At 39.1% G+C, this 102,474-nt stretch overlaps 2 protein-coding genes across 2 annotated transcripts; both read right to left on the bottom strand.

Moving 5' to 3' along the window:
• Positions 1-12,468: 12,468 nt before the first annotated feature.
• Positions 12,469-45,794, bottom strand: LOC119065579 (short-chain dehydrogenase/reductase family 16C member 6-like). Its single transcript, XM_037167669.2, has 7 exons — positions 45,698-45,794; positions 42,317-42,663; positions 38,564-38,695; positions 34,148-34,247; positions 33,544-33,688; positions 14,716-14,841; positions 12,469-12,862 (listed from the first exon to the last, which is right to left on the bottom strand). The coding sequence occupies exons 2-7, from the start codon at positions 42,635-42,637 to the stop codon at positions 12,742-12,744; spliced, it is 945 nt and encodes a 314-aa protein (XP_037023564.2). The 5' UTR covers positions 42,638-42,663; positions 45,698-45,794; the 3' UTR covers positions 12,469-12,741.
• A 42,644-nt stretch (positions 45,795-88,438) lies between these two features.
• On the bottom strand, positions 88,439-93,420 carry PENK (proenkephalin). The gene is made up of 4 exons (XM_037166856.2): positions 93,303-93,420; positions 93,163-93,219; positions 92,552-92,692; positions 88,439-89,631 (listed from the first exon to the last, which is right to left on the bottom strand). Exons 3-4 carry the CDS (start codon positions 92,687-92,689, stop codon positions 88,969-88,971), a joined length of 801 nt encoding a protein of 266 aa, XP_037022751.2. The 5' UTR covers positions 92,690-92,692; positions 93,163-93,219; positions 93,303-93,420; the 3' UTR covers positions 88,439-88,968.
• Positions 93,421-102,474: the final 9,054 nt, after the last annotated feature.

Genomic DNA, 102,474 nt, shown 5'->3' with positions numbered 1-102,474 from the left:
CCTGTTGAAAGGTGAATGGGGCAGGCGTGTGTCCACTGGTTTCAGGTCAGTAATCATCACCCAAGGGCATGTGCTGTGGAGAGCTCTGTGCATGGCTCTAGGGAACTACAGAGCTTTTGTGGGGGGCAAGGGGGAGGCACATTCATGAACTGCACATGTGTGGATGATAGACACACACACCCTAGTGCCCCTGTGCATAGAAGAGGGACACTTAGCTAGCCTGGATGAAGAGAGGTAGCTGGGCTGGAAGGGCCTTCCAGACTTGGGAGACAAAAAGCAGCAAGGTGCGGAGGTGGGTAACACCTTGGAGTGAGAGTGACTAAGGCACAGCAAGTTTGGGTGATTGACTCTGGGCTGTACAGCCTGCCTGCAAAAGTTTGGATGGGTGACAGTGGAGAACACCGGACTTACATCATCTTCATGGTTTCTCTGAGCAAAATCCTGGGCTGTCACTACTTCCTGGCCAGAAGTTCAGAGTAGACCTCAAAAAAAAATCTTGAGCATTATTAGGAATCTCATTAAAACAAAATATGAGTGCAAAGGTTGACTGATGACGTAATTAAGGGGACGTAGAGTTCTGCTGTTCGGAGGTCTCACTTGGCCTTGATGTGGGGAAAACTCAGTGGATTGACCATAGTCCTGAAAGTTAAGAAAGTATTTTTAAAGGGTTCTTTGTGGCAAAGGCTAGGAACAGACAATTAATTTATGATGGAAGATGCAGAATGGGCTAATGTATGAAAAGTATGCTCAAACTTCATCCTTAGAGAAAACATTTCTTGCTTTCAAAACCGATATATGTTAAAAGAAGGAGAACAGCCTCATATAGTAGTGGTGTCAATTATACATTTCTAGAAAACAAGGGTTTATCAGGAGCTAGAAAGGTATATGCCCTTTCACCCAATTAATTCCACCTATGGGCTTTATTTTTACAACATAATTAGTTATCATTTGTTGATTTCACAAAGGGAAACTGATCACCGGGAGTCAGAAGTTGGAAGAGAGACTTTTGACTAGACTGAATCATGGAATGTATTACTCTTCCTGGAGATAAGTATATTAATAAAAAAATAATTTGATCATTGCCCTGGCTGAGTAGCTCAGTTGGTTAGAGCATCATCCAGGTATGCCAAAGTTGTGGGTTTGATCCCTGGTCAGGGCACATTCAAGAAGTGACCAACAAATGCATAAATAAGTGGAACAATAAATTCATGTTTCTCTCTCTCCCTCTTTCTCCCTCTAAAATTAATAAATAAAAATGAAAAAATAAATTCATCGCTAATTGCTAAGAAATACGTGTAGATACAGTGCTCTACAACCATTTTTTGAAATGTTTTTCAAGGATAGAAGAAAATACTCTGAATATAATGTGAGTTTAAAAAACATGGTACAAAACTAACTATATGCTATGATGCTACATTTCTGTGACAATTTTATTTGCGCTGGAAATATTAGAAGCAGATTCACTAACATCTGAGCATTTTTTATTATCAAATAGTGGAATTTTGGTCGATTTGTATTTTTCTTTGCCTTTTTGTATTTTTCAACTTTTCTATTATGTGCATATTTTTATTTCATAATAAAATGTTTCTTAGAACATACTATGACATTTCCACTTAAGAAGGTAGACTAAGCATATGTATTTATAGCCTATTTCTTCTGGAATTCCATTGAAATGAAAGGGAAGATAGAAAAATGTGGAGAAAAACATACTGTACTAGCAAGAAAGGGACTCCCAGTGAGGACTAACTGGAGGCTGGTAAGCAGATGGATCCCATTTCCAGAAACCAGAGCAAAAGATACCTTAACCCAAAACATGCCCTGGGAAGGCACTACAGTCATGAGTCATCCTTCCCAACAGAAACCCGGAGTAACTCCAACTCAGTCAACACAAACAAAGAGGGGAAATAGGACATAGGGCATTGAGATGGAATAAGAATCTTGACATAAAAGGACAAAACAATGAAAGTATTGAAAAAATGTAAAAAATTATTTTGTAATTAGGGGCTAGGCAATGAACCAGCAGTCATTCATTTGACAACATAAAAATATCAACTTCTGTTGAGCAAAAAAAAATCATAAGCAAAGTAAAATGATAAGCAACAGACTAGGAGTAAATATTTTCACATAAAGAATTAAAATTGATAATTAGCCATAGTTTATAGTGTTTCTATAAACCAGTTTCTGTAAGGCGGTAGGAAAATGGGTAAAGAAATGCACAGGCAATTCATAGGTCAATAAATACAAATGACTGAAAAGATGCTAAATTTCACTGGTGTTCAGGAAAATACAAATTGAAAAGGCATATCTTTTTTTCATCCATTGATACCGAGATACTGAAAAGTTAAATATAGCGTGGCCGTTGTGGCTCGGTTGGTCGGAGTGCCAGGGCACATTGCTGGGTTGAGGGTTCTCTCCCTCTCAGGGAGTATAAGATTCCCCCGTCCAGGCACGTACGAGAGGCAACCAATTGATGCTTTCTCGCATCCGTGTTTCTCCCTTCCTCTCTCTCTAAAAGCAATGAAAAAAAAATGTCTTTGGGCAAGGATTAAAAAAAAGTTAGATATAAATTCAGGGACAGTGAGGATGTGGGAACCTGGGCACTCTCAAGCACTGTGAGTGGGAGTATAAATAAGTTGACGTATCCTATGTGGAAAGCAGGGGTCCCTGTCATGCCTTTGGACACTGCCCTTTCACATCCGGGGTTTCATCATAGGAATGTTGAAATTTGTACAAAAGGAACCCTCATTGGAGTTCTTCTGCAATGCTTAAAAAAAAAAAAGAAATAGAAGCTGTTTAAATGCACATCTATTCCATGAATCATGGTGTGGTCACACAGTAGAATTTTATGAAGCTGACAAAAAGAATGAATTTAAAATTATATTTATTAGCAGGGAAAAGTCTCCAGGGTGTGTTAAGTGAAAAAAAAAAGAGCAGAACTACTTCACTGAAATTCAGTTTATGCTTATATTGTTCATGGTGTGTTTGTATGTGTGTGTGAAACACAGATGAAAATGCAGAGAGGAAGAGTGGAGGCGCACACGCCACGCTGTCCGCAGAGGTTACCCCAGGAGGGGAACAGAATTCAGTGAGGCTCCTGAAGGGAGGCCTCCTGTGTTATGATAGATATTTCTGTATCGTTAGAGTTTTTACCAATGTCGCGTATTGTTTTATAATATAAAAAAATCAAAATAATGATAGAAATGTACATACTTTTTTGTTTCAAAAATATTTACTTTAAGAACGTACTGTCTTGAGGGTTTACTTTGCAAAGTAGTGGAAGGAGTCTCATCACCAGATGACACATTAAAAATATATTAGGTTTACCGAAATGTAATATTTTGGAATACTGTCTTGATTTTGGTAGGAAGTTATAAAATTCTCAGAGAAGAACAGAATTGGCCTGAAGCTAGGTTTGTTCGTTCCATGACGAGAGGAAGGCAGCGTCAGCTGGGACAGAAGGAGGAAACAAGCACACTTCTTGTGTAGGTAGGAAGAACAATACAGAAGAATAAGTCATGCAAGAGTGGAACGAAGCAGGTGACATTTGTGCTGCCACCTTGTGAGGGAAAGTAACCATATACCAAAGAAACTCAAAAGTTTCAGAAAGCTAAGACCCAGGGAAGACAGCGATAGGGCTGGGCACACGACGGGAATTCCTGTGAACTACATTTCTCGGAGGGCCGGTCACGTGGCCAGGTGATTCCCCCGTGCCACCTGTCCTGGAACAAGACAAAAGGAGGTGTTGTTATAAGTGTGTTGTTGCTCCTCTCTCTATCCCAAGATCCTCGTCACCTCTGACAAACTTTTTTTTTTCTTTCTGAGTAATCATAGCGTGAGTGGCATGCTAATGAAGTTATGTAGATTTGACCTGGTTTGTTGTGCCAAGTCTGCTTAAATCACGTTGGAAGAGAATGCAAACACAGCCAATGTTATAACAGCACAGATTAAGTTTTCTCCTCTTTTCATTTTGCCCTTCTCTTCTTGGATTTCTTTTCTCCTTTGATTCTATCTTTGATCAGTGGAAGTACTACTAGTGAAGGGTACTGAGTGTCTGCATTAGCTGGAGAAAAATTGGTGGCGTGCCTGTGATCAGGATGAGGAGCAAGACAGGCAATCTGCCCCTCACCAGCATCCCCCCTCCCCCTGTTAGCTTTATTGAGGGGTAGTGGACATTAAAATTCATTCATTTTAAGTGTAAGGTTTAGGTTTTATTTAATAAATTTACATTTTTGTACCATTAGTTGTACGTTATTAGAGTGCATTCTATCACCCAAATAAGTTCAGTGGGGAGATTTTAAACCTACTATTTGGTTTGAATTTATTGGGAAGCAGAGGAAACTCACATGGCACAAACTCTAGTCCCAAACACACACTCTCTAGGGCGCACCCTTGTCTCCTTAGTTCAGCCCTCAGGCAGTGTAACCTTTCTGGGATTTTTGGGTTCATGTGCATGTTTCCCAGTCTACACTCTGGGCTTTTAAAAGGCCACACGTTTTGGTCTATTCTGCCCAGTAATGTGAGCACCTAGTTTAGCCAGATAACCCCTCCCTCCCCTGCCTCCTGACAAACAACAGCACAAGACAGGATTAACTCTCAGGATCTTTACTTTCTTGTTGTCTATCTCCTCTTCCAAATAGTTCTGTTAGTTCTTTTAAAAGGTTAATTTTTTTTAATTTAGAATTTTTAGGTCCACCCTGGAAAATGTTCTCGGGACATCTCGTCCCCCATATAATCAGAAATAGAAGCCATCATATTCTTAGAAGCATTTTTTCAGTTTTAAAATTATACTGTAGTTCCATGTTATCCATGGTTTTTGCTTCCCATGCTTTCAGTTACCTGTGGCCAACTGCAGTTTGAAAATATGAGATGGAAAATTCTAGAAATCAACCAGTTATAAGTTTTCCATTGCCTGCCAGTCGGAGTAGCGTGATGAAATCTCTAGTTATCTTGTTGCATCCTGCTGGGATGTGACTCATCCCTTTGTCCAGTATCTCCACGCTGTCTGTGATCCCTGCACGCTGGTCACTGAGCAGCCCTCTTGATTATCAGATAGCTGTAAGGGTATGGCACTGCCTGTGTTCATGTCTCTCTTATTTTACTTAATAATGGCCCCAAAGTGCATGAGTAGTGAGGCTGGCAATTCAGATGTGCCAAAGAGGAAAAGGTGAAAGTTCTCTACTTAGTAAAGCTTGGTGTCATCTCACAGCTTCTTACTGTGATGTAAGATGCACAGCACAGTAAGATTTTGAGAGACCGCGTTCACATAACTTTCATTACAATATACTGTTATAATTGCTCTACTTTGTTATGTTATTGCTAGTCTCTTACTGTGCCTAATTTAGAAATTAATCTTTATCACAGGAATCTATATATATAGGAGAAAACATAGCATATGCAGGGTTTGTCATTTTTCACAGGCTCAGGCATCTACTTGAACATATACCCCCAAGGGTAAGGGGGGACTAACTGTATTCAGAATATTCCAGCAGTTTTCGGGCTCTGCAGAAACCGAGGAGGAAACTGCATGGCTGGTTTGTGGTCAGAGGCTGAGCGGCAACACCGGCATGTGATAACAGCACACGGTCGTCACCTGTGTGTTGATCTATTCCATCTGTCAAAGATAGTTCAGATGTGTCAGTGAAGAAACCGCAGGTGTTAAAATTCAAACATAGGAAAGGCATAAGTTGATGGAACAGAATTTCGACTTGGGTTTATAGGATGTTAGAGCAGGGAAACATTTTAGAAATTAGTTAAATCCAGAAGTTTTCTAACTGTGGTTTTGCAGAAGTATTGGGTTGGTGGAAAAGTTTGTTTGGTTCTTTTCCTTAAGATGGCTCTAGTAGCACTTAGTTGTCTTTAACTTCCCTTGAAACAATTTTGTTAAATTGTATTGTGACAGCTGTCATATCAGCGTGCATTTAAAAAAGCTTATCAAAAGTGAATTTTTGTGTACCAATTTTAATATTGAAATGGAAGAAAATATGCAACATTTCTGGCATATTATAATTATTTAAAGAAAGGTAAAATGCAAGAAAAGATTTTTGCAGTGTATGGAGAAGGGGCTGGGACTGACTGAACATGTCCGAAGTGGTTTATGAAGCTTCATGCTGGAGATTTCTTGCTGGACGATGCTCCATGGTCAGGTAGACAAGTTGAAGTTGATAGTGATCAGATTGAGACATTAATTGAGAACTATCAGTGTTATACCACATGGAAGATAGCTGACATACTCAAAATATCTAAATCAATAAAGCTATTGATGAAAATGAAAAGCATGTCTCCTATTTTACAGAAAAAAAACTAAACCAACTTTTTGGCCAACTCAGTAACTTAGGTGTGTGGGACCCTAACCACCCAGTTAGTTCTGATATGACTGTCTTCTATATTAGGGACTAGTATGTGGTTATGACCTTAGGCCCTGGAATCAGACTGTGTTGGATAGAGGTGCAGTGGCCTGTCTTCGAGATCTAGGACTTCTTCATATTGGCTGTTTGGTGCTGCGTAAGCTGCTACTTCACCTCTTGGAGTTTCAGTTTTCTTATCCATAAAGTGAACATCACAACACATACCTATGCTGGTTGTTGTGAGGAATAAAGCACGGTAATGGAAGAAATACCTATAGGCAACACTTACTGAGTACTTGCAATGTGCCAGGCTCTTTTCTGAGTTCTTTGCATGTATTAATCAATGTTTTAGTACAGATGAGAAGCCTGAAGCACAAAGGGGTCGACTTGCCCAGAGTTACAGTTGGCAATCAGTGGCCCCAGGACTGGATTCCGAACAGGGCTGCAATCTCGACCGCAGTGCCTCCTTGCCTTTCGTCACAGGTAGTAAAATATTGGGAACTCTGATAGATCAAGCTTTTGCTGTGTGCCAGGCACTGTGCTTTTCCTGGATTATTGTAATGTGTTTCCTACAGCAAATCTTTGAGTTGTGGCATGTTATTATTTACTTTTATTTTACAAATAAGAAAACTGAGGCCTAGGGACCTTGTTGAAGGTCAGCTGGTTTGTAGGTTGGGAGTTGAATTTGAATCAGCCATCACATGGCCTCTCTTGCAGGAGATTAAGCACAGTATGTGTCACATAGCAGCAGAGATAGCTTTGAGGATGCACAGGGTCCTGTGCTTAGAAGGACCCTGTACTTAGTGCATTGCTCTGCCTTTGCTGTCTTAGTGTTCATCATTGCTTATCTTTGAACTTGTGTTTTGTAAGCTGGGTTCAATAGGACAGTGGAGCATAAGCATGAGGTGGGTGGCACTGTGTACATGGGACGGTCATCCAGCACCCACCCATGCATGCAGAAGGCGGTGCACACACAGCAGCTGGCTCTGCATGCATTTGCATGCCTTGGGGCAGAGCGGGGTGCTACAGGGCCCTAAGGGAGTGGCTGGGCCTGGGCCTGCGCTCAGATTGGTGGTGATACAGGTGGCAGCAGAAGTGGAGGTGGCAGTGCTGGTGGTCACAGGAGATAGGTGAGTTCCACATGGGGTCAGCACCAAGACCCGGGGGGAAGGCTGGCTTGCCCATTGTCCCTTGGGATGTCTCTGAGCACCAGAACAGAAATTGCAGTGCTCGGGCCGTGAACTTCATCAGCAAACCATTAAAAAATAAGAGCACACACATAGGCATTGTGATAAAGCACACCAAGTAATTATTAAAAGTCTTTAAAGCTTTAGAATTTCTGGTTGTGAAAAATGTTGCTACATTGCAAGGCAAATATTCATAAGCTTAGAGAATGAAATTTAAATGGATGTAAAAAACTTATTTCTCAGGAATAAAAAGGAATGAAATCTTTTCATTTATGACCATATGGGTGGGCCTAGAGGCTGTTACGCTAAGTGAACTAAGACACAGAAAGACAAACACGGAATGATTGCACTTATTTGTGAAATATCAAAAAATTCCAAACCAAAGAGTTAATAAAACGAAACAGACACAGACCCACTGACACAGAGAACGGACTGATGGTTGCCACAAGGGTGGGATGGGGAGGTCGGTAAAAAATACATTTTTCGACTGAAGTGTTTCGTGAACCAGTTATTGTGAGGAAAATAACTTTGTAATTAATTTCTTCCTTGTAAGTCAAGATACGATGACAGAATCCCTAAACAAACATTTTAAATTACATACCAAATCATGAAGTACATTTTGGTTTCTTATACAATATTCACAAGTTATAGGAAATGTCAGAGGAAACATTAAAAGACCATTGTATACATTTGCATTTAAAATAAATAAAGGCTTACATACATCTAATTTGTGTGAGGGGTTAAATATTTTTGGAAAGATTATTTCATGAGATTCATCAGCTCTAGATAGACTCAAATTTATGCTTTGAAAGAATTTATTGGGAATTTCTCTTAATGGTGTCATAGTCTATAACATTCTCTTAATAGTTCCATTAACAATTGCATCAACAGAAATTTCCTTCTTGATGTTAAAAAGGTTATTAGACTGACAGATGTCACTTTCATTTATGTTACTCAAAAATGAGGTTGCTAAAGGGATAGATTTTGATGGTGTAATGAATGAATTTGCAAAAAGTAAGAAAAATCTTATGACCAATCAAGTTGTCATACTAATAAAGTATTATTTATTGTATTATATAAATTATGAAACCAAAACTTTTGTATTTGTTATAACTTGTACGTTTGTTTTTATCCATCTATCAGAATTATCACTATGTTTTATAAGCAATAAAATATTTTAAAAAGAAGAGCTTTATATTTTGGTACCATTTGTGGTACTTTCTCCCTGCTTTTTGGGTAGAAGGTCCTGATTTCTATTTGGACTGAGTCCTGTGCCTCCCGCACCAGTATTGAATACATCGACACACAGAGGGCTCTTCACTGGAGCTCTTTGGAACTGACTGGGTCCATGGTGTTTCAGGGACCCATTTCCTGCTCCTGAATCTGGGTTGATTGGTGGAGACATCTCTTGTTCATTTTTAAGAATATATGTAATTAGTTAATCAACACCTTTACTCATTACAGTATTTAACAACAGAATAATGAATATTATTAATTGATATTAATGACAAATATTAATTAATTTTAATTAATTAGTATTTACTGTCCTTACCATTTTTTTTATCTGCCTTCAGAATTTTTCCTCCCCTTTCATCCATGCAATCTAGGTATAGGAGGCTTCCCTGGGCTGGTTCTGCTTCTATCCTGAATGTACTTAAAAGCTGTACTTAACACTGTATGTTAACAGCATTACCCAGGACAGAGCCACCATTACAGACGAATGAGTGAAACATGTGGATAGATGGGACAGATAATCCTTACATATAACACACAGGAGATACAATAAAATCGCCTATATCAGTGATTTGTCCTTACCCTGAAAGTTCCTTCTCTGTCTAGCTGGTTTATCACAATTTTCTTTCTCCACATGGTCTCTCAAGAACCCCTCTAAAGTCTGGAACAGTTCATGTCTAGCTCTGAGCTTGCCTACCCATTTGAACCAAAGGCAAGCGGTGAACTTGACTGTGAGAACCTGCTGCTCTCAGACTTGCCTCTTGGTCCAGGGAGGGCTCATGTTGCATTCCAAGGAGTTTCTAAAATTTTTTATAGCAAAAGCATATTTCGTCCTAGGGTATAATTCTTCTCCATTTTCTCTCTCCACTTAGCTTTCATTGTTTTTCTTCCAAATTCTGCAAAGTTACGCTCAGATGCTGTTTCCTTTTCTTCCACCGAGTTCTGTTTGTGAGTCCAAAGTACATCCAGTAATTTTACAAATATCTATGCTCTGCACTTAGATTATAAATAAAGATTTATTGCAAGAATGAACCCTAAATATAGAGTTTTAGGATTGGAAGGGCTCCGGATAATTTAGTCATGTAATCTTTGATTTTCAGAAATAGAAAACTCCATTTTTTAAGAGTCATTTTTATCTCAGGCTGCTGTTATTATTAGAAAGTTCTGTTAAACCAAAATATATGCTCTTCCAGTATCAAAGAAAAGAAAAGGTCTACTTTAAAGAACAGGCTTATGCAGAAGAAAGAGCTCTCATTTTCCAAAGCCCTTGGAAGATTTTTTAAGTCCTCACAAGCTTCTCTTGTCTCTTCATCTTTTAAATATTTTCAAGAATTTGATTTAATATTGTCCAATCATTATTACATGCTGTTCACCTCTTTTAATTTTTAAAATTTTGACTATTTGCTATTGTATTAGATTAGGAAAACTTTTGCAGGATGAGAGTAACTACCACTTACAATATTATTCTGTTGCATAAATGAATCTTCCTTTCCCCAAACTGACATTCCCATGAAGTGTTTCAAGTACTGTGAGCAGGTAAGGGGGGACTTTACATGTCAAGTGCTGTGGTAACTGTGGTGCTTTTTGAAAATTTGATGGACAAAAATAATAGACACGACAAAATTTTGGACATAATCAGTTAAATTTTTTTGCTTTTATTGGACAGATTTCATGAAGATTTGAAGCAGAGTGGCATGGACAGCTATTGTGTATTCTAAAAGTTCAATGATACCCAAGTAGGAAGAAAAAACACAATGCCTACCAGGAAGTCTATTTAGGAACATCTTAACATTCAGACTCAGGAGACTGCCATGGGCAGAAGGCCACTCAGAGAGTGTGAGGAGCCATGGGTGCCAATGGGCGGTGCAAGGCATTCCTCTGGCCTGTGTCCATGCAGCACTCAATAGATGTGCAGGAAACTTCTTATGTGTCAGCTCTGGAGCACAGTGATGTACACAGGGCAAGTGAGGGACATATCTAAGCTTAAAAGTCTCATATTTTACAAAGCCTGTAAGTCTACCGGCAAAGCCTCCAAGATTCCGGTTACCAGGATTTTCTAGCTCAGAGAAGCAGAAAGTATGGTGTCCCTCCCTATCTAACATTTATAATTTATTTATAATTTCTCTTAGTATGATGCAAGTTAGACTCAGTGATTTTTCTTTCTCATAAGCCATGTTGCCTAGAACCACATTTGACATTTGACTCCTACCAGTTTACCAGGGGAACAGAGCTAGGAAGTTAACCTAAGACAAAATTCCCTTGCAGAAAAAATAAAGGTTTTGTTAGCCCTTTACCCACAACATAGATATACACGTGAAAGATAACAGAGGAGCAGACTATGTGGTCTCTAAACATTGTAAAGCTAATAGATGAGAAGCCAGACTTCCAACAACCAGGAAATAGACAAAACCAAACCAAAGCCCCTATGTTGCTCATACCTGCCACAAAGGTCCTGGGCCTTATTTAGGGACCAACTTGTTCATCACTCTATTTCTAGTGCATGTGTTAAATGAATGAATGGTGAAAGCATAACAACTGTCCTTAAACTAGCCAAATGAGGAATATGGCAGGCCCGACCCTCAAATAGCAGGATTTGTTCTGGGCTGAGGCAGTGAAAGCTGACAGGTCTTCTGATACCCCAGTGAAGGGGTGTGGAGCAGCTTACTTAGAGATAAATGACCCCTCAAAAGACACTGCTGGTTGTCAACCCAGATAGACCAAAATGTGTTAATTCTCCTCAGGCATTAAGGAAAATTTGAATAGTTCTTTGAACATTTGGTTTAAGAAAGCAAAGAGGTGTCAACATTTTACAAAGTTGGTACTAACAAACCTGTTGAAAGATAACTCATTTCCTAAAAAATATTGCATTTTGGAATGTTTTATTCCTTTATTCAAAAAATTTTTTCTTTAGTTTGTTCTTCTCAAGTAAAGCTATGGTTTCTTTGCATGAATGTAAAAACATTATGTCCCAAGTAATGAGATAGATCTTATGTATTGAGTGTGCACTCTTTGGTTAACAAACTATATATTTCAATTTAGTTGAAATTTGATTTTTGGGTTTTACCATTACTCACTAGCTCTTAAACCCAATGGAGGCAAAGCTAGATTAATGTTTAGTGATTACAGCTAAAGAACCATTCCGAACCCAGAAACTCAAGAACATTCCAAAACCAATGAATTCCAAATTCATTGTTAGAAATATTGGCCAAACAGCTGTCATCTGTGGTGCACATTCAAATGAGCATACACTTTTTTTTAAGGGGAGTTTTTATTGTATATTCAAGTACATCAATACTAGGAACATTTTATTAACTTAATTATGACAATAAATTTTCTTCTGAAACCTGCAGTGTATATAAATCTAATGTGTACTATTTTTTCTTATGGAGTAAAGAAGTTATGAATTGTTTGGTAAATTCAGCTGCAAACAAGCATGATTAGTTATGGATTTATTTTATTGAATAAGGAGATTCAAGCCTATTAAGGAACTTAATATAATCATCCAACTCCAGTAGGAATTAATAAGTAATACAAAAAAACCTTCACTTTGTGATATAAGCATTTTTTCCTAATTACAAAAACCAATGTTTCTTTAAGTCAGATGTTAACAAATTATCAGCATAAGACACTGATTTATAAAATCATTATTTATAATAACCCCTTTCTAAAAGTATTATGTCTTTAAAAATTAAATTAGGGTTAATTTATATTAATATGGTTTTGTCAATACATTACATTTACTAAATTCATTGGAATGGCTGTGATGTCCTTATCTGCCAAACTAAAAATAATAGAAAAAACTGCATACATAATTTGAGTGGCTAGAAAAATTGTCGATATGTAAACAATGTCCTGGGCATAAGGTTGGCACTTTCAAATGCCTTAGTAATCATTGGTACACTGGAATGATTTCACATTAGAGGAGTTCCAGATAGCTTGTCCTCATAACATATTCTTTTATTACCACATCTGAGGCTTCAGCTTTGGTGCTGCTTCTCCGTTTCAGTATGAACTTGCGCTTGCTCTCTGAAAGAGTTCATGCAAGTAGCTATGCCAAGGTACTCAAGTAAGGCAATTATCATCTTTGAAGGTATTACTCTAGGGAAAAGCATAAGAAAAATCATAATGCTGTTAGAGGAGTCAAAGACAGTTCTTTGCAATGATCACTTTCAAATTGCACCAAGTGTGACGTCCCGATTCATGCTGTGGATACGTCATTAAACGAAAGGGATGAACAAAGGAAGGCTATGTCGCCTATGCTGAGTGCCGTCCTACATCTGGGGAGTCTGGAAAAATCCCAATGCTCAGGCCATGGTTTATCCATATATTACACTCACTGAGTCCTGTAGAAAGACTATATACATCCTTATGAACTAGACTAACAAACAGTAGCAAAAATGAGAAGGGAAACAAGACCGGTTTAAGCAGAATTTCTTGGGATAGGGCCCAGGCATCAGTTTTCAATGTTCTCCAGGTAGTTCCAATGTACACCCGAGGCTGAGAACCATTGATTGCTGTAGTTTCCAGGTAGCAAACACAAGGTCTGTGGGCCGAATCCAGCCCTCCACCTTGTTTTATCTCACTGGTACTTTATTTTCACCTGGCGGCAGCCCTGAGCTCCTTGCCCTTAGTTAAGGAGTAGTTACATTTATATAGTCCTAAAATCACATTTGGCCCTTTGAAGGCAACCACAAAGCTAATGCGGCCCCCGGTTAAAATGAGTTTGACACCCCTGCTTTAGTTCCTTGAAATAGAGGAGCTGCACTTTCAGCTTTGTTCTGCTTAGATCAGCTCAGTTCTGCTCAACTCAACTTAGTAAATATTTATTGTGTGCATATTCTGTGTTAAATACTGTACTAAGCCTGGAGCTTGGAGCTGGTAACAATTCAGAAAATGTGTCCTGTTCTCAGGGAGCGTGCAATCTAGCAATGAGGATAGTTGCTAATAACCATAGGTATGATGAGTGGTAAAAAAGGCATCAGAAACTTTGACATAGCTGCTTTGTCCAGGCAGCTCTGAAGTATGGATGAATAGCAGGTACCATGTTATAACTTCCCATGTGTGTACATGTTCAGTGAATGCATGAATAAACCTAACATGTCACAAAACTTTTTTGAATAAGGTATGAATATAGTAACAAAAGTACTAGATTTATTAATAATTTTATAAAAGTGAATCACTGGTTGTGCTTTCTACTGTGTTGTGTCAGTAATTTACAGCAGGGGAGGAGTATATCCTGATGGTCACAGTTTAAGATCTGTTATGAATTTGAAATTTTGGTTTGCAACTTTGTTCCAGGATTTAGCTGGTTAGCTCTGCACAAATTACTTATTCTCATTAAATCCTAGATTCCCTAAGTGTGAGAAAATGCATACAAAACTATCACACAGTCTGGCACCTGTAGGCATCTGGTGAGTGGTGTTGTTCTCCTTTATCTCCAGAGAAGACAGTGAACCTGGGCCAAATTCATTCACAAATACTCTGGAGCTCACGGCATTGGGTTGTATGAAATTGTAGGTGCTCTTTTGCTAAAGGAAACAGTGAATTTGCCAGAAAGCCTTAATATTTTTCTGGCAAAACACTCAGGTTTTTTTTTCTTTGTTTTCAAAATAGAACTCTACATTAGTTGAACCAGAAGAATTAACCAATTACAACAACCACAATAATAATAATAATAATAATAATAATAAATAATAATAATTTTGGTGCTATTTGTTTCTCTTGAAGTAAATATGTTGTATCCTTTGAAGCATAATACATGGCTAAATTTTCTCGGTGTCTGGAAAACCCAAAACACAACTAGCCATAGTCCAGTAGATTGTCCTTATGCAATGAAAGTTCTTCTTTTTACCATTAAAAAATATGAAGTTGCTTTTTGGCAAAAGAGGTAGCAATGATGGGACAATTTGTTAAAAATAACCAAAATGATAGAGAGGTCATTATTAACTTACTGTTTAATGATCATTCCAAAATACATAAATTTTGGCATTATTAAGTAGATTTGTTCTTCTAAAATAGCATTTACAATTTTTCGGGCCACATACTCCTGCTCCAGTAAAGGCAACAGAAGTGGGAACCTGGAATAAAAATAAAGAGTTATATAATTAAAGTGTTATTTTTTGTTGTCATCATGAGCATTAATTATTAACTTTCAGATATGGAGTTATAGCAATAGCTGTGAATATTAAAACAAAATATAAATATTAGGAAATGTGTTGTATTTTTTCTCATGACCAATATTTGGGACCAGAGCTAATACATTTAATTTCTTGGTGTGGAATCACTGCCTTTATTGATTTTCTGCCATGTGATGGTCTGGACTTATAAAGGCAATTGCTTTTAGATTTTTCTTCCCTCGCCTTCAACTCAAATATCAAGTAATTGTTCTACTGTGAAGAAGCAAAATTGCAAAAAATTATTTTGTAGAAAAATCTTGAGTATGTATAATGTGTCTATATTTTAGGCAGACCATTTTTATAGCATTATGCACAATTAGGTGTTGATAAAAGTCAATTGGAGTTGAAATGGGATAAACATATGAATAAAACTCAAATGATACATATGTCAAAAGTATCATTTGACATATGATACTTTCATAAAATGTTTCTTTATTACTTGAACCACACCCCCTCAAGATACTCTGTTTAGGCTGATTTTTGAAATATGATTGATTTCCCATAATTAAATGTTGGTAATTAGTATTTATATTTTATATGACTAAAAGTTCCCTAGGACTATATCCTAAAGGGCTTCTCCACTTATTAAGATAGTTTTCCAAAAAACAAAACCATGCAATTGACCAACATGTACATGAAAAGGTGCACAATATCACTCATCATTAGGGAAATGCAAAGCAAAACCACAATGAGATATCACCCCACAATTCTTAGAAGGACTCTTGTCGAAAAGCCAAGAGATAAGTGTTGTCAAGGATGTGTAGAAAAGAGAACATTCATACATTGCTGGTGGGATTGTAATTTGATTCAGCCACTATAGAAAATGATATGGACATCCCTCAAAAAGTTAAAAGTAGAACTACCATATGATCCAGCAATCCCATTTCTGGGTATATATCAGGATCTCATAGAGACATATGCTCTCTGTGTTCATTTGCAGTACTATTTACATTGCCAAGATTTGGAGATCTTTTTGTTTGTGACAACTTGGATGAAACTTGATGGCATTATGCAAAGTGAAATAATCAGAGGAAGATAAATACTGTGTCACTTATATGTGGAATCTAAAAAGCCAAAGTGAGAGAAACAGAGGCTAAGAGATGGGGAAAATGGGGAGATGGGGATTAAAGTTATATTACCAACTGCTGGGGATCTAATATGCAGCAGGGTGATTATAGCTAATAATACTCTATGTAAAATTTGATTGCTGCTAAAAGAGCAGATCTTAAATGTTCTTAAAAGAAAAAAGTAATGGTAATTAGATGTCAGCTAGAGCTATTATGACAATTATTCTGCAATATATAAATGCATCAGATAAACATGTTTTTACATTGTATGTGCTTATTTCCTCTGTCATATGTTAATTGACTATAAAGGTGTGGGTTTATTTCTGGGGTCTCTGTTCTGTTCCATTGATCTATGTGTCCGTACCATGTTGTTTTGATTACTATGGCCTTATAGTATAGTTTCATATTAAGTAGCTTAATATGAAAAAGTTTGTTTTTCTTACTCCAACTTTGTTTTTCTTACTCAAGATCGCTGTTATAATTTGGGGCCATTTGTTGTTCCATATACATTTTTGGAATATTTGTTCTAGTTCTGTGAAATATACCATTGGTATCTTGATAGGAATTACATTGAATCTGTAGATTGATTTGGGTAGCAGGGACATTTTAATGATGACAATTCTTCCTGTCCATGAACACAGTATATGCTTCCACTTATTTGTATCTTTAGTTTCTTTCTCAGTGTCTTATAATTTTCCAGGTACAGGTCTTTTACATCTCCAATTATTTCTTTTTGAAGCAATTATGAATACAGTTGTTTTCTTAATTTCTCTTTCTGTTAGTTCATTATTGGCATATACAAATGCAACTGGATTTCTGGACATTAATTTTTATCCTACTGCTTTGCTGAATTTACTTACCAGGTCTAGTAGTTTCTTGGTGGAATCTTTGGGGTCCTCTATGTACAGTATCATGTCATCAGCACATAATGACAGTTTAACTGCTTCCTTTCCAATTTGGATGCCTTTTGTTTCTTCTTGTCTGATTGCTGTGGCTAGGACTTCCAGTACTATGTTGAATGAGAGGTGAAATGGACATCCCTGTTTGTTCCTGATCTGAAGGGAAATACTTAGTGTTTGCTCATAGAGTATGATGTGGGCCGTGGCTTTGTCATATATGCCTTTTGTTATGTTTAGGTACATTCTCTCTACTTCCACCTTGCGGAGCATTTTGATCATAAATGGGTGCTGGATTTATCAAATGCTTTTTCTGCATCTAGTTATATGAACATGTGGTTTTTATCATTCATTTTGTTTATGTGGTGAATCACACTTATTAATTTGCAAATGTTATACCAAGGTTGCATTCCCAGAATAAATCCTATTTGATCTTGGTGTATACATTTTTTGATGTATTGTTGTATTCAGTTTGCTAATATTTTGTTGAGGATTTTAGCATCTATGTTCATCAGGGATATTGGCCTGTAACTTTTTTTTTGTAGTGTCTTTATGTGGTTGTGGAATTAGGATAATAAGTATTATCCTAATGCTTATCCTCATAAAATGGACTTAGGAGTCTTCCCTTTTGAATTTTATGACACAGTTTAAGAAGAAGAGGTGGTAGTTCTCAGAAAATTCACCTGTGAAGCCCAGGGCTTTTGCTTGGTGGGAGTTTTTGATTATTGCTGCGATTTCAGTAGGTGTAATCTGTCTATTCAGATTCTTTGATTCTTCCAGACTTAGTTTTGGAAGACTGTATGTTTCTAGGAATTTATCCATTTTGTCCAGGTTATCCAATTTCTTGACATATAGTTGTTCATAATATTTTCTTACAGTCCTTTGTACTTCTTCGGTGTTAGTTGTTATTTCTCCTCTTTCATGTTTGATTTTAGTTATTTGAGTCCTCTCTCTTTTTTCTTTTGATAAGTCTGGTTAAAGATTTGTCAATCTTGTTTATCTTTTCAAAGAACCAGCTCTTAGATTCATTGATCTTTTGCATCATTTTTTGACTCTATTTTTGTTTATTTCTGCTCTGATCTTTCTTATTACCTTCCTTTTATTCACTTTGGACTTTGTTGTTTTTTTTCAAGTTCATTTAAGTACAAAGGTTATATTGTTTATTTCAGTTCTTTATTATTTCTTGAGATAGGCTGGTAATGCTATAAATTTCCCTTTTAGGATGGCTTTTCCAATGTGCCACAGATTTTGGGTTGTTGTGTCTTTATTTTAATTTGTTTCAAGGTATTTTTTGATTTCATCCTTGATCTAATTGTTGGCCTATTCATTGTTTAATAATATGTTATTTAGCTTCCATGTCTTTGTGTATTTTTCAGTTTTCTTATTGTGGTCGATACTTAGTTTCAAAGCATTGTGGTCAGAGACGATGCTTGATATGATTTCAGTCTTCTTAAATTTATTGAGTTTTTTTTGTGTCCTGGCATGTACTCTGTCATAGAAACATCCCATGTGCACTTGAAAAGAATGTATATTCTTCTTCTTTGAGGAAAAATGCTCTGTAGGTATCAATTAAATCCATTTGGTTTAGTGTGTCACTTAAGTACACTGTTTCCCTGTTGATTTTATGTCTGGAAGATGTATCTGTTGAAGTCAATGGGGTATTAAAATCTCCAACTATGAATGTATTTCATTTCTCCCTTTCAGTTCATCAAGATTTGCTTTACATATTTTGGTGCTCCTATGTTGGGGACATAAATGTTTACTAGAGTTATATCCTCTTGTCGAATTATTTCCTTTGTCATTATGTAGTGCCCTTCTTTGTCTTTTACTATAGCCTTGGTTTTAAACTCTGTTACATTGGATATAAATATTGTTACCCATGCTGCTTTTTCTTTTCCATTTATATGAAATGTCTTTATTCGTTCCTTGACATTTAGTCTGTGTGTCTCTTTCAATCTGAGGTGGTTCTCTTGGAGACAGGTCCTGTTTTCTGATCCATTCAGCTACCCTATGTACTTTGGAGCATTTAAGCCATTTACATTTAAGGTGATTATTGATAGATACATATTTATTGTTATTTTATTCTCTACTATTTTCCTCTTTTTTTGTTTTTCTTTTTCTTCTTCTTAAAGCAAGCCCTGTAATACTTGTTGCAATACTGGGTTGGTGGTAACTAACTCCTTTATCTTTTTCTTGTCTGGGAAGCTGTTTATTTCTTCTTCAGTTTTAGATGATAGCCTTACTGGGCAAAGTAGCCTTGGTTGTAATTCCTTGCTTTTCATCACCTTGAATATTTTATACTAATCCCTTCAGGCCTGAAATGTTTCTGTTGAGAAATCAGATGACAGTCTTATGGGAACTCTGTTGTAGGTAGCTGTCTGCTTTTCTCTTGTGGCTTTTATGTTTTTAAGCTTTGCCATTTTAATTTGGTATGTCTTGGAGTGGGCCTCCTTGGTTTCATCTTGTTTGGGATGCTGTACTTCCTGGACTTCTTGTGTCTTTTTCCTTCACCACATCAGGGAAGTTTTCAGTCATTATTTATTCAAATAAGTTCTCGGTCCCTTGCTCACTCTTTTTTTCTGGTGTTCCCATGTTGCTCCAAAGGTTTCTTAAACTGTCCTCATTTTTTTAAATTATTTTTTTTAGCTGTTCTTCTTGGTTGTTTTTTTCTACTTTGTCTTCTTAATTGCTGATTTAATCCTCTGCCTCATCTAACTTACTATTTATGTCTTCCAGTGTATTATTTATTTCAAATATTGCCTTCTTTATTTTGGACTAGTCCTTTTTAATGGTTTCTATGACTTTTTACATGCTGTTGAGCATCCTTATAATCATTACTCTAAACTCTATATCTGTTAAATTGCTTGCTTCCACTTCATTTGGTTCTTCTTCTGGAGATTTCTTTCATTCTTTCATTTGAGGCCTGTTTCTTTGTCTTCCCATTTTGACTTCCTCTTTGGGTTTGTTTCTTTGTATTGGATAGATCTGCAAAGACTCTGGTAGATCTGCAAGGATCGGCCTCTAGACAGACTCTGCTTGTCACTGGCTCTGGGCAACCTGTTTGGAACTAGCAGTGATCTATAGCTTGTGGCTTCATCTACTATGTCTGGATGTGTACAGAAAGAATCAAGCTGCAGACCAGGACTGGATTTTACTAGCCTTGTGCCTGGGGGAGGGTCAGATAAAGTCTCAGAGCTCCCAGAGCTTAGCCTTCACCTGCAGCCTTTCTGTTAGGCTAATCATTGAGGTAACCTCCAAATGTACTCCTCTACGGCCTGGCTTAAACTCCATAGGATGGGATGAGAGGGATTCTTAAAGATGGCTATTGCTTTCCCTCAGGTAGATGCCACTGGGAGGGGAGAACTCTGCCTGAGAAAGATGGCTTCTGCAGTATGGGGGATGATTGAGCACAGGGATCTTGGCAGCTGACCCTTCAGTTCTCTCCCCAGCACCACTAACCCCAGACTCTTCCCATGTGGTTCTAGTCTTCTCTGCCTTCCCTCTTCTGGAGCTCAGGTTAAGTGACTGCAAACCAAATTTTGTGCATGGCCCTCTAAGAGTCTCTCTGCATCTCTAGCCATCTCTCCCTGGCAGAAAAAACCCTGGTGCTTTTCATAGCCAGATGTTATTTGGGTTCCTTTCCCAGTTCTAGTGCTCTAGGCTGGGGATCAAAACTTGGGGATTAGATACCACACGTCTCAGGGGGAAACCCCCTAGTTGCTGAAATATCCCTCTGGAACTTCAGCTGCTACCCATGGGTACTCAGCCAGCCCTCTCTGACCTCTGCACTTCCTGTCATTTTCATTGTGGTGCTGTGGCTCCTTCCATAAGTCCTTGGTTATAAGGCTTCTCTCCAGCTAGTGTTCAGTTGATGATTCAGGATGATTTTTCTATAATTAGTTAATTCCAGTTTGGTCTTGGGTGGTGGTTAGTATAGCTTTTACCTATCATGCCACCATCTTGGATCTCCTGATTTATTATTTTTATTTAAAAATATTTATTATGAAGAATTTTGATGAAACAAAGGAAGCATATAATAAACAGTGATGTGCTGGCAAATGGCTGACAATTTAAAAAAATAATGGAGCCACTTTAAAATGGCACCAGATTGACATCCCAGAAGAATTGCCTACGTGTTTTATTGTGCAAACATTTGGATTGTTAAACAGGGCAAAATAACCTTTGGATGTGGCCTAAAGCAAACTTATGTGCCAAAGAATTGTTTGCAAAGAAAACAAGAAAGCAGGAATTATAACTTCCGTAGCAGTAGTTGCTGGACTGAAAATTTAAAATATTACTTATAAAATAAACATTACTATGTTATGTAATTACACCAATAGAAATGCCTTCCTTCTATTGATGTATTCTGTCATGTATAATGCATACTTTTTTTGCCCAAATTTCTGAGGGAAAAATAAGGATGTGCATTATACATGGATAGTTCCTGAAACCCCTGGTATCTATTTTTGTGTTTTGTAATTATTTGTTACATAAGATTTCTTGTATCTTAACATATTCAAAAATAAAAGCTAAAATTTCTTTATAATACTAAACAAGTATCTATATATAAATTAAACATTGAAAAAATTAAAATTAAAGATTTTTTTCATTAAAGTTTGGGCCAAAAACGTGGGTGCACATCATATGCAGCAAAAGTAACATTTCCTTTTCCTTTATCATAAATACCCCTTGTTTTGTCTCCTAATCAGAACACTAATTAGAGCTTACTGAATAGCTATTCTCTGATCTTAAATAAATGCTTGTTGCCTCTCCCTTTGAAAAGTCCTTTTATTTTTAGGTTAAATTGTTCCTCTGGAAAGAAAAACTGTACATATAGTTTCCAACTTTATCCGACTTTTTAGTTTTCTCACTTGCAGCCAAGCCCCTTGTGATATTAATGCTCCTAGTATTTTTCAGGTAGAATTAAATAATTTAATTCTTAATTAGGCCTTTGTTCACATGTTAATTGATCTTCCTGCTCAACTTCTTTTGTTATCAAGAATGTAGTCACAAGTTGCTAATGTATTTTTTGTCAAGCAAGAGGATAACTTCAGGGTCTTCAGGAGAATTTATGAGAGTGTTTCGCAGAAAGAAAGAATGTCTTCAAGGTAGCTGTGGCAGCAGCTGACACCAAGGAGGCTGATGTTAAGAAGTGTTATCTGTTAATCAGCTTAACAATAACCCACAACCTTCGGACCAACTGAAGTGTTATCTGTGACCAAAGAAGCAGCCTTCTCTTAGATCCCTGAAACAACATCTCCCTACTCCCCAGCCACACAAACTCTGTCCCTTTGCTTTTTGAGAGAGATGGACTTGAAAGATCTTGCTCTCCCATCCTCTCCCTTTGGCCAAATAAAATAAACTATACTCTGTGCCCAAGAACCAGTGTCTCGATGTTTTTGGCCTACTAGATCATCAGGTTCATGAACCTGAATTTAGGAGGTGATTCAGTAACAACTCTACTAAGACACATTAGCTTTCTTTTAGGTTCTTTAGTATCCCCGGCTCTTTTTGATCATCTGTTCTTCCAATTTGCTCTTCACCTAGTTAATTCCTACTCCTTTGGGTCTCATTTTCACATCACTTCCTCTGGGAGTCTATCGCTGACCAATCCATCCAATTCTAAATTATATGCCCCTTATCTCTCTCATAACAGCTTTTTTATTTTATAGAACTTAGCCATATATTATCATTTCTTACACATATTATTACTTTAATAATAATGTTAGAAGCAGAGAGGTAAAGAAAATAAATTTTATAGAGAGAACTTACCTCAACATAATAAAGGCCATATGACAAACCCAAAGCTAACATCATACTCAATGGTGAAAAGCTGAAAGCTTTTCTTCTAAGAGAAGGAAAAAAGATAAGAATGCCCACTCTTGCCTCATTTATTCAACATAGCAATGGAAGACCTATCCAGAACAATTAGGCAAAACAAAACAAACAAAACCAAACCAAACCAAATTGGAAAGGAACAAGTAAGTAAAACTCTGTCTATTTTCAGATATCATATAGCGAAAACCCTAAATACTCCATCCATAAGAATACAGAACTAATAAACCAATTTAGTAAAGTTGCACAACAGAAAATCAATATACAAAATTTAGTTGTATTTGAACAATGAACTATCACAGAGACATTAGGAAAAAAAATCCTATTTATAATTGCATCAAACAGAATAAAACACCTAGGAAGAAATTTATCCAAAGAGGTAAAAGATGTGTACACTGAAACTAATAAGACAGTGGTGAAATGAATCAAAGAAGACACAAATAAATGGAAAGATATTCTGTGCTTATGGATTGGAATAATTAATATTGCTAAAAGTCTGTATCATCCAAAGGCAGTTACTGATTCAGTGTAATCCCTATCATAATTGTATTGGTATTTTTCACAGAAATAGCGTAGAAATAGAAAACAATCTTAAAATTTGTATAAAATCACAAAAGACCCTGAACAGCCAAAGTAATTCTGAGAAAAAAAAAAAAACCAAAGCCAGAGGTACCACACTTTGTGACTTCAAACTATATTACAAAATTATAGTAATCAAAACAGTATAGTGCTGGTATAAAAATAAACATATAGGTCAGTGGAAAAAATAGAGGACCCATAAATAAACCCATGCACAAGTGCTCAATTTACAATAAAATTTCTGAGAATATACAATGGGTAAAGGATCTTTTCAATAAATGGTGCTAGGAAAATGGAAGCCACTTGTAAGAGCATGAAACTGAACCCCTATCCTACACCACATACACAAGTTAACTCAAAATAGATTAGAGATTTGAACGTAAGATCTGAAACCAAAAACTCCAAGACCATCAAATATAAGGCAAGCTCCTTGACATCAATCTTGGTAATGATTTTTTGGATTTGACACTCAAAGCAAAGGTAACAAAAGCAAAAATCAACAAGTGAAACTACTCCAAATTCAAAAGCTCTGAACAGCAAAAGAAAACCATCAACAAAATACAACAGTAACCTATAGAATATAAGGTAATAATTGTAAATCATATACCTAATAAAGAGTTAGTATCAAAAATATATAGAGAACTCACACACTCCAATAGCAAAAAACAAAGAATATTGTTTTTAAAATGGGCAGGGGAACTTAATAGGCATTTTTTCAAAGAAGACATGCAGATAGCTAACAGGTACATAAAAAGATGCTCAAAGTCACAACTCTTCAGGGAAATGCAAGGCAAAACCACATCTGTTAAAGTGGCTATTATAAAAAAGGCAAGAGAGAACAAGTGTTGGAAAGGATGTGGAAAAAAGAGAACCTTCGCACCTTGTTTGTGGGGAAGTAAATTGGTGCAACTGCATACAATGGAATATTACTCAATTATGAAAAAAGAAAATCCTGCCATTTGAAATCACATGCGTGAAACTTGAAGGCATTATGTCAAGTGAAATAAGACATATAGAGGCAAATACTGTATGATCTCACATGTGGAATCTCAAACATGAAACTTGGGGAAAACCAAGCTCAGAGAAACAGAGAACAACTGGTGATTGCCAGAAGTGGGGCTAGAAATGGGGGAAATGGGTGAAGATGGTCAGAAGGTACATACTTGCAGTTACAATAGTTATAAATTCTGGGGATGTTATATATAACATGGTGATTGTAGTCAACATGGTGTTTTACATTGGGAAGGTGCAAAAAGAATAGGTCTTAAAATTTCTCACTACAGGCCCTGGCTGGTGTGGTGCAGTTGGTTGGAACATTGTTCTTTAAGTCGAAAGGGTCATGAGTTTGGTTCCTGCTTTGGGCATAGGCTTAGGTTGTGGGTTTAGTCCTGGTTGGGGCATGTGTGAGAGGCAACTGATTGATGCTTCTCTCCCTCTCTCTGTCTCTCTCTCCCCTCCCCTCTTTCTAGAGTCAATGATCATGTCCTCAGGTGAGTATTAGAAAAAAGTTCTCATCACAGGAAAAGAAAATTGTAACTATGTGAGGTGATGGGTGTTAACTAACTTTATTGTGGTAATCATTTATTAATATGAACAATATATCAAACCATTATGTTGTATACCTTAAACTAATACAATGTTATATGTCAATTATATCTTAATACAATGGAATAAAAGCAGTTTTGTAATAATCATCTATGTAGATAAATCTCAGTTTATGTCTACATTTATTTTTGTGGCATAAATCTTAATTGTAAAGTTTCTGGGCAAAATATAAGCCATTTTTCAAGTCAAAAATCTTACAAAAATGAGGAACACTTGGGTTTCTCATGGTGTATGGATATGGAAATTTTCTCTATATCTGGCTAACACTATATATTACTTTAAAAAAATTCTTGCCAATATGCTTGGTAAATTTTATATATCAAAGTCTCATTACTCATTGAAGGAGATATATACTTCCTAGCTTTTTATAGTTTATAATGTTATAAATTATCTTTTTTCCCTACCCTTTCTTTTTTAATACTAAGGCTGATAATTCTGTTACATCTGTTAAAATATTGTCTACCAACTTATTTGACTTTTTATTTTTACATATTACATTAGCATAGTATTTAAAAGTACAGTCTCTAGATTCAAACTGCTGGGCATGATTCTGGAATCCAGCTCTTTTGGCTACATGGCCTTAAGGAAGTACTGAATAACTCCATGCCTTAGTTTACTCACCTATGAAATGGAAGTAATAATAGTATGTACTTCATATGGTTATGAGAAGTAAATAGAATAAAACTTGAAAAGTATTTAGCACCATCTATGGAAAGTCATGCGTACTTAATAATTATGAGAAAAGTACTGACTGTCATTTATAATACTGATTAGTCATGGGGGTGCAAAATGAGACAGAAACTTCATCTACTAACCTACTTTGGCCACCATTGAGGTGGAAATCACCAGTGGGTGGGAGGATAGGTATGTATTCCCAGGCAGCTTAGAAGGCTGTGCCTGTATCCCTTAGCCTTTTCAGTGCTAAAGACAAGCTAAGGACATGTTACTACAAAAGGACGCTTACAGAGAAGAGTTCAGATGGGCAAAGACCTGGACAAACAGGTGAATCTACAAGTCCTTTGACATCTGTGCTACTAAGTATTGAGGCTTAGTAGATCTGCATGTTTTATCAAGAAAGATATTGCCCCTGGGTGGAAAGGCAGTCAGCCAAGATTTGGAAATAATTGTGACAGTTAAAAGAGGAAAGTGGATTAACAGTAATGCAATAAATGGACTATACAGTTGTGCTGATCAAACAGAGACATTGTTGCAGAGATATCAAGTCAAAGGCACACCAGTTCTGTAAATGAGGGAATTAGCACAATTCAGACTGAAAAAATATATACACAGCAACACATTCTGTATGTACATATATGTATATATAAATATTGTGTTCATATATAAATTTATTATAAATTTAACTGATATAAAGCATGTATAGTATATGATTCACGAATTATAAAATATTTTAAATTCAATATAGTTGCTTCTCATAGATGCTTTCATTGATTTTGCTGCAGTATTGCATCCCATATAATATTCTCCTGTAGGGATATGCTACATTTTAGTTATCCATTTCTTGTCTATGGGCATTTGGATTGTTTTTACTTTTTTAGTTCTTATGAACAGTGTGGTATAAACTCTTGCATATAAGTCTTTGTGGGGACATATGCTTTAATTTCTCCTGGGTATATACCCAGGAGTGGAATTGCTGGGCCATGTGATAACTCCATATTTAACATTTAATGGAACTGTCAAACTATTTTCCAAAGCAGCTGCACCACTTTATAATCCCACCAGCAATGTGTGAGTCTTCTACTGTTTCCATATCTTCTTCGACACTTGTTATTACTCTATTGATTATAGCCATCCTGCTTATATGAAGTTACTATATTTTTCATAATAGCTCTATTGACATATGAATGTACAATTTAAGCCATTCTAAGTATATTTAGGAATGTGCAATTTAGCCATTTTCAGTATATTCAGAAAGCCATTGGTAATTACCTAATTCCAGAATATTTTCCTCACTCCCAAAAGAAACTTTGCACCCCGTAGCAATCGCTCCCTACTTGCCTGTCCTCCAGCCTCTGGCAACTAACAATTTACTTTCTGTTTCTGTAGATTTGCCTATTTTAAACATTTCATGTAAATGGAATCATACCGTATGTGGCTTTTTGTGTCTGGCTTCTGAGTAGCATGTGTTTTCACAGTTTATCTATCTGGTAGCACGTATCAGTACTTCCTTCCTTTTTATAGCTTATATTTCATTGTGTGGAAGTACCATAGTGTTTATCCTTTCATCAGTTGATAGACATTTGAGCTTTTCCACTTTTTTAATATTATGAATAATGCTGCTATGAACATTTTATGTACAAATTTTTGTGTGAGTGTTTCATATTCCTGGATATATAGATCTTGGAATAGAAATATGTTCACTATATTTGAGGAACTGTTTAACTGTTTTTGAAAGTGGCTGCATCATTTGACAATCCTATCAGCAATGGATGAGGATTCCAATTTCTTCACATCCTCATCAGCAATTATGACTTGTCTATTTGAGGTTAGCCATCTTAGTGGATGTGAAATGGTTTTTCATTGAGGCTTTAATTTACATTTCCCTAATGACTAATGATGCCGAACATCTTTTTGTGTGATATTGATTATTTGTATATTTTCTTGGGAGAAATGTCTATTCATTTATTTTGCCAATTTTAAAATTGGGTTGTCTTTTTATTTTTAACTTGTAAAGACTTCCTTATATTATCTGGAAGTCCCTTATCATCTGTACAGTTTGCAAACATTTTCTGTCATGCTGTGAGTTGCGTTCTCACCTTCTTGATATGCTTTGCAGCACATCCATTGTGGTTTGTATTTTGATATCACAACTAGTAAATCATTGGCTAGTAAACCTAAGGCTCTACACTGTTTCTTCTAAGAGCTTTAGGGTTTTATCTCCTATATTTAGCTCTTTGATTTATTTTGAGTTAATTTTTCTCTATGGCAGGAAGTAGGGGTCCAACGTCACTCTTTCGAATATGGCTGTTCAGTTGTCTCAGCAACATTTGTTTAAAAGACTATTATTTCCTCACTAAATGGTCCTAGCATCTCTGTTGAAAATCATTTGAGCATAATCCAAGGGTTTATTTCTGGATTCTCAATTCTATTCTGTTGATCTATATCTGACTTCAGACCAATGTCAAACTGCCTTGGTTGGTGTAGCTTTGTAGTAAGGTTTGATATTGAGGAGTCTGATTCATTTAACTTCATTCTTCTTTTTTAAGATGGTTTTGGCTTTCTGGGTCCCTTGCATTTCTATAATGATTTTAGAATCATTCCATCAATTCCTGCGGAAAAGGTACCTGGGGTTCTGATAGGAATTTCATTATATCTGTAGTTCCATTTAGAGAGTATTGGCATCTTAATAACAGTAAGTCTTCCACTCTCTGAACATGGGATTTCTTTCCACCTATTTGTCTTCTTTAATATCTTTCACAAATGTTTTATAATTCTCAAAGCATGTTTTGTACTTTTCTTGTTAAACTTATTCCTAAGTTTTTATTATTTTTGATGCTATTTCAAGTGAAATTGCTTTATTAGTTTCAGTTTTGTGTTCATTACAAGTATATTGAAATACAGTTAATTTTTGTATATTGATCTTGTATACTGTTCTTGCAACCTGGCTTAATTAATTTCTTATATCTAATAATTTGCATGCACATATTTGTATTCCTAAGGTTTATCTATGAATACGAGATCATGCCATCTGAAAATATAGTTTTATCTCTTCCTTACCGGTCTGGGTACCTATTTTTTAAAATATGTTTTTATTGATTATGCTATTATAGTTGTCCCATTTTTCCCCTTCACTCCCCTCTATTCTGCACAACCGTTCCCACCCACATTTCCTGACTTTAGTTCATGTCTATGTGTCATACTTGTAAGTTCTTTAGCTTCTACATTTCCTATACTATTCTTGATCGCCCCCTGTTTATCTTCTACCTACCATGTATGTTACTTATTCTCTGTACCTTTTCCCCCTTTCTCTCCACCCCTCCCCCACTGATAACCCTGCATGTGATCTCCATTTCTGTGATTCTGTTCCTGTTCTAGTTGTTTGCTTAGTTTGTTTTGGTTTTTGTTTTCATTTTAGGTTCAGTTGTTAATAACTGAGTTTGTTGTCATTTTGCTGTTCGTATTTTTTATCTACTTTTTCTTAGATTTTAAGATTTTAACATTTAACATTTTATGTAATAAGGGGTTGGTGATGATGAACTCTTTTAACTTGACCTTATCTGGGAAGCACTTTACCTGCCCTTCTATTCTAAATGATAGCTTTGCTGGATAGAGTAATCTTGGATGTAGGTCCTTGCCTTTCATGACTTGGAATACTTCTTTCTGTCCCTTTCTTGCCTGTAAGATTTCTTTTGAGAAATCAGCTGACAGTCTTATGTGCACTCCTTTGTAGGTAACTGTCTCCCTTTCTCTCACTGCTATTAAGATTCTTTCCTTATCTTTCATCTTGGGTAATGTAATTATGATGTGCCTCGGTGTGTGCTTCCTTGGGTCTAACTTCTTTGGAACTCTCTGAGCTTTCTTGACTTCCTGGAAGTCTATTTTCTTTGCCAGATTGGGGAAGTTCTACTTTATGATTTGTTCAAATGAGTTTTCTACTTGTTGCTCTTCCTCTTCCCCTTTTGGTACCCCTATGATTTGGATGTTGGAATGTTTAAAGATATCCTGGAGGTTCCTAAGCCTCTCCTCATTTTTTGAATTCTTGTTTCTTCATTCTGTTCTGGTTGAATGTTTATTTCTTCCTTCTGTTCCAAATAGTTGATTTGAGTCCCAATTTCCTTCCCATCACTGTTGGTTCCTTATATATTTTCCTTTATTTTACTTAGCTTAGCCTTCATTTTTTCATCTAATTTGTAACCATATTCAACCAATTCTGTGAGTGTCTTGATTACCAGTGTTTTGAACTGTACAGCTGATAGGTTGGCTATTTGTTCATTGTTTAGTTATATTTCTTCTAGAGCTTTGATCTGTTCTTTCATTTGGGCCATTTTTTTTTGTTTTTTTTTGTCTTGGAGCATTGTTACATAGTAGGGGGTAGAGCCTTAGGTGTTCACCAGAGCGGGGCAACACAAGTTGCTGGGTTGTGACCCCGTGTATTGTGGAGGGGTTCAAGAGGGAACAGTGCCACTTGTTCAACTGTCTGCTGATTTTCAGTCACTTCCCCCACTACCCACAATCAAATCAGGCCCTGCTGGTGCTGATTCCCAGGTGGGTGGGCTTGTGTATATTCTAGGACCCCGTGGGTCTCTCCAATGAACTCTCCTGTGATGCTGGGAGTTTCTCCCACTGCCTCAACCCTCACAGGTATTTTCAGTCAGAGGTTTGAGGCTTTTCCCACGCTTTCCCTGTGTGGGAAATGTGGTTTGTGTGGTCTGTCTTGCTCCTAAGTTGTTCCTCCCAGTTTATCTGCACACGAATGTGAGACCACCAGGTCTGCCAGCTGCTGCCTTGCTGAGAGTCCTTTCTGTCCAGCTGCCCATCTCCACCCCTCCTACCTGTCTGGATGAATGTTTCTTCTTTAACTCCTTGGTGGTCAGACTTCCATACAGTTTGTTTTTCTGTCAGTTCTGGTTATTTTTTGTTTTTGAATTTGTTGTCCTTCTTTTGGTTGCGTGAGGAGGCACAGTGTGTCTACCTATGCTTTCATCTTGGCTGGAAGTGTGGACACCTATTGTTTTATAGTCTTGCTTAATTGTCCTGGTGAACAAGAGTTGTATCAGAGTTTTGAGAGCAGAGAGGACTTCCATGTCTTTTTTTAAAAAGTATTCAGTCTTTTACTTTTAAGTATAATGTTAGCTGTAGGTTTTATATAGGTGCTGCTTATCAGGTTGTAGAAGTTTTCTTCTTCTTGTTTCTTGAGTATTCTTATAATGGAAGTGTTAGATCATCATATGCTTTTTCTATTAAGATGACCATGTGGCATTTATTTTTTGTTTTATTGATGTGATATGTACATTAAATTATCTTCATATGTTAACCCAATCTTGCAGATAGATTACGCTTGGTCATGGTGTGTTATAATTATTATATATTGCTGGATTCAGTTTGCTATTATTTTATTGAGGATATTTATATTTACATTCATAAGGGATAATGAATTTTAGTTGTATTTTGTTGTGATGTTTGTCTGATTTTGGTATCAGAGTTATAGAGTGAGTTGGGAAGTATTAAGTCCTCTATTTTTAGAAGAATTTTTGAAAGATTGAAATTAATTCATGTTTAAGTGTTTGGTAGAATTCACCAGTGAATCCATTTGGACCTGGGCTTTTCCTTGTAGGAAGTTCTTTTTAGATTACTAATTCAATTTCTTCTTTAAGTCAATTCAGTTTTTTAATTTCCTCTTGAGCCAGTTTTGTTAGCTTTTGTTGTCTATTTCATCTAAGTTATCTAGAATTTTCTTATGATTTTTTTCTTTCTGTCAGAAATGATGTCCTTCCTTTTAGTCTTGACTTTAGCACTTTGAGTCTTCTTTTGTTACTCTGGCTAAAGTTTTTATAATTTTATTGATTTTTCATGAAGTCAACTTTGTTTCATTGATTTTTTTTGTAGTTTCCTACTCTCTATTTCATTTATTTCTACTATAAATTTTTTATCATTTCTCCTTGCTTTGGACTTACTATCCCCTTATTTTTATAGTTTTTTAAGGTGGAAGATTATGCTTTTAAAGTCTTTCTTTTTTAATATAATCACTTACATCTATAAATTGCCCTCTAAGCACTGCTTTAGCTGCATCCCATATATTTTGGTATCTAGTATTTCCACATATTTATAATTCAAAATTTCTTTGGGGGTTGATTTTTAAATTTCATCCCATTTTTGTCAGAGAACATGCTTTGTATGATTTAATTCCTTTTGAGTTTATTAGTGGTTGTTTTATGGCCTGGTGCATGGTGTATCCTGGAGAATATTATATGTTTATGTGAGACAGTGAATCTTGCTGTTGTTAGGAAGATTGTACTATAGGTATGTGTTAGGTCTACTTAGTTTATAGTGTTCTACGTCCTTTGGATCTTAGGGTGAAGTGTAGCAACAAATTCTTTTAGTTTTACTTTGCCTTAATTTTTGACTTCATTCTTGCCTTGTTTTCTTTGTTGTATATAAGATTCTTGGCTGATGATTTTTTTAATTCAGCCCTTAGGATGTATAATCTACTGCCTCCTGGTTTTCATTGCTTCTATTGAGAAACCAGCTATTTATTGCATTTGAGTTCTTTTGTACACAATGAGTCATTTTTACCTTTTGGCCCTTTCAAAAATTTCCTTTTGTTTTTCAACATTTTTATATGTGATATGTCTCAATGTGTAACTCCTTATGTTTATCCTACTTGGGACTCATTTAGCTTCCTAAATATGTAAATTAGTTATTTTTAATTAAATTTGGGGAGTTTTCAACCATAATTTCTTTGAATATTTTTTCTGGTCTTTTCATTTCTTTCTTTACTCATCTGATGATGTGATATAATCAATGGTATTCCAGATTTTTCTGAGGCTCTGTTCCGGCTTCTTCATTTTTGCTCTCTGTTTCATATAATTGCATAGCTCTATCATTTATCTTTAAGTTCACATATTTTTTCTTCTGCCAGCTCAGTTCTACTGTTGAGCCACTCTAGTGAATTTTTCTTTTCAGTTCTTTTCTTTCCCACTCCAAAATTTACATTGGTTCTTTTCCCCTCTCAAATTTACATTTGGTTCTTTTTTATCCAAAAATAATTTCTATCTACTTATTGATATTTGATGAATCATTGTCATCATGCTTTCTTTCCATTATAAAAATATGGCTTTATTTAAATCTTTGAATGTATTTATAATAGCTTCTTTGAAGTTTTTCTGCTAAGTCCAACATCTGGGCCCCCTTCCTGGTAATTTACATTGCCTACATTTTTTCTTATGTATGAATCACACTCCTTTAAATAGAATTGTATTCTATTTAATTTTATAGTTTTACTAGACTCTAAATAGCCTCATTGCTTTCTTTCCAGCCTTTTTGTTGACTACCTCTCTTTCCTGTTATTATAGCTGATTCATGTAATTTGTGTCATGTCCATCTTCTTTTTAGCAGTTGTGATGGCTATACTTGCTCTCAATCATGTATCTACATTTCAATATATTCTACTGATTGGCTTCTTTGTGTACAAGCCCTCATATTTCATTTGCATCCTTCTTTGGACTGCTCTACCAAATATAACCTTTATATCAAAACACACTTCCCCAATACTTTCCCACATGTATTAATTAATCTTACAAAATAGCTTATTATTTAGATTACTTTTACTTCAGTATACTTCTTAGGAAAGAACTTATCAATACTATAATGTTAAATATTTTATTAATATCTGACTTCCAATTTTTTGTTATATTGTATTATTCTGATTAGCTGTTTAGGTTTAAGCTTTCACCATGCCATAACTTTATAGCCTATATGAATATTTTTAAGTGAAATAAATTCATTAGCTTAATATATATTGATTTTTTCCTTTTACTAAATCAGACATTTAAAATATTTCTTTTGTTTTACTGTTCATATTTCAGAAGTTCAAAATGGAAAGATAACTGACATACATTGGAAGGTTACTCTAAAAGTAAAAATTACTCTAAGTGTTCACTTACTTGCTTGTAGCACCATCAAACATTCCAGTTTTGATGAAATATGGGCAAACAATGGTGGTTTTAATGTTAGTTTTCTGTACTAGTTTTAATTCAAACAAGAGAGACTCCGCCAAACCCAAAGCTGCAAATTTGCTTGCAGAATAATCTAAAACAAAGTGAAGAACTGTTAGTAATAAAAATGGACATGCTAATTTATAGAATTATTTAAAAAATTGAAAATCTCTTTCTTTTCTATGGTTTATCCTGGGGGACAAAGCATCATTGTTAAAGTCATTTTTGTGATCACTCTACTCCTGTACATCCATACTATATACCCCAAAAGGGGATGGAAATTATTTCAGTTTCTCTTAACTCAAGAAGACTAATGAGCCAAGTGGCACACTTTTCTCTATTTTTTTTAAATAAGAGAGTATCTCCTCTTGCCTATGCTATTTTAAATGGGAATATGGGAAGTAATGCTGGTGTTATAAATAGAATAATGCTGGTATTATAAATAGTATGAGAAATTTCCCTTTGGTGCAGGAAGAGTTTCTATACGTTGAAAGAGTTCTAATTTCCAGGTGCCATGGACTGGATAATGTAGAGACACATGTTAAGTACTCACCTGATAGTACATTAGTACCAATTAATCCTGCTACACTTGACATACAGACCAAATGACCATGGTTAGCTTTAATCATGGCAGGAAGGAAGGCCTTACAAGTCTGGAAGATATAAATACGTGGGATCAATATTTTGTTTATTATTATTTTATTTGCTCAATAAGTATTTGATGAATTTTCTGATTCATTTAATTAATATTTACATAACAGTTACTATGTGTTAAATTCTGTTGTAGTATATGTAGTTACTGTCCTTAAGGATCTTAAAATTTATTACGTGTTAATCAATAAGAAATACTATTTGATTTGTTTTTCCTTTTAAGTTAACTATACCAATTGAATTATACCAACATTTTTCTTTATATTTTGCTTTAAAAAATCCCCTCAAAACCTAGTTTTTCTAATATGCCAAGCTTTTCCATGTAGTTTTCAGCCATTTGTACTAAAATTTAATCATGTCCACCTTCCTGGCTTTATGATGAACAAGATTCCCCTGCACATCAGTGGATTGACAGAATGAGAAAAACTCAAAGAAAGGTGAATTTCAGTGCAAGGAAAACAGGCTGGCAAATAAAGTGCTTTGCAATTGTCTACCATGGTTTTGATATATGTTTAGTTATTGATATTTTGGTAAAATCCTCTTCTTTATCCTCAGCTATTAACTCAGTATCGTAAGATCCCATGTCATGACAAAGTTCCATTTCTCTTAACCCTGTGCTTCCTAGGTTCTTTCAAGGAGCTTCTCCATTCTCCTTTCCTCTGATACTGAGATTTTAAATCTAACCTCTGTTCAGAAATAATAATCCAAAAGTTAGAAATAAAGCAAATAGATGGCTGTGTGACTTTCAACATACTAGAACATTTTCTAATAATCTTGCCTGAGGTTTATCTAATTCTCTGGCAATGTAATTTGGACTGATTATTAGGAACCAGATGTTTTACAATCCTATAAAATTAGAGGTTAACATGTAGAAAGCTAGTAGGTGTAATTTTTTTATAATCTCAGAGGTAAGAGTTTAGTGAACTAATTTTAGCATTCTTTTTCATTGACTATACAAATACAAATTTCTCATATCATCAATTTATTAGCTGTGTTATTCTGCTAATTGTCCCATAAATGAATTAATTAAAACCTTGACAGGCAATCCTCACCGTATTTCTATGATTTTAATGATGTCAGAATTTTGCATTAAGAGTTTTGCACAGTCTGCAAAACTCTGTATGTAATCACATACAAGGACCCAGCAGAGCAGATAGTAGCTTGTGGTTCAGAGAATGTCACCTTTGCTTGCAAGGTCTTTGGGTCTCACTAATCTTGTTCCAGAACTATTGAATTGATTGGTGAGTTTCTCCTTAGGTACAGATAATTGGCCTTTTATGACATCTAATGTTCAATGTGATAGCATTTTATATCTCTGTCTCTTGCGGTAATGACCTCTTTGTTGTTCAAAAATTCAAAATTAAAACATATTGTTGCATTACTCATTACTGCAGGCTGTTGTAAATGGCAAGAATTGTATATTGCCTTTCAGCACAAGTGTATAAAAAAAATCCAGTCTGGGACCCAGAAGGCATCTCCAGAGTGATTATCTAGTAGACCTTGTAGGATTTAGGGACTGGAGATCCAGCTGCAGCATCACGATAGGTGTCTTGACAGTTTGTAAACTTTCAATAATGTGAAGCTGAGTAACGGAGTTGAAGGTGTGTGTCAGTGTTACTTTTGATAAGGAATTTCATGGGTTGAGGCAATGAAACTCCCTAGATGAAAGGGAAAGAAATAGTGGCCCATAGTAGTCTGTCCTATGGCTGAACACTGGTGAAATTTAAAAGGAATCAGGGTAAGCAGTTGTCTACTCATTGGGATCTAATCACTTGCAGGCACTGGGTTTTGTTTCTTTTTCTCCACAGACCCCGCCCCCCAAATGTATCTATATGTGTACTCGCTTTTGAGCTAAGGCTGAAGTTGCTACTAGTTTTTGGTGTCCAGTTGAGAAAATTTTTCTCGCAAAGGGAAAAGTGACCAGGTATTTCAAGAGTCTGTTTGTGTTTGAGCCCTAGGTATCAGTTGAGGGCATTTTAGGACATTCTAGAAGATGAAATTATCACAGAAACTCATCATTTGCTCTCACTGTCAGAATCTCCACCATTAAAGAGAAGAAAAAGGAATGTGTTCAGTGTTCAGTGAGCAATTAATAAAACTTGTGAAATGCATTTATAACCAGGGAACTTACTTGAGAATTATGTATTGATCCAGGTTTACACATTATTCATAATCAAGGTAAATCTGTGAACTAATGAGACTTGTTTGATAAAGAACTATATCTGTTTTTCCCAAGTTTATCAAATGTGGGGTGTAATGCAAACAAGCATTAGATTTGCTTGATTTTATTTTATTGCATTTAATATAAGACTTGGTTTTTCTCACAGAAAAGCCTAGTTAATGAGCTTCCTAATTTTTTTTCACATTGGTTATGGGCCAAAGAGTTATCATTGTTTTTTTACAAAATATTTCAGGTTATGATGAATGCAAATATGTGTTCAGTTAAACTGAATTACAACCAGTGAAAAGTTTATTGTGAGGAAAAGGGTTGATCTTTTTGAACTTCAGACAGTTCTGCCAGTTGTTTGAACTTAGCTACTTCACTTGAACTGTCTTTTACACTTTTTCCATGTCACCTTTTATCAGCCTTTTAATATCTCCAATGACTGTGCTACTTTGTAGTGTCAAATAACTCGACTACTTTAGGATAATATCAAATTGGGATAATATGTAAATTTCTGAGAAATCTTTGGTTATCCATAAATTTTTTTAAAAAACTAAAATTTGTAGGCAAAGGTATGGGGTTGGCTAGCATCATTTTGACTTGTTTATGTAAAGCTTGAATTGAGAAGGTAAATTTAATATGGTATATATACTATATCTTCTAATATGATTATGAAGTTAATGATATTTTAAAGTTATGATAAAAAACTAACCAAGATATTATTATATAACTATATACATATTTAAAGTCATATATGAATACATATTAAAATTAATAAGCAAAAATAAATGTGTGTATGTATTAATACCTTTTCTGTTACTATGTAAGTGAATTAAGCCAAATGGACTAGAACCCACAATGTACAGGTGCAAGTTCAGAGACTGCATGAGGGCTGAATGGTGAGAAGGAGCCACCATGTGAGAGTCAGGAGAAAGAATATTCTTGTCAGAGAGAAGAGCTGGGCAAAGACCCTCATGTAGGAAAGAGCTTGATGTGCTCTGGGGTGTTTTCAGGATCCTCAGAGTGTAGAAAGTGAGCAGAACGTAGAGAAAAATGAGAGGTGGGTGCCGGATAGAGGAGGATATTACCACGTCACGTAGAGGCCCACAGGCAATGGCAGATAACTGTATGTTATTCCAAGTGCATTTGGAATGCTCTGAATATTTTTTTAAAATTTATTTACTTATTTTTAGGGAGAGGGGAAAGGAGGGAGAAAGAGAGGGAGAGAAACATCAATATGTGGTTGCCCCTCATGTGGTCCCCACAGGGAACCTGGCCTGCAACCTAGGCATGTGCCCTGACTGGGAATTGAACCAGTGACCCTTTGGTTCACAGCCTGTGCTCAATCCACTGAGCTACACCAGTCAGGGCTCTCTGAATATTTTTGAGCAGGGGAGTAAGATGATTTGGTTAAAGATCAATTTGTTTTTGTCTCAAGGCAAGTTTGAAAATGGAGGGCCATGCTGAACTGCTGGCAAGAGATTATAAAGCCTTGGACCTGGGCTAGCAGCAGAGGAGGAGAAAAATGAGTGTACTTGAGCATATTTTGTATGGAGAGCCAAGGATGTTAGCATTAGGGCAATGGAATCAAGGATGACTTCTGTGTTTGTGATGTGGTTAGATATGAGCGTCCCCTAGCTCCATCTGCCAAGATGATACTTCCCCTTCCCAAAGACATTTTAGATGGGGTGGGAGAGGGAAAGAAAAGCAGTCCTTTCAGTCAGAGCTTATTTTCTTTGTTTCAATGCCCAGTCACACAACTCACATAAACCATGACTCTTAAAAATAGCCACTTTCTTTCTATACAAACTTCTCTTTCACTTATGAACAAATGAAATCTCTTTTGTATAATGGCTGTCACTTTTGTTTGTATTTTGGTAGGGAGATTTCTGAACAGCCTAAAAAATCCTGGGACCAGACTAGAGAGGATAGAGGGAAGGGCCCTTTGCTGAGCGTTTGGAACAGTGCAAGAAGAGGAATAACTAAGCCATGTGTGTGTGGCAAGGGGAAACCTGGACGAGAAGCCAGGAATCTATATGAATGGTCAATTCACAAAGGGTGTATATGCAGATAAATAGCTGAACAGTTGTTTACAGAAATAGATAGAATTTTCCACTTATCAATAAAATAAAATGAAAAAGAATGAAGAGTTACCCAGAAATGAGATAGGACATTCACACGAAATGATCTTTCTATCATGTCATCTGGAGTGTTGAGGAACAGCTTTCTTGTCACTATACCAGCGTTGTTAATGAGGATGGTCACATCACCAACCTCTTCCTTAACCTGGACAGAAGTGAGTCAGATATTATTCATTAGAGGTGTTTACACTTTAATAGGTGTTTCCATATAATTTTCATATGATACATTTCTATATCATTTAAATAATTTCTTCAGGTAGATTCTTTAAAACTAGGTATTTGATCTTGCACATAGAACATCAGCAACTTTAAAGTAACTTTATGATGAATTATATTAAATAAACCACTGTGATTTGTCAGTTTTGCTTAAAGAATCTTGATTTTTTTTTTTTTTTGGTGTAGAGATGACCTAATATTACATCTTTTCTCTACCTCCTATTTCTGTTGTGCTATTAACCCTCCCCTGCCAATTACTAATGCTGAGAGTAGTGTATGTGTGATGTCTGATTCTGTCTCTCTGCATGCTTCCAAATGTCTTCCTTCAGGTGGAAGTTAGGTTTCCCTTCAGTATGGTGTCTCTGAGAGTTGCTACTTCTGCACATATCTCCTTCCTGACTCTTCTGTGAATCAGCCGGCAGGAATGCATTCCAACCCCCTAGAGCCTGGCCAGTGCTCGGCATGAAGACATGCCAGGCACAGATGTGTTTGGCCCACTGCCCAGCTACCTCTGTGAGCCTGTGCACTTCTGTCCAAAAGACTTCCCCCGATTTCATTCCTGTCTGTGGATGGTTTCCCTGTGGTCCGCAGCTGTGCTACAGCATTTTCCTTCATCCTTCCCTTCTGCATTCATTGCCCACTTTACCTGCTCGCATAATCCAAAACGTACCACCCATTCTACGCAGAGGCAAGCATGCTCCAGAACGAAAACCATGGGGACTGTTTCTTTCTCTTACAGTTTTGTCTCAAAGTAAGGCTTTGTAGGTGACATTGAAAAAGCTGACCCAGGGGGAAAGCACGATGCACATTTAACAACCTTTTGAAGACTTTCTTTTTTGCCTTAACTGGCATCTTTTGAGCTGATACAACAATCTGTTTCTTTGTTTTTGAACAGGAAGTACTACCTGTCTTGACTTGATTTTCTGATTCCTGGTCCATGTACTGCTTTGTGTTGAGCCTTCCAGATAATGTGATTGCGAGATTGTAGGTAAATATGGTTTCTGATGCAGTCAATGTCAAATAAGTTTTGAAAGATAGGTTAATAATATTGCTGAGATGAGGTTGGGATGAAGGATTATTTGCTCTACTTTGGGGAGAAGTAAGACAGAAGGACATCCAAGGGAGTCTAACTTTTAGAGAGGAATATCCCATTGACTTGTCAAGAGGATTGGTGTAACCAAGGGCTCTTTCAGATCAATTGCAAGGGAAGAACATGAGCCCAGAAAGAAGATGGAATCTATTTTTTAAATATATTTTATTAATTATGCTATTATAGTTGTCCCATTTTTCTCCCCTTTATTCCCCTCTGTCTAGCATTCCCCCTCCTACCAGCATTCCCCTGACTTAGTTCATGTCCATGGGTCTTATTTATAAGTTCTTTGGCTTCTACATTTCCTATACTATTCTTAACCCTCCCCTGTCTATTTTGTGCCTACCAATTATACTTCTGATTCCCTGTATCTTTCCTGGACTCTCCTCCCTTCCCCCTCTCCCTCCCCACTAATAACCCTCCGTGTGATCTCCCTTTTTGTGATTCTGTTCTTGTTCTAGTTGTTTGCTTAGTTTGTTTTTGTGTTTTTAGGTTCTGTTGTTGTGTGTTTGTTGTCATTTTACTGTTCTAGTTTTCAGTCTTCTTTTTCTTAGATAAGTCCCCTTAACATTTCATATAAAAAAGGCTTGGTGATGATGAACTCCTTTAACGTTACCTTGTTTGGGAAGCACTTTATCTACCCTTCCATTCTAAATGATAGCTTTGCTGGATAGAGTAATCTTGGATGTAGGTCCTTGCCCTTCATCACTTTGAATACTTCTTTCTGGCCCCTTCTTGTTTGAAAGGGTTCTTTGGAGAAATCAGCTGATAGTCCGTCCTATGGGCACTTCTTTGTAGGTAACTGTCTCCTCTTCTCTTGCTGCTTTTAAGATTCTCTCCTTATTTTTAATCTTAGGTAGTTCCATTATGATGTGTCTTGGTGTGTTCCTCCTTGAGTCTGATTTCTTTGAGACTGTCTGAGTTTCCTGGACTTCCTGGAAGTCTATTTCCTTCGCCAGATTGGGGAAATTCTCCTTCACTATTTTTTCAAGTAAATTTTGAATTTCTTGCTCTTCTTCTCCTTCTGACATTCAGTTTTTCAGATACTGGAATTTTTAGTCTTAGAGGTTCCTAAGCCTCTTCTCATTTTTTTTGAATTCTTGTTTCTTCATTCTGTTTTGGTTGAATGTTTATTTCTTCCTTCTGCTCCAAATAGTTGATTTGTGTCCCAGTTTCCTTCCCTTCACTCTTGGTTCCTTGTAGACTTTTCTTTATTCCACTTTGCATAGCCTTCATGTCTTCTTGTATTTTATGTTTGTACTTAACCATTTCTTTGAGCATCCTGGTTACCAGTGTTTTGAACTCTGCATCTGATAGGTTGGCTATCTCCTGGTCACTTAGTTCTTGTTTTGGAGTTTTGATTTTTTCTTTCATTTGGACCATATTTCTTTGTCTCAGCACACCTGTTACATTGTAAGGGGCAGAGCCTTAGGTATTCACCAGGGCATGGTAACCCATGGTGTTGTGGTTCTCTCTTTGGGGAAGGGATCAGAGAGGGAACAATGCCACTTACTTGGTTCTCATCCTGCTTTCAGTCACTTCCCCCACTACCAGCAAGCAAATTGGGACCTTCTGGTGCTGATTCCCAGGTGGGTGAGTTTAGGTACATTCTAGGACCCTATGGGTTTCTCTGATGAACTCTCCTGTGAGGCTGGGAGTTTCTCCCACCACCACAACCCCCACAGATTTTTATAACCAGAGGTTGAGAGTTTAGTTTCCCACTCTGGGACCCTGGGTTATGTGGTCTGTCTCACTTTCCAGTTATCCCTCCTGGATTATCTGCTTGTGACTGTGGGACCACCTGGCCTGCCAGCTTCCACCTTGAAGTGTGGCGCCTCTGCCTGGCTGCCCGTCTCCCTACCTCCCATTTGTCTGGATGAATGTTTCTCCTTTAACTCCTTGGTTGTTTGACTTTGATACAGTTCAATTTTCTATCAGTTCTGGTTTTACTTTGTTTTTAAATTTGTTGTCACCCTTTTAGTTGTGCAAGGAAGCAAAGCATATGTACCTACGCTTCCATCTCGGCTGGAAGTCGTAAACTGTTTTTGGAATCTTTGATGTAAGACATTCTTGGCTATATAAGAAAAAAAATTAATGGTCACTATCTCCCTGCCCAAGCTCTAGAGGGGGCAGGTAACTTGGTAAAAGTTGTACAACCAGTGAGTAAAAACACCAGGACTAGTTCTAGTTTCTGCTGACACCTGATTGTAAATGAGTTGCCAAGAAAGCAGTTGGGCAACTACTCAGAAAGCTCATCAAATTCCCACTTGCATCATTTTATTCTGTGCACCTTTGTGAAGGCTACAAAGTCAGATTCCTTACATGCAGACTCAAGAAAGAGAAATGGAGAGATCTTAGAAGAAGTCTATGACAACCTTTGCTTCTCCTTGCTTTGTAAAAGCACAACCTAGATACAATATTTTTCTTGGGCATAGAAATGAAGAAGACCAATCAGCTTACCTGATTAGCAACTCTGTAGACCTCTTCCCTGTTGCTACAGTCACACTTATAGGCAAATACTTTCTCACCACCCTTTTCTTTGGCCAGTCTACATGTTTTCATATTGCCTTCTTCGTTAATGTCCCATAGAACTACAGTGGCTCCAAGGATGGCAAATTTTATGGCCATTAGCTGCCCAAGTCCACTTCCAGCTCCTGTTATAAGTACAACCTCTCCAGCAACATTCTTTTTTCTCTTGGGAATTATCTTGTAAGCCAAAGATTCTAAAATATAATATGAACATTTTGCCACAAATATGGAGGTGTCCAAAATCAAATCCATGTTGACTGAGAGAAGAAAGGAATATCCTAATGAGAAAGAAAGGTGACTGGTAAATTCATTACATTATCACAATTACAATATATGTGAAGTATTTAGTATAAGAGGATTTACCCTCGAGACATTAATTATCTAGGATATGTTTTTTAGCAACAACTGCTAAAATTATTGAATTTTTAAATTATATAAATGATGATTATAAAATATTTTATGTTAACAAGAATATTTCCAATTTACAGGGCACCTTCTTACATATAACCCAATCTGACCTGTAAGTGGATCACAGATTACAAGGGAGCTTTATAATTCAAGACACAAGGTACCTGAGTCTTGACTTGCCCAATCTTACATGACTAGTAACAATAAAAGACTTTGGATTCTCAATCTGTTTATTTTTCTATTATATAAACTCACTTGATGATCTCATATCTAATAGAAATGTTCTTTTTATTAGGTAGTTTTTCAATACAATAAAATAACATCACAACACAATGAAAGCTTTTATATGTTTTCACCTGGTCCTTACAATATCCCTCTGAGAGAGTCAAAGCAGATACAGTTATTACTATTTTATAGTGGGGACCTGAGACAGGAAATACTGAGTAGCTTCATTCAAGGTCACATAGCTAGCTAATAAAACAAGCAACATTAGGATCATGGACAGAGGTCTTCTGAATTGTAGTCCAGTCCTTTACCATTAGAATAGACATTTCTCAGAGCTAACGTGTACTTTTCCCAGACCCACCTTTGACAAAAATAATACAGCATTTTTTTTTATTCTTGTGACACACCCTTAATTTTTGATAACCATATTGTTACACTTGAACATTCTTACACAATCATTTCCTGTAGAAATAAGATGTGGACATCTTATTTCTACAGAAATAGAACCCACATTAAAAGATTACAGCTCCTAACATAATAATAATAATAGTAATAATGCAGCAATATATATGGAATGTTGCTACAATTCAGGTGAGTTCTAAGTGCTCTGTGTGCATTTAACTCTTGCAGGTGTTGTCCTCTTTTATGGTTGAGAACAGAGTTATCAAAAGGCTAAGCAAACTATCCTCTGGTCACACAGGTAATACAGTGAAGGTGGAAGCTAAACTTACATGGTGATTTCACTCTCCAAGCTTTCAAGTGCTAAGAAATGTAGCAAAAAGAGAAAAGAAGGCAAACACTGAGTCTGGTAAAAAGAATGATCTTTGTATTACATTCATTTCATATTAGTCAGGAGTTACTTTTGTGATATCTTGAAGACCCAAGCGAGGACTCTGAAGGACCCAGGCTGTTTTCATCTTGCCTGTAGCCCCTGATCTGCCAGAAATTTCCACAGAGATAGGACAGAAAGGGAGCATTATTGCCAGAACACCATTATAAATATTTATCTGGATTTTGGGAGGGAAGGAAAATGCCAGGGAAGCCTGCTTTTAACGCAGAGCAGGGAAAAAGGGCATAACAGATGTCTTTCATCAGTTTATTTGGATTTATTAAGAATATTGACCATATCCCTAATGATATTTTCCTTAGAAAATTTTAGGGACTTCCACTTACTGTAATGTTCATTAAGAGTTAATGCACATTTCAAGTTTATAATCAGGAAAGACATTAAGCTAGAGAGATTCACTATCTTCTACAGGCTTATGTAAACTTTTCTGGCTCAAGCACAATCCTGGCAACATGTACTATATTGTGATTATGCAAAGATATGATATCTGGTCATCTATTAAAAAGAAATACAAGGGTGATGAAGGAGGCATTCTGGGTCTCAAGATTTTTACGTGGAGAAAATAGAAGATTATGACTTTTGTCGTGCTTTTTTTAGGAGAACATTTATTCTCAAAGTAGATGATTTATCTAGAAAAAATTCAAGTAGCTTTCTATAAAACGTATTCAATTTTAGCGATATATTGTTACACGTTGGGACCATTCTGAGGACAAGAGTTTTCACATGTCTCCAACTATTTATTGTTTAAACGTTCCCTGAATTAAGAGACCTCACTCTCAGGCTGCTGAAAGCACTCAACTTTGGAACAGAGAAGAAAAGTACACATAAGCTCTGGGTGTAGGAATTGCTGGCCAGAAAACCAGATTGCTCCCAGGGGGGGGTCCTTGGACAGTTGTGGCAACAAGACAGAAAAAAAATCACTAAGCATTATGACGAGCGTAAGTACTCAGCTGTATTCTGTGCTTTACATGCCTTACCTTATTCGATCCCCCACATAGCCCTGTGAGATAAGTATGAGTGAGATTCAGGTAGGCATGTAACTCACTAAGGGGTATGTGGTTCTTATGTAGAAGTGGGACTGGAGGCTGCACTATGGTTCCAGAGCTCCTGCTCCTTTGATCCCTACACACAAAGAAACCTGAATAAACTAGGCTTTAAGTCACGAGGACCTCCTTTCATTTTTCAAGCACGTCCTGAGCACTTCAGGTTAAAAGGTGACTATGAGAATGTTGTAAAAATTACCAATTTTCAGGAATGTTAAAAGTATCAAAACAATAAATATAATAAAGCATTTTGTAAATTGTACAATGCCATGCAAATACTGATTCTGTCCTCGGCACTAGAGACTCTCTGATAACGACGTTTAGTCTGCAACTTGTCATCCATGAAGATAAATCTCGTGGAGGCTTGGAAGGCTTTTTTGTACATTTTAGTGTATGCCTCAACTGTGCAATTGCTGAGGAGGGCTTGGGAAAAGGGTTTGCACCGGAATTTATCTGACTCTCATTCTTCTTGGGAGCTGTTGGTAAATGTAGGACCCTGTTGCAAGGCCAAAGCCACGCGTTCACCTTCATCCAGTTGGGCCCACAAGCAGGTTTCATTCCCCGGCCCCTCCTTGCCTATCACCCTGTCTTTTCACCACCTCTTCCCCTCACCCTGCCAAAAATCAGAAAACTGAGCAAGAACAATTAAAAAAGAAGAAGCGACATGAAGATGATAATGAAATTATGTTCCACCCCTGTTTGGGAACTGTGCTAAACTATGCCCAGAGAAACATTCAGAAGCAGGCACCTAATAATTTCTCTTGAGTGGTCAAAGGACCTTAATCTTACCTGCAAAAATGTTGCACTCTTGGAGGCACAAGGGTCCTCACAGGGGGTGAAGCAAACAGACCTTGTGTTGAGACTTCTGGAAGCAGACTCTTAAATGTTTTCAGTTTGATGTGTCCTCCCACACCTTTTGTGTCGGTGCTAGATAGTGGAGTCAACTGTGAGAAGTCACCTGGCTTTCATCCATGTTGACATTACTGCAATGTAGCAGATAACGCCCAGGGTTTCAACTCTCACAGTGGCCTGGAGTAAAGGTGTGACCCATGAAGTACGTGTTTAAAGTAATTGATACGTGCAATGTGGCCATTATCATTAGCTCTCCTGTGGGTACACTGAGCTCTTCACATTAGGGGAACAGAAATAAGAAACACTGTGTTAGCTCAGTTCAGTGAGGAAAATGTGAAGCTCAGTTGCTGACTCATCAGAACTGGATGATCAGCTTACATTATTTTCCTCAATGTTTTATTATGAAAATGTCCCAGCACAGTAGAACCTGAAGAAATAACACGTAAGTGTTCAAGGAACCTATGCCCAGATCAAACAAATTGTTCACGTTTTACCATATTTGCTTTCTATCTTCTTTCTTTTTTTTTTTTTGGAGAACCATTTAAAAGAAAGTTCACAGATTAGACACAATGAAAGTATCCAGCTCTCGTCTCTGAAAAAGGAACTTATCACACATAAGGAAAAGTACCAAACCCAATAAAACTAACATTAATTCTACAATACTATGTAATATTAATCCCTATGCAAGTTTCCTAATTTGTCCCCAAAATCCTATCAAGTTTTATATATTGCATTTGGCTGTAATATGTCTTTAACAACTTTCTGCCTAGACCAGCTCTGTCCATCTCAAAAACATTACAAAAATACATGTCACTGACTTTTTGAAAAGCACAGGCCAAGTGTCCTATACAATGTCCTAGATTCTCTTTGTCTGACTGACTTTTCCATGGTGTCAGTTAGCAGGACGTTTTCCCCCTGTATCTTCTGCAAACTTCAGTTAGATCCAGAGCCTTGATTATGTTCTAACTAAACATTTCTTTAGAAAGACAATATCAAACATACTTTTGAACACTTCATATTATAACCTGTTGCAAGGTCTGGTGTCAGACCATTCCACAATTAAGATGTTAAATTTAGTCCCTAAGAGAAGGCAGAAACCACGAGCTTTCTCCATTGGAAACTGTACCTTTCGGCAGTTACTAGTTATTAAGTAGTTTGTGGGATGGCACTTGGGCACCTTGTATCTATATTGTTTCCCACAGTCTTTCAACTAGTGACTTTAAAAAATACATAGTTTCTATTTTTTAATTAATGACTTTATTTTTAGAGAGAGGGAGAGAGGGAGAGAAACATCAACCCGTGGTTGCCTCTCATGTGTCCTCCACTGGGGACCTGGCCTGCAACCCAGGCATGTGCCCAGACTGGGAATCAAACCAGCGACCCCCCCCCCCCCCCCAGGTCACAGCCCGCACTCAATCCACTGAGCCACACAAGCCAGGGCTAGATTCTATTTTTTAGAGCAGTTTTAGGTTCACAGCAAAATGAGTGGAAATCACAGGAAGTTCCTCCCCTACCACACCCACTGCCTCTGCCTCTTCCAACGCCTGCACCAGATGGTACATTTGTTAAAGTTAATGGGCCTACGTTGTCACATCATTATCACCCCAAGTCCACAGTTTACTTTAGGGTTTATTGCAGTCTTGGGTTTTGACAGATGCACAGTCTGGCACTATTATAGTGTCAGACAGAGTAGCTTTCCCACCCTAAACCCCCTCTGTGTTCCATCTACTTTTCTCCCCCTCCCACAGCCCCTGGAAACCACTGATTTTTAAAAAATGGTCTCCATAGTTTCACCTTTTCCAGCATGTCATATCATTGGAATTATACAGCATTCAGCCTTTTTTCTTTTTATAACTATTTGGATGTCAATGAAAAAAAAAATGTTTTGAGATTTGTTTTCCATCTGTGCAAACTAGTACAGTAATTCACTGAACTTGGGGAGTAATCAAATGCTTTTTCACTTTTTGACACCTAGGTATCCTGAACTGAATTAATCACAATCATCAAATGTTTTTATTTTAGTTAATTTTTTGTTACTTTCCAATGTAGATGACATTCAATATTATTTTATATTACCTTCAGGCACATAGCATAGTGGTTAGACATTTCTGCAATTTACAACGTGATCCCCCTGGTAAGTCTAGTACCCACTTGGTACCGTACATGGTTATTATAATATTATTGACCATATTTTCTAGGCTGTGCTTTGTATCTTCATGATCACTTAGTAACTACCAATTTGTACTTCTTAATCCCTTCACCTTTTCCACCTGGCAGTCCCTTAACACCCCTTCCATCTGGCAACATCACTTTGTTCTTTGTATCTATGGAGTTGTTTCTGTTCTGCATAGTCGTTTATTTTGTTCTTTAGATTCCACATGTAAGGGGAATCTTATTTGTCTTTCCCTGCCTGACTTATTGCACTTAGTGTAATACCATCTGGGCCCATTCATGTTGTAGGAAATGGTTAGATTTCATTTTTTTTATGGCCGAGTAGTACTTCATCATGTATGTGTATTTCATCTTCCTATCCTCATCAGATTGATGCCTTGGTGATATGCATTTGTATTTTCTCTATGTCTTTTCATGGCCCAAGAGCTCATTTGTTTTTGTACCTGAGTAATATTCCACAATTTATTTATCTGTGAATGTACCTATTTATTTATTTGTCTGAATGTACCACAGTTTATTTATCCATTTACCTATTGAAGGATATCTTAGTATCATCTTAGGTGTCAAGTGTAAGTGAGACTGTTAAAAATATCTTCCTTGCACGAGACTTACAAAAAACCCGTGTACAGGTTTTTGTGGACATGGTTTCAAACCCTTTGGGGAAATACCAAGGAGCATGATTGCTGGATTGTATGAGCGTGTGTAGTTTGTGAGAAACTGCCATTCTTCCAAAGTGGCTGTCACATTTTGCTTTCCCATCAGCAGTGAATGGAAGTTCCTGTTGTACCACATCCTCCTCAACACTGAGTGTCTTCAGTGGTTTGTATTTTAGCCATTTTTAGGTGTGTAGGACACCCAATGATTTTAACATCCACCGATGACCCTTGCCCAAATTGATGAATATTCTGGGGCTTGCAAAATGGTGATTTTCTTATTTACCATTCTTTCTACATATAATAATTGGCCTTTTTTCTGTAACAGGAAACATTTTGCTTTAAAAACAGCCTCTCTCACAGTGGGGAGTTCTAAAGAAAAAAAATGACTCTCTTGTCCGTGTGAATTTACCATACTTTGTACTCCCTTGAGACTCACAGAGAGCAACATGTAGACTGATTGTTACTCCATCAATTTTTTTTATGTTTCCCATAAAATTTAGTTCAAGACCTTGCACATAACAAGTACTTAGAGAAGCCAGGAACTGCCTTGGCTTAATGAGGGGGCTCCTTCTTGCCTCTAGCCCTTGCTGACCAGAAGAGGGACAGTGGAGCAGGTTGGGTTTTGTGTACTCCTTTCTTCACCTTGTTATTGGTGGACTGCGCTCCTCTTGGAATGAATATGTGCCTTCGTAGGTGAGTTTCTCCATAGCTTTTGCTGTTGATGCAGCTCTCATTTTTTTTTCTTGTGAACTTCACCCACTGTGCTCCCTGCTAGTTTTTCACTAGATTCTCCACCTCAGGGGCCAGGTCACACTTGTGACTCTGTCTCCTGTTGCCCATCAGTGCAACTGACTCGCCTCAAAGCTGCTGTAGGCCTTTTCCTCAAAAAGCAGCTGTCACATTCTCCCCTGTAGTGGGCCCATCTTCCTTGCATCACACCAAGCCACTTCTTTTCCTACACAAAATCTTTGAGACTCAATTTTGGGAAGCTCAAAATAAGTTTTATCCCCTAAATTCATGTCTCACTTATGCCTCCAAAGCCCTGTTTTGAAACTCAGAGCCTTAAATTGGACCGACTCTTTGTTGTTCTGGTGAAGTATTATTTTCTCCTCCTTTGTTTGGCCAATAAGCCTGGAAGCCCGGAATCTCCCTTCCAGAGGAATTTGTCAGTTACAGCTGCTGCGCATCAGTCGGCCAAGGCTCTGGACTCAGAGAGCCGCAGAATGAATGCCTTCAGATTTAACTGTTACCTTTCCCTTGTTCCTGGAAAGTGATACTACGGAAGCAATGCTTTAGGAGGAGAGATTACATATGAAGAAAATTCCAGAAGCAACATTATTAAAGACTCATTATGAGGACCCTTGCCCTAGTACTGGGGGGAGGGATGCAGGAGATGACATATTAGAGGGTGGAAAAGTTCCAAGAGGGCGTGAGTCCAAACCCAGCTGAGCCTGTCCCGTCCAAGAGGAGCTAACATCCCTGAGAACTCTGGTGTCTTTCCACCCCGCACAGTGGGCTCTCTCAGTGGTTGGGTTAGGGTTTAGCACCCTCACTTAATTAAGGAAGGGTTGGGATCTGCATCTATGGCTATTCAAATTTAAATTGTAATTGACATGAAGTCAAATAAAAAATAAAATAGAGCGATACCTCGGTACTCATTGTTAATTTGTTCTAGAACTCGTGTGAGTGCTGGGACTGATGAGTACTGAATGATGAAGCATTTTCTCTTGTGAGGTGGCATAGTAACTCATACAAGTTCTAGCAAGTGCAGTGAGTCCTGACAAGCACCAAGTGCTGAAACATTTTTTTGCTTATCAAAAATGAAACAAGTACAAGGTTTGACAAGTCCTGAAGCCTATGAGTACCAAGGTATGTATGACTGTATTCAGTTCTCATTTGCAGCAGCCACATTTAAAGTGTTCGATCACTGCATGTGCTCGTGGTACCGTATGGGTTACAGAGATAGAATGGGTTTTGGGCCTTTTAAATTCATGGAAGACCTGCCAAATGGGAATAGGGCGAGCTGTTGGGGAAGACTATAATGGCCTCGAGAAAAGGCTGCTTGTGATATTAAGCAATGTTAGCAACACAAGGCTTCTTGGTATTTTTTCTTTTTGACATTTTTCTTAGGCTTTAGTTCTGTTCTGTTTCTGAATTTGTTCTTTGATTAAAACTTAGTTTACCCATACCCTACCTGTCTTTGTGACTGAGCGTAATGCCTCAGTATTGCCAGTAAGCTTTTTTCAATTAAAAATAACCTTCTTATGTAAGCTGTTTTTAGGAAAGCAGTTACTTTTTCATTGTGGATTAGTAAAGCTAGAAAATAAAAACAACTGTATTCTTAATGATACAGGGTGCAGCGGGGGGCGGGGTGCAAAAAAAGATTTGGAATGGTGCCCAGAATTCAAAGTGTATAGGACTATTGGAGAGACATATAGGATGTCCTCACCCCGCCCCCCTCCAAGGGGGAAGGGACAATGGAGCAGGGCCATTGAGAGCTGTTTTGCAGAGCAACAGTTTTGCAGCTAACCTCTAGAATGATTATTTAACATATCTATAACCTTTAACTGGTTTCATAGATATGTTAAATAGCTGTTTGGAGCCAGGGAGAAGGGAGTGGTTGGGACCCAAGATGTAACTAGGGGCTGTGCCCCGGAGTGAGAGCGCCTGTGTGAGAGCTTGGAAAAGACTGCCTCCGGGACATGAGGGGATAACTGCCCAGGTGAGGAGAGGGCCACTGGGTTGGGGGCAGAGTGAGGACCCCTGCAGTCATATAAGAGAGAGCCACTCGGTTGCAGCAGAGTGAGGACCCCCTCTTGGTGAGGTGAAAGAGGGAGCCATGTGGTTTTGGCAGAGTGCAGACCCCCTCTTTCCCAGGTGAAAGGGAAAACCACACAGCTTTGCCAGAATGGAGATCCCTGCAGCCAGGTGAAGAAGAAAGCCAGATGCTTTCGGTGGAGTGTGGATCCCTGCAGCTTTGGTAGAAGAGGCCCACGCGGCTTTGGGGTGCCCCCTTTGGCCGCAGGGCCTGGAAAGCAGGAGAGACTTTGACTAGAACTTGGTAGAAAGAACTCTTGCCAGTGGACCGTGAGAAGGTGCCATGTAATTGGATTAACGAGAGATCCTGCCTACATGGTGATACAGCTGATGGTGCCAGCGGCCTGCAACACAGACGTGTGCTCTTTTCCTGACTTACCGTACCCGGAGGGTGGGTGTAGGTGTATACCCTAAAGAACTTTGATATTTTAATGGAGGCATTAAGCCTGAATAGCATTAAATAAACATTTTTGTTTCCTTTTCACAAATCTCTGGCATTGACAGATGTCTTTCCAATTGGCGGTGGACAGAAGAGCCCAGTAGATATTAGTATTCTGTCCTTGGGAGGGGCCCCCGCTCTGTAGCAATATTTGGCATCCCTAGGTGGGCCAAATATTGCACCCCCCCCGACCTCTGTTCGGTAACAAGCTGTCATATTATCATGCATTTAATAAAACTTATCAAAATTGGTGAATTTTTGTGTAGCCATTTTAATGTGGAAATGGAAGAAAATATGCAACATTTTTGGCATATTATGCTTTATTATTTCAAGAAAGGTAAAAACACAGCTGAAATGCAAAAAAAGATTTGTGCAATGTATGGAGAAGGTGCTGCGAGTGATCAAACATGTCAGAAGTTGCGAAGTTCTGTGCTCGAGATTTTTTGCTGGACAAATGGTCCACAATCAGGTAGGCCAGTTGAAATTGATAGTGATCAAATCGAGACCATCAGAGCAATCAATGTTATACCACATGCGAGACAGCCAACATACTCAAAATACCCAAATCAGGAAAGTTATTGGTGAAAAAGAAAAACGTGTCTTTTATTTTACAATACAAAACATAAGGACTTTTTTGGCCAACCCAGTATTGCAAATGTTGATGTGTGTATTATTTCTCTCTTTGTCTCTCTCCCTCCCTCCTTCCCTCCCACACACAACACACACATAAATATCATACTACTAAGTGTTTTGTAACTTGCTTTTTAAGTTAACCTCCAACTTTGTGTGTCAAAATTTTATACCCAGTCCATAATTGAATTTCTCCAATTGACACCCAAATACTTCTTCAGAAGTTTTTCTAAGATTGAAATCCAATCCAGAAACATGAACTACATCTGTTGCTTTATGCTCGAGTTCCTTTTAACTAGCACAGTTCTTGTATTGGTGAAGAAGCATTAATGTTGGATATTGCAGTTGACAGAGCCTGACATTTCACTTCCTTATGTCAACAAAGGCGGGGTGGTCCTCCCACCTTGAATTTGGCCATCTGTTTGGATCTGGATGGTGGGCTGCAAGAAAGATATGGGGGAGGGCCACTGCCTTGGCCCAGTGTTGATATACACCCAGGGCCTTTGGCCAGACTGGCTACACGGTCCCAACTTAAGAGCAAGGGAATTTGGAAACTATAGGGGAGCACCAGAGATCGTAGTTTTCGTGTAGCTGCCATAAACTCCTTTATTTTTAAGGTCTTGACACTGGCATGTGGAAGAGGCTCAGGTGTGATCCTGTAGGTTGTCACATCTTTGAATTTTTCTGGTTGTGTCTTCGCAGTGCAATTTAGCTTGTTCCTCTAACTTCTCTATTTCTCATAAACTAGAGGTTAGATGTAAAAGCTTAAGTGTAGGTCAACATTTACATTTAGACAAATGATCAGTAATGTATAATTTGTGTTGCACCACATCAGGACATTTAAATATCTGATTAATTCAAATTGTAATGCTGAGATTGCTGGATTAGTGTAATGAGCATCTGGTTACTTCATTAGACAGTAACATTTCCCTATTTATGAGTAATGAATATGTACGTAATACATTTACAACTGACATAATCTTTGTATGAGTCAATAATCTTATTAGCTGTCACTGTATAATGAGTTCCTAATTTAATCATTCCTTCTACATTGGTAGCTAGCTTTCTTCTGCAAAGATCTGTCTTCATCTGGTTTCCTTGATGTACACGTCTGGGGGCTTAAAAAACAATTTTCCTCTTACATTGTTAGTTCTGCTAGCTGGTGTGACAATCAAATTAGCAGAGACAGATTAAGAGACAAAATGTCCAAAGTTTATAATACAAATGCACATTAGGGATGAAATAAAAAATGAGACCCAATGACAGATTGAGCAGTTGAGGCGTATAGGCCATTCTGAAGCTAAAGAGAAAAGGTCCTGGAGACTTCAAAGGACAGGAAGGCAATTCACATGGTGATGGCAAAGCAAATGTTTGAGAAATAAATGTTTGCTGAGCTATCTTTAACAATGGGGCACAGAGAAGACTTTGCCCAGATGGGCCTTGCTGGGTTCCTTTCCCTCTATTATTACACATGAGTTTGTATTAAGTTGTAGTTATCTGTGATGAGCTCTCCCTTCCTGGAGCAGGTTTTCTATTTAAATTCTTTTCAGACAGTCAGCAAGGGGATCAAAGGTTTTTCTTCCTTTTGTTCCTTAACAACCAGCTGAAAATCAATATCCCAAAGGGCATATTTTGAGGTGGCAAACTGCTTCTCTTCAAGTGCCTATTGGAAATGCTCAGTTATTTGTCTTCAGTTACTGATTCTTTAAGTGAGGAGTTGCTTTCACAGATAGTACCTGTTTTTAAGTTCTTTCTCTCTCTCTTTTAAAATTCTGACCAGAGGAATGTTTATTGGTTTTGGAGAGAAAGGAAGGTGGGGGGGGGCAGAAGGAGGGAGAGGAGAGAGAGACAGAGAGAGAGAGGGAGAGAGAAACATCAATGTGAGAAAGATGAATCAATATGCTTCCTGCGTGTGCCCGACGGGATTGAATGTGCAATCTAGGCATGTGCCCTGACTGGGGGGTCGAACCCAGTCAACCTCTTGGTGTATGGGACAATTCTCCACCAACTGAGCAACTTGGTTAGCACAAGTTCATTCTTTTTTATAATTAAGCTTTTTATTGAGATAATGGTAGATTCACATGCAATTATAATAAGTAATATAGAGCAATTTCTTTATATGCCTTACCCAGCTTCTTATACTAGTCACATTTTGCAAAACTGTGGTACAGTATCAGAGTTGAGATATTGACATTGATATAATCCACCTCATCTTATTCAGATTCCCCCAATTTCACGTGTACTTATTATGAACGTGTACTTAGTTCTATACAGTTTTCTGACACATATAGGATTGTGTATTCACTACCACAGTCTGGAATACTGAATAGTTCCATCACTGTGAGAGTCCCTTTTGTAATCATACCCACCATAACCCCACACCCCACAACTTCCTCCTGATCTCCAGAACCTCACAACCACTAATCTGTTCTTCATTTCTACAATGTTATTACTTCAAAAATGTTATATAAAAGGAATCATACAGAGTATAACCTTTTGAATTTGTCTTTTTTTACCTGTTGTACATCCTCAGCAATTCATCCAAGTTGTCCTGTGCATCAATACTTCAAATTTCTTATTTTTTAGGGTTATCAAAAACTCACAACTTTTTATTGAATAAGTACATCTAAACCAGCTAAACTCATTATTTTTTGATGCTGAAATTGTCACAACTTTGACATGTCGGGTACCTTCCAGCTGGCACCCTAATATTTCCTATATGGCACCATCCTTTTAAAATAATGCATTTATTTATTGAACTATGCTAAGTGCACAGATCACAAATGTATAGCCAAATGGATTTTTCTTTTGTTTAAAAAAATCTTCACCCAAGGATGTATTTATTAATGAGAGAGAGAGAAACATCGATGAGAGAGAAGCATGGATGAATTGTGTCCCTTATGCAACCCAATGGGGACTGAACCAGCAACCCAGGTATGTGCTGTGACTGGGGGTTGAATCCACAACTTTTTGGTGTAGGAGACAACACTCCAACAAATTTAGCCAGGTCGCTCAAGGGATTTAAGAAAAACTGCACGAAGTCAAGAAAAAGAAAATTGCTGGGGACTTCCAGTCAAGATGAAGGTGTAGGTGGAAATACTGTACCTCCTCACAGAACCAAATTTTAGGGCAACAAAGATTTAGAAACAAAAACACAACTAGAACAGACAGAAAAATTGAACTGTACCGAAGTTTGACAACAATGAACTATTAATCCAGACCGGTAAGAGGGGCGGAGTTGGTGGTCAGCAGAGAGGGGTCAAGGCAGGGAAAAGTGGTGGCTGCCAGACCGACCTAGGTGTGCAGGTGGCGGTTGGCAGATCCCAGGAGTGGGGTGGCAATGGGCAGACCCAGTGAGGGCACAAGGCGGCTGGCTGACCACAGTCACACATTCACATGCAGATAAGCCAGGTGAAAAAATGGACAGTGAGAGACTGCGCAACCCAGAGCCCCAGTGATGGGAAATAAAGCCTAAAAGCACCTACTGGAAAAACTTTCAGAGGTTGAGGTGGGTTGAGGTGCTGGGAGAGGCTCTCAGCCTCACAGGAGAGTTTGTTGGAGAGACCCACAGGGTCCTAGAATGAACACGAGCCCGTCCATTTGGGAACCAGCACTGGAGGGCACAATTTGCTTGTGGGAAGCAGCAGAAGGGAACAAAATCTGAGACAGAGAAGAAAAAGCACCATTGCTCCCTCTCTGACCCCATCCCCAGTCACAACCCAGAGACTGGGCTGACCTGCCCTGGTGAACACCTAAGCTTTCACCCCTCACATGTAATAGGTGCGAACAGACCAAAACATTATGGCTCAAGCAGAAGAACAGCTCAAAGCCCCAGAGCCAATACTTCTAAGTGACCAAGAGATATCCAACCTATCAGATGCACAGTTCAAAACACTGGTGATCAGGATGCTCACAGAACTGGTTGATTTTAGTCACAAATGAGAGGAACAAATGAAGGCTAAACTAAGTGAAATAAAGGGAAATGCACAGGGAACCAATAGTGATAGGAAGGAAACTGGATCTCAAATCAGTGGAGTGGACCAGAATGAAGAAAGAAACAACCAAACAGAAAAGGATGAAGAAACAAGAATTCAAAAAAATGAGGAGAGGCTTAGGAACCTCCAGGACATCTTTAAACGCTCCAACAACTGAATTATATGGGGTACCAGAAGGGGAAGAGGAAGAGCAACAAGTAGAAAACTCATTTGAACAAATCATAAAGGAGAACTTCCCCAATCTGGCAAAGGAAATAGACTTCCAGGAACTCTAGGAAGCTCAAAGAGTCCCAAAGAAAGTGGACCCAAAGAGGAATATACCAAAACACATCATAATTACATTAGCCAACATAAAAGTGAAGGAGAGAATCCTAGAAGCAGCAAGAGATAAGGAGACAGTAACCTACAAAGGAGTTCCCATCAGACTGTCAGCTAATTCCTCAAAAGAGACCTTCTAGGCAAGAAGGGGCTGGAAAGAGGTATTCCAAGTCATGAAAGACAAGGACCTACATCCAAGATTGCTCTATCCAGCAAAGCTTTCATTTAGAATGGAAGGACAGATAAAGTGCTTCTCAGATAAGGTCAAGTTGAAGGAGTTCATCATCACCAAGCCCCTATTTTATGAAATGTTAAAGGGACTTACCTAAGAAAAATAAGATAAAAAACATGTATACTAAAATGAAAGCAAACTCACAATTGCTAACAACCACATCTAAAATAAACACAAACTAAGCAAACAACTAGAACAGGAACAGAACCACAGAAATGGAGATCACAAGGAGGGTTAGCAACAGGGGAGTGGGAAGAGGTGAAGGGGGGAGAAGGTACAGAGACTAAGTAGCATAGATGTTAGGTAGAAAATAGACAGGGGGGAGGGCAAGAATAGTATTAGAAATGTAGAAGCTAAAGAACTTGTGACACATGGACATGAACTAAAGGGGGGGAATAGGAGGGAAGGGGAATGAAGGGGGGAAATGGAACAACTGTAATGGCATAATCAATTAAATATATTTTAAAAAATTGCCGGCACACAAAAATCCTTTGTCACTACTCTCCCACACCCCACAGGCCTGGCGGCATCAGCTAGTTTTGGCTGTGTTCGGAGTTCATGTCAGTGGAGTTTTACAGAATGTACTTTTTGTTTCTGTCATCTTTTGCTCAACATTATGTTCGTGATGTTCACATTGTTGTATGTAACAATAGTTTATTAATTTTCATTGCTGTGTAACATTCAGATGTATCAATGAGCCATTCTACTATAGATGGACATTTGAGTTATTACCAGGTTTGGATGCTACAAATAATGCTATAAACATTTTTATACATGTCTTTTGGGGCACATAAATGCAAATTTATGTTGGCTAAAAACCTAGGAATGGAATTACTGGATCAAACAGCATGTGTATATTGCTGAAGACTTTTCCAAAGAAACTATATCACTTTATACACCTGTCAGCGATGTATGAGAGTTCCAGTTTTCCTGTATCCTAAATAACACTTGATATTGTCTGTCTTAAATTTTTATATACTTTCTGGTATATATAGTCAGACTGCTCTTTGTGTGATTCTGAGATGCATGGATTTTAGTTACCACACTTTAGTTAAGGCACATTGGTTCCCAAAAAGCATGGTTTAAATTTCAGTTATAATGTTATATTAAGTATGAGTGATTGCATAAAGTGCAAACTTTCCTTCTAGCTTTTCAATCTGAAAATCATCACACAAAGAGTAGATGTGCGTCATGATCTGTGGCCTAGCTTGCCACTTTTTCTAGTCTTCTAGTGAAGGGTCACTGTATATCTATTGTTTAGTCTCCCCCTGATAAACCCATTTGATATTTTATATAAATACACAATTAAAAAAGGGAATTGGCCAGGAAAGATAAAAGTACAGCAAAGCGAAGGAAACTGGTAACATTGAAAGAAAATTAGAAGATTTGAATACGATGACAGTAAAGATAGAAGGAGACCTGGGCCTCCACAGAGCCTGGTGCAAACCACACAGAAACCGTCTGTGAATATGAAAACAAAGCAAAGATGCTGTAACGTCTTTTCGTTTAAACTGCACTATGAATAGAAAGCTGCACATAGTTGAAACAGAGTGTTTACTACTAGCTTGAAATAAAGACTATGGAGAAAGAAAACCTCAACCAGTTTGGCTAGCTTGGAGGCCAAAGTTTTGAAGTTAGTGACTACGTTGAAGAAAACAGTAATTACAAGGAGACTGAAGAATAACCCTGTATGCCAGTATGGTCTGGTTTCACCATTTCAGCAGCTGGCATGAATGAATAAATGTGAAGTAATCTGGTGACCCTGCTAGTGCAGATAAGACGCTGCCATGAACTTTGTACCTGGGTCCTACGGGTGAGTTAAAGCAGGTGGTAATAATGAGCATCACGTATTTATTGTCGATCAGACAAGTCTTCTTTGGAAGATGTAGTGGTTGAAAGGTGGCTGCCCAGAAATATGTTTATATCCAAATTTCTGGGGATTTTGAATATTGATTTGGCAAAGGAGGAGATTAAAGAGAGGACACTGAGAGGAGTTAATTATCTCATATTAACCTGGCTGGGCCCTAAATGCAATTACAATGTATAGGCATACCTCAGAGACATGACCGGTTTGGTTCCACACCACTGCAATAAAGCAAATATTGAATAAAGTGAGTCACATGAATTTTTTGTTTTCCCAGTGTACACAGAAGTTACATTTACATCATACCATTGTCTATTAAGTGTACAATAGCATTACGTCTAAAAACAATGTATATACCTTAACTAAAAAATACTTTATTGCTAAAAACTGCTAAACATCATTGGAAGATGATACTGATAGACTTGCTTGACTCAGGGTTGCCACAGACCTTCAATTTGTAAAAAATGCAATGTCAGTGAAGTTCAATAGTGAAGTGCAATGAAATGAGGTGTGCCTGTATGCTTCTAAGAGATGGGGAGAAGTTCTGAGGCAAACATTCAGAGGAGGGCAGACAGACCCACAGAGGTGAACAACTGAGAAAAGCAGGAGGCAATGTGACCCCACTAGAAATTTGAGTGATGTGACCACAAGCCAGGGAACAAGTAGACCCAACAGATGCTGGAAAAGGCAAGGAATGGATTCTCCTCCAGAGACTCATGGAGGGAGCATGGCCTGCTGACAGCATGTTGCAGACTTCTGGCGTTCAGACTGAGAGAGAATATATTTCTGTTGTATCTGTAATAAGTCCCACCCAGTTTGTGATCACTTGTTATGCTCTCCCTAGGAAACCAAGGGCATGGCTCTCTGAGGATTCTGGTGCCCACGGGCTGGGTGTTCTGGATTCCTTCAGACACGGAGGGTGACTGTTTACCTAGACATATAATTTTTAGTATTTTGTTATTTCTCATCCTTGTGCCTAGTTTTACAAATACAAACACTGGTGTTTGCATGTGTGTATTTATATATACATGTTCTTCATTCTCACTTGCTCCATACACATAGATAGCACTGCATATATTGCCTGATGCTGTGATTTTTTTTTCCCTTAGAAATATAACCTGGTGACATTTACAGATCAGTACACAGAGACCTTGCTCTGTTTTCGCATCTGCATAGTTTTCTATTGTGTGGATAAACAGTGTGCTATAAACAATGCTGACGCTGTATCTTTAAGTAAATTTCAGTCTGTCCTTTTGCAGGCAGACCTGGAGGATAGATTACTAGACATGGGCTTGATGGTCAACAGGTAAATGCAAACACCTTTGTTATCAAATGCCTGTCTCTGGATTTGGGACTCTTTCTGTTCTCATGTGTGAAGGGGCTGCTTTCCTAGTGTGACCAACAGTTTGTATTGCTAACTTTTTAGATTTTTAACAATCTGATGAATGAAAATCAGGGTCCAAGAGAAGTTTTAATTTTCCTTTCTCTGGTTATGAGTGGGTACTATTTATAATTCTTTCTGGTGAATCGTTATTTATGTTCTCGGCCTATTTTTCTATAGGATATTGGTTTTACTTCTTCATGTTTACTAGCACTTTAACTGTGACAAGTATAATAGATTTTTCTTAGTTTGCTGTTTTTCCCTTGATTGTTTATGATGTTTTTGGCCATGCATAAACATTTTTATAGTATTTGAATTTATCAAGGTGTTCTTTTATGGTTTCTGAATTTTAAACCATGATTAGAAACACCTTCCACAATCCAAGTTTAAAAATAAAGAAATTCATGTTTTCTTGTCATAACTGTATTGTTGTTTTTTCTATTTTTTTACTTTTAGATCATTGCTCAGTTACATCAAGTAGAATAAATCCCACGTGAGAGAATTCAGAAATATCTAATAATACAGAGTTGCATTTACCCTTTGGCTCAACAGTCTCTGATTAGTATGTTTGTGGTGTCAAGTGTGGATTCAGTTTTATCATTTAACATGATTATCAGTTATACCAACATCATTTGTTTAAAAAGTCATTTTTTAAAATTAAAGACGTAAATGTTAGACTTGAAACCATGAAAGTCCTGAAAGAAATAAGGGCAGTAAAATCTCAGATATTTCTTGTAGCAATATTTTTCTGTTATATCCCTTCAGGTAAAGGAAATAAACAAAAAAAAAAAATGGGACTACATCAAAGGAAACCATCAACAAAATGAAAAGACAACCCACTGAATGGGAGAACATATTTGCCAATAATACATCTGACAAGGGGTTAATATCCAAAATTTATAAAGTATTTACAAAACTCAACACTAAAAAAACAAACAACCCAATTAAAAATTGGACAAAGGATCTGAATAGACATTTCTCCATAGAGGACATAGAGATGGCCAATAGCCATATGAAAAGATGCTGAACATCACTAATCATTAGAAAAATGCAATTAAAACCCGCAGTGAGATATCACCTCATACCTGTTAGAATGGTTACCATCAATAAATCAGCAAACAGCAGGTGCTGGTGAGGATGTGGAAAAAGGGAAACCCTCATGTACTGTTGGTGGAAATGTCGCTTGGTGCAGCCACTGTGGAAAGCAATATGGAGTTACCTTAAAAAGTTAAAGATGGAACTGCCTTATTATCCAACAGTTCTACTTCTGGGAATATATCCGAAGAAGCCCAAAACACTAACTGAAAATAATATAGGAGGCCTGTCCAGAAGGTGTCCAGCCATATAATATAAAATATAAAGACATTTATTGAAGAAGATATGAGAAACATTGTACATAGGACAATGATGCCTCAGTCCCCTTCAAATTAGGTGCCTTGGGACCTCACACCGTTTTCCCAGCCACCATCAGTTGCCCTGTTGTGTTTTCCTGAATCTCATTGTCAGTCTGAAATCACTTCCCTGTGAAAGGTAATTTTATTTTTGGGAAAAGCCAGAAGTCACAGGGCACCAAATCTGGGCTATAGTGGGATTGAGTCACCTGGGTGATTTGATGTTTTGCCAAAAAGCTCTGCACAAGATATGATGCATGAGTGGGTGCACTGTCTTGATGAAGCTGCCAATCCCCAGTGTCCAAAGCTGTGCCTCCTGAATCATGTGAATAGTTTCTGTGGAGGAATGTTCAAGCTTAATACAAAAATTGATGCAATTTGTTGCTCTATTTGTTCAGTCATTTTGAATGTGATGGCCACACAGTGCACATGCTCACTCAATGACATCTACCACCCCCAGTGACCAGTACAGTGAAGTTGTCATTGTTCACACATGTACATTCCAGCCCATTCTCCTGAACTGCCAGGTTACATCGATGTCACATAAACCATTCTCATTATATTAACAACTAATGGACTTTTTCTGGACAGACCTTGTATATTTGTCTCCTTGAAGTTGTTCTCCAGCTCACTGATGGTTTGTTAATTTTTTAAAAGATTTTACCTGTTCCAAACATGGTTAATTAAACAATTTACCTTTATTATGGATTACATAATTAATAATTTGAATGCCAGCTTTCTAACCTAGGTAGTCTGCTTCCAGGACTCTTGTCCATAGCAAAAAAGAACACAGGTAGCATCTAGAGATAGCTGTGGAGACCAGTACACCTCTCCTTCTCTGGCTTCAGTCAGAGATATGTCATTCAGCGTATCTCAAAAATGATAGATGGCCTTAATTCACAAGCATAGTCTCTAAGTCCTTGTACTGCTCTTCCTAAAACAACAGTCAAGGTATCTAATGCTGGATGGCATCAACCATGAACTCTAAACCTTCCCTGATACGCATCTTCAGGGTCCAGGAATTGCTAAAAGAGCAACTGGAGCTTAGTTTAGTCCATGAACCAATCCACTAGGTTTACCCTAAACCTTTCACCTAGTTCATTAAAACTAGAAATTCGGTATGAAAAGATGTGAGGCTTATATATTATAATCTATGTCCCAGCCTCTCACCTCTTAAGAGCTGCTTTGACATTTGTGAACTTTAAAAGTTCGGAAAGGATTTTCTGGCAAGAGAAAGAATGTACTAAGTACTAAAAGGATTCCAAAATGTGTAGAAAAGGGTTAAATATGAGCCATACCATCTGCCATATAAAGACTCAATGTAATTGCTACACTGAAACTATGCTTCCAAAATTGGGAACCTGGGGAAGGAGGTAAAAATTCTGAAAGGAATAGAAAAAAAGAAAAGGTAGAAAAGTCAATGTTTGTAGTAGTTTGGTCTTCTCAGGTATGTCTCACTCAGTTAGGTTAAGGTCGGAATGAAACATATAATCCAAGGAAAGTAGTGAGAGCCCTCAGCCAGTGAAGAACCTGGGTTATGATATCAGGAATGCCAACCAAATCACAGCGACAGGTTGGACAGATTATTTAGAACAGGCCCAAACTAGTTACACTCACCTGTTTCTTTAACAAAGAATATTTATTGGCCATTCTTCTAGGTCACTCCTACTGGAGAAAGTATTCAAAGTGGTAATACCAGGTCACAACACCAAAATCAAGCTTGCTTAGCAAATCCTTGGAGAAGGAGAGTAAAGGAGGACCAGAAAAGTTGGGAACTGAGGCAAAGCAAAGTGTACCAGAATTTGGAAGCCATTTTCAGAAAAGAGTCAAGCTTTTCCCAACCAGATGACCACAACTTGCCTCTTAAGTTACCAGGTTTTGTACGGGCTTGTAAGTGACTTCTGAAAAATAGCCTCTGTGTTGAATATTTCCTATATTTCTCTCCATCTTCTCCACTTTGCTCTGTGCTGCAGGAGGCTTACCTAAAAGGATTACATCAAAGGGATGCATTGCTCCAGGTTTCACTGAGCAGAAGCACCAAAAGCTTCCTTTCTGCAGGGTTCTACAGGCTGACTGGACCCCTAGACAAAGGTCTCAGAGTCCAGAAGGCAGTCCTCTGCATGCTGCCTCTCTGCCTTCTGTTCTGGTAATTCTCCCTTGTCACTACCTTTGACCTGGGGCAAAGCTGCCTGCTGTTTCCAGCCACCGGATGCTGTACTCTCGTACTTGGTTTTCTCAAACCCTGCCTGCGGCTCTGTATATTGTCTCTCTATTCAACTCCACTTGAATGATCTTAATCCGAGTGTTTCCTAGCTGGGGTCCAAGCCATAGTTGCTGGTATCCAGCATACAATGGTGATAAAATTAGAAATCCCTAATACACAAAAATATAAAAATAAAAATGATGTATTGGGGGAAGAAACAAAGAAAGAAAAGCACCCAAGATCGGAGGAGAAGAAAGGACAGCAGAGAAGCAGTTCCCACGCAGGGGCTAGCAGCTGTGCTGACAGCAGATCATTGTGGATGGCTAGCAATTTGCATTGTCATGCTTGTCAGGAGCCTAGAAAAATGTGACTGGTGAGATCACTGTGTGGCCAGACCAGACTGGAATTCCCTGATACAACCAGAATTGTGACCATTTCAAAATACAGTGTCATTATAGTGAACAAGACCCCTCATCGGACATCCATGCTGGGTCAACCCTTTGGTTTTCAGAGGGCATCAAAATGTACTTTGCCAACATCTGAATCTGCTCAATGGGAGGAATGTTCTGCTGTAGGAAAAAAGGTAATACTTTCTAAATAAAAACACACATGCTGGGATTTTAGTGGATTAATTTGATAAAACATAACTCTCTAGTGCCGTTAAGCCTTTGGAATTGGTCAGATCTGAATTGCTGTAGAATGTTACATTCTACAACCCCTGTTTCTGTTAAAAGGGTATTGTTCTGTTAGAGTTGTTTTTACTTAGAGGTATGCTTTACATTTTACAGGTACTGAACTGTTAAGGTAATTCGTCAGATGCATGGTGGTGGAAAGAGTGCTAGGCTGTGTGTGAGGGGACTGGCTCCATCTTTGGGCCACCGGTGTCACCTATGCATGGCCTCCCCCAAGCTCGGGATTATTGATTGGTCAACTGGGGAGGGCTGGTAACAATCACGCTCATTTTGAGCATTCTTACAATTAATGACTTTATTTTAGTTTTACCAGCTCTTTGTGTTCTGCGTAAAATAGAATATTATGTAAATACAAAACCTGGTGTTCTGACAAGCTCCCTTATAAATTTTATTAAAGTGGATCAGATATACATTTCTACTGTTAACTAAAAATTAACATTTTTCTTGAAGATGGATTTTATTTAATCCATCTTGAATATTTCTTGAAGATGGATTTTATTTAATTCTTTGCTACCATTAGTAGTTTGGTCTAACCAGTTCAAGTAAAATACATTTGTCACAATCAACTTTGTACCTATTGTGTTGTAAGATTTTTCAAAAGTGATTTGTGCAATCACAAGTATGTCAGAACACCTCAGAACATGAATCATTTTATCAAGTTATCTATATCAACATAACAGTGAATGCTCTTTCTTCATATTGGCTTTATTTGACTACTGAACTTTAATCCAGTTGTCACACTTACAGCAAAAGACTAAATAACTTAAAAAATCCACCACTGTCCTATAATTCCACTTCAGAATCGTGGGGCATATTTCAGTATATTCCAGAGGGTGAAAGGAAACCACACAGCTACATATGCTAAACTTTTCTTTAAGTATAAGAAACTCCCTGAGTGTTTGTTTTTAAACGTATGATCACTTTCCCCTCCATTTGAAAACAAGAACTTGTTTTTATATGCTTTATGGATGACATAAATCCTGATTTGCTGATTAATCAATTAATAAATAGCTATTACATTATCATGTGAAAAATGCTACAGGGTAACAAAGCACATGCATCTCACTACGTAACATCTAGATTCTCCAATTATACTGCATTTTTCTCCATCACAGACAATTTAAATATTTTTGCTCAATTAGTTGTCTTCTGTTTGTCTCCACTAGGCTTCTAAGAGAAAAGAATCCTTTGTGCTTTGTCATAGCTATATCCTAGGAGCCTATCACACAGGTCTCAACAAAGTACGTATTTGAAAAATGTTTGTTGAATAAATGAATAGCTTACAAATTAGTTGGGAGGACAATGCACATTATTTAGAGTAAGTGGTGTCATGCATGCTGTATGAAAGAGATGGAGTCTGAGCTGTGACTGAACAGAGGATACAGGATGTGGGGTAGAGGCACAGTGGAAGGAGATACCAGGGAGAGAATCTCCTCTGTGGGTCTCATATAACTGAGTCTTATATATATTCAGTCATAGAGATCCACCAAGAATATTATGCTCATTACAGAACACCTGAAGAACACCATGAGTTAATATGCTTTAAATAAATCTAGAAGGTGTGTCATACTTGAAATGATACTTTCGGTGTGTCTTCTGGGTTAAAGATATGGCTCACTAGTACTTTTTAAAGCTACATTTTGATTCAGGTCTGGGATAGCAAACAGACTTCATCCCAGTGGTCGAAAGTGATTAGTATCTAGTAGGTGTTGATAGAACATGTCAGGGTTCAGTAGATACCAGATACCAATATTTGTCATGGTGTGGGATAGAGCATAACTGCAGGTGATCCCTGATTTAGACAAAAGGCATGCCTTCACAGGTGAGGACTCCTGGTAAGTCATAAAATCTAATGGGAAAGTACAAAGCAGGAATGCTCACTGTTACCACTGCTACTTGGCACTGCCCTGGAGGCAGCAGTCAATGCATTTGACAAGAGAAATCGCAAGTGTGAGGATTGAAAAGGAGGAGATAAAATTATGCCTATTTACAGGTAATATATATGTTGTCAACTAAAAAGGTATAGTAAAAAAATCACCATGAGATATAAAATTAACGTAGAGAAATTAATACCCTAATATACATATAAACAACTAGTTAGAAGAGAATACAATACTTATCTATTTCTGTTGCTCACCTTCCCTTGTGTGGTACGTGGGAACACTGATAGGCTAGGAAGTCCATGGGAATAATTCCAGTGAGAGGTCAACTGTGAGGTCACCTCACGGAAGGTGACACCAGAGCACAGAAGGGGCCTGGACTCCCGAGTCCAGTCTCAGAGTCACCTGACCTGCACTGGTTTTTACATGAGTGAGAGACCAGCTTTGGCCCTAATTTTTATCAGTACCAACAAACTCAGTAGTTTACAAAAGGATTAAAATGTGAGGAATCTATATTAGGAAATTTATGAATATTGCTCAGGGACACAAAATTAGAACATCAAGAAAGAAATACCAGGTTTCTAGATAAGAAGATCTACTGTCATGAAAATGTCAGTCTTTCCTATGTTAAAGTATTCACTTGATCCCAATAAAAACAGCAACCAGTTATATTTCTGCAGCTAAACAAGTGGATTCTAAAGTTAATAAGAAAAAAATCAATAACAAAATAGTGGAAAAGAGGGGCGAGTATTAAAGAGTGAGCCTACCAGACATCAAACTAAAATACAAAGTCTCAATATCCAAAACAGTATGGAAGAACCAAGAAACATAATAAAAACCTAGAAATAGATATAAATATACGTGAGAATTTATAAGCCTAATTTCAACTCAGTGTGTTAAAAGATGACATTTAAAAATTTTTTATTGAATTTATTGGGGTGATTGGTTGATAAAATTATGTAGTTTTCAGATGTACAGTTCTACATTACGTAATCTGTATATTGTATTGCATGGTCACCACTCAAAGTCAAGTCTCCTTCAATCACCCTTTATGCTCTGCTACCTCCCTCTAACTCCCTTTTTTTCCTGGTAAGTACCATACTGTTGTCCGTGTCTATAAGGGTTTTTCTTTTCCCTTTGGTTAATCCTTTCCCTTTCTTCACTCAGACCCCAATTCTCCTTCACTTTGACCATCTCTATGAGTCCATTTCTATTTTGCTTGTTAGTTTATTTGTTCATTAGATTCCATATATAAGTGAAATTATATGGTACTTGTTTTTCTCTGACTGGCTTATTTCACTTAGCATAATACTCTCCAGGTCCATCCTTGTTGTTGCCAAAAGATTTTCTGCTTTTTATGGCTGAATAGTACTCCACTGTGAAAATGTACCACAGCTGTTTTATCCACTCACATATTCATAGGCACCTGGGCTTTTTCCAAATCTTATTGGAATAATGCAGCAATGAGCATAGGAGTGCATACAAGGTCTGTCTGGGAATGGTCCAGCCATTGCTACCATATTGAGAACGGTTTGTGCAACACCATGTAACCTGGCAGGCAAGGAGAGTGGATTGGATTGCACATGCATGAATAATGACAACTTCACTGTACTAGTTAGTGGGGCAATAGATGCTGCTGGGTGACCATGTACACTATGTGGCCATTGCATTCAAAATGACCAAGTGAGTAAAACAACAAATCTACATTAAATTTTGTGTTAAGCTTGAACATTCCTCCCAGAAACTATTCAGATGATTTAGAAGGCCACAGCTATAGGCAGTCTGTGATTGGCAGCCTCATCATAACAACATGCCCACTTACACATCACATCATATGCAGGTTTTTTGGCAAAACATCAAGTCGCCCAGGTGACTCAGCCCTGCCACAGCCCAGATTTGGCACCCTGCAATTTATGGCTTTTCCCAAAACTAAAATCACTTTTGAAAGGGAAGAGATTTCAGATCATTGATGAGGTTCAGGAAAATATGATGGGGTATCTTATGGTGGTTGAGAGAACTGTGTGAAGTCCAAAAGTGCCTACTTTGAAGGGGTTTGAGGCATCTTTGTCCTATGTATAATGTTTCTTGTATCTTCTTGAATAAATATCTTTATTTTCCATATTATATGCCTGGATATCTTCTGGACAGATCTTGTATGTATATTTGGAGTCTTGAAAGAAAGAGGGGAGGAACAAAATATATTATTTGAATATACATTGACCAAAAATTGTCCAAACCTGGTGAAAAATATAAACCCATAGTGTCAATGAATGCAACAATTCACAAACACAAGAAAAATAAAGATACACCAAGACACATAATAATAAAATTACTAACAAATAATAGATAGTCTTAAAAACAGCTAGAGGAAAAAAGACATCTTACATAAAAGAAAAACAAAAGTAAGGATGACAGCATACTTATTGAAAGAAGCATGCAGTTTTGTAGTGAAGCGATATTCGTAAAACACAGAAACCCCTCCCATCAAACTAGAATTTAAACCAAATTAAAATATCTTTTAGAAACAAAGGTAAAATACTTTTTCAGAAATAACAAAAGTGAAAGCATTACCACTGGACCTGCACTATAGGAAATGTGAATTCTAAAGAAAGTCCAGCATATGAGAAGAAAATGATACCTACTAAAAATATAACTCTACACAAAAGGATGAATTCTATGGAAATAAATACTTTTCTTATTTTTAACCATATTTTAAAAGATAATATCATGCAAAGCAAAAAAGAATAACTGTATGTGGTGGGGTTTATATTAAAAGTAGAAATAAAATGTATGACAGCAATAATATTAAAGGTTAGGGGAAGGGTAATCAAAGCACAGGTATGTAAGGTATGTATTCCATACATGGAGTGATATAATATTACTTGAAAGTAGACTGTGACAAGTTAAAGAAACATCTATCAACCCTAAAGCAATTAAGCAAAGGATGTTTTATTAAACATAAAGTAAAACAAATATTAGCTAATAAGCCAACAAAGGCAATAAAATAATTAAAGATACTCAGTTAACCCAAAAGTGAGTAGCGAAAGAAAAAGAATGAAGAACAAATGAGACAACTATACAACGACTAGCAATATGGCAAATATAAACTCATTTATATAAATAATTACATTGAGCGTAATGATTTAAACATCCCAAATAAAAAGAAACACAGACCTCTGGTCAAGACAGCATAAGTAAACATGGCTTGCCTGGTAGCACAACCACATCAGATTTACAGCCAAACTATAGAACAATCATCACTTAGAACTGTGAAATCAAGTAGAATGGAAATCTGACAACTACAGAATTAAAGAAACCACACCCATCCAGACTGGTAGGAAGGGCGGAGATGTGGAATGAGCTGGCCCACATTCACGTGTTGTAGATAAAAATTGGGAGGGTTATGGCAGGGGTGAAGAGTCCCAGCCCCACACCAGGCCCTTCAGCCCAGGGTTCAAGTGCCAGGAAAAGTCTTCGTAACTTCTGACTGCAAAACCAGTGGGGATGGAGTTGGTGGAAGAAAATTCTGGAGTCCCATGCAATTCCTCTTAAAGATCCCACACATGGACTTACTCAGACTCACTCCTTCTCAGCTCTAGCACTGGGGTAGCAGCTTGAAAGGCAACAGTAGAATACAGGGAGGAAGTGAAGTGTCTGGCATTAAGGCAAGAGCTGGGCAGACATCTTTCTTCCAGACAGAAAAGTGGGCAGAGGCCATTGTCCCTTTTCTAAACCCTCCCAGCACTGAGCCACAGAGCCAGCAGGCAGGTACCATATCTGAAACTCCATCATCCTGGCTAACACTGTTCACCTGCCCTGGAGATCCCCCAAGGCTCCGTTTCACCTAATGTATGGGCTCACCCAAGCTGTTAACAGTAACTTTTCCATATGAATGGCTTGTCTTGGCTAATGCTTCAAATTTCCTAAATTTTCTCAAACAAGAAACAGCCACCCTCAGTGATCTGTAGCCCCTATATATCTTGCTAAGTGATCCCAGGTCTGGCACTAGCAGCAGCCAGAGTAGATTCACAGCCTGACTTCACTTGGGAATCTCCAAGCCCAGCACAAGTAGCAACCATTTTAGGTTGCTTTATAGCTCAGGTGGGAGGCCTTGGGAAAAACTCGGGTGGGGGATGGCCTTGGCTTGAACTACCTGGGAAACACCAGAGCTAGCTCACCCAGTGGACAGCTAACTACAGACCATGTCGGAGCACTTTCACTCTGCTCCTGCACCACTGATCCTCTATGGGGGCAACTTTGCCTGCAAGTCCCCCAGTCCATCATGGATGAAAGTAACACTACCAAAACATGATCTGCTTGGGGAGGAGAAGTGGCCAGTTTCTCAGGGGGAAAAGGGCAGGAGCCCCTTCCTCGAGGATTGTAATACACAGGAATACAGGCGGCAAGGATCAAACAGTAGATAACATTTCAAAGAAATCTGAGGGCTTAGTCTGAGTCAGTGTCTGTCAGGAAAGGGGGTTGCAGAAACTTTGGAGACATACTCATTTCCTGCTTGGACCCTTAACATATGAATGAAAGCATTCTTAGCAAAGCAGGCTTCGCAGGACTTTTAGGAATTCTTTTTTATGCCCAATCAGATCACGCTAGATCCCGCTCTAGCTGGACAAGAGGCTGCACCACCTCCCCCATTACAGGTTGTGAGGCATAAGTGGATTAGAGCCAGGCAGCGCTTCTCCCAGACAACAAGGGGACTCAGGCTATGTCAGAATAGCTGGGGGGCAAGGGTCCACCATTCCCTCTTTGTTGTAGCCCCCAAGTTCTTCCATGATGGCCTCCCAAGTGATTGTGTCTGGCTTAGGTTGCCCCTCCTCTGAGGAGTCATACCTGTCTCTGACTGACTAACCATGCACTGGGGGCAGGAGGATGAAGCAGAGGCAGCGTTTGCTATCAGAGACAAGCTTTGTATCCTTGTGGCTATCATTCCAGAGGTCACTCACTCATCCTTAGCCATGGGAGGCAGTTACAATTCCTGAAATCAGGCAGAGCAGTTCCCAACAATCCTCCATGGAAGGCAGAGTTTGGTGGTCAGTGTTCACAGCCAGTCTTGCATCTGACTGGCCTGGATAAATCCTTCCAATTGACCAACACACAGCGATGAAGGCTCAATTACAAGAGGAGGGTGTACTCCGCCCAGGGTACACCTTGATACCCAGATTGGGTAAGAGGAGAGGCTGTGCCACTGAACCTTACAGGACATCTACTACAGTAATCCACACTACCAAGACAGTGACTCATAATAGCTCTACCTAACATGTAGAAACATACAGGGAGGCTGCCAAGATAAGGAGACAAAGAAACATGGCTCAAATGAAAATACAGATCAAAACTCCAGAAAAAGAACCAAATAAAATGGAAATAAAGCAATATATCAGATGCAGCATTCAAAACACTGGTTGTAAGGATGCTCAAGGAACTTAGTGAGGAACTTAGCAGCATAAAAAGGATCCAGTCAGAAACAAAGTGTTCACTAATCAAAACAAAGAACAATTTACAGGAAATTAAGAGTAGAGTGGATGAAACTGAGGATCAAATAGATGATTTGAAACACAAGGAAGCAAAAAAAAAAAAACCCAACCAATTAGAACAACAAGGAAAAAAATAATCCCCCCAAATTAGGATAGTGTTGATCTGGGACAACTTCAAGTATTCCAACATTTGCATCATAGGGGTGCCAAAAGGAGAAGAGTTAGAACAAGAAATTGAAAACTTATTTGAAAAAATAATGAAAGAAAACTTCCCTAATTTGGTGGAGGAAATAGACACAAAAGTCTGGGAAGCACAGAGAGTCCCAAACAAGGTGGATTCAAAGAGGCCCACACCAAGACACATAATTAAAATGCCAAAGGTTAAAGAGAATGAGAAAAACTTAAAAGCAGCAAAAGAAAAGTGGTTAGTTACCTGTAAGAGTGTTCTCATAAGGTTGTCAGCTGATTTCTCAGAAGAAACTTGGCAGACTAGAATGGATTGGCATGAAAATTCAAAGTAATGAAAAGTGGGGATCTACAGCCAAGTTTGTTCTACCCAGCAAAGGTATCATTTAGAATTGAGGGGCAGATAAAATGCTTCCTAGACAAGAAAAACACTAAAGGAGTTCATCATCACCAAACCACTATTCTATGAAATGTTAAAGGGACTTATTTTAGAAAAAGAAGAGGATCATAACTATGAACAATAAAACAATAAATATGTACCTATCAACAACTGAATCTAAAAAACAAGCTAAGCAAACAAGAAGGACAGACAGAATCATGGATATGGAGAACATTTTGAAGGTTGCCAGATGGGAGGGGGAAGTGGTTTGTGAAGCGATGGGTGAAGAGATGAGGTGATTAAGAAATATAAATAGGTAGTTACAGAATATCCATGGGGATATAAAGTACAGTATGGGAAATGAGTAGTAGAAGAACCTATATGCATGACCAATGTATGTATAAAATGGTGTGGGGATTGCCTGAAGAAGTGGGGATACTGGGCAAGGGAGGGAAAAAAAGGGAAATATTGAGACAACTGTAATAGCATAATAAATAAAATATAATAAAAAATGGTGTCCAAGTATCTATTTGGTCTATAAGATAAATACTTTAAATATAAAGATACAAATGGATCGAAAGTAAAAGGTCTACTACTTACTATTGGATAGTAATAGTTAGGGGAAAGATATACTATTCTGATACTAGTTTTTAAAAACAAGTATGGTTATAATAATATCATACAAATGATGTTAGAACAAGGAATAAAGAGGTTTATTTCATAATAAAAAATAAATCAATTAATCAAGAGGGTATAACAACCCTAAATGCTATGTACCTAATTAACAGCTCTTCAAAAATAAATGATGTAAAACCCAATAGAACTGCAAGAAGGAATAGACAAAGTCACAATTATATCAGAAATTTAATACCCCATTCTCACTAGTTGATAGAACAAAGAAACAGAAAATAAGTATGGGTATACTAACTTAACAACACTATTAACAGACTTGATATAAATGACACTTAAAGATGCTTTATTCGTCAAGTGCACAATATACAGAATATTTACCAAGGTAGACAATATATTGGGCATTAAGATAAGTCTTGAATAATATAAAATTCTCAAGTCATATAAAATATGTTCTTTGATTGCAATAGAATTAACTTAGCAGTCAGTAACAAAAAGATAATTTGGAAGATCCTCAAGTTTTAAATAACATACCTATTTTTAAAAAGTGGAAGCAAAAACAAACCAGGAGGGAAATTTTTTAAAAATTTGAATTGAATAAAAATAACAACATGACATCAAAATTTGAGATGCAGATAAAACAGTGCTTAAAAGGGAATGGAAATGATTTTGGCAAAAAAAAAATCCCCAAAATCATCCATCCCACTAAAAACTTTCAGCTAATCAGGACAATAAGGAAACCCTTTTCAATATGATAACGTATAATTATGTAATATCTATTGCTAATGTCATACTTAATGCTGAAAGCATAAATATCAATATTTTTTCTCTAAGACGTGGATCAAGGTAAGGATGTTTATTACCATTCCTTACCTTGTAATGAAGCAAGAAAATGAAATAACATGCATAAAGATTTGAAAGTGGACTTCGGGCCAAGATGGAGGCATAAGTAGACACACTGTGCCTCCTTGAACAACCAAAATAAGGACAACAACAATTCAGAAACAAAGTAACCACTAAAACTGAAAGAAAATTGAACTGTATGGAAGTCTGACAACCAAGGAGTTAAATTAGAACATTCATCCAAACCCGTAGGTGGGGTGGAGTCAAGCAGACCAGTGGAGAGGGGTCGCAGCACAGGAAGCAGTGACACCAGGCATGAAAGGCACCCCAGGTGCACAAGGTGGCACCAGGCAGATCCTGGGAACCCAGGCAGTGGCTGGCAGTCCCTGGGCATGGGGTGGCAGTGGACAAACCCAGCAAGGCAACAATTGAGAAGCTGGGCACCATGTGCAAGGTGGCTGGTTGACTGGGCAGTGGTCTGACATTCGCGTGCAGATAACTGGGGAGCAAGACAGATCGTGCAACCCAGGGTTCTATCCCCAAGAGATAAAGCCTCAAAACACCAATTGAAAACGCTTGTGGGGGTTGAGGTGCAGGGAGAGGCTTCCACCCTCATAAATTTTGTTGGAGAAACCTACAGGGTCCTAGAACTCACACAAGCCCACCCACATGGGAATCAGCACCAGAAAGGGCCCATTTGCTTGGGGGAAGCTGTGGAAGAGGCTGAGGAGCAACAGAGAGAGGAGCAAAGCACCATTTTTTTCTCTCTCTGACCCTGCCCCCATATACAGCGGTCGCAACCCAGCAACTTGGGTTGCCCCACTTTGGTGAACACCTAAGGCTCTGCCCCTCATGTGTAACAGGTGCAAACAGACAAAAATATTATGGCTCAAGCAGAAAAACAGCTCAAAGCCCCAGAGCCAATACTTCTAAGCGACTAAGAGGTAGTCAACCTATCAGATGCACAGTTCAAAACACTGGTGATCAGGATGCTCACAGAACTAGTTGATTTTAGTCACAAACTAGATGAACAAATGAAGGCTAAACTAAATGAAATGAAGCAAAATGCACAGGGAACCAATACTGATGGGGAAGAAACTGGGACTCAAATCAAGGGAGTGGACCAGAAGGAAGAAGGAAACATTAAACTAGAATAGAATGAAGAAACAATAATTCAGAAAAATGAGGGGAGGCTTAGGAACTTCTAGGACATCTTTAAACGTTCCAACATCCGAATTATGGGGGTACCAGAAGGGGAAGAGGAAGAACAACAAGTGGAAACCTCATTTGAACAAATCATAAAGGAGAACTTCCCCAATCTGGCAAAGGAAATAGACTTCCAGGAAATCCAGGAAGCTCAGAGAGTCCCAAAGAAGGTGGACCTGAGGAGGAACACACCAAGGCACATCATAATTATATTAGCCAAGATTAAAATGTAGGAGAGAATCCTAGAAACAGCAAGAGATAAGGGGACAGTCACCTACAAAGGACTTCCCATCAGACTGTCAGCTGATTTTTCAAAAGAGACCTTACAGGCAAGAAGTGGCTGGAAAGAAGTATTCCAAGTCATGAAATCCAAAGATCTATATCCAAGATTGCTCTATCCAGCAAAGCTTTCATGTAGAATGGAAGGACAGATAAAGTTCTTCTCAGATATGGTCAAGTTTAAGGAGCTCATCATCACTAAGCCCTTATTTTATGAAATGTTAAAGGGACTTACCTAAGAAAAAGAAGATAAAAAACATGTACAGCAAAATGACAGCAAACTCACAATTACTAACAAGCACACCTAAAATAAAAACAAACTAAGGGAACAACTAGAACAGGAACAGAACCACAGAGATGGAGATCACAGGGGAGTGGGAGGAGGAGAGGGGGAAAGGTATAGAGAATAAGTAACATAGATGGCAGGGAAGGGGAGGGTGAGTAGTGTGGGAAATGTAGAAGCTGAAGAACTTGTGACACATGGACATGAACTAAAGGGGTGGAATATGGGAGGGAGAGGGTGTGCAGGGTGGAGGGGAATAAAGGGGGGAATGGGACAACTGTAATAACATAATAAAATATATTAAAAAAGAAAAAAATGAAGTAAGAGCAAAAAATATCTTTATTTACAGATAGTATCACTATGTAAAAAATCTAACAAATTCTACAAAAATTTTTTACTAGAGCTGAAAGATGTAAAATAATACAATTACTTTGGAAAAGAGTTTATGAAAATGTTTTAAGGGTTTACTTAAATATGCATTGCTCATACTACCCAGTTATTTTTCTTGTAGGAATTTATCCTAGAGATTTGTATATGAATGTCCATGATAACTTTATTTTCAATATTTCAGAGCATAAAAAAAAGCTATGCTGAGTGAAAGGAGCTAGACAAAGAGAATTACTTAAGACTATTCTGTATAATTCAATTCACATAAAATTCTAGAAAATTCAAACTAATGCCAACTAAAAGAAACATGATAGATGAGATAGGCAGGGTTATAAAGGAGCATTGCACAGTGGTACTAGAAAACTTTTAGGGGATGATAAGTTTTATTGTTTTGATTATGGTAATAGTTTCACAGTTGTATACATATATGAAAACATAAAAATTCTGCCTTTCATATGTATAGCTTATTAAATATTAATCATACAGTAAGAAAGCAGATACAGTTTTACTAGACCTATAAAAAGAATTGAGTAGCTTGTTTTCCTCTTGCTATTTTTGAAAACTGTTGGAAACACAACACTATTTATCCATTGGATTTTCTGCCTCTTTTCTTTCTAGTGGTTTATCTGGAATTTTTATTTCACTTAAAAAATATTACTTACTTTTTCAAATAGTCCATGCTAATTAATATTAACACTTTAGGAGCAAAGAACAGATAAGTTTTAAAAGAATCACAATGGTAATTATACTTAACAATTTTTTGTTTACTTGTTTTTGGATTTGTCTTGTTTCTTTCCTATTATGCTATCTTTACCCATTTGCCATACTTGCTGAAGTATATTCTTTAGTATATCTTCCACAGAGTTATAAACATTCCTAATGTTTGTACTATTCAAAATGTCTCAATTTTACAGTCTTAAATACTGGTTTAACTAAAGATAAGATTTTGGCTTGAACTTCTCCAACCCTTCCCAAATGTCCTTAGTTTTTGAAAGGTATTTTCCGATGTCTTCTAGTGTATATAATGCTGATACAACATTTTCAGCCTGTCCACTACTTCTTTGTAGGTAGGTTGTCCTTTATCTCCTGTAAACTTTTTAAGAGTTCTCTTTACTAATGATGCTTTACATTTCCCTAATGTGTAGTTAGATATGGATTTACTTTTATGTAACCTGCTTGGTGTCCTCTTCATGATTTCTATCTTTGGATTAAAGTCTTTCTTCAATGCCATTAAATTTCAGCTATTGAATTTTTTAAAATAACAGCTTTATTGAGACATACTTGACATGTCACAAAATTTATTTTTGAAAAGTGTACAATTTGGTTGCCTTCAGTGTATTGCCAAGTTGCATATCCATCACCACTCTCCAATTCCAGAACACTGGTATCACCCCGGAAAGAAACCTTAGAACCATCTGCAGTCTTTCCCTGTCTTCCATCTCCCCTGGTCCCTGGAAAAAACTAATCTGCTTTTTTGATGCTATGGATTTATCTATTCTGAATATTTAATATGAATGTAATTATACAATATGTGACCTTTTACATTTTATTGCTTTCACTTTACTTAATGTTTTCAAGGTTTTTCTGCATTGCAATATGTATCTCTGTTTCATTCCTTTTTATGGGTGAATAAAATTCCATTGTGTAGATATAACACATTTTATTTATCTGTTCATCAACTGGTAGATATTTGGGTTGTTTCCACTTTTTGGAGTAGAAATGCTGAGTCATATGGTCATTATACATTTAACATTTTGAAGAATTGCCAAACTGTTTTACAGAAAATATGAGGGTTCCAACTTTTCCATGTCCTTGAGAATACTTGTCATTGCCATCATTTTTATTATAGGTATTCTGGTAGGTGTGATTTTTTCCTTTCATTGTTTGCTGCTTCACCCTCTGGAACTTCTAAAAGATAATTGTTGAAGCTATTCAATCTATTTTTGTCACTTTTTCCAAATATTTCTTAAAATATTTTTCTTTCATTATGGGTGAATTCCTCATTATTAACCTTCTCTTAGCTAATGCAATTTTGAGCTATGTGTAGAATTTATACTCTTTATTTTTCGTATTTATTGCTAACACATTTTAATTTCATAATCATTTGCTCCATTTTTTAATGGATAGCCTTCCTGCCTTTATCTATTTGAAAACCTTGAAATATTTGTCTTAAAGCTTCTTTGTAGATGGTCTTAATGTTTGCATTTCATCATGAGTTGAATAATTATTGTTGCATTTGTTGACTTTCTTAAAGTTATCTTCCTTACATATTTTCAAATTTTATACTGCTACTCATATCAAACGTGAGTATTTCTCTCTCTCTCTCTTTTTCTCCTCATTCTTACTTGTTAGCAGCTCTGGTTCAGAAATAGAACTGACATTGGAGAGCTGGGACCACTTCCCCATAATGAAGCTGATCATATTACAAATCCCGTGGTTAAGCTGCTATGTGGCTTTCACCAGATCCTGGTTCTTCAACTGTTTCTACCATCTCCCACTATCTCAGGAAAACAGTAGTCCTGGTCAGCATTCTTGACTTTTTTGCAGCGTTTTTCATTAGATAGGTAAGATAATGTACCTGGCTCTTGTACCTTGCCATTTGGTCCCAGTTACCATGAAGAAGTAAAATAAGAGGTTGCCTTTACCAAACTCTAGACTCAGAGTTGAAGAGCCCACCATTTTAGCTCCTGCTACGTGCAGTTGCGTTTCTATTCTAACTCTAGGCTGCACATAGGTTCATCTTTTCCTGAGCATAATTGTGTCCTATAAGTTAAAAAATCTACATATCTTTTCTATGAGTTTAGGTGGGAACATGGGCTTGTAATGAAATTTTTTTGAATGCCTCTGGCAGGCAAACCAGAGATAGCTTTTGCTTCCTACTTATGGAGACAGAAAGCAATCACACAACTCAACAAAATAGTTATAAAGGGAAACAAATGCTATGAAAGGCAAAAAACCCAAACAATGAGACAAAAAAGAGTGTTCTATGAGAGCTATAATGAAAGAACCTGATAAATCTGGGGAGTCTAAGTAGGGAGGAATATAATATAAGCAGGAAGGAGACCTCCAGTGGACAGCTGGGAGTCATCGTAGGATAAACTGGCAACTAGCTTTCTAGTGCAATTGACTTATAATGCTCAACTGACCTGAAGTGAAATGTTTTGTTTTAGGGTTGTTTAAACCCCGATAAAATTCCATAGAGGTTTTAAATTTGCTAGACTATTTTCTAAGACCCTGTACAGCAAGAAGTTAAATTATATAAAATTTAGGGTTTTTTTTTTCCATTTGGAGACTTTCAGCTATAGAAGACTTTCAACTTCCTATGCTGCTTCAGGGAGGATTACAGGCTCTGATTTAGAGGTCCCAGATCACATCCAGCAGTCTCTCTTGGCTCTCTTTTCAGGGCTCAGTATCTTTCTGTTCAAAGGCTCTATGTTGTCTGTTCTCTATGGCAGCTGTTACTAGACCATGTACAGTTCTGGAAAGCCGCTTGGGTCAATACTTGAATGCATGGATTAGTGGTTGACAGCTTGTTTTATGAGATTATTTGTGCACAGATAATATCCATGCGATGTATTCCAACTTTCTAAATATTCAACATTTTTTGTAATATTGTACCAAGGATGATTGAACATTAAGTCTATCACCAGGAGACATTTAGACTTGTTTTCTAGGTGGAGTAATTTCCCACATAAAGCACAATTATATGGCTTCTAGAGTTTTAAGAAAAATTTAATTCCAGAGCTTTTTTCCAGAGACTTATAATTTAAGGTATTTACATTTATAGCTTAAAGATATACAATGATGAAAATCTTCAACTTTTATATTACATAATTAAATATATACAGAAAAAAGAATTATTTAGTATAATATGTTAAAAGGTTACCTATGAATCAATAACAAAGACAAATAATCAAACAAATTTCATATATGCTATAGATGGGAATAAATTGATGTGATATTTTCAAAAGTTATATGGCAATAACCATAAAACATTAAATATGCATATCCTTTGACCCAACAATTCCACTTTCAGGAGTTGATCGTATGGAATAGTTGCCGTATATGCTACTGTTTGAAAATACAGTCTCAAGAGAGGTCTTTGTACCCCCTTCCCACTCAGGATGGGTCTTGAGCTTGGTGCACTTTCTTAACAAGTGATGAAGAGCCAACAGGCCTGTGCTGGGTGTATCACCTTGTGTGGGAAAAACCCTCCTTGTTTTATGTCTAATGAGTGTTCTTTTGTCCCTGCTTAAAGTGTGGTGTGTGCAATATGACACCTGGCCAACCCCACTGCTAAATCTGTCCTCTGATCGGAGAAGACAGAGTTCCTTCTATTGCCACACGAAAGGGGTGAAGGTAGGTGAATTGTCTTGTGCTGGCCTTGGGGTGAGACCTGCTGGCCATGGGGGGCTGCTATTGAAGCTGATCGGACCCTGTTTCTTCTCTATGTAAATAGACCACTTTTCCTTCCATCCAGTGATTGACTGCATTGTGTTCTCATTGGTGACTCTGATACTGGTGCAATGGGCAGAAGTGTTTAGAAAGGTGATTTGCAGCAGGTGTGGTACAAGAATTTTTAAAACATGTAACTAACACTTGACTATTTAGTCAGGTAATTGACCCCTTTTCCCTTAGATTGTCAGATAAAAAAATGAAAACAGCCAACACAACAATAGACATCCAGTGTCATATTGGCAAAAAATATGTTTTGGGGTGTGCTGCAGAATTTTAATAATCAGTTTATGAGTGCCATGAGATAAAAAAATTAAAAACCATTTGGATTAGAGTCCTCCCCTTGAATTTTGTAGTACTCTGCTTGACAATAACTACACACACACACTTTTTATATAGTATAGGGTATAGAGTGCAAATACACCTATTAAAAAGAACATTTACTTCAGTGTTGCTTATAGTGTAAAAATTAGTAGCTAGTGGAGTTTTAAAAGAAGCAATGCATACATGTTGCACAATACCAAGCAGTAGTTAAAGAGCAACAGGCAGATTTTGATGTTGTTGCTGAAATAGTGCCAGGAAACATTGAGTGGAAAAAAAGGTAGCAGAATAGTATGTGTAACATTGTTTATTCATATTAACAAAAATAAAACTATGTGTCCATGCATGCATGTGTGTCTATTCCTTAGTGATACATAGATTCTTGGGGTAAACACCAAACATTTAATAGTGGTTACGTCTGTGGAAAATATTGAAGATAAATGAGGATTTCACTTTTAACACCGCATAGTTCTGCATTTGCTTGTTTCTTTTTTTTTATATGTGCATGTGTTTGGACGAGGATGATAGGTAAAGAGAGAATGAGATAATTTTATTCTCAAAATATACATAGTTGAGAATATATATAAATATATAATAAAAATTATACATTAATCGTTCATTGCTGTGCCCTCCAGCAGCATTCTTATAACCCCTTGTAATCTCGTCTTGGTGATTAGCTAGGCAAGCCACAGATGCCTCTGAAGGACAAGTACTGTAACACTTAGAACTACCCCAGATTGCCTTCTTTCTTTGTTTGTTGTTTATTGTTTCACTCTACACATTAGAATCTAAGTTTTGAGACAGCAGAGAATTGGGCAGTGTTTCATTTTCTGTAGCTCCTGAGCCTAGAATAGTGCATGGCATACGATGTATGCTCCATAAATATTTATTCCACAAATAGCTGAAGCAATGAAAAGGAAAAGAAATGACTTGTTGAGTCAGTTGTCCATTGCCCACTTCACATTCATTTGGAGTTTGGTCTACCAGCCAATTCTCTTAACAAAAGCTTAGTCTCCTACCACCTCAATGCTCATTTCAAACTCCATGACTTCTTGATGACCTATCTTCTTTTCTTAGCCCTTTTCTATCCCTAAAAGACTTCTTCTTCTCTTTAAGTTCTCACTTGAGGTCGTTGATAAATCCTGTGACTTTGAGTGAAGCAATGTGTCATAAACCAGCTTTACCACAGGCTAATTGATATAAACAAGAGTTGGATTTCTACAGTATTTCACCAACATAATGAACCACTGAACAAAGTAATGTTATCAGGGGCCTGATGTACTCAACTGATAAATTAAAGGAGGAATTCTGGGACTTTGGCTGTTTCAGCACATGTCTGTACTCCCCTCTCCATTTCAATTTCTTTGTAGATTGTTACTAAAATGGGTCAGGCAAATTTGTGGCAGGCAGAGAGTATGCCAGAGGCCCTCCAGTTCTGCAGGGTTCTTCTGTAAAGAGGAGAATGAGGGCCCTCTCTCCCCTCGGGGCGAGGTGAGAGGACAGTACCTACTGGCAGAGGGAAGGCGGTGCCTGTCTGCATCAAAAAGTTCCTTGAAAGGTTCCAATCCTCAAAACCTATGAATTCCCCATAAATAGACGAGTAGCTAAAAGACTTGTGATACATGTGTACAAGGGAATATTACTCAGCCATAAGAAGGGATGAGACCTTACCATCTGTGACAACATGGAGGGACACAGAGAGTGTTAAGTTAAGCTAAGGGAACTAAGCCCAACAGGGAAAGATAATACCATATGATTTCACTTAGCATGCATGTGGGATCTAAAGAACAATGACAAAATGAATAAATAAAATTGAAACACTCATAGACACAGAGCAGAATGAGGTTTGCCAGGTGGGAGGGGGCTTGGGGAGCTGGGTGGAAAACATAGGGATTAATAATTACAAATTAGTAGTGACATAATAGTCACGGGGATGGAAAGAGCAGCATAGGGAACATAGTCAGCAATACTGTAATAACGATGTATGGTGCTAAATATCACGGGAACTCTTTGTGAAGTGTATGATTGACCACTATGTTGTACCCCTGAAACTAATACAAAATAATATTGAATATAAACTATCATTGATAAATAAAATTAAAAAAATCTTGTGAATCCCCTTAAAAATGGACTGAGGATGGTCCTGGGATGACCTGCCAGTTCTACTAATCCCACGGAGCCTGCAAGAAGACCTAGGAGAATAAAAGGCACCAGTTGCTCTGCGGAACACTGCACCTGACCACGTAGGAACAACATACAGCCTATCTAGTATTTGGCTAGCAATGTAATAGGTCAGTGTAAGGCTAGCAGTGTAAGGGCCATTGCCAAGGTCATTGGCAGTTTTGTATTGGTTTTAATAGGGAGATTTAGAACATGACTCCTGAGGGTATTTTAGAGTTTTAAAAAACTTAGGCACTTACTTCATGATTTAAGGCCATTTACCACAGAGCAGAAGATGGTTTAGATCTATACCTTGAAAAATACATTTGAAAAGCAAAAGAGTAACTAAGGATATCCAAATGGTAATAAGCATATAAAATGATGCTTGATTTCATTTGTAATTGGAGAAATGTAAATGAAAACAGAATGGCTACAATTAAGAAAGGCTGACAATCCAAAGTATTGGTGGAGCATACTATGTGTTTAGTGGTCCAAATCAGTACAAACCCTTCAGAGACTGTTGGCATCACAACCTAGAGTTGAACATACTCTGTGATCTGGAAAATCTAGTTTTAGTTATGTACCCAAGAGAAATGCACCATAGTGATAAGACACATGACCAAGAAAGCTTATAGCAGTAGCATTTGCAATAGCCCCAAACTGAAAACAACTGGAAGCTCCAGCAATGACAGAACAGCGCTTGCAGTGTTGTTATGCAATGTAATACCAGTTTGGCAGTAACAATTCAGACCATAGCTATGGGCAGTAGTGTGGGCGAATCTCATAAACATAATGTTGAACCACATAGTTAGAAAAAGTATCTTTATTTTATAAAAAATTTCAAAATTGGAAAATTAATCTATGCTGATAGAAGTCAAGAGAGTGGTTACCTGTGGGGAGAAGGGAGATAGTTATGTGGAGGGGACACGGGTGGGTGCTGGTGATGTTCTGTTTCTTGACTTGCATGATGGTTCCTGGGTATGTTCGCTTCATAGCAATTCAGTGAGAAGTGCACTTATGATTTGTGGACATCTCTGTAGATGTGTTTATACCTAATAAAAAAACTAAAAGAAAAAGTGTAAGCACAGACACGGATGGATGTGTTTAAGCTACTGCCAAGCTCCCTCTGCTGAGGTGATGTTTGCACTTCCCTCCCTGCAGAGACACAGGTTGCTGGTCAATAATACAATTGCATGTTTTTCTTTGTTTGTTTGTCATTTGCTAAGCAATGAGTGAGCATTTTAAGTTCTATTTTTTAGTGTCAAAATTGATAAAGAAAATTTTTATTGCATTTTTGTTATGAAACATGAGTGTTTTATATGACTTTATTTTCAGGTAAACCAAGGTAAACCAAGATGTTTTGAAGGATGTAAAATAATGATATACTTAGTGCATTCTTCTCTCGGAGGAATAGGAGAGGAAATCTGTTCTGCTTGGCAGACACTGCGGTTTCAACAGAGCAGCCTACCTTGACACGGGCCTGCTCTCAACCTTGAACTGTTTTCTATCACATTTAGATCGAAACCCACAGGCCTGTCCATGTCTTTCCACACCTACATGAGGTCATAAGTCTTTTTTCTCTCCATGTGCCCCCTTGGGTCACTGCACTCACTGTTCCCTCACTTGGCAATGCTTTCCCACCAGATGTTCGTGAAGCTAGCTCCATTATTTGTTGAATGAATGAACTGATTCATGTGAGGTGCTTGTGTACGTTTGAAGAAGACCCCCACAGATATTCATAGTTGTCAAAGTTTCAAAGTTATGCACCCCTCCTCCATTTTCTGAGAAGAAACCTTTGTAGCTCGAAGCTCAGACTCTTCATGCCTTTATCTACTTTTTTTGACTTAATCTTTTAAAAATATTTTATTTATTTATTTTTAGAGAGAGGGGGCAGGAAGGAGAAAGAGTGGGAGAGAAACACCAGGTGGTTGCCTCTCATGTGTCCCCTACTGGGGACCTGGCCTGCACCCCAGGTGTGTGCCGTGACTGGGAATCGAACCGGCGACCCTTTGCTTCACAGGCCCGTGCTCAATCCACTGAGCCACACCAGCCAGGGCTGATTTAATCTTTATTGTAGTTTTTCTCATTACCATTTAGCTCCCCTTATACCCCCTCCCTCTTCATGCCTGTTTTGGATAACGTTTTCATTACATGGGTTTTATATGTTTGTAGTAGAAAACTGAGAAAGTGAGGATGAGTATTAACAGAAAACTGCAAATAGTTTCTGCCTCTCGGTACCCAATCAGTAGAAGAGGAAACCCTCTTCTTGGGTCTTCCCTGGCTCTGACCAGGACCGAGGCTCACAGACTTTATCTCAACCTTGAAAGGCGTAGGGTGATAGCACTTGGTGGGCGGGGAAACCTGCAGGTAAGAACTGGGACTCTGAGCATTCGCTGTGGCTAACTCCGTAAGTGCCGACTGTCGCGCTAGTCCTGGCTTACGCATCATGTATGTATTGACTCATTTACCTACCTAACAAGGCACAGATGGGGGAAGCGTGGCCAGGAGAGCTGCAGATCACTCAGCTAGTTGGGGTTTTAACCCAGGAAGCCTGGCCATAGAGTTCACGCACAAGGCTTCACAGAGTTACTAACTCTCAGTAGGAACCCAGGCAAGGACTCAAGCTTGGAGGTGGAGTGAGGGAGGCCCAAGTGAACAGAATTGAGGTGTGGAGTGAACTCAGGTACTAGAAAAAGGTCCAGAATGGAGCAGCAGCGCCCCCTGCAGTTAGGTTGATCTGCATTCCATTTCGCGTACACAGAGCTTTCTGGAGTCCGTCTCAAGTCACCTTCAACTCAATCTTACCTTGGACTGAGTCCACCGAACCCTAAGCCCTGGTCCAAGGCTAGTTCTAACCCTAGTCATCCCATGTTTATGGAACCCAGAACATCTGGGCTGAGCGCAAGCTGGGTATTTCAGAGACCATTTATCTGCATTTAAAATAGCATCCCAGGTGACTTTTAGGCAAATGCCCCTCAGAATTTCAATAGGAAATTATTGAAAATCAAAGCCCTTAGAGTTAAAGGTGCAGAAATTCTAACGATGGAATTTCAAAGTGAAGGGTGGACAACATGGGAGATATTTGGGGACACGGAAGACCTATATAGCCGGCTTAGAGCCACATCTTGCGGACAACTACTGATACTGTTAAAGTCTGCGAAGGTCTGCCTGGTGCTGAGGCTTGTTCTGCCCTTGGCGTTTCCGACAGGAGCAGGGAGCTCATAATCACCTAAAGAGAAGGAGCCGTCTCATCTGATCATCCTTGCCCCTCTTTGTGTCCCTCCTTTCCTATTTCCCTGTCCCTGTCCCCTGCTCCTTCCCTCCCTAAACGTTTGTGGCACATCTCTAGGTTTCCTATTCCCCACCAGGAATTTGGGGGGTGAGGAAGTGCCAGAGTAACACTGTCCCACCTGGGCACCACTGGGCCCTTAGCAGAGGTGACAGGTGGTGAAATAGAAGGACAGACAATCATCTGTGTCGTAGCCAGGTCTGCACAGCTAACTCAAAACAGAAAGGAAAGGGCTCCTGTATGGAGAACTGTGGAGAAAAATGATGAGTTCACTTGATTGGGAAATTGTGTTTTCTCAAACATATCGTATGAGACGAAGTATGTACACATGTTGGGTGATCGTAAAACAGTTTTATTATTAAATTATCAAGGAGGGACAGGGAGGGCATTTGACTGTTACTGTCTCTGGTGTAGTCTGAATTTCTGTTTCTAAGGTTTAGGAACCCTGTGATCTAGGGGAGAGAGTTAAGTGAGTTTTTCTCAAAAGATTAGCCCCAAGTCTCTCAAATCTGACTTGCTGATGGGTTTTGTTTGGTCCGTGCTGTTTCATTTTTTTATATTTAGCTTTTTACTTGTGTATTTATTATTAAATTATTTTTAATTCACAGTTGACATACAGTAGTATATTAGTTTCAGGTGTATAACATGGTGATTGGACATTTATGTAACTGGTGAAGTGACCACCCCAGTAAGTCCAGTGCCCTTTGACACCACACACAGTTATCACAACACCACTGACTATGTTTCTTATGCTGTACTTTCCATCCCCATGGATGTTTTTATAAGTGGCAATTTGTACTTCTCAATGCACATTGACATTTTTTCCTCATAACACTGTTTTAAGATTTAAGATGAAGAATTTGGGATATTATCATGAAAATCTAGGTTTCAGGATTCTTTGGAAAAGTCTGGCCATTTGGGGCTGGTATTTCCAAGAGAAACAAACAGCTGGCTGAGACTGAAGGGACCTCGTCTCTCCGATGTGTTCCAGCCCCTGAAGTCCTCACGCTGCTGGCGCGGATTCCCAAGGGCCCCCTGCTCTTCTCACCTTCTTCCTGGTCTCCTTCAAACACCTTCATTACATGCACTGCTGTTCAAAGGGAGGACGGCTCTGGCCTGGAAGAAAAAGTCAGTTTGCTAAGGGTCAGGAAGTGAGGTGGTGGTGGGGTTCTGTGGACGGTGGACCCTTGCACTGTTCAGGAGGAGCTGGGACTCCGTGGTGCAGGGCCAGGTGCAGTCCTGAGCATCCCGGCAGCGTTGGATCGTCTGGGACAGTGGCACCACCTCTTCAGAAAGCAGCACTTGGGCTTGCAGTGCAGATCAGAGACTCTTCCTCTGTTTTTCTGAGCTGCTAAACTCAGATTTTGGGGGAAAAACACATAGGAGATGATGGGTGAGCGTCCTGGATAAAAGACAGTGGTTAGTTTAGCTGCTGGTAGTTTCAATTAGAAAAAGAGAAACGATGGTACATTTTTTGTACCTGAATGTTGTCCCTTATGGTTTACTTCATACGAACTACTCATAGGCTCGTTGTGTGATGGGAATTGCCCTATGAAACATCCATAATGCCTTTTCCAATGACCTGGTCATTGAATCTCTTCATTCATTATTTTATTCATTCATATATTCACCAGATATTGGAGCCCCCACTGTGGCTGTGGCGTAGACCTGTGTAATAGTGAACAATACATCGTCCCAAGTTCTCCCAGTTCTTGGTAGTGATGTGGACGGGAAATGGAGAATCAGAGTGGGAAAGACATTGCGTGGGTGGGAGCAAGGAGTTTGGGGTCTTGTTTCTCTTTCTATCCTTCAACTGCAGGGCAAGCTTGGGCCAACTTCTTAGCCTTTCTGGGCTTCGCCTTTATTCAAATGGGGCTAAATTATCTTTAATTTCTTACTAAATTAAGAAATTATCTTTAATTTCTTACTAAATTTCTTACTATCTTTAATTAACTACTAAATACTTTGCTGAAGAAAACAGATGTGCTCATCTGGATGTAAATATAGATGTTCATACATCTGATGGAATAGCTAGTTTCTTTACTAGACTTTTAGTTTTCTTCATGTATTTGATTTCCAGGTATGAGGGTAAAAATACATTTTATTTGCTCTAATATGCTTGCTCATCTAAGATTTTATGTATAGGAAATTAAGTTAAAACTGTTTTTGCATCCACAGTTATTGGAGGAGGAGGAGGCTGGTGATGATTGTGTTGGAAGCAGAGGGTTTGACTGTTTCTGTGTTTAGGATTTACTGTAGGGACCCAGAGGTGAATGCAGGCTGTGAAGAAGAAGAAACTCGCAAGAATGTTATGCAGTTGGGGTAATGGGTTTATTAGATCCATAAATAAGTAAGCGTTTATTGGTATGCCAAAAATAAAGGACAAGGTGACAAAAACTCTTTTAGCATGAAAACGAGACAGCTGCAATAGACCAATACTGAGCTTACAGACTCTCAAAAGATCACAGAACCTGAAATGAGAGCTTTCAGGTTGTAGGGTTAGTTATTCAGACAATACAGTCAGCTGTACAATGCAAGCTATGCATGGCAATGAAACAGGATTGGCCAGGCAGTCTCTCACTGGGGGACAGAGAAAGGCCTGCTAGGGCCAGGGGTCGCTGATGGGAAAGGGTATTAAAACCTCATAAATCCTCCATATCTTTTCTCCATTTCAGGAACTTCTTTTGAGTAACTTTCACCTTCTTCGTTGGGGGGCAGAGAATCCACGAAGCGCTTCAGGAAGCCCCCGTACCGTTTCTGGTAATCCATCCACCACTCTGGGCGACCCACTCTTCTCATGAAGCCCCCATACCGCTTCTGCAGCTCCTTGGCTTCGTCTTCCAGCTGGGGGCTTCTCTTTAAGCCTCTCATGAAGCCCCCGTATCTCTTGCTCACATCTTCGACCTCACTGACCTCTGGGTGGTGGCTGCTCTCGCGGTCGTCCCCGGGCCCCAGCAGCTCTTTCAGGGCGTCTGAGGAGTTGCCCAGGGTGTCGTCCTCCTCTGCATCCTTCTTCATGAAGCCTCCGTATCGCTTGGCAAGGATTTCACCTCCGTTTGCCTCTTCTTCTGGCTCCAGAGGATAAAGCTCATCCATTTTCTTCATGAAACCTCCATACCTTTTCATGAAGCCCCCATACTTCTTGGCCAGCACATGGCCCTCGTCCTGCCTGCTGCTTTCCCTGAAGGTGCTGGTGCCGCCCTGGGGGAGCTCCAGTTTGGATACCTGCAGCAGCTCCTTGCAGGCGTCCCAGGTTCTGAGAGAAGGCAGCTTCCCTTCACATTCCAGTGTGCAAGCCTGGAAAAAAGAATTAGATTTAAGGATGAAAAGGGGGTTCTCTGATTTTAGTAAGTAAACAGATTTGTTTGGATCACAATATACTTGCTATGATGTGAAAACTCTCACATAATAATCTCCACTTTCTTATTGCAACTTTTCATCATACTGAACAGGCAAATCAAAGAAAAATTGATTTGGAAAAATTGTGGAGAATTCATTGAAACAAATTAAAAATTTTCTTTGAATTTTAACAGATTGTATATATTGTGCTACTTCAATATCGTAAAAGATTTTTTTTCCGCCCAGTTTTAACCCAGATTGGCTTCCTGCACAATCTAAGTTCTTTGGATAATTTTCCATTGTCGATTTCACGTTGGGTGTTTCAACCAAAAGGGAGAAATTTCTCTTTACCTAACTAGGGAGATTATCCTCCAATTCCTTTTATCTTCTTGTCTTACAGACAAAATCAATATTAATGATGTAAGGTTTGTTTACTTCCTTGTGTTACTATTTTACCTGCAATGGTATCGAATATTCCCACAAACATTTCAATCTTTAGAAAAACAAGTTCAAAATAAATTTGAAAAAGACATTGTAAAAACTCAATTTATATCTTATAAATTATTTGCATTATGACATACTGATTTGATGAAAGTAGAGGCTTTGCTTTTCTTTCCTCTTAATTGATTGAAACAGATTCGATCATCTTGAATCAAATGTTTATAATTATGGAGGCCTAATGTGAAATCATACATATGCTAATGTTTAAATTATTCATGTTACTTTTTCTTAGCAATTAGTTACTGTTATACAGAAAAAATATTGTTTCCAGTGGAAATCACATTATCTGACAGAATAGAAATGATACATTTACAACTCCTTCTTTTTATTATATAATTCAATTCTAATCATTGTGAGAGTCAGGCTATGTATTTTAATAGACAGGGTGATGATTGCTGGGTGGAGGGGGGCAAAAGGGGACTAAATGGTAATGGAAAAAATACAATGAGGATTAAATAAAAAACAATTCTATTCAACAAATCATTTGGCTATAATAAAAAGAGTGCTGATATTACATGAAGATGTTATATTTCTGAGCATTTCAGGTTTTTTTTATAGTGCCCTGAACTTTACTTGTAAAAGCCAGGTTACTGACCCTTGGTTTAGAAAAACCAGGTTCTCTCTTGATATTTAAAAATATTTTGTATATTAATTGATATAAAGTACATATATATTTTAACAATGTAAGAAAGTATTTTATTAGTGCAACAAAATTCTTTAGGATATGTATTTATTTAATTGACTCTTGATGATTATTTAAGTTTTGTGTCTAAGAAAATTAAATATATGCATATATAAAAACTCAAAGATTATTTAATTAAAGTGATCCTGTTTTACTTTTGATATCTAATTAAGAAATCAAAATGTCATTAAAATTAAAATGTTTAGGTGTCAGCTATATCAGACCTTGACTGCAAACTCAGTTTGGACATCAGCCATAGCATGCCAACATATCTGTGCATCCACCACAGAGCCAGTCACAAGTGTCTTTCACATGGTAGAATGTCAATAAATATTTGTTATGTTGATTTTGCTACCTAGTTTTGGCTAGGAAGCCTCATTTCTCATATGTGGTTTTGCATTCAAGCTAAAATTCCAGAACTGTTGTAATTCTAACAACGTAGTCATTAACAAAGCCATTTGCCACAGAGAATATAACAACCCAAAATGTAACCTGCCATACAAAACAAATCAGTTACCCTTATCTAAGAGGCAATATTTTTTTGTAATTTAAGTCTAAAGCTCTATTATTCGTCTCCTCTTTAAGGCTATGTTAGCACATGTACACATCACATGGAGTGAATCAGGCAATTCAAGTGAAACAAACAAACCTTTAACCCGAAAGTTTTCTTTAATTTTTTGTCCCTATTTTATGCATCTATATAGCTTAATTTCTTCAAAGGCTCAAGGGAGGAGTGTAAGTCCTCTGCAGATGAATACATTATTCTTTATGGAGCTGCTGAAGTCACCACAGAATTTCAACAAATTGAGAAGAATACTTAATTGAGAGCTAGTGAAAATGAAGCTTCCCAGGCCCCATATTTGGGACCTTCGCCCAGTAGAGCATCAGTGGTGATTCAAGAGCACATGGACTATGATTAGAATTAAGACTCTTCTGTTCTCAGCACCGCCCCCTCCCATCCAGTGTAATGGATGCTTGCCCTGTGGCCACCTCTTTGGACACTGGCCTGGCCACCTCTCCTGTGCCTTTTTCATAGGCAAATCAAACTTGTTTTCCTGGGTTTTACAAAAGCACGTTCAAGACACCACGGGAGCTGAACTCCAGCTTCACTTGTCTGTGAGACAGCTGCTGGTGTCCTTCTCTCCTGTCTACTGCGCGCCCCCTTTCCTCTCCCCGTATCCCTCCCTCTCTCATCCCTTAGCTCTCTCAGGTGAGGGTAAGGGCTTGAGGAAACTCAGGTTAAAAGCACTAGAGACACTAAATCAGAAAAAAAGGCGACTAAATCTCACTAATAAAAAATGACGTTGTCCGCGGGCAGGATGAGAGTGTGGTTGTGTGTGAAAGGGTCCCTTCATGGGATGTTAGGAGCTGGGGTGACTGAGCATCTTCCTTGGGACAGGTGAGGTGACAACCCAGCGCTCTCCAAGGTGCTGAAGAGAGCACACCGCGGGCTCCCGTATCCGCGAGGTTCAAATGAACTTGGCTTGTGTGGGGACGCGACTGCCCTTACCGGGCCCGAGGTAGTCGCGAGTTCCCGAAGCTAAGAGCTAAAGCGGGACCTGGGTCAGCGTTTAGGGGAACAGTCGGGAGACCCGAGTCACCGGAGATCCGGGCCGCGGCGATGCGGACCGATTGTGACCCGAAGACGCTCCGCGCGGTGGCCGCCGCTAGCTCACCCACGGCGCAGACACTCACCAGCGGGTTGAGGTCGGTCGGGCGCGCCAGGCGGTAGCTGCACGTCGCGCAGTCCTGGCTGCATTCCGCCTGCACAGTCGCCAGCAGCCCCGGGCCGAGCGCCAGCAGCCAGGTGCAGAGCCTCAGGAACCGCGCCATGGGCTGCAGGGAGAGAGGGACGCGAGCTCGGAGTCTGCCCCGAAGCGAGCGGGTTCCTCGGAGGGACCGTCGCCGGGACACAGTCAGCCGGGAGTTTGTGGGACAAGAGAGCAGAACTCTTAGGGACGCTCCTGTCTGGGTCCCCGACCGGCCGGCCCACGCTGTTTTGAGAGGCCCCGGTACAACTCAGATCGCCTCGAGGTTCCCAGGTGGGCACTGTCGCTCCGAGCCCAGGGCTCGGAGGACAGGCCAGGACTGTCTTCCAGGGCATCTGCTGCTCTGGGCAAGATTCTGGAGGGAACAGCCAAACACCAAATGCGCCAAAGCGGGAGCCCGGAGAGGCGCGACATTGACCCGGGGCACAGACAGGAAGGAAGTTGCGAAGCCCATGCAATGAAACGCGGAATAAAACAGAGCAGGTGGACGACCCCAAAGGCGCGCGGCCAGGGCGAGCTCTGGGCAAGTTCACTCACGTGGACGCTATTCCGGTGGCGCAGCTTGGTGGAAGAAGCCGAGTCCCAGCCACTGCACTAGAAGGGAGAGGAGAAGGCAGGTGTCAGGCAAGGGGCGTCGGGGAAGAGCCGCCGGGGGCGCGGGCAGGCTCCGGCCTCACCGTGGCGGTTGTCCGTGCCGTCGCGGGGCCGCGGTCTGGACTGCAGGTCTCCGAGCGCCTGCCTTGCCTCTCACGGCTGTCCTAGGGCTGGCGGCGGCTGGACCCACTTTATAATTAGCCTCAAACCGAAGGAGGCGAGTGCGCCCCAATCGCCAGCGGGCTCCAGCTGACGCAGGCCCTGCGCCACCCCCGCCGACGCAGGCACGGGAGGGGTCGGTCCCGGCCCGCGCGCCCGAGGCTGCAGCCCCCACCCCCATGGGGAGGGACCGTGTGGGAGAGCGCCTGTGGCTTTCCTCACCGCCAGGTGACAAACCGAGGTAATTAGAAAATTGGGGGAAAGCGTAGGATGAAATCAAATGCCCGCAGCTAAGGGCACTGAAATTGCACTCCCCCGGGGTGCGTGCTCCCGGGACAGAGCCGAGGTGGGGCGTTAGGAGGGGCAGGTGGACTGACTGAGGTTTCTGGGGTACTGGAGACCTTCCGAGCTGGGGAACAGGCCCCTACTTCGCCTCCTCCGGGGCGCCCTCGAGGTTGCGGGGGGCACGAAGCACAGCCGTCCCGAAAGTCGTTATTTATCGACCTGTCTGTCCCGCACTAGTCTCCGAGTTCTTTTCCGTGACACCTCACAGCACCAGGCGCACAGTGGGCGCTCAGTTAATGGTTAAACGATAGAAGCTTTCCGGGAATTTTAAATTAAATTAAATCCCAGGACTGAGCTTTTCCCTTTCCCGTGAGTGAGACCGCTCGCCGAGCGGGCGAAGCCCAGGCGTCTGGAGCGGAGCCCCGCGGGGACCTGCACGCGGTTCCGCCGCTGCGGGGGGCGCCCGCCTCTCCCGTCTTCCCGGGCAGTGATTCTTCCGAATCGCGATCGCTAACCTCCGGGGAGCAGATAAGGTGTCCCTGCGGGTGTTTGACGAGTACGAGGCGGTGTCGGGCGGGTGTGCAGGCGGTAAGCCAGGACCGTCGTGCCCAGGGAGCGACGAGGGACCGGCAGCCTCCCGGGCTCCGGGCGAGCAAAGCCCCCTGGCAGGGAGGGGGCGGAGAGCCCGCGGTGGAGGCGGGAGCCCCTGATTGAGACCCGCTCCGCCACTTTCTAGCGCAACGGAAAATTGCTAAGAGGCAAGTTATTTAACTTGTCTAAGGACTCAGTTGCTCCATGTGGAAAATAGGGACAGAGGTAACATAGGTACGCATGTGAAATGATGGACAAACACCTTTAGACTGGTGCCTGGCACGTAGCAAGCTCCAAAAACGTGTTTCTAATAACCTGTCATCCAGCTGCCTCCCCGTTTGTCTATCGTTTACCCAGCACACATCTGTTTATCCATCTATCTTTGCATTTATCTCTCTCCTGGCCTTACAGGGCAACCACAAACCCATACATACATAGAGAGTCCCAAAGCCCATGCATACAAAGAGAATGGGCCTCGGGGCTTTCCCAGCCATAGCGCCCCTTGCAAAGGACTGACCACTGCTTCAACCTTCGTGGGGACCCGCAGTCACAGGGCTCTCCTCCCCGAAGCTCGGGTAGCGCTGCGTCTCCCACTTCGCTCACTAGAGGGCAGCGCTCTCCCGTGCAGGTGTGGGTGCTCCTCCGAAGCGGGTCTCAGTGTACGGGCTTCAGACGCGCACCTGGGGTGGCCCCAGAGCACCACCGGCGCCTCGCCTACTTCCTGGGCTGGGGCGTCCTTGTGGTCGGGGCCGGGAAAGCGGGCGCCAGGGTGGGGCGACGGAATGCCCAGCATAGTCCTAAAACATCTTGCCAGGAAAGCATTGTGTCCCCTTATACATTTTAAGCTGACATTGTACACTCTTCACATCAGGGGCTGATGTGTCCTCTCCAGGTACTTACCTTGTCCCCAAAGGAAAGGAGAACTGACGTCTGTACTTGAGACGTCCCCTCGTTGTCGGGACTTTGTAAAGGCAGCCAATCACACTGCAGTATTCAGTAGTAAAGGAGCGCACGAAGAAATCCTGTCTAAAATGAAAGAAAACTTGTTCTGTCTGAGCACTGGCGTACATGGGACCACCCTGAGAACTTTAAACACACAATCAGTAATAAGGGATCAAGGGCGAGAGGGTGAAACGTGTGTGTGTGTGTGTGTGTGTGTGTGTATGTGTCTGTGTGTGAGATGATCACTTTCTTAGGGTACATAGTGCTGGACAGGAAACGAGCTCCCTAGAATCTTGGAAAAGTAGTGGCTTAACGCTGGACGAGGCCCAGGGATAAGTATTTCCACCCTTTTTCTGTGTATGGGAAAACCGAAGCTCGGAGTGTCCAAGGGACATCCAAGTGATAGTCCCAGACAGTGGCAGAACTCTGCCCCCCCACACCTCTTTGCCCGTGGTACCCATCTCAGGTCTGGGTTATTTCTGTTGCAGCAATTAAATTAATGCTTGCTCCGAGTTAGTTTCTCTTGGTGAATCTGCATCTTTCTCTGAGGCTTTTTAAATGTCAGGGGAGAGAGAAAGGTTGTCCCTTGGGAGTAGTGCTAGAGTGCTTAGTGCCAGGACACCTGCTCGGGTAATTGGAACATGTTGGGAGCTGGATAAATGTGTGTTGGCTGACTGGCCAGAGGGGCGAATGAGGGGCGAGAGGTCGATCTTGTTTGCATACACTAACCAGTGAGGATGCCTTTCGGCCACTGGCCGCAGTCTCCCCTGGAGGTGAAGGGCATACGTTTTTGTGTTCATTTCTTTATTTGGAAGATGGCAGTGGATTGCAGGTAACTTACCTTTTCATGATCTTTTAAGTGTTTATGGAGAAGAAATAAATTTCGTAATAGCTTTCTGGGAAAAAAAAAGCTGCTCTAGAAATGAGACTCCAAAAAGGGAAAGGAACATTCTCTTAAAGCATTTAATCCAGAGAATTCTGATTCCCAGGTCAAGCCTTCTTCTGATCCTCGGGTCAGACAAAAGCATTTTATTTCAGAAAATAAGTAATGAGGCTTTTCACGCTCCAATGGTGAGTGGTGTTTCACTCAGTTCCTAGGTGTTCTGTCAGCCAGTACAAGAGATTTAAGAAGTCTTTTCAGTGTTGTTTTTCTTCATCTCCAGGTTGGGAGATTCTTGCACTGAATAAAGTTGTTCCGGTGTCCATTCCTCTCTTCCCTTACCTTCATGGTACCCAAATGCACGTACTTTATTTTGGAACCCGATTTCCCTGTGCCCCTTTCTCCCTAACACAGCAGTAGTGAGAACACGGCCATTTTGCACTCTGGGGATTGTGTAACATTTCACCATAAAACGGCACGTTCTAAAATTTCCAGTGTTTGGAGTCATGCCAGAGGCAGGGGAAACTTGCCTGTTTTCAGTTACAATCTAAAGTACGCACTTCACAAGACAAGATTCTGTGAGCTTGGGATGTTACAGTGAAGTATCACTTGATTCTTCTTCTGGCTCAGAGTACTCGAGCAGAGACCGGGAAATTGGTTGGAAGGAGAGGTTTTTATGGTGTGACAAACCCCCATTTTAAGGAAAGCAAGAGCTGATACATCTTTACTCTTAAAATTCAGCCAACAAAATAAACCCTTTGAAAGAAAAAGTAACCTGATACAAAGTTTCCTAAAAGTTTAAATAATAAAATATGTGTCACTGTGTTGGAGAGAGAGAGAGGGAACAGCAACAAATAAAAATAAGGGAAGCAGGGAAGGGGAAACCAAACTAAGTATATTAAACATAGTGTGTGTGTGTGTGTGTGTGTGCGTGTGTGCGCGCGCGCGTGTGTGTGTGTGTGTGTGTGTGTGTGTATTGCTGTTGACTTAGAATTGAAATAGGGTTGCTCAGTGTTGCCTTAAGGTTTCAGGGGACAATACATTTCAGTACTAAGCATAGCTAATTAGACCATGAAGAAAACAAGTTCCATTATGTCTCATTAGATTAAGAGAAGATAGAACTGTGGACTAACCAACATATGGATTGTTCCAGCAGCTTGGTTTTTAAAAACAACTTTTGGAATTGCCTTGAAAGAATTTAATAGCCACACCAGAGAACCAATCCTGTCAAAAAATTGTATTGCCTCTTTGGACCTAAACCTTATGTAATAATTTGACTTTGATCTTTTTGTTTTTGCTTGTTGCCCAAATCAAATTTTAGATCCCATCCATAGGACCTGAAGAGAAGGCAGAATATTAATTGAATGAATGAAAATATTTAACAAGGAAACAATTTCCACAACGGGTGCTCTTCTAGAATTTCTAAACACGTTCTGAGCAGCAAGAACTCACTGGAGTAAATGGGAGGCGGCTCCCGGTTCCCAGCTTCCGGAGAGGACTCCTCTGCGCATGCCCACAGCGCAGGGCTTCACTACGTGGGAACTCGGCAGGGCCGTGTTTAGGAACTGGGCTCCTTCTTGTAGCTGCATCTTCCACAGCTCCCACACCCACGGGATGGGCTCACAGAGTCAGGGGGTCATAAAATTATATAGAGAATGAGCTCGACCTCTTTAGATAGCATTCCTTTCGAACTCCACAATTCCTCTCGTCGGTCTGCTTTGCTGTGTACAAACATTAGAGTCTAGCCCAAGGGATTGCTTTGTGTGCATATATCTTTTGAAAATTCATCTGGGGAAGGAATTCTAGAAACTAACAAGATGCGAGAGGGAATACAAGGATTTGGGTATTAAGAGTTTAGGGTAAGAAAATGCTGACGTTAATTTCTGTTTCTCTATCATTTGGGTAGGTAAACTTTGGAAAGTTCATCTCTAAACCTCATTGTTCTCACCTATACAATGGGGAAAGTAAAACCGATCACATTGATTTGCTGCCTGGCTTGAATAAAAACTAAGGTATATATCATATGTATAATATGTGTGTATATACATATTATATATAGTATGTATATATAATATTTATATAATGTGTAGGTATTCAACTTACATTAATGACACTTTTTATTGTGCTGTGTTAAACTGGAATTTCCAAGGCAAGCTGTTTTTTTTTTTTCTCATTTCTTGGATTGTCATGTTCTTGGCCTCTTATGTTTGGAACAGTGATTTGGTTGCCTTAGTGGAGTGTTCAGATAATGAAAACAAGTGACTATTTTGATAATGGTTAAAGGAGGCAAGCTGTTTAACTACAGTGCTCCAAATTAAAAATCATAATGACAGACCAGTTTATAATTACTGCAGGTAGCCAGCTGTTTCATAAAAATATAATAAGATATGGCTAGAAAAGAGGACTTGTAGATGGCACAGAATCTTATGAATTGTTATTTTACGTGGATGTACTGTGCAGCACTAATCTCCAGTGTTTCTGTGGATAGCAGAGCAGATTAGAGGAGGTAAGATGTAGTGAAGGTATCTGCATCAGGGCCCTTGGAGGTTTCCTAGAAGGGCAGGGTTGGAATGAGTGGAGAAGCAGGAAAGAGAGTCCTAGGGTGAGGCAGAGATAGCAGGGAGTCTATCAAGGAAGACAGCTGTCAGAATGGCAAGGCAGTGATCTGATGTGGGAAGTCTCCAGGGCATGGGGTAGGGGACACTGGGCATAAAGCAGGAGAGAAGGAGGTTGCTCAACCGCTCTTGGTGATGAAAGGGTGCTGCGGAAGGCAGCTGGTCCCTCAGAGCAGGTGACACCAATGGCACTGACCCCCACAAGATCCACTTTTCTCTGCAGTGTCCACTCCCACAGCAAGCTCACTAGTAAGCTAGATGCCCCACAGAAGATTTGTCCAGAGATGGGGTGAGAAGAAGCGTTTTTGTTCCTCATGGACAGTATGTGTGTGTGTGATTGTGTGCGTGTGTGTTTAACTTCATACCCCTCAGAGAAGATGGGGAAATAAGGCAGAATGTGAGTGTGTGGGATCATCCCTTATCAATTTCCTGGTCCATCATCCTCCCCTAGAGGGGTACACACCCTTTCATTTGCTAATCAACGGACATTTACTGAGGCAAGTTCTCCTTGAGCTTCTTGCCATAGGACCTCAAATGTCTTTGCTTCTTCCAGTTCCATTGTGTTTGATTTTGCATTTAACATCATCCCCCAAAGCCCTGAGGATGTTTGTGTTGCTGACTACTCCTTCCTCACTTGTATGAGTTTTTGCTTCTGTTGGTATTTAGTCCTCATTTACCCTCATAGTCATAAAACTGGTTATTTTCCTCTCACTTAAAAAAAAAAAAAGAGCACATTCTTGAATCTGTAATCGTTCACCTCCCTGCCCAGCTCTGTCCAAATGCTGTCTTCAGAGTTCTGGGTGTTGAAGGATGATATAAATTCTTTGTTGGCACTTCTTCACCTCCTGCGAATTCCTTCCTCCACGGCTACTTTGCTCTTTGTTCTTACCATTCCAGGGAAGTCATACTTGTTAAAGTCAGCAGTAATTCTTTAGATAAAAATCCAAGAAGCTCCTTTCAGTCTTTATCTTACTTGTTATAGATGCAGTGTTGGACACCATTGTCCATTCTTTCTTTCTAGGAATTCTCAAAACTTCCTCTCTCTTTTTTTTTTGGTTGTTCCTTCTAACTTATTTCCTGGAATTTCTTTCTCCATCTCTCCTTTAAATGGTGATGTTCTCTATAGATTTTTCCTGTGCTTCATCTCGAGTGATGCATTTTGCTTGGAAAAACATCTTCATTATTGGGCTTTATCCCTCACTTATAAACCAGTTATTCCCAAATCTCTACCTTCAGCTCAGGTTCCTGGTATGTCTCCATGAATATATTCAAGTGTGTACGCTCCGGGCAGCTCGGACTTTTCTGTTGAACTCCTTTACTTACCTCTTCTTTAAATCTGCCCTTGCTCCTGTACTCACTCTCAGTGAATGGCAGACAGCTGGAAATCATTCTTTTTTAATTTTAAATTTAGCCATTCTAATTTGTATCTCCCCGATGACTAATGATGTTGAGCTTCTTTTCATGTGATTTTTGATCATTCATATCTTTTAAAATAATATATCAATTAAAATATTTTACCAATTTTATTGGGTTGTTTATTTTTTATGATAGAATTGTCAGAGATGTTTATATATTCTGGCTACAAGTCTTCTGTCGTAAGTAGGTATTGTAAACATTTTCATCCAGGGTCAAGCTTTCTTTTTTATTTTCTTAACATGTCTTTTGAAAAGAGAAGATTTGTGTGTAATCTAAGAAATATTTCCTACCTCAAGTTTGTGGAAACACTTTCATGTTTTCTTCTAGAAGTTTTGGTTGTTATGTTTAGGTCTTTGCTATACATCAAGTTAATATTTATATCTGTGGTAATAACCAAAGTTCTTTTTTTCTCAAAATGAACATCCAGAGTTATAGTACAATTTATTTTAAAGGCTATTCCTTTCACATTGAATTATCCTGGCAACTTGTTCAAAAATCAATTCAACATCTATGTGTGAACATATTTTTGAATTCTTTGTTAGATTCTCTGTTCCACTGATCAATAATGTATATCCTTATGCTAATCCTTAACATTATCTTGATTGTTGTAGCTTTACATTAAATTTTAAGATGGTCAGTCTAAGGTGGTGGCAGAGGAGGTGAATGTTACACTTACCTCCTCCTGGGAAAAAAATGTAATTACAATGAAAATATAGAGCAATCAACTTTAATAACTAACTGAAGACTAGTGAAGTCTAGTGACAAAGGACTTATAGAAGGAGCCACATGGAGATGGATAAGAAGGGCGGAGATGTGAAAAGAGTTGGCCTTGCTCCCATGGGAGGCAGCTGATATCCTGGAGGGACACCTCAGCTGTGAGGGGTTCCCCAGAGACAGGAAGGCGGAAGAGCCACCGGTGTAACAGCTGGCTGTGAAAATCAGCAGGGAATATCTGCCAGGGAGACAGAGGAGTTTACTAGAGACAGAGGTGCCCTCTTAAAGGGCCAATGCTCACGATCTCATTCATAGCCATTCACCCTGGGCTTGGGCAGAGTTAGGGTAGCGTGGACTAGAGTCATGTGAAGAGAGTCTGGGGTTTGTGACTCTGGAAAGGGAGATGAAGGGACAGCCACCAGGATGACCCTTCCACAGGGCAGCCTCCAGGTGCTGAGTCACCCTTCCTTCCACACTGCAGATGCCCTCTTTCTTCCGTGGAGCACTTCCTTCCACATGACATCACCTTGCAGGAATGCAATAGCTCCCTTCTCTGGACTTCCTGTTACCCCATCCTGTGGAATTTGTGCCCCTGCTGAGGAGTCAGCTGCCTGAGCCATGCTGTGGAGGTCTGGGCCGACTCAGTGGGTATTAGGGACTGAGTTGTGTGGCTTCGGGGTGGAGATCATTCCCCCATTTTTCCCCCGAACCTGACTGGTGCCTCACCATCAGTGGAGATCTGCTAACCCCACTCTCTGGGCTTCTGGCAGCCCTATCCTCCTTACTCCTAGTGGCTCCGCCATGACAAGGTTTGGCCAGAATTCAGGACGGACTGAGTTGTGTGGTTCCAGGGTGGCAACGACTCCTCTTACCTTCCCCCAAGCCTGACTGGCACTTCCCCCTCATAGGAGGTTTACTAGCTCCCTCCTCCCCACTCCTGGTGGCCCTACCCTGCTGAGATCAGGCTCCTCACAGAATCTGGGATGGACCGAGTTCTGTGGCTCTAAGGTGGGGGTCATTTTTCCCTTGAATGCCTGAGTGGTGCAGAGTCTTTTTTTTATTATTAAATTTTATTTAGCTACTTTTCAAGTACATTTTTTTTTAATCTATTTCTCCGATCCCACCCCCCCCCCCCGCCCGGTCTCCCCCCTCCCTCCCATCGCCCCCCCCCCAGTCCTCATCTCTGTGTCTTTCATACTTGTTCCTCAAAATCCCTCCCCCTTTTCCCCTTAAGTTCCCTTCCCTCTCCCCTCTGGTCGCTGCCCACTTGTTCTCTATTTCAGCGTCTTTGTTTTTATTCTGTTTGCTTGTTTGTTTTATTCTTTAGCTTCCTGTCAAAGGTGAGATCATATGGTATTTGTCCTTCAATGCCTGGCCTATTTCACTCAGCATAATGCTTTCCAGTTCCATCCATGTTGTTGCAAAAGGTAGTAGCTCCTTCTTTCTCTCTGCTGCATAAAATTCCATGGTGTATATGTACCACAATTTTTTGATCCATTCATTTACTGATGGGCACCTAGGTTGCAGAGTCTTTTCTTCACAAGGACAAATATTGGTCTGTTTGGGAATGATAAACCATGCTTGCTTCACGCTGGTGACTCCCTGAGATCCTGCCACATCACAAAGGTGTGTGAGCAGCCAGTGAGGGGCAAC

Source organism: Artibeus jamaicensis, unplaced genomic scaffold, assembly GCF_021234435.1.
Source record: "Artibeus jamaicensis isolate MK-2021 breed Jamaican fruit bat unplaced genomic scaffold, CSHL_Jam_final scaffold_916, whole genome shotgun sequence".
Classification (NCBI taxonomy): Eukaryota; Metazoa; Chordata; class Mammalia; order Chiroptera; family Phyllostomidae; genus Artibeus; species Artibeus jamaicensis.
Note: the sequence above shows the minus strand (reverse complement) of the source record. Positions and strands in the feature narration are given on the sequence as shown.

Bases quoted from the DNA above. Each gene is read 5' to 3' on its own strand.
- LOC119065579 (XM_037167669.2), bottom strand. From the start codon at position 42,637: ATGGATTTGATTTTGGACACCTCCATATTTGTGGCAAAATGTTCATAT. The intron at 38,696-42,316 runs GTAAGCTGATTG...ACTTCTGTCCAG, and splicing joins TCTACAGAGTTGCTAATCAG to GTTAAGGAAGAGGTTGGTGA. The intron at 34,248-38,563 runs GTAACTCTTCAT...TATATCTTCCAG, and splicing joins ATGTCCTATCTCATTTCTGG to ACTTGTAAGGCCTTCCTTCC.
- PENK (XM_037166856.2), bottom strand. From the start codon at position 92,689: ATGGCGCGGTTCCTGAGGCTCTGCACCTGGCTGCTGGCGCTCGGCCCG. The intron at 89,632-92,551 runs GTGAGTGTCTGC...TCTTTTTTCCAG, and splicing joins CGACCGACCTCAACCCGCTG to GCTTGCACACTGGAATGTGA.